This window comes from Monodelphis domestica, chromosome 1, assembly GCF_027887165.1.
Source record: "Monodelphis domestica isolate mMonDom1 chromosome 1, mMonDom1.pri, whole genome shotgun sequence".
Taxonomy (NCBI): domain Eukaryota; kingdom Metazoa; phylum Chordata; class Mammalia; order Didelphimorphia; family Didelphidae; genus Monodelphis; species Monodelphis domestica.
In genome coordinates this window covers 224,648,705-224,792,883 of record NC_077227.1, presented here as the reverse complement: position 1 = coordinate 224,792,883, position 144,179 = coordinate 224,648,705, and the positions used below count along the sequence as shown (strand labels likewise).

General features: G+C 36.1%; 3 protein-coding genes across 8 annotated transcripts; 2 read left to right on the top strand and 1 right to left on the bottom strand.

Annotated features, from left to right (window-relative positions):
* Positions 1–32,426: 32,426 nt before the first annotated feature.
* Positions 32,427–67,232, bottom strand: CPSF2 (cleavage and polyadenylation specific factor 2). Of its 2 annotated transcripts, none has more exons than XM_001365275.5 (15): positions 67,051–67,232; positions 55,617–55,797; positions 53,599–53,758; positions 53,404–53,509; positions 50,890–51,019; positions 49,915–50,030; positions 48,907–49,094; positions 47,748–48,038; positions 45,637–45,737; positions 43,253–43,453; positions 39,999–40,151; positions 39,218–39,443; positions 37,471–37,770; positions 35,002–35,136; positions 32,427–34,631 (listed from the first exon to the last, which is right to left on the bottom strand). In XM_001365275.5, exons 2-15 carry the CDS (start codon positions 55,763–55,765, stop codon positions 34,539–34,541), a joined length of 2,349 nt encoding a protein of 782 aa, XP_001365312.1. In that variant the 5' UTR covers positions 55,766–55,797; positions 67,051–67,232; the 3' UTR covers positions 32,427–34,538. The 2 variants fall into 2 exon arrangements, with proteins under 2 accessions (XP_001365312.1, XP_056666433.1); XM_056810455.1 differs by lacking the exon at positions 67,051–67,232 and adding an exon at positions 56,612–56,649.
* A 145-nt stretch (positions 67,233–67,377) lies between these two features.
* Positions 67,378–73,466, top strand: NDUFB1 (NADH:ubiquinone oxidoreductase subunit B1). The gene is made up of 3 exons (XM_007472558.3): positions 67,378–67,557; positions 71,142–71,286; positions 73,373–73,466. Exons 2-3 carry the CDS (start codon positions 71,147–71,149, stop codon positions 73,407–73,409), a joined length of 177 nt encoding a protein of 58 aa, XP_007472620.1. The 5' UTR covers positions 67,378–67,557; positions 71,142–71,146; the 3' UTR covers positions 73,410–73,466.
* An 8,930-nt stretch (positions 73,467–82,396) lies between these two features.
* On the top strand, positions 82,397–121,702 carry ATXN3 (ataxin 3). Of its 5 annotated transcripts, none has more exons than XR_457215.2 (12): positions 82,405–82,509; positions 89,899–90,063; positions 90,329–90,373; positions 91,841–91,926; positions 92,401–92,467; positions 100,400–100,487; positions 101,178–101,310; positions 103,309–103,484; positions 104,729–104,840; positions 114,199–114,337; positions 115,133–115,209; positions 116,913–116,929. XR_457215.2 is itself a non-coding variant. In XM_007472554.3 (12 exons), exons 3-12 carry the CDS (start codon positions 90,010–90,012, stop codon positions 117,005–117,007), a joined length of 933 nt encoding a protein of 310 aa, XP_007472616.1. In that variant the 5' UTR covers positions 82,446–82,509; positions 82,942–82,977; positions 89,899–90,009; the 3' UTR covers positions 117,008–121,702. The 5 variants fall into 5 exon arrangements, 4 of the variants coding, with proteins under 4 accessions (XP_003339526.1, XP_016280101.1, XP_007472616.1 ...); XM_007472554.3 differs by lacking the exon at positions 114,199–114,337 and adding an exon at positions 82,942–82,977 and having other exon boundaries at positions 82,446–82,509; positions 116,913–121,702; XM_003339478.3 differs by lacking the exon at positions 114,199–114,337 and having other exon boundaries at positions 82,397–82,509; positions 116,913–121,702.
* Positions 121,703–144,179: the final 22,477 nt, after the last annotated feature.

Below are 144,179 nucleotides of genomic sequence, written 5' to 3'. Positions count from 1 at the left end.
TATCACCTAGATTGCCATATTGATTGCCATATAATTGGGCATAATAGTTTTTAATAACTGCCTTAATTTCCTCTTCATTAGAGGTAAGGTCTCCCTTTTCATCTTTGATACTGTTAATTTGGTTTTCGTCTTTCCTTTTTTCCATTAGACTGATCAGTACTTTGTCTATATTTTTTGTTTTTTCAAAGTACCAGCTTCTAGTCTTATTTATTAAATCAATAGTTCTTTGACTTTCAATTTTATTCATTTCTCCTTTGATTTTTAGGATCTCTAATTTAGTTTCATCTGAGGATTTTTAATTTGTTCACTTTCTAGTTTTTTAATTTGCATGCCCAATTTACTGATCTCTGCCCTCCCTAATTTGTTAATATATGAACTCAAGGATAAAAATTCCTCCATAGATTGGCTGTATTCCATAGATTTTGAAAGGATATCTCATCATTGTCATTTTGTTGAATGAAATTATTGTTTCTATGATTTTGTCTTTAACTAACCAATTTTTGAGAATCATATTATTTAATTTCCAATTAAATTTTTATTTTCCTCTCCATGTACCCTTACTAATTATTATTTTCATTGCATTGTGATCTGAGAACATTGCATTTATTATTTCTGCTCTTTTGCACTTGTTTTCAATGTTTTTATGCCCTAGTGCATGGTCAGTCTTTGTGAATGTACCATGTGCTGCTGAAAAGAAGGTGTATTCCTTTTTTTCCCTATTTATTTTTCTCCACATATCTACTAACTCTAATTTTTCTAAGATTTCACTCACTTCTCTTACCTCTTTCTTATTTATTTTTTGCTTTTATTTATCTAGTTCTGATAGAAGAAGGTTCAGGTCTCCCACTAGTATAGTTTTTCTATCTATTTCATCCTTGAGTGCCACTAGTTTCTCCTTTAGAAATTTGGATGCTATGCCATTTGGTGCATGCATGTTGAGTACTGATATTTTCTCATTGTATATACTGCCTTTTATTAGGATGTAATTATCTTCCCTGTCTCTTTTGACTAGATCTATTTTTTTTAAACCCTTACCTTCCGTCTTGGAGTCAATACTGGGTATTGGCTCCAAGGCAGAAGAGTGGTAAGGGCTAGGCAATGGGGGTCAAGTGACTTGCCCAGGGTCACACAGCTGGGAAGTGGCTGAGGCCAGATTTGAACCTAGGACCTCCCGTCTCTAGGACTGGATCTATTTTTACTTTGGTTTTGTCAGATATCATGATTGCAACTCCTGCCTTTTTTTTCCTCAATGGATGCCCAATAGATTTGGCTCCATCCGCTTATTTTTACCCTATATGTGTCTACCTTCCTCATGTGTGTTTCTTGTAGACAATATATGGTAGGGTTTTGGTTTCTAATCCACTCTGCTTTTTGCTTGCATTTTATGGGGAAGTTCATTCCATTCACATTCAGAGTTATGATTACTAGCTGTGTATTTCCCAACATATTGATTTCCACTCCTAGTCCTGCCCTTTATTCTTTCACTGTTTCCTTCTGCACCAGTGTTTTGTTTTTATTCAGTCCCCCTAATTCCCACCTTTATTTACTTCAATTTCTATCCCCTCCCTTCTTAATCCCCTTTTATTTTCTTTACAGTCTTTTTTAAACTACTCCCCCATCCTCTCCCTCCCTTGTATTGCTTCCCCCACCCCCAGTTCATTTGTTATCCTTCTACTTCTCTAGAGGGCGCAAATCATTTCTCTGCCCCAATGGATTTGATTGTTCTTCCCTCTTTGACTCAATTTCAATGCACCTAAGAATTGAGTATTTCATATCTCCAAACTCTTTACCCTTCCAGTGTATTGGTGTTCTCCCCCACTCCCGCCATGCGCTTCTTTACGGCATATAAATTTACCCCATTTTGTTTCTTTTCTCATTCCTCTTAGTATTAACCTCTTTTTTTTACCTCTAGTTTATATATATATATATATATATATATATATATGTATTTATATATACATATATCTATATACATATTTATTTCTTGGAATTTTATTCTATAGAGTTTGTCACTGTTCCCTCTAAGTATAATTCTTCTAGCTACCAAGGTGATAATAACAATTTTTAAGAGCTACTAATATCCTCTTTTCTTGTAGGGATATATATCATTTTAACTTATTGGGTTCCTTTAAAAAATGAGGGGGGTTTTTTGTTTGTTTTTTCCCTTTTCTTAATTACCTTTTGATGATTCTCCTGAGGTCTGTGTTTGGCATCCAATTTTCTGTTCATGTCTGGTCTTTTCTTTACAAATACTTGGAAGTCTTCTATTTTATTAAATGACCATACTTTCTCCAGTAAAAATATAGTCAGTTTTGCTAGGTATTTGATTCTAGGTTGTAGACCTAGTTCTCTTGCTTTCCAGAATATCATATTCCATGCCTTTTGGTCCTTCAGCGTAGATGAAGTCAGATCCTGCATTATCCTCACTGTGGTTCCACAGTATCTGAATGACTTCTTAGCAGCTTGTAATATTTTTTCCTTGGTCTGGTAGTTCTTGAATTTGACTATAACATTTCTGGGTGTTCTCAGTTGGGGATTGGTACAGAAGGTGATCTGTCTCCTGTACTTAATCTCCACTTTTTCAATATCCACTTTTCCCTCTTGCTCTAGAATTTGGGGGCAGTTTTCTTGAATAATTTCCTGTTGCATGATGTCCAGCCTTTTTCTTTTGTCATGACCTTCCAGTAGTCCAATGATTCTTAAGTTGTCTTTCCTATACCTATTTTCTAAATCTTCTGTTTTGTGGATGAGGTGTTTCATATTTTCCTCAATTTTTTCAGTCTTTTGAATTTGTTTTATAGTTTTGTTTTTTTTTTAAACCCTTACCTTCCGTCTTGGAGTCAATACTGTGTATTGGCTCCAAGGCAGAAGAGTGGTAAGGGCTAGGCAATGGGGGTCAAGTGACTTGCCCAGGGTCACACAACTAGGAAGTGTCTGAGGTCAGATTTGAACCTAGGGCCTCCCGTCTCTAGGCCTAGCTCTCAACACACTGAGCTACCCAGCTGCCCCCAGTTTTATAGTTTTCTGCTGCCTTGTGAAGTCGTTTGCTTCTAGTTGTTGTAGTCTACTTTTTAAAGATTGAATTTCATCCCTGACTTTTTGGTCATCCTCCTTCTGATCTGATTTTTGTTGGAGGTCATCTTTAAGCTCCTTTGCCTCATTTTCAAGCTGGTTAATTTTGTCTTTCAAGACACTATTTTCTTGTTTTAGTTCAAGTGCCTCTGTTTCCAGATGACTTATCTTGGTTTTTTAAGTTCTTTTCCCAGTTGCCTTCAGCCTCTCTCTTAATTGTGTTTTGAATTGTATTTTGAATTTTTCCAAAGCCTGTGTCCAAATTCACTGGAGTTTCTATGTTTTTGCTTGGTGTTCCTTGATCTTCCTCTGTTTCATTTGCTCTTTGTTCATTGCCTGGATAGAAGTTGTCAACTGTAATTTATTTTTTCTTTTTCTGTTGTTTGCTCATATTAGTCCCTTCTTTTCCCCCTGTAGGTGCCTGTAGTCTTGCTCCTCTCGTTATGTGCTGTATCTGTAGGTTTGGGCTATCCTAAAGGGGTTTGTTCTCTGCTCTGCTGATTGGTCAGGGTGAGCCCTGATGCCATATCTTCTCCAGCTGTCAGCAGAAGCTGAAAATGAGCTGGGCTTCCCTCTTGTTATTAAGGTCTTCTGTAGTAAATGCAGCCATCACCCTTGGAGTTTAGTCAACACATTCTCAGTGGAGTCAGTGGGGGAGGGGTGTTGGAGCTTGAACCTGTCCTCTGAAGGCTTCTTATCTGCCCTATTGATAAGATTTAGTCAGGACAGAGTTGTTCTTGCAGTGCTGGATGTGCCCTGAGGTCAAATCCTTGGGATGGGGGGAAGGGGCAATATGGAGTGTCTGTGATTAGGTTGCCTTCTCTGAGCTTCTCCTCCAACTGCCTCTCTGCAACCTGTTTTCAAAGCCCTAATCCAGGAACAGCTGTGCCCACAAGGTACTCCCTCCCGACTAGCACCCTTGCTGGCCCAGATATTCTAGGCACCGCTGGAGGCTCATTACTGTTGGTGGGGGAGGGTTCCTGGGACCTTCCTTCCCCTTAAGTCCAAGTGTTCTAGAATTCAGGCTTTTGGGGGGGCATACCTTTTTAGTTGAGTTCAGTAGGAGGGTTCCTTAACTCTGTCCTATTGTTAGATTTGGTTTTTAATCTCCTAGAAGCATTTTGTTGCCAATTGGTGAGGAAGGGTTTTCAGAGGTCTGAACTTTTGCTGCCTCTATGCCACCATCTTGACTCCACCTCTATTCATGTTTTTTACATGATAAATTTCCTTTTTTTAGCTATTACCTCAAGATCTGTGAATTTACTCACCTAAATACTCTTTTAACCAATACATTACAGAACCATACCTTGATGGATTCCTAATTTCAAAAGCATGGCTGCTTCCTCCTCTAGTACAAATTGCAACCCATATGTATTTCTTATCCTGTACAATTCTTTCTTGTTTTTGTTTTTGCTAAAAACCCTACATAATGGATGCACTCCATGCCCTTTAGGCTTCACTCTGGTTTTTAAAATATTTCATGAGCACTAATGCATCAGTCAGGATGTCCATCCTCAGGAACTGTGATGGTTCCTCCTAAAATATGTCTTCCTTACTATCCTTTTCCATTCTTTGCATATTCTCAAGTTATCAACATCCATCTAAGAATGGTACCCAGAACTGAATACAATACATTAGATGTTATCTATCTTTGAGTATACTTCATTTGAGCAGCCAACTTCTATTCATATAATTTAAGATCATATTAATTACATTAAGATCACATTAATTATCTGTTGAATTACATGGTTCATGTTGATCTTTAGGTCAACTAAAACAACTAAGTCTTTCTTATGTGAACTGCAGTAAATACAATGTTCTTTTCAGTATACCATGATGCCTGCCAAGATAATGTACATTAAAGTATTTTTAAAATTATAAAGTGCCATATAATTTTGTGGCATCATTATTTGGAATAATGTGTTATTATTATTTTGGAATATTATTTTGTGCCTTAATGTTTTATCTGCCACTCTCAACTTCCTTTGTAGATTTGGTAGGGATGCCTTCTATTTCTTTAACAATCTTTGACTTAAAAAACAATTGTTTAACATAAAAAAGCCGTGTTTGCTACTAGACATTACACTCTGAATTGACATCAATTCAAAAAACATTTATTTAGACCCTACTATATACAGAATATGATAGGTGGCAAGAATCAAGTGAGGAATTTTTGAGAATGGGAGAAACTGAGCATGTTTCTAGGCAGTAGGGAAGCAGCCAGTCGACGGGGAGAGACTTAAAATAAGTTGTGTGGAGATGACAGAGAGTACCTTTGCACTGGCTGTCTCCCATCCCCAGAATACTCCTCCTCTTCATTTTCTTAAAATTATTGGTTTCCTTCCAAACTCAGTTCATGAGCACCTCCTATAATGATGACTTTCCTAATAGCCTCAACTACTATTGCCCTCTTTCTAAAAACCACCCTGTATTCATTTTATATATATTCTGTATATATTTATATTTCCAGCTCTTATTTCCTACTTATTCCTCACATAGCTTATTTGTATATATATGTGCTTATCATCTCCCTTGTTAGAGTGTAAACTCCTTGAGGACAGAAACTATCTCTTGCCTCTTTTTTGTACCCCCAGCATTCAGCATAGTGCTTGGCATCTAGTAGGGACTTAATAATTACTTATAAGTTGGTTGATTGATTCTTAGTACTAAAAAAGTACTAAAATTCTTTCTTTATATCTTACACTTAAGAATCATAGGTGCTTAACAAATGTTGACTGATTGGTTGATTGCTTACAGTATTTTTTCTTTGACCTGGAAGCTTTGGATTTGGGCTCTCATATTCCTGGGAGTTTTAGAGTTTCTTTCAAGAGATGACCAATGCAATATATATATTTCCTCTTTGCTCTCTGGTTCTAAGAGATTTGAGTGGTTTTCTTTTAAAATTTCTTAAACTATGATACATAAACTTTTTTGTCATAATATTCATCTTAAATTTTTTTCTTCTTAAATTTTGTTCCGGGTCACTTGTGTTTGCTTTGAGATACCTTACATTTTCCTCTCTTTCTAGCCTTTTGACTTTGTATTAATGTTTCTTGTTGCCTCATGGAGCCATTGACTTCTATTTAGCCAATTCTAATTTTTTATCAAATTGTTGCTTCTGCAAAGATTTTGTACCTATGGTACCAACCTGTTGATTCTTTTTCTTTCTTTCATTTCAAAAACTCTCATTTTCTCCCTATTTTATTCCCTTGAACATTCTTATTTCATCTATTAAAAATTTTTAAACTATTTTTTAAACCTCTTCTTCACTTCTTTTGGGGATTCTAGTTGAGTTCGTGCCAAAGCTATGTTTTGTTTTGTTTTTTCTGAGGCTTTGATGGTAAATGTTTTGTAGTCATTTTCTTTTTCTGAGTTTGTATCCTGAGAATCCCTGTTGACATAATAGCTCATTATTGTGGGGCTCTTTTTTTTTGTTTGTTTGTTTGTTTACACATTCTTCCAGCCTGTTTCCTGATTTTGGAGTTGATATTAGGGCTAAGTGCTGGGCACTTTTGGAGGGAAGATCTGGGCTGGTCCTGTTGCTGCTTTCTTGGAGTGTTGAATGGTATAATTCCAGGATCTAAGGGAAAGGCTAAGGACCTACAACCCTGAAGTATACCTAAAGAGGTCTGATCTAGGGTAAAGTCTGATTTCTGCCTCTGGACTAAGCTTTGTAAGTTTCTGGCTTTGGTTTGGTTCTGAAAAAGAGTAAACTGCCACTGGATTCAGTTCTTATGAGCCAAATGAAAAGTTTGTTGGTTCAAAGTGACAGAATTGCAAGTTCCCCTTTGAGCTTAGATTCCTGCCTTGATTCTTCTTCTGTTGTCTGGGCTAGATGCTTTAAGTGTGACCCTGCTCTAAGACTGGGATCTGAGTCACTCTGCTACTGCAGGCTTCTGAACTTACTCCTTTTTCCATGCATCATCTAGGGGCTCCCTAGTAGTGAATAACATTCCCCCTCTCAGGCTATCCTAGATTTGTGACCCTGAATCCACTTTGGTGGATGACAAAGCTGGCAGTTGACACTTGTCCCCAGATATTGGTCTGCAGGTGGCTTGGTCTGGGAGACTTCCTCTTGACTTGATGTATAACCTCTCTTCTTGGGTACCAGAGTGCTCTGCCCAGGCTGCTCCTATCCCCAGTGTCTATCTGGGCTGTACAAATGATTCACTATAACTTTTTTCTGGATTTCCCTATCAAGATTTGGTTTGGTACATTTTCTAGATTTATTTGGAAAAGATTGTGAAAATTTACTGAACTGCTTCCTACTATTTGCCAATCTTGGTTCCATTCCTCATGACATATTATTTTAAATTTTACCAGAAAGCTTCCTTGACTCTAATTGGTTCTTGTTCAATAACAAAAAATATATCATTTATATTGGGGTAATTTGTGCCATAGTTGCTGGTATTTTAAGGACACCATAGATATAGAGTTGCAAGAGGCTGTAGAATGGTGTTGGGGAAAGTTGTCAAGATCGTGTGCCCAAATTGCAACTTCAAGCTGCTTGTGGGCCCCAAGCATTATCCCAGAGAGCGGAGGAAGTGCTCACATTGAATGGCTGAACAGAGGGATGGGGCAAGCAAAAAATGTCCTCTGGCATGGTGGAGACGGAGATTAGAGCAGCCCTTGTTCCATTCTGGCACCCTTGCCATGGCTTTGCCAACGTGGCCCTAGAGGCATCTAGTTAAAGACTTTTCTTTTACAGCTGAAGAAATTGAGGTCCAAAGAGATTAAGTGACTTGTTGAATGTTGTGCCAGTAAATGACAAAGCAGCTGGGATTAGAAACCCGGTTTAGAGCCCAAGGACTAAATTAGTCTATTATTGTGTGGCCATGTTAGTTGGTATTATGACTAACTTATTAAATATACTTGATTCGAAACAACTTTTGACATTTTCTAAATAAAATATGACTTAAAAACATAAAAGTTTACAAATCCAATTATTTTAACATACCACATTCTCCAACATAAAGCCACTTTTTTATTACTAGGAAAAAGGAGTCTAATTAAATATTAGAACATTCCATACAAGAGATTTTGAGCAATAACTTATCCAATATATGAACAAAAATCTCTAACATGTAAACAATCAGGGCTATACTGGACTATTTTCTCACTGGAAGAGATCCATTCTAATAATTATTGCACCAGAATAGTCCATATTTGTTGTATAATGGGATAGAGGTCTCTGATTACTTAGGAACCATTTATTCACAGATATAGTATTTGTCCTCCCACCTGAGACTGTTCGTAAGGAATTGAGGAATAACTGATTGCTTAGTTAAAAAAAAAAAAGTTCCAGTATTCATTATAATAAGCTTGGGTGTGATGCTCCTAAAACTTGAAGAGGTTATTCATTCAAGGGATCTTTTAGAGGAGGTGGATACAAACTGATACAATATGACAGCCAAAGTTAAGTCTTTATTTTGCAGTGACAGCTATAAAATAGCATTAACATGGAACTGAAGATACCAAACCGCTAATGCGTTTTCATTTCAGAATGAGAGGCAGCTGTTTTTCAAAACCAGAAAGCTAAAGCAACTAACTATAAAAGGGAAAAAAATTAATTTTCCCCCTTTTTTATCAAAACCACATTGTGCTCATTTTGCTTTTTCTGTCTGGAACACAGTCCCTCCTCACTCACTATATAAAGACTAGGTTTACTTCCTTCAAGTAATTCTTAAGAAGACCTCCACATTGCTTGTTCTTTTGATATGAAAGGGGAGACAAAGAAATCTGTTTTTAAAAAACACATACACCTCATGAATTGTATATCTAAACAAATGCTATTTCTCAAAGCAGTCATTGGGGGAGGCTATATGTTTATGTAATGGACAATATTCATAACATACTTACAAATTCTCTTATAGAATTGTCTTCAGGGTCCAGAGCCCATTATTTCACAGGTTCTCCCTTGTGGCAAATTTTTATCTTTTCAAGACAGATTTTATTTGGAAATGATAAAAAGTCATTCAGAGTCAAGTGAAATGAATAGGCTAATAATAATACTCATTTTGGGTCCTAAGATGACCATAAGATTGATTTAGCCAGTAATTAAGTATTTATTAATCACTCACTTTTATAAAAGAAAAGGGACCAGATTTTGAGGTGAAAGGGAATTATGATTTCCTGGTCTGATTTTACATTCACTATCAGGGTTAGGGAAGCCAGAATGACAGTCAAACTAAGGTACTTGTAGGAACCTGACATGGGGAACTCCAGCATCTGAATTTGTCAAATTGCCACTTCCTCAAACCTCAAGACAAGTCCTCTGTCTTGGCACAGATGCTCATCATTCCCACGGGGATTGTTGGTCTCCTCAACTTTGTGCTTCTTTGCACTGTGCAGAGGCTCTTTTGGGATTCCTTCATGGTTGCCAACTAAAATTATGAGGCTGGTAGTAGCTTAATAACTTTATTAAATCAAAGTGGTAGTAGTAGTAGTAAAGAGAAGAAAATGTAGGAGAGAGGTAGAGGGCTACTTAATTTTCTAATCTATGGTCACCATTTATGGGCCTCTAGCTGAACTCTGACAAGGGTCCCCTCAGCTTCAGCTGCCAATGGGTTGCTGCAATTGTCCTGCAGGCTTGTAGGACACTGATCACTTTAATTGGGCCTTGCTGGTGATTCAAATACCTGTTATGGTTTTTTTACTCGTAATTTTATACAGATAAGATTTTGATATGTATATTTTTTTATCCAGAATTTAATTCTTTCTCTTCAATTGGGTTTTTGGTTTTCTTTTAAGAATTGATTCATATACCTCAACTCAGTCATTTATCCTGGGGTGATTCTAGTGCTGGTTAACACCCTCCTCGGAGTGGGGGTGGGGAGTTGTATAATTATCCTAAAATCCAAGGTTTAAGATCTTTTAAAGCAATTTTAGGAAAAAGAAAATAGCCAATACCCTGAATCAGGAAAGTGGATCTTTTGGAGAAGGTACCATAAGAATACCTATAGAAACTGTACACTATATCAAAAGATCCAGAGTGAACTTTGGTATATAATGAACTGAACAGAAGGGGGTTAAACATATCATTTGTTTTTGTTTTTGTTTTTAACCCTTACCTTCCATCTTGGAGTCAATACTGTGTATTGGCTCCAAGGCAGAAGAGTGGTAAGGGCTAGGCAATGGGGGTCAAGTGACTTGCCCAGGGTCACAGCTGGGAAGTGTCTGAGGTCAGATTTGAACCTAGGACCTCCTGTCTCTAGGCCTGGCTCTCAATCCACTGAGCTACCCAGCTGCCCCCCCATATCGTTTATTCTAAATGTAAACTCTTATGTCAAATGGGAGTGCCCCCTAATTGGCTTTTTATCAATGCACCTATCAATCATTTTTGTTTTCTTTCCCTTTTTCCCCTTCTTCTCCCCAAATTGTTGCAATTCCCTCTAGTAAGAGAATCTTTAGATATATAAGCTGGTTATGTGAAATGATTCATTGGGGAGACTAGGCATGTTAATCTCTAAAAGACCCCAAGTGGGGAGATTTTTAACATGCGTGTCTCCCAATAGAATCACAGGAGGAATTGTTGGAAGCACATTTCTCTCTCTCCAGTGTTACCTTTTAACATCATCTCTCAGTAAACTGGAGGTCAAATACCACTGAGTAAATTCAGGCATAGATAAGCCCTCAGAAGAGGAAGTTAAAGAACAAAGGAACCAATGAGATAGGAAACTGATTCCACAGGCACTGTTTCCCCCTCCCCCCATCCTCCTGGGCAACCCAGACAAGTTAAGAAATATGATTGGTTCCTGCTATGTGATATGTGAGAGGAAAAAAAAAAAAGCTTGTAAGTTCAGACCAGGAGTGCATCTTGGACTTTGGCATACTCATGGAGAAGTTGAGGGGACCCTTGTCGGAGTTCAGCTAGAGGCCCATTAATGGCAACCATAGATTAGAAAGTTAAGTATCCCTCTACCTTTCCCCAAACTTTCCCTCTCTTTACTATTACTACTATTACTACTACTACTACTACTACTACTACTACTATTTTGATTTAATAAAATTATTAAGCTACTACCAGACTCAAATTTTTAGATATTACACTTTGTGCCAGGAACTGCACTAAGCACTAGAGATTTTTTTAAAAAGAGGCAAAAACAAGGCTCCTATCTTCAAAAAACTTACATTCTACATGCAAATGACTATACATATGTACCTTAAACAGATACATTGATTGATACAGATAAATATAGATGTATAGATATGAATATAGGTATAGATGTAGATGTAGAGAGAGAGATAAATATGTAGATATAGATATGTAGTTCAATGGTTGTCTTCTTCCCAACTTAGAATTCTTTCCTCCCTTTAGTCTGCTTCCTGGAGTCTTTGGTTCCTTCAAAAATAAACTCAAATCCTGTTTTCTGCAAGAGGCATAATATAGTGTAAATGGGTAGTATTATATGTATTTGTATGTATGTATATATATGTTTATATATAAAACTTATTTATACTAAATGCTAAATTATAAATATGTAATATAGCTATTATTTCTCATTTAACTATGTATATAAAATCATATATACATGTGTGTGTACATATATGGTCATATAAAAATATATGAAACGTCCCACTTATACTATATATGTTACTCTGACTTAATCTAATACATATACTCTCACCTGTGGCTCCAAGAATCTGTAGTGTGTACCACGTACTGCAGCCACACTCGTGTAAAAAAAAAAAATCTGCACAGATAGGCTAAACCAGGTTGAGGTTAACAGTTAACCGACAGGATTCAAATCTATCAGTGAGTTAGGGGAATATTTACTCCAAGCACCTGAAGACTTCCTCCAGTGGACTGGGAGGATAAGAACAATTTGTTCAAATGGCCATGAAGGTGGCTGAAGAAGATGCTATGGAGCACTTAGAGCTTGGTAGGACACAGAAGATGCCAAGGTCATCCACTGCATCCCAAATCACCGCCAGTCGTATCTTGCCACTGGACTTGGATGACTTTGTAAAACTCTGCTGCACTTAAACCCAATTCATGCTTGAGTCAAGACATCACCGTGTGATGACATAAGTCATCTTCAAAAACAAGTAAACAACAATAACATATAACCTCCCATTTGCATTATACATTTCTAAAACTTCCCATTTATATGTATATTACCATTGATTTATGCCATATACATAGATATAAATATATAGACATTTACCTATCTATCTATCTATCTATCTATCTATCTATCTGTCTGTCTGTCTGTCTGTCTGTCTGTCTGTCTGTCTATCCTTTTGGTAATCCAAGAAAAAAGGTAGCAGGTGGGAGACAGTAGAAGAAAGAGATCGGGATATGTCTATTTTTTTTCTCAATCAATAAGCTTTTAGTTTTATTAAATGCTTGGTCTGGTCCAGGTACTGTTAAATGATAGAAACAAAGAGAGAGTCTTTATCCTCAAAGAACTTAAACTCTAAATGACTTGCAACTTTCTGTAACTTACAATCTTAATGACTAGAGCATGGAGAATTTAAGTTTCAGACTCAGGGTTACAAGGACAATATGTTTCTGGTAGGACTTGATCCCTGGTCTTCCTGCCTCAGGGGCTAGCTTTTTTCCTACTATCAGGAAACACCTTGTGTACAAAGTGGGATTTGTGCTGCCTTTTTTAAAAAAACCTTTATTACTCTGTTATTGGTTCCAAGGCAGAAGAGAGGTTAAGGTTATGCAAAGGGGGTTAAGTAAATTGCCCAGGACCACACAGCTCAGAAGTGTCTGAGATCAGATTTTAACCCAGGAAACCCAACAGGTTTCAAATCCATCAGTGAGTTAGGGGCCTCTCTAGGCCTGGCTTTCAATCCACTGAGTCACCCAGCTGCCCCCTTGAGCTTATTCTTGAAGGAAGCAAGGGAAGTCAGGTGGTAGAAGTGTCAGTAAAAAGAGTTCAAATAGGGAAGAGGCATAAAGTTAAAAGATGGAATGTCAAGAGCTGGGAACAGAAAGAAGTCATATTGGGTTGCTGGGTTGTAGAATACATAATAAGAGAATAGAATGTGATAAGATTGGAAAGATAGGAAATTATTTTTGATTATTTGTGACTTTGTAAATTAGATCTGAAAACATCCAAAAGATTTATTGTAGGTGTCCCCAGAAGAAACCATGTTAACAATGTTTAAAAAAAAAAATCTGGACTTCCGGTCAAGATGGCAGCTTAGAAGCAGCAAAAGTTCAGACCTCTGAAAATCCTTCCTTACTGATCACAAACTGAATGCTCCTAGGGGACTGAAATTCAAACTCAACAACAGGACAGAGCCGGGGAACCCTCCTTCTGGATTCAAATCAAAAGGTACAACCACCCCCCCCCCAAATCCGGAATCCTAGAACACTCAGGTCTAAGGGGAAGGCAGAAGGAAGGTCCCAGGACCACTCCCCCCCCCAACCCAGAGCACTGAGCCCTCAGCAGCAACGGGAACCTCAGGGCTGGCAAAGGTGCTGTTCTGAAGGGTCCACCTTGAAAGCAACCTGGGGCAGGCTTGGGGTATCCAACACTGAAGGCAGGGAAGCAGCCGGAGAGAGATGGGGGGGAGCCTGTAGCCCCGTGGCTGGGTCCTTCCATTGGAGTCCCACCAGAGGTTTTTGCCTCGGGGAACATCCAGACAAACCCAGTTGAACCTAACCCCATCAGGATTCCTCAGAGCTCAGGGAGGCCAGGACCCCTCCCCCCCTAGAGTGCAGGGCCTCCCGAAAGGACAGGAACCTAAGGGCAGGCAAAGGCACTAGAGTACCTTGCGGACAGTGCTATGCAAGGCTCAGATAATGGAAGTAAGGCAGCGGAGAAGCAGCTGGAGAGAACTGAGAGAAGTAACACCCGAAACGCCGATAGGCAGGGGAGGGCAGACCCTGGGCTTCCCCGGAAAGACAGCGCAGCTGCAGAGAATTTGCCTGGGGCTAAAGCCTCAGATCATCAGAAGCATACACTGAGAGCCAGCCCTCCTGACTCAGATTTCTGACTGGAAAGGGAAGGAAAAACCATAGAGATGGCAAACAGTGCAGAGATGCAACAGCCTCCAAACACCATGAAAAGCAAGAAGAAGGGGGTGAACGTGGACACATTTTATGAAGCAAAAATGCAAAATACAGAGGAGATAGAAGAGGAAACACAAACAAATGCTCCAAAACCTTCCATAAGAAATGGAAATTCTCCACAAGCTCTTGAAGAATTTAAATTGGAAATTATCAAAAAGATGGAACCTTCTGGCAGAAAAAATGGGAAACAATGCAAAAGGAACTCAGCAATCAGAGGGACCAAAATATGCAAATGCAAAAACAGCTCGAAGCCTCAAAAAACAGGTCAGACCAAACTGAAAAGAAAACCAGTCTTTAAAGGTCAGAATCAGACAACTGGAAGACAATGATCTTGCAAAAGAGCAAGAATTAATAAAGCAAAGTCAAAAGACTAAAGAATTAGAAGATAACATAAAATATCTCACTGACAAGGTGACAGACCTGGAAAACAGAGGAAGGAGAGACAATCTGAGAATCATTGGTCTACTAGAAAAGCCAGAAATAAAGAGTAATCTTGATATAATACATGATATCATCAAAGAAAACTGCCCAAAGATTCTAGAACTAGGGGACAAAATATGCATTGAAAGAGTTCACAGAACACCCTTTACACTAAATCCCCAAAAGACAACTCCCATGAATGTAATTGCCAAATTCCAAAGCTTCCAAGCACAAGAAAAAATCTTACAAGAAGACAGAAAAAGACAATTTAGATATAAAGGAACACCAATCAGGGTCACATGGAACCTAGCAATTTCTACTCTGAATGACTATAAGGCATGGAACATGATATTCATAAAAGCAAGAGAGCTGGGTCTTCAACCAAGAATCAGCTATCCATCAAAACTGCCTATATACTTCCAGGGGAAAGTATGGGCATTCAACAAAATACAAGATTTCCAAGTGTTTGTAAAGAAAAGACCAGAGCTCTGTGGAATGTTTGACATCCAAACACAAAGAGCAAAAGAAACATGAAAAGGTAAATATGAAGGAAAGGGGAAAGGAGAAAAATATTATCTTTTTCTTTTATTCAAACTCTCTTCTATGAGGACTACATTTATATCAAATTATACATATATTAATATGTGGGGAAAATGTAATGTGTAACTCTGAAAAATTGTATGCATCATTAGAGTAGTAAGAAGAATCACACATAGGGAAAGTTTGGGGCATCAAGATGATATGGAGAAAGGGGGGAAAGAAATAAAAAGGGAGGGGGGAATCGTTGATGGTACTAAGATATACTCCAAGAAATAGAAAAAAAAAACTAAATAGAATAATCTTTCTCACACAAAGATACACATGGGAAGGGGAGGGGAAGAATTCTCCTATAAGAAGAAGAAGAGAGCTTTTACTTAAACCTTACTCTCAGTGAAATCAACTCTAAGAGGGAAGAGCATCTAGATCCATTGGGATCTTGAATCTTCTCTTATCCAACAGGGTAAGGGAGAAGGGAAAACCAAAGGGAGGAGGGGGGAGGGAATAAAAAGGATGGGGCTAGAAAGGGAAACATATCAAGGGAGGGGACTAGGGGGACTGGTTTAAAGTAAATCACTGGCTTAAAAGGTTATAGCTAAAGAAGAAAGGTCAGAATTAGGGGAGGATAACAAAATGCCAGGGAATCCACAAGTGACAATCATAACTTTGAACATGAATGGGATGAACTCACACATAAAATGTAGATGAATAGCAAAATGGATTAGAACCCAAAACCCTACCATATATTGTCTTCAAGAAACACACATGAGGCGGGTAGATACTCACAAGATCAGAATTAAAGTATGGAGTAAGACCTTTTGGGCCTCAACTGATAGAAAGAAGGCAGGAGTTGCAATCATGATATCTGACAAAGCCAAAGCAAAAATAGACCTGATTAAAAGGGATAGGGAAGGTAACTATATTTTGTTAAAAGGGACTTTAGATAATGAGGAAATATCACTAATCAACATGTATGCACCAAATGATATAGCACCCAAATTTCTAATGGAGAAACTAGGAGAATTGAAAGGGGAAATAGATAGTAAAACCATATTACAGTGGGAGATCTGAACCAACCACTATCAAATTTAGATAAATCAAATCAAAAAATAAATAAGAAAGAGGTAAAAGAAGTGAATGAAATCTTAGAAAAATTAGAGTAAATAGACATATGGAGAAAAATAAATAGGGACAAAAAGGAATACACCTTCTTCTCAACACCACATGACACATTCACAAAGATTGACCATACACTAGGTCACAGAAACATGGCATACAAATTCAGAAAAGCAGAAATAATAAATGCAGCCTTTTCAGATCAAACGGCAATAAAAATAATGATCAGTAAGGGTACATGGAGAGCAAAATCAAAAATTAATTGGAAATTAAATAATATGATATTCCAAAATCAGTTAGTTAGAGAACAAATCATAGAACCAATTGATAATTTCATTGAGGAAAATGACAATGGTGAGACATCCTTTCCAACCTTATGGGATGCAGCCAGAGCAGTTCTCAGAGGAAAATTCATATTCCTGAGTGCATATATTAACAAATTAGGGAGGACAGAGATCAAGGAATTGGAAATGCAAATCAAAAAACTTGAAAGCGAACAAATTAAAATGCCCCAGAAGAAAACCAAACTAGAGATCCTAAAAATTAAGGGAGAAATTAATAAAATTGAAAGTGATAGAACTATTGAACTAATAAATAAGACTAGAAGCTAGTACTTTGGGAAAACAAACAAAATAGACAAAGTACTGGTCAATCTAATTAAAAAAAGGAAAGAAGAAAAGCAAATAACAGCATCAAAGATGAAAAGGGGGACATCACCTCCAATGAAGAGGAAATTAAGGCAATCATTAAAAACTACTTTGCCCAATTATACAGCAATAAATATACCAATCTAGGTGATATGGATAAATATTTACTAAAATATATCACATCTATAAAATGGGTAAAAATAGCACTTGCCTCATGGGATCGTTGTAAGAATCAAACAACAAGATAGACAGTGAGAATAAGACAGAGATAAATATTGCTTTGCAAATTTAAAGTGGTACATAATGGGAAGTGATACAAATATATAAGTAATTTTGCAATAGACAAAAAAGGTAGTTGTCAAAAGAAAAACTATTGAATACCATGTGGAAAAAATCCCCTCTAAATCACTAATAATAAGAGAATTGCTTATTAAAACAACTCTGAGGTTCTACCTCATGCCAATCAGATTGGCAAAGATGACCCCCTTAAAAGGAAAATGATCATTTTTTGGAGGTGTGTTACTTGTTATACTACTTTCAAAAGGCTTTACCAGGTGAAAAAATTATGTACTCTCACCCTGTGGAGTTAAGAGAGATATAAATCTCATTTTTGAGTGAGCATCTTTTGTGTTGTGCCTCTGCTTGGCTAACACATTGTCACATGGAATGTGAACTGTTAAATTATGATTTTTTAAATTATTTTTTCTCTCTTTTTCTCTTTGTTTGTAATGGGATTTATTTTTTTTCCTATCCTCGATAATACTTGAGGTATATGAGATTAGTATTAATGTTTTTTGCCTTGAAGGATAAAGTTTACAGTATAAGATTGCAGTATCTATTTTCCCCTAGTACTTATGCATACCCAAAAACTTTAGACTATGGAAACCTGCCATTTATTGATAAATGTTATGGGACTGTGCTTAATTTAATGATTGTGTCTGATTCCAGGAAAATGGAACAAAAGAGCCACTATACAGTGCCAAGTAGCACGAGGTCAAAACAGACCAAATCCAATCCAGGGAGGATTGTTGAACTTTTATGCCAATATGAAAGGACTTGAACCTAGTGTGAGAATTGATGTTGCAGTGCTTGACATATGTTAAGATGCAGGACTCTTTGTACCACACTCCTTGTACAATATTATGTCAAGTACCTCAGGTTGGCTTTCACCCTGGCTCCCCTTATCCCTGACAGTGAAGGTAAAATCAGACCAGGGAATGATTTTTCTCATTTGCTGCTTACACCTAGTCCCTTTTTTCTTATAGTTTGGCAATTTTCTGTAGCCCTGGCTACAAATGGGTAAAGTGCTGAATTGCAGCTATTGTCCTACAGGCTTGTGACATAAGTCACTTTAATTGGGCATTGCCTGTGATTCAAGAATCTGTTACAGGTTTATTTTTTACATGAAAGATTTTTATTATTATAACTCATATATCCTAGTATGATTCTGGTGTTTGTCAACACCCTCCTCATGGGGGATTGTGTAATTATCCTAAAATCCAAGATTTAAAAATTTTTGGAGAAATTTCAGGAAAAGAAACTTGCTAACACCCTGAATCAAGAAAGTGGATCCTTTTGGAGAAGGTGATGTAAAGATGCCTGAAGAAGCCACACACTACATCAAAAGATCCAAAATGAACTTTGGGATACAATGAACTGAACTGAAGGGGGTTGAACATATTTATTCTGAATGTAAACTCTTATGCCAAAGGGGACTGCCCCCGAACTGGCATTTTGTCAATGCATCTATCAATCAATTTTTTTATTTTTCTTCTCATATTTCCCTCTCATCTCTAACTATTGTAACTTCCTCTTGGAAAATTCAATATTGTATGTACTTTTAGCTAGAAGATATTTAGAGGTATAAGATAGTTATGTTTAAATGATCCATTGGGGAGACTAGTCTCCCAAAGGATCACAGGGGAGATTGTCAGGGAAGTTCATTCTCTCCCCTCTTCTGGAGGGCTGACCTGTCCGTCCACATTCCCTAAATGCCAGAGTTTGTACCCCTTACGTGCTATACCTCAATAAAAGAAAGGGGGCAGAGACTGACTGGGACTTTTGAACAAATGCAGGGAAAGAGCAGCCAGGTAAGGGGGAACAGAGAAGTTCATGGAGACTAGGAAAAACATGACCTGAACTTAGAGTAAGAATGAGATTTACTATGATTGTCTACCCTTTCTAATAAACTTTATAAAATTTAATAACTGGGTAGATATATTAATTTGATTGTAACAGAGGTATTATGAAAGGACAGGCAGACTGATACATATTGATGGAGTTGTGAGTTAAATCAATCATTCAGAAAGGCAATTTGAATCTATACCCTCAAAATGGAGACGGTTAAACAAACTATAATATGTAAACGTAATGGAATATTATTGTGCTATAAAAATGATGAAGGGGACTGATTCCTACTAAACTGAGAGGATCTTTTTGAAGTGAAAGGGATCAAAGGCAAATAAAATCAGGAAAACAATTTATAAGGGCTTGTGATATGATAAAAGAAGATAAGTGTGAATGACCTAAGAACTATAAACGATGCATTGACCAATCATGACTCCTCAGCAAACCGCTATAGCATGCTTTCTACCTTTTGGCAGAGAGATGCTGAATAAGATGAGAATTTTGGAACATGGTCAATGTATGACTGAATTTTGGTTGACTTATGAGGAAGGACTTTATTCGGGTGGAAGGGGATGAGAAGGCCATGGCAGGCAAGAGGAAGGAACAATGACAATAAAGGAGAGGGGAAAAAAAAGAAGAGGAGAAAGTATCAATAAAATATTTTAAATCTAAACAGAAGAAAGCATAAGGTAATTCAGAAGGTGAACCACAAGCATAGCAGTTAAATTAATATTAAATTCAGTATATGTGTGTGTGTATATGTGTGTGTGTGTGTATTTGTATATTAAAGAATGATAAAAAGGCTGGGGGACAAAGAGAACCAGAGGTAAGACTAGGAAGATTCCATTCCCTGCACAAGAATGGTGCAACTTTGAGACTCCTCAATAGGAATATGAAATATCAACTTCACACAGAGGGAGTTGGACCTAGGAGCTAGAGCCAAGAAGAATCAGAAAGGCATTGTGTCCCAGGGAAAAGGATCCTGGACTTGGAATTCAGGGACACCACTTTAAATTCTGCCACCTTTGTGACCCTGAGTCAGTTGAACTTTTGGGCTTCGGTTTGTAGAACTGTAAAATGAGAGGGTTGGGCTAGATGGTATCTGAGGTCCCTTCCAGTTTTACAGCTGTGATAGCCACAAATCTAGTCCTATGGACCTTCAGATCTTCACATTGAAGTAGATGCTGAGGAGAGTGATCCATTGACCTAGATCCCTAGAGCAGGGTTAGAATGTTGGTCCTGGAAGACCCAATTTCAAATATGACCTCAGGTATATATTAAGTGTATGATCCTGGGCAAGTCACTTAACCTGTCTGCCTCTGTTTCCTCAATATAAATTAGGAATAATAGCAACATCTCAGGGTTATTGTAAGGATCAAATGAGATAATTGTAAAGCACCTGGTACATAGTAGGTGATATATAAATGCTTATTCCTCTCCTCACCCTCTCCATTCATAGTCTGGAGGGTTAGATGCCCCACCCAGAGGCAAGTTTTTCTTATGAAGAAGTTTCCTCCCTGCTGCCAACTTGTAAGGCAAGAAGCTTGCTCTCGGTGTTGGAAGAAAGAACAGCCCAAGGATGGTTTTATCACTTTTTTTATTTCTCCCAAGTTATCTACATTTTTTATATGCTGTTCACTCTATATCTCTTCCATGGTCAATGAAGAGTTAGGAGGAACATGAGCCAAAGAAACTTGTGTGAGAAATCTCCAGATTGAATCTAGTCCATATAATCCAGAGCCTCAATTCTGCACCACTATTCTCAGAGCTTCATTCTACAGATTCTGGAGCCCAAACACACCATTTCTTTGGGGTCTGTGGCACTAGGATCTCCTGGTCAGTAAATCATATCTCATGACTGCAGACTGTTTCAGTTCACAAGAAGGTATAATAAAAATGGCCTTGGGAGATCATGCTCAGGAGAGGTAGTTACAGTTTCATGAGTCCAGGCCAACACAAATGCCAGTTTAGAGTTCAAGGAAGAGAAGGTAGCTGGCTCATGAATGACAGAACAAGATTATACTTTAAGCCAGTGGTTTTCAACCTCTCAATTTGTAGCAATGAGAATACATAATGCATATCAGGTATTTACATTCCAAATCATAACTGTAGCAAAATTACAGTTTTGAAGTAGCCACCAAAATAATTTTTTGGTTTGGGGTCACTGCAACATGAGGAACTGTATTGCGGAGTCACGGCATTAGAAAGGTTGAGAACCACTGCTTTAAGCAAACACAGATAGGGAATTATATTTAAATCCAGGGAGGAAAGATCACTTTTTCCTCAGAAGTAGCCAATGCTTGTGGTTAGATTTTAAAAATTCAGAGCATACAGCTTAAAAACATATAAAAAGGATGAAGAGAAAGAACCTAGGAAATGAGCACCTGACCTATGTATGTATTGGGTTCCTAGAATACAACTGGAATTATGGGAAAATTCCAGAAGGTCAACACATCAAATGGCCCAAGTGAACTAGTTGGCTAAAAACAACGGAGTGTTAAAAGATGTTACGTATTTGGGATCTATACTGTGGTTCCCTTTAGGAGTCACCAATGCATACGTGTAGTATCCATCCTCCCCCTCCCCCCCCCCCATCAACTTTTAAGAACTGGGAGTTATTTTATTGATTAATAAGAAAAAAAGACTTTGAGTTTGATGTTTCTAGTAAAAGATAGAAGGGACTTGTCAGCCAGGAAGGAAAATGCAGGTATAAAACCTTTAAGAACTATTTCCTGGTAAACATGGCTGCAATCTAGACGCCACACGGTTCCTCTCCCCAGTACCGAACGAAATAGACTACATCAAAGGAGCATAAAAATCACCTTTGGAGGAACAGAAGAACCCCCCAGTACTCCCCAGTACCCCACAGAGGTGAAGGTACGTGGGGTTTGAACATTTCCACACTATAATAAAGAGGAAAGCTTGCACAGAAACGTGAACTGAGCCACCCTTCCCCACACACACACCTGCCCCACCAAACCAGAGTGAGCTACCGGAGCGCTCACTGGGACAGCGAGTGAGTGGGGAACGTCTGTCTGGGGGGGTGGGGGGGAACTCCAGGGTCCTTGGGATCTGGGGGCTGCCAGGAAACGACATTTCAGGGCGGTTTCACGGGAGAACCCTGCGCTGATCACGGGGGCCACAGAGCTGTACTCGGGGTGGTTGCGCTGAGTATCTGGGCGAAGCTAAACACCAGGGGCAGACCACGTGCTGATTATATGGGCGGAGCTGAACACCTGGGCAGTTTGGCTGTGATCAGGGCCCCAGCGCTCTAAGAAACCTCGGAGGCTGGGAAGAACTAGTTTGAGGCAACCTAAATTCACAGAAAACCCACCAACATCACCCAGGCCCCAGACCAAAAAAGAAAGTGGAATAAAACCACCAAAGGGATGGCTCACATGGCCCAAAATCAAGCCTCCAGGAAGAAAGGGAAAAAGGTGACTATTGAAAACTTTTATGGTGGACGTACCCAAGGAAAAGAAGAGAATGAGGATGAAATCCAAAAAAAATCAGAACATGCCTCCCAAAATGGAAACTATCAACAAGCTCTGGAAGATCTCAAACTGGAGCTTACCCAAAAGATGGAAACCTTCTGGAAAGAAAAATGGGAGAAAGAGATCAGCAGTCTGATAGATAAGACTGCACAACTGGAGAAAGAGCGGGAAGCATCCAATAGAAGGGCAGACAAAGCTGAAAAGCAAAAACAGTCCCTAATGACCAGAATTAAGCAACTCGAAGAAAGTGAGATCATAAAACAGCAATAATCAAGCAAGCAAAGCCAAAAAATTAATGAATTAGAAGAAAACATAAAATATCTCACTGAAAAGGTCACAGACTTGGAAAACAGAGGAAGAAGAGACAACCTCTGAATTATCGGTCTCCCAGAAAAACCAGAGATAAACAATAACCTCGATGTTATTCTACAGGAGATTATTGAAGAAAATTGCCCACACATTCTGGAGCAAGGGGGCAAACTAGAAATAGAAAGGGTTCACCGAACACACTCTATACTAAATCCCCAAAAGACAACCCCCAGGAATGTAATTGCAAAATTCAAGAGCTTCCAAGAAAAGGGGAAAATCCTACAAGAAGCCAAGAAGAGGAGCTTCAGATATAGGGGGGCTCCCATAAGGATCACACAGGACTTAGCGGCTAACACACTAAGAGACCGCAAAGCATGGAACACGATATTTAGAAAGGCAAGAGAGCTGGGTCTCCAACCAAGAATCAACTACGCAGCAAAACTGACTATATACTTCCAGGGGAAAGTATGGGCATTCAACAAAATAGAAGACTTCCAAGCATTTGCTAAGAAAAGACCAGAACTTAGTGGAAAATTTGATATCCAAGCACAGAAAGCAAGAGAAACATGAAAAGGTAAATATGAAAGAAAGGGAAAAGGAGATAAATCTTATCTTTTTCTTTAAGTCAAACTCTCTTCTATAAAGAAAACATTTACATCAAATTATATATATTAATATGTGGGGAAAATGTTTTGTGTAACTCTCAAAAATTGTATGCATCATAAGAGTAGTTAGAAGAAACATATATAGGGAAAGATTGGGGCATTAAGATTTGGTGAAAGTGGGGGCAAAGAAAGGAAAAGGGAGGGGGGAACCGTTGATAATACTAAGATTTACTTCAAGAAATAGGGGGAGCCTTAATAGAATAATCATTCCAATATAAAGATACACATGGGAATGGGAGGGGAAGAACTCTCATATGAGAAGGAAAGTTAGAGAGCTTGAAGTGGAATTACTTAAACCTTACTCTCAGTGAAATCAAATCTGAGAGGGAAGAACATCTAGATCCAGTGGGATCCTGAATTCTATCTTATCCAACAGGGCAAGAAAGAAAGGAAAATTAAGGAGGGGGAAGGGGAAGGGAGTATGAAAAGGGAGGGAAGGAGAGGGGGGAAGGGAAGGGAGCATAAAAAAGGAGGGGATAGAAAGGGAAGCATATCAAGGGAGGGGTCTAGGGGAACTGACCCAAAGTAAATCACTGGTTCAAAAGGATATAGCTAAAGAAGAAAGGTCAGAACTAGGGGAAGATATCAAAATGCCAGTGAATCCACAAGTGACAATCATAACTTTGAACATGAATGGGATGAACTCGCGCATAAAACGTAGACGAATAGCAGATTGGATCAGAACCCAAAACCCTACGATCTGTTGTCTTCAAGAAACACATATGAGGCGGGTCAATACTCACAAGGTTAGAATTAAAGGTTGGAGTAAGAACTTTTCAGCCTCAACTGATAGAAAGAAGGCAGGAGTTGCAATCATGATCTGACAAAGCCTAAGCAAAAATAGACCTGATTAAAAGAGATAGGGTAGGTAAATATATTCTATTAAAAGGGAGTATAGACAATGAGAAAATATCACTAATCAACATGTATGCACCTAATGATATAGCACCCAAATTTTTAATGGAGAAACTAAGATAATTGAAGGAGGAAATAGACAGTAAAACCATATTAGTGGGAGACTTGAACCAAACACTATCAAATTTAGATAAATCAAACCAAAAAATAAATAAGAAAGAGGTAAAAGAGGTGAATGAAATCTTAGAAAAATTAGAGTTAATAGGCATATGGAGAAAAATAAGTAGGGACAAAAAGGAATACATCTTCTTCTCAGCACCACATGACACATTCACAAAGATTGACCATACACAAGGTCAGAGAAACATGGCATTCAAATGCAGAAAAGCAGAAATAATAAATGCAGCCTTTTCAGATCAAAAGGCAATAAAAATATTGATCGGCAAGGGTACATGGAGAGCTAAATCAAAAATTAATTGGAAATTAAATAATATGATACTCCAAAATCAGTTAGTTAGAGAAGAAATCATAGAAACAATTAATAATTTTGTTGAGGAAAATGACAACGGTGAGACATCCTTTCAAACCTTATGGGATGCAGCCAAGGCAGTACTTAGAGGAAAATTCATATCCCTGAGTGCACATATTAACAAATCAGGGAGGACAGAGATCAAGGAATTGGAAATGCAAATCAAAAAACTTGAGAACGAACAAATTAAAAACCCCCAGAAGAAAACCAAACTAGAGATCCTAAAAATTAAGGGAGAAATTAATAAAATTGAAAGTGATAGAACTATTGAGCTAATAAAAAAGACTAGAAGCTGGTACTTTGAAAAAACAGACAAAATAGACAAAGTACTGGTCAATCTAATTAAAAAAAGGAAAGAAGAAAGGCAAATTAACAGCATCAAGGATGAAAAGGGGGACATCACCTCCAATGAAGAGGAAATTAAGGCAATCATTAAAAACTACTTTGCCCAACTATATGGCAATAAATATACCAACCTGGGTGATATGGATGAATATTTACAAAAATATAAATTGCCTAGACTAACAGAAGAAGAAACAGAATTCTTAAATAATCCCATATCAGAAAAAGAAATCCAACAGGCCATTAAAGAACTTCCTAAAAAAAAATCCCCAGGGCCTGATGGATTCACAAGTGAATTCTATCAAACATTCAAAGAACAGCTAACTCCAATACTATACAAACTATTTGACATAATAATAAGCAAAGAGGGAGTTCTACCAAATTCCTTTTATGACACAAACATGGTACTAATTCCAAAGCCAGGCAGGCCAAAAACAGAGAAAGAAAACTATAGACCAATCTCCCTAATGAATATAGATGCAAAAATCTTAAATAGGATACTAGCAAAAAGAGTCCAGCAAGTGATCAGAAGGGTCATCCACCATGATCAAGTAGGATTTATACCAGGGATGCAGGGCTGGTTCAATATTAGGAAAACTATCCACATAATTGACCACATCAACAAGCAAACCAACAAGAACCACATGATTATCTCAATAGATGCAGAAAAAGCCTTTGATAAAATACAACACCCATTCCTACTAAAAACACTAGAAAGCATAGGAATAGAAGTGTTGTTCCTAAAAATAATAAACAGTATATATCTAAAACCATCAACTAATATCATCTGCAATGGGGATGAACTAAATCCATTCCCATTAAGATCAGGAGTGAAACAAGGATGCCCATTATCACCTCTATTGTTTGACATTGCACTAGAAACACTAGCAGTAGCAATTAGAGAAGAAAAAGAAATTGAAGGCATTAAAATAGGCAAGGAGGAGACCAAATTATCACTCTTTGCAGATGACATGATGATCTACCTAAAGAATCCTAGAGATTCAACCAAAAAGCTAATCAAAATAATCAACAACTTTAGCAAAGTTGCAGGATACAAAATAAACCCACATAAGTCATCAGCATTTCTATATAATTCCAACACAGCTCAGCAGCAAGAACTAGAAAGAGAAATCCCATTCACAATTACCTTAGACAAAATAAAATACTTAGGAATCTATCTCCCGAGACAAACACAGGAACTATATGAACACAACTACAAAACACTCTCCACACAACTAAAACTAGACTTGAACAATTGGAAAAACATTAACTGCTCATGGGTAGGACGAGCCAATATAATAAAAATGACCATCCTATCCAAACTCATCTATCTATTTAGTGCCATACCCATGGAACTTCCAAAAATTTTTTTTACTGATTTAGAAAAAACCATAACAAAGTTCATTTGGAAGACCAAAAGATCAAGGATATCCAGGGAAATAATGAAAAAAAAAATACAAAGGAATGGGGCCTTGAAGTCCCAGATCTCAGACTATATTATAAAGCAGAGGTCACCAAAACAATCTGGTACTGGCTAAGAGACAGAAAGGAGGATCAGTGGAATAGACTTAGGGCAAGTGACCTCAGCAAGACAATATATGACAAACCCAAAGATCGCAGCTTTGGGGACAAAAATCCACTATTTCATAAAAACTGCTGGGAAAATTGGAGGACAGTGCGGGAGAGATTAGGTCTGGATCAACACCTCACACCCTACACCAAGATAAATTCAAAATGGGTGAATGACTTGAACATAAAGAAGGAAACTATAAGAAAATTAGGTGAACACAGAATAGTACACATGTCAGACCTTTGGGAAGGGAAAGACTTCAAAACCAAGCAAGACTTAGAAAGAGCTACAAAATGCAAACTAAATAATCTGGAATACATCAAATTAAAAAGTTTTTGTACAAACAAAACCAATGTAACTAAAATCCAAAGGGAAGCAACAAATTGGGAAACAATCTTCATAAAAACCTCTCACAAAGGTTTAATTACTCAAATATACAAAGAACTAAATCAATTGTACAAAAAATCAGGCCATTCTCCAATTGATAAATGGGCACGGGACATGAACAGGCAGTTCTCAGCCAAAGAAATCAAAACTATTAATAAGCACATGAAAAAGTGCTCTACATCTCTTATAATCAGAGAGATGCAAATCAAAACAACTCTGAGGTATCACCTCACACCTAGCAGATTGGCTAACATGACAGCTCTGGAAAGTAATGAATGCTGGAGGGGATGTGGCAAAGTAGGGACACTAATTCATTGCTGGTGGAGTTGTGAATTGATCCAACCATTCTGGAGGGCAATTTGGAACTATGCCCAAAGGGTGATAAAAGACTGTCTGCCCTTTTATCCAGCTATAGCACTGTTGGGTTTGTACCCCAAAGAGATAATAAGGAAAAAGAAATGTACAAGAATATTCATAGCTGCACTCTTTGTGGTGGCCAAAAATTGGAAAATGAGGGGATGCCCATCAATTGGGGAATGGCTGAACAAATTGGGGTATATGTTGGTGATGGAATACTATTGTGCTAAAAGGAATAATAAAGTAGAGGAATTCCATGGAGACTGGAACAACCTCCAAGAAGTGATGCAGAGCGAAAGGAGCAGAACCAGGAAATCATTATACACAGAGACTGATACACTGTGGTACAATCGAAGGTAATGGACTTCTCCATTAGTGGCAATGCAATGTCCCTGAACAATCTGCAGGGATCTAAAAAATACTATCCACAAGCAGAGGATAAACTGTGGGAGTAAAAACAACGAGGAAAAGCAACTGCCTGACTACAGGGGTGGAGGTGATAGGACTGAGGAGAGACTCTAAATGAACACTCTAATGCAAATACCAACAACATGGAAATGGGTTAGAAACAGGAATACATGTGATAACCAGTGGAATCGTGCATCGCTATGGGAGAGGGAAGGGTGGTGGGGGAAGGGGGGGGGGAGGAATCTCTTTGATCTTTGTTTCCAGTGAATAATGTTTGGAAATGACCAAACAAAATAATATTAAAAAAAAAAAAACTATTTCCCTATTGTTGGCAAGTAACACTAGAATTAATCCAGAAGACACCTGTAACTTGTAAACTCTTTCCATGTTTTGTGAAAGTCAATTTTTAAGGGTGCTTTAAAAAAGGGTTACCTGTTTTTAGGGAGAAAGCAAAAGAGAAAGGAAGAGATCTCCCAACCCTGGGGAGAAGATAGTAGTAAAAAGGCAACTTTGAATCAGGTCATGGAGCTTTAGGCCCTTTCCTCCTCCCCGACCCTAGGGCCACGGAACTGGTGTCTTTGACAATGCCAGATGAAGCTCATTAATAAAATAACTTTAAATCACTGGAAGGGAGTCGAATTCTGTTTTGTTTTGAAACCAAAATAGTATTCCTTTCAGAAGTTAAAGTTTCAGCTTGGTCTGACACATTTAGTTGTGTGACCCTAGGTAAGTCTCAGTGCTTTAGCTAATTCTTAAGATTCTAAGATGCTAGTTGGCTCAGTGTATAGAGCATCAAGCTTAAACATAGGAGGTCCTGGGTACAAAGCTGGCTAGACACCTCCTAGCTGTGTGACTCTGGGCAAGTCACTTAACTCCACACCTAACTTATTGTTCTTCTACTTTGGAACCAATACTTAGTATCATTTTTAAGATGGAAGGTAGGGGTTTCAAAAAAAAAGACCTATCTCTTTTTTTTCCCCAGGAAATTTTAAAATACTTTAATAATAATAATGTCTGCTGCTTAAATGGTCCATTTAAAGGGTCCTAAAATAGTAGTGTAATGGTATGAATATAAATTTTTTTAATTATGTCTGAAATAGATAAATTTGCAAAACCCCCAGCAAAAGAAACAAAAATGAGCAGCTAAGTGAAATGACCAAAGGAACAAAAGAAAATCATGGCACCAGAACAATCATGAGAGCATCTACATTAAGAAAGGGAAATAGGAAATGATCTGTGTTATCCACAGATGGATAATTAAGAGTTCATTGTATTCAAACCAGAACATAGCAAAAGACCCATTCTAAAGGGGCAGCAAGGTACTGAGTGGATAGAACACCAGGCCTAGAGTTGGGAAATCGGGGCCCAAATCAGGCCTCAGACACTTCCTAGTTGTGTGACTCTGGGCAAGTCACTTAACCCGTTTGCCTAGCCTTTGTCTTTCTGCCTCATAGTTGTTACTAAGAGAGAAAGCAAAGGTTTAAAAAAAATCTATTATAGCAACAATAGTTTGGGTTGGCCCACACATTTCATTAAGAACCCTCAAAAGATTTTGGAATTTAAGCTATTGTAGTTAAAAAACAGTTAATCAACTAACAGATATTTCAACAGATCAGTAATTAAAAGTGATAAAGTTCTTAACCGTCAAAGCCCCTAAACAGAAAACTATCAAGTCATTCTTCAAACACAGTAGGCACCTAAATGATTAATTGAATTTTTCTTTTTTGAGGACCTTTCTTACCTCTCCTTGATTCACTCTTTCCTCATCGTCCCCATATTTTGACAGGGTATAATATTGAATTTGAAGTTATTTCTTTATATTTAATGTGGCACATAAAATTTTGTTTCCTGCATTTAATTTTTAAAAGTAGGAGATTTAAATGAAACAGATGTTTTCATATAGGCGAAATGCAAAATTAAGGAGAATAGCTATAAAACTTACTAGGAGTCTGATGGTAATGGAACTGACCAGGAGTCAAGGGATCTAGATACTAGTCCTGCTTCTTATTGCTAGCTAGAATCAGTTATAGTGGGACAGACAAAAGAACTAGGAAAGAGCAATTTTATAAAAAGTTAGACAAGAGTATCATTAATACAGATGATCAAATGCCAAATGCTTCAGATTAAATAAAAAAGCTTGAAAACCAAGGAAAAATCATTTATATTTGGACATGATGAGATCCTTGGTAACTTGGGAGAAGGGTTGGGAGTTTCAGTTGGATGAGAGTTGGAAGACAGAATGGAAAGGTCTGTCATTTAAGTCAGTTATCTAAGAAAAGCTACCCCATACCTTAACGTAGCATATTGGGAACAGTGGAGTCAGCAGTCCTGAGTTTTAGTTTCTATACTGCTGCTAAAACTCTGGTGACTGGAAAAATCATTTTGCTTTTTGGAACCTGAGTTTATTATCCACAAATGAATGGACCAGGTTTAAGATCCATAAGAAACCAGGGTATTTGTGTGCACTATCCCCCACTTCTCAGTAGTTATTTTACAGCTAAATCTATTTCCCTTCCTGAGACTGAGTTAAGATGTTTACCTACCCTGATAATCTGGTATTTTCTATTTTACAAAGTACTTATTTCTTTTGTGGTCTCAGTTTTGTCAATGTATAACTGCAGACTATTATTCTGATTTTTTGTTTCTTCTGGTTTTGTTGTAATTTCACTTTGCTCATTTGATATTTTATTGGTTTTTCTTCCCTCTTTTTAGCCAGATTAGTTATGTCTATCAATTTTAAAAATCTTTTCCAACTAGCTTTTATCTTATTTTTATTTCCATTTTACTTCTCTAGTTTCAATATCTTCTCTTTTGTATATAATTTTTGGTTTATTTATTGGTTTTCTATTTTTTAAAAAACGTATATTCAGTTTACTTCATCAATCCTTTTTTTGTATTTGTTAATGTGTTTATAGGGATAGAATTTTCCCAACATTTTAGCTATATCTCAGAAATTCTGCTGCTTTATCATCATAATTTTTTCACATAATATTTCTGTGATTTGTTCTTTACTGTTCTCCAATCCTGCTATCAAAGGGAACTTTAAAACATATTGTCTGACCACATCACCACAAGCATTGAATAAACCGCAGTAGCTCCCCATTACCTCTAGGAACAAATCTAAAACGCTATTTGGCTTTTAAAGCTCTTCATATCCTCCTACTTTTCATCTTCTTACATCTTTTCTTTACCACATACTTACTCCTCAGTTTCTCTTCTCTCCATGCTGCTCTTCATACAAGATATCTCTCGACTATGTATTTTCAATTTCTGTCCCCCATGCCTGGAACCTTCTCTCACCTCCACCTCTTGGCTTTCTTGACTTCCCTAAATTTGAACTAAATTCCCACCTTCTGCAAGAAGCCTCTGCCAATGGCTTCCATTGTGGCTACCTCCAATTTAACCTGTATAAAGTATAAATGAAGTACATGCTGTAACCCCATCAGCTTGGGGGCTCTTTGAGGGCAGCAGCTATCTTTTGGCTTTCTTTGTCTCCTTGAACATAGCAGGTGCTTAATAAATACTTGTTGACTTGACTAGAACTAACTCTACTTTCCAAAGGGATTTTCCTTAAGTGTAGAGCTGACCATGTGACTCTCCTACTCAACTCCATGAATTTCCTATTGCTTCTAGGATAAAAGATATGATTTCACTTTTACATATTCGACTAGGCCCTACCCTATCTTTCCAGTTTCCCTGGGCATTATTTTCCCCTGTGATCCAGCCAAACTTAACTTCTCTCTTTTCCATGCCATCTTTTGTTTCTACCTTGGCTGCTTCACATGCCTCAAATTTACTCATCTTATATCCATCTTACTATCTTTTGAATAAGACCTATCTGGATTCACCCAACTGCTAGCACTCTCACTCCCAAACAATACCTTGTATATATTTTTATTTACTTTATATTTACTGTATACATATCTATGTATATACCACATATGTGTGTGTATATGCGCACGCACACACACACACACACACACACACACACACACACACACACATATATATATATAATGTGTACATGTGTATAAACACTTATTTCCTCACTGGAATATAAGCTCTATGATAGTAGGGATTGTTCTTCTTTGTATTTGTATTCTCAGTGTCTGGCACATAATAGGCATTTAAAAAATTGACTGATTGGCAAGTCAATTGAGTTTTCAGCCTCTGTATCTGCACCTCTAAAATGAAAGAACTGGGCAAGATTATTTCTAAAATCCCTTCTCATTGTAAAGTTCTATGATTTTAAGTCCATTTTGTATATAACCTAACTGTTTCTACTATGAAGCAGCTGCAAATATTAAAAGAAAGATTGGCTTTGTAATCAAAGAATCTGGATTCAAAGCCTGACTGTTACCCATTACCTATGTCATATTGAATAAATTACTTGCCTTTTCTGAGTCTCTGGTTCCTCATTTCTAAAATGAAATGGTTGGATTATTATATTTGTAAAATGAAGGTGCTGAATAAGATGATCCCTAACATAATCTTTCTATCCCTAAATCTTAGAGAGTTGGGTTCAAAAGAAACCTGGTTATTTATTATAGGCCATCTTCTAGGATATGGAAATAACTTTATTATACAGAAATTTTCTTTATAATGTGATCAATCCAGTAAAAGTGAAAACTCATTACAATAAATACAATAGCCACCTCTGTGCAACAAAATAAAACCCAGTCAGCCTACTTCTTGCAAAGGTACAATGAAGGAAATGGGTATATAACACAATAATTTTGACAGTTCCTCTGAGTTTACTATGAACAATTTAAGCTACCCCAAAAATACTTATACTTTTGGTTTTAGAGATAATATAACACAGTGGGTAGCGAGTTGGCTACAGAATCAGGAAAATATGAGTTTAAATTCTGCCTCTGATACATACTAACTGTGAGACCGTGGGCAAGTACTCTCTGAATGTCTCAGTCATCAGTGAAGATTATTCGTGATTAGAGATAGTTTGGTGGATGAAGTTTTCACATAGGGAGTTTTCTATATCAAATGAAATCATAGGCCTAGACCAAATATATAAATCTATAGGTTTATGTATGTGTGTATATGTGTTTTACAACTACCATTTAATTAAATAATTGAGAATAAAGTTCTATGGAAATGCAAATGAAATCTTCTTTAGAAATTTTATTAATCCTGCCAGGCAAAAACAGGTAAAAAATATTAATCTTGCAATGATATTTGTTTGCACAACAGCTTCTAGCAGCATTTTAAATGAAAACTGTACTCATGGAATGTGTCAGTAAAAAAAGTAGGCAAGAAACAAAGTTTTCAGTACTACCATGAAAGATGAAACTATCAGCTGCTTTAATCACAACAAAATGTTCTGATATTATTCTGTTTTGTTGTAAAATCTTATGGAAGATTTTTGTTTAAAGTACTAAAAGTGTTCAATTGTGTGTTCACTAATATTAGTAATATAGTTTGTTTGATTCATAAATACTATAGTTGCCTTTATATTAGCAGTAAAAATCTTCAGTGGCTCTATAAATAATTGAAAATGAAAACTGATAAATTTTATTTTAAGAGAAACCCACCAATCTAAAGTGCCAAATTTAAGGAACAAAATTTGAATCTTGAACTGATGAAGTAAATGCCAGTCTGTCACAGTTATGTCATTTCCTACAAAAACTCATTGTATTATATAGTTTTTCTTTAATGAGATGATTTTAATTCAATGTAAATTAAGTACAGTGCATTTCCTTTTGGTTATCTTGTGGCTAACACAAGAGAGTTATAAAACACAAAAAAGTTAAGGTTTTGTGGGTAGTTTACTTAGTTTCCTAGGTAGCAATTTGGTGCTGACACGTGTGAAGTCTACATGCTTGAGGGTCAGAGAAGCATGCAAGTCTAAGAGATAAAAATACATACTTTTAAAACTGTAGTATTACTGTTAAAAAAATGTTCAATGTTTGTTTCTTTCATATAACATTAAAATCAGAATTTCCAACATACCAAATAGCTCATTTGAACTATTTGTATCCAAATGGCAAAATTATATTTTAGGCTTTAAAAAAAAAGACTAAAACCAGAAAGAACAACTGATTTTTGCCTCAGTAAAAATAATTATCACTTTGAAACATAGGAACTGAGAAAGTGTGATGTGAAAATGAGTTCAGAGGAATGGTATGTGTATAATAACAAGTTTGTTGTGATTATTTAAACAGATAACCTATAAAAGTCCATTTTTACCGTTTGAGTAGCAGTTCTTTCCTAATTTCAAAATCCCTCAATTTTTTCCATTCCTAAAAATAATAAAAATTGATTTTGTCTAAACTCTGTAAAAAAATGGTTTTTACTTATGCCCTCTGAAAACCAAGAACTTGTTTGCCTATTTTTATTGTTATAATCAAATAACACCAGCTTATAAAAGGAGGTCTGTCTATAAAGAAAACCAACAACATCAATTACTGGGCCTGTATTGCCAAAATTATGATATTTATCAATTTGAAAATTAAAAAGGTGGAATGTCCAAGACTTACTAAGCAAAATGTTCTACATTATTCACTTTTTAGTATAATTTCTTGGGCTTAAAATGTTATCTTCCCAACTGGTTCTCTCTGTATTAATTATAGAACAAAGGAAAACAACAAAAAAAGTAAGAACCCCTCCTTTTTTAACCTTAGAAAGGGGAAACATTCATCTGGACAACAGGTCCTCTATACAATAGCATACTGTTCATATAAAAGGTCTCTTATCCTATAAAAGTCCTGGCACAGGCAGCCTTCTAGTCCAATGCGTCCAGTTTCAGTCTAAGAAAAAGAAAGAAAAAGGAGTTTGTTAGTTTTGTAAGACATTTAAAAAAGAGGAAAACCCTCAATGTAATTTACATCAAGGGCACTGTTGGATCTCATATTTAATGATAATGCTTCTGAAATCTAGGATGGGATCAAGCACAAAGTAGACACTTATTTAACATTTGCTGATTTAACATTTGCTGAATTGAAATGTTGCCAGATCATCTCTATAAACAATAACTAACTCAACAAGCATGGAGGATAGTTTCAAAGTTCCAATTGGCAAAGACTAGGTAACAGCATATATGATATGATGATTCAGTGATCTAAAACCTCTGCTCAATTTATCCCCTCCTAAATGTTTAAATCTTAAAGAAACACTCACTCTACGGACAGCTACTAGATTGTTGCAAACAAGGACGCCTCCTACAAACTCAGCTTGGATTCCCTCTCGTAAAAGAACTTGTTTAAAATCAGACAGTCTTGGTTCATTCATAAACACTGACTGGTGTCCAGGAACCTTTAAAAAGAGACAGAAAAAAAAGTAAATTAAAAAAAATATTTGGTATAAGATTCCAGATATTTTCTCTTATTCCCTCGGGTAATTTGAGAGACGATTTCAAGAAAGAAATTCATGTTCCCTACTGGTGTTCTGAATTTTGCTGTGTTTTTTTTAACATTATAAAGAACTTCACATTTTTAATAGTTTTACAATAAATTTTATTAGTCATGTTTCATTAACCAATACACCTGACAGGGTTACATTATGCGCATCAACTTTACTCACTTAACTAAGGTCAATCAGAGTATCAGCATTAGAGCTAGAGTTAGAACACAAAACCCCTCAAGTTCCCAGCCTTTCCATTAATTCAAAAGATCCAAACTCCTGCACCTCATGTCTATAATGAAGCTAACAGCACTTTGGCACTTTTCAAAAGATTGTGCCCTATGTATGCCCTGGTTATGAGAACCATACTCCTCTATGCTGCTGTGGGGTGGAAGGTGGGAGGGAAATTACCCTAAAAGTGGATAAAGAGAGAAGGATAAAGATTTTCCAATTCTTCCCAATTCCAAAGGAAGAGGTACATATAGGAACAAAGGCTATATAGTCTAATCATGATGCCATTATTGAACTAAAATTACCCAATGGCAAGTCATCCAGGATGCTCACAAAACATTATAAAGAACAAGACAGTAAGTGGACAATAAAAACAGTATAGTCAATCCATTCTTTAATACTCAACATCAAATGCCTGGGAAGCCCTCTAATATATAGGGGTTATCCTTTCTATGTGTCATGGATCCTTTCAAAGAATGACATTTTTAAATGAATAAAATATACTGGATTACCAAGGAAACAAAGTTTATTAAATACAGTCATCAAAATATTTTTTTTAATGTTCACAGATACAGATTAAGAATCTCTGCTCTAGTCAATAATTACCTTCTCTTGTAGACTTCCCATATCCTTGTTTCATAATGATCTAAAGCATTTATAATATCATATATTATGTGTGTCTCATTTCCATTCTAAACTGTCTCACAAAGATAAGGATAATGTCCTATCTAAATTTTATATTTCTTTGAATGCATTAGGACACAGGAAATACTTAATAAAGTTTTACTGGCTAATTAAATGACTGATATTTATCTGGAGCTTTGAGGTATGCAGAGCATTTTAAATACATTCTCATTTTATCCCTATAACAACTCTGCGAGGTAAGTATTATAGATGTTATTCCCATTTTATAATTGAGGTAACAATCTGAGGAAACTCAAGAGGTCAATAACTCTCAACCAATACATGTGAGAAAAAGGACCAGAATCAGGTCTCTGGAATCTTAAGTTCAATGTTCTTTTGGTATTATTATGGAGATGCCTCTTTACTCAATGGGAACAAATACATATGTGCTAATCTTTCTTAGTGATGCATTTCAAGTCATGTAAAATTCAAGGGTAACACACCATAGGAAATTAACAAGTTCAGATGATAAATTCAAGTGTGCAAATGACCCAAAACTTGCCTAGTAATTTACATATACTGGTGATCCTCTATTTAAAACAAACCCTAAGCAAACCAGTACAGCAAAACTCCAAATTAAAAACAAATTAGATGATTAGTCAAATTACAAAAAATCATTTACAGTTTCTTTAAATAGTGATAATTTAGCTTCAAAAGCAACGATTTCATCAGCATGGATTCTCCCTCCATATCTTAATAATGTAATGAGTTGCCTCACTAAAAACATCTATCACCTGACATCTAAACTGCTAGTGATGAGATTCTCTCAACTTATTTATTAGGCTGATCTTCATATGACTATCCACTGTGTATTTAAAGACTTTCTGGAACCTTGGGTGTCTATGCCATGGTGACGTATCAGAGGAGAACGTAAATGAAGGATAGAACTTTACCAGTATGTTTTAAATGATCAGATTTTTTTAAATGGTGCAACAAAACTTTCCAAAAGATACTTTAAGCATTTTTTTAAACCTCTGTACAAATTTACTTATATACTTGTGACAAAAATTTTAAAATATTATCATTAGAATCATCAATAGAGGGTGCAGCTGGGTAGATCAGTGGATTAAAAGTTAGGCCTAGAGATGGGAGGTCCTAGGTTCAAATCTAGCCTCAGACACTTCCCAGCTGTGTGACCCTGGGCAAGTCACTTGACCCCCATTGCCTAGCCCTTGCCACTCTTCTGCTTTGGAGCCAATACACAGTATTGACTCCAAGACGGAAGGTATGGGTTTAAAAAAAAAAGAATCATCAATGGAAATCAAATTGAAAAACTATAAGTTTTTCATACTAAAACATGCTAACAAAAGAGTACAAACTTTTTTTTTTTACCTCATGAGGTGGCAAAGGTTCCAAAGTGGGAATAATTTCACTCTCTTCCCCTGTTTCTTTGTCATCATCTCCAAACAGACTCTTCATTGCTTTTTGTTGTGCAATGACACTAGCATCTGAAGGAGTATCCACTTGCATCTCTGAGTCTTCTCCATCATCCTTCAGTTCTCCTTCCTCTAAAATAACACCTGTGTCTACTTTGGATACTCGCATGTCTAGGACGCCATCTATCCAAGCTAGTTCAGCATCTTTTGCTTTACAGAACTGAAGAGAGCTGACAAGTGAATCTTTTAATCTCACCTAAGTATCATATGCAGGAATTTTGAAAATATGTTAGAAAAGAGAAAAAAAAATAACAAACAACATGTTAATATTAGCAAATCAAACCTAGTATTTTGTAAGACATTCAGTGTTTATAAACATTATGTTTAGGAAAAATATATTAAAAAACTTATTTTATAATTTTATAATGAAGAAATATATGAACATACTCCTAGAGCCCAAGATAAAACTAAATAGAGCTCTTCAAGTAGCAATCAGTGGCTATGGTAAACTATTAATTTTGCTACATTTAAGAAGTACATCTACTAATCTAGCTACACATTAAGTATTGGTATGATATGACAGCAATGGTTTAGTGCACATACATAATTTCTTTTTACATAGAGAAGGGAAATGGAGGTAGAATAAGATAGAGTGATTAATGATATCCATGAATGCAATCTCTGACAAAAAGGAAATTCTAAGAACCCCTGAGTTTAGCTAAGCTACTCCTGGTTGGTATCAGGGTGGTAGGGTTTTGCTTCCCCTGGACCTCGGTATAAAACCCCACAGCCCCTAGTAATTTCAGCTAGTAGTTAGGCTATATGCCTGGATAGGTATAACTTTAAAGGACAAATTACTTGTGCCACTTTGCTTCCTTGGGTCACACAAAGTCAGGGTCCCAGTAGATGACAGTGAAACATGTGAAATTTTTTTAGATTCTTTTGTAAAAGTATGTGGCTTGTATGTTATTTAATGAAGTATGCAATTAAATCAACTGAGTATTAAAATTTTCTTTTCTTTTAGTATGTTCTTTTGTGTCCTTGCTCATTTTGACCAACAATGCAAGCTAAACACTAGTATTTTCTTCTGATTTGGGAGACTGGAGAGACAAGAAAAGAATAGACATTTTGTATCCTAAAATATGAAAGTAAGAAAAAAGTTCAAGGATTTCATTAAAAGTAGGTAGGTAAAAGAATTAAGAGAAGATATTTTAAATATATCATTATATACTGTGCTACAAAATTATTTCAAATATGCTCCCAAATCTACACTTGGAAAAACAAAACATTGCACATATGCTATTTATACAAACACAAAAATTCAAAGGCTAAGCTTTTAAAAAATTTGGCTTGAAGAGAACTGTCAGTGCGGAACACTGGATAATACAATGACATTCAGGTGACGTGTTGGCTAGTTTTCCTGAACCTCCTCTCCTCCCCAATCCCCGTCTTTTTTTGTTCTTTGTTATAAAGAATGGCTCCCTGGTCAAGGGAGGAGAAAGAGAAATATATCCAGAAATAAAACTGATATAAAAACAAAAGAACTCAATAATTAAAAAGAAGCTGACTTATTATACATAGGTTACTGTCAAACTCTCCCATGATAGGATCTATAGTTTTATTCAGATCAAATATAGAAGCCCTTATTCTTCCCATCAAAAAAGCATAACTTCTATATAGTTCAAACTCTAGTATATTATTACCTGATAGATATGAGTTTCACTGGTGGCATCTACTGTTTCATGTAGTTTGGGCATATACACTTTAATATCTTTTCCACCAAAAGCTCGGCAACATTCTGCTAGGTCTTGACTCGCTTCTGGTGGTCCGTGGACTATGATCAACTGCCGTGGTTTCATCTGATTAATTATTTTTTTAATGGAGTCACCATCTGAACGCCCTTCATAGTCTATATAAGTAACCCTGGCTCTGTAACAAAGTACATAGTTATAAATGCTTATTTTTCTCGTTAATTTTTACTTGCCCTAGGCAACATTCATGGTATTTCTCAAAAATGTCTATTTACAAATAGAACAAAGCATTTGTTCCAGTTTAGATAATAAAAGCACCTAGCGTAACTCTAGAAAAGAGAAAATGCAAGACAACTTATTTAGGTAAAATGAACTGTTTATAATAAGTTAGAATATAATTCTTTAACATTAGCAGTATTTTATACTTAACTTAAAAAAAAATTAAAACCCTTATATTCTGTCTTAGAATCAATACTGTGTATCAGTTCCAAGGATGAAGAGCAATAAGGGCTAGACACTGGGGTTAAGTGACTTGTTCAGGGTCACATCTGAATCTGAATCCAATCTATCTGAATCCAAATTTGAAACTAGGATTTCCATCTCCAGGCCTAGCCCTCTATCCACTGAACCATCTAGTTGCCCTTATACTTAACTTCTTAAACTTTTTTGCTCTCTCTTTCATATGTATCATTTCCCCAATTCCAACTTCCTGAAACATAAATGAGGCACTTACTTGATTTCAATTGATTCTGTTGCAGAAATGCACTTGGTAGGAACATCTGATAAATCTTGATCCATAGGTTCATCTCCATTTGTCAAGCCAGACTCTAATTTGCTTTTTTCTTCTTCAGTGGCTTGAAGCTCAGGCACTAAGAAATCTTCTGGTCTAAATAGTAAAGCCTCACTATTAATATTTCAGCAATATGCAAGATAATATTACATTACTATGTAAGTGGCACCATTAGTACCATCTGTTCAAGTCTCTTAATCTATAAAGATGAATGTAGTTCAAAAACAACGCAAAAAGGGGACTAAAAAAGCGGCATCTTTTACTACTAAGATTTTTGAGTTCTAAGTTAATCATAATGACAAATCACAAGGCACTCATGCAAACTTTCCTTAAACCTATCTAAAAATCACATGTCCAACTTCACCTTTGCCTTCATTACAAGTTCAATAATCACAGGTAGAAGAAGGTAGTACAAAGGAAACTGGATTTAGAGCCAGAAAATAGGTTCAAATCATGTAGAAGATCCTGGTTTAAATTGGGTGCCTGGGTTCAAATGGCAATTCTACCAATAACTATCTGTATGACCGTGGGCAAATCATTTGCCCTCTCACTTGCAAAATAAGGGACTAGAGAACTGTAAAGTTATTTTAAGACCCTACTTTATGATCTCTTCATCTCCCTAACTCTGAGCACATTATTTTATTTTATTCTTTATGGAGAAGTCTGAGTCCAAATGGCATGAGCTTTCCAACTTTCATTTTCCTTTAAGTCATCTGCTACTGTCTCTGTAGCTGTCTCATCTTTTCCTTCCAGTTCAGGAAGCTTTCTTTTTTCTTATTTAAAGCTAATCCCCTCTGCTAATGTTCTAGACTGCTATCTCTCCTCACCTTTTCCAGGAACTTTGTTCCCACAAAGCAAAATGAAAACATAAGAAAAGGCACATTAAAAACCTTTTGTTTTATTTCTTTGCTATAAAATCTTTCTTCTAGCTACCATCTAGCCCATCTCCTTACTTTTGCTACTAGACCTTGAAAACATTTTCTATCTCACTTCTATTAAAGTGCCTTCTATAATTAATTTATAAGACCTAAATCTTGTCAAATAGTGACTTTCATAGTCCTCCTCCTCTATTTCTCTATAGAATGACAAACTCTGAAGTTCCTCCCCTAGTTTTTTATACTTTCTTGTTTCTCCCTATAACATGACCCTTCTTTTTTCCCTTCCTGCTCTTTTAGTCCTAAAACTATGTTTCTCCTATCCTCAGTTTTTTATAATACTCATAGTCTTGGAAAATTTATCTACTTTTTCTGACTTCCTTTCCTACTTCTCTACTGATGACTCACCAGCCTAAGAAGCAGTCAACAGCTCTCTCCTATTACATCTCCTCTTATATATTCCAATCTTATTTGGGGCAGAATTCCTGAATCTTAGATAAAATTTTAGAACCACCTTGACACTTACCTTTTCCTCATCCATTATATCAAACCTGCCACCAAATTCTATAGTTTCTTCCTACTAAATGTATTCAATTCAACTCCATTCCAACAGTTACTCCTTAGACCAAGTCTTAAATCATCTCAAATCTAGGCTATTTGTAACATTTCTAGCTTGTCTCATTGACCAGCCTCTCTACTCAACTCACCTTGCTTACTGCCATTTTCATTATGTAACTGCTATCTTAATGCTCAAGAATTCTGTATTATCATAAATCTAAATACTTCTGCCTAACTTTCAAAACCCTTTAAAATTCGACCCTATCCTACCTGTTCAATCTAATTTTCATTTATTCTACTTATCTCCAGTCAGAACAGTATTTTCTCACACACAACTGTTTAGTCTTACATCTTTGACTCTATCTGAGGGTGTTTTCATCACTTATCCAGAATGTACTCTGCCCACCTATTTTCCACATAGCCTTCAAATCCCATTTCTATTTCCACCTTCTCATAGGTATACTCTAAAGATAAGAAATGAGAAGCAGAAAAACACACTAGTCCAGGAGTTAGTTAGGAGCCAAGGGTTCTAGTTCTAACTCTGTCATTGGCAAGCAATTTATTGACCTACTCTGGATTCCATCTGCACATCTCTAACTAGTCTATTAAGGAGTTTTTTGTAATCCTATAACACTGAGTCCTTAAAAGATTTAATGATGCATTATACTCTATTTCTAAAATACCTTGGAAGTCTTTTTTAGGTAAGCTATACCAGCCCATCTCAATTTCTCCCTTCTCTGAACTATTTAAAATTAATACTATGGACTTAGTATCATGGGCAAGTCACCTAACATCCTTACGCCTATTTTTTCATCTGTAAAATAGGATTAGCCTGAGCAGCTGCTTCCAGCTATGTGTTGGTCTTCTCCTCTTAACTAGACAGTCTCTGTCCTTAAGGATTTTACAACTTGTTATATTTATTTTGAATACTAATTATCAAATACAAATTTAAATTTATTTAACTAGAATACTTAATAAGAATATTTAAATAGAAACCATAAGAAGAAAGAAAAATTAACATCATATAATATGTGAGTCCTGGTTGTGCAGTCACAGGCCTTGGATCTGAAGCATGCTCTTTCACTTCCTGAACATGTACCTTTCAGCACTTGTTTCCTTACTTTACTTATCTGTAAAAGGGGGTATAAGGATGGATTGGGGGGGGGCAGGGAAGAGAGAGGAACGAATGTGATGATCTCTAACATCCTTCCCAGTCCTAAATATCTGATCCTAAGTCACCCATTCTTGTGTTTAACAATCTTCCCTACAGGAAGTGTTTCTTAAGCCAAGTTCATTTTCCTCTAATAATGATCATAACCATTCCCACATCCTATCTTTAGTGTTTAAAGAAACTGAACATCATCCTCGAGATGAAACTGAACACATATGAAGCCAACTATGTCACCCTTTCCTTTTTTCTTCATATTCTATTTTTTATATATTCTATTTTCAGAGCTTTAATTATCTTCTCTGAACTCTTTCCAAAACTATTTCAGAGGCATTCTGGTACAATGAAAACCTGTATAATGCTGGACAGATCATGCAACTTCTCTTGGACTTAGTTCTTTCATATGTATAATGAAGGAGTTAGACAAAGGGAGCTTGGGGACCTTCTAGTTCTAAATTCCGTGATCTCAAAAATTAAGAGTGGGATGAAAATGGCAAAATGGCAAATTAAGTTCAGACAATTCTTTCAGACTTACAGTCCAGTAAAATGAACATTTTCATTGCTAAAGAAAAGTTTGCTTCAAACAAATCACATACTTGATAATCTCTCCATACTCATCCCATTTAATTCTTTCTTCTGGGGCAGGAAACATAGGATAAGACTTTTTAGCCTGTTTGAAGAAACTTCCTTTTCGGCTACCTTCACCTTTCATCATCAAATCATGCTTAGTTTTGTGTGCTGATGGTTGGTCAATATCTTCTTCAACATCACTCTCATCACTAGAATCTATATCTGCCCTGAGATGATAATGAAAAAAAAACTATAAGGTTTTTAAAAATTCAGTTGCTTTTAAATTCTAATTTTTTTTAGTTGAAATACAATATTTAACAAAACATGGCACGGGATGTCAGGTAATGAAATCACAGAAAGACCATCACTGGTTTAATTGTATAAATGCTTCTACTATGAGAAAGATAAGTATTCCCTCTACAACAGCAATAACAAAGTCAAAAGTAAAATTTAAAGCTTAAATTAATACTTCTCTGAATTAAGATTTTTGTCCAATATGATCTATGCTAAGATTTTTTTCTTAAGAAACAATATTGAAAGTGACTTATTTCATCCTGGCAGAAATACCACATTCATATATTGAAAATATCATTCATAGTAATCAAGTTCGATGTATGCCAGAAATGTAAAGATGCTTCAATGTTATAAAATAAAAACATTAAAAACAAAAACATCCCAAACCATATACCAAAAGATCCTGAAAAACCCTTTCATAAAATATAATATTCATTTATATTACACTTATATGCAAAGCATCGTTATAGAGATCTTTTAAAACATGATAAAAAGTATCCATCTAAAATAAAAGTTAGAAATACATGGAATAAGGGAAAACTGTTTTCCCAACTAATATAGGAATAAATGAAGGAATGTCCCTTTTTCTTCTGTTATTTCAAATGGTCCCATCTCTGATATATATATGTATGTGTATATATATATATATATATATATATATATATATATATATATATATATGTTATGTAACCCTAAGCAAAATATTTGACTTTTCAGGACCTCAGTCCACTCTCTAAAACCCTAAGCTGCAGAAATGGTGCCAACCTGCACGGAGAGAGTTTTCTCACCTGGGACTTAGGCCATTGATAGCATAGGTTCAGTCCCAGCTGATATAAATCTAGAAATATCAGCAATAATAATAAGACAAGAAAAAGTGATTAATGGTAAAGAGAGACAAAACTACCCCAATTCACTTATGGCATGATAGTTTATGTAAAAAAAAAATCTGGAGAATCAGCAAAAAAAAAAAGTAAGAAAATTAACATCTTCAGTAAAGTTGCAGGTTGTAAAAGAAAGACAAAAATCAACACCATTTTCTATAGAATAACACCAAACTCCAGGAGGGAATGATAAAAAAGGAAGTTAGTGCCACATAAAATATCTGAGAGTCAATTTACCAAAGCCCAATTCAATTCCCACAGAACTATACTTCTAACAAACTCCTTAAAAAAATTAAAAGAATACTTAAACCACTAAAGGAATATTTATTGCTCATATCTATACTATGTCAATATGATAACTACCCTTCATTCTCCATCTTGGTTGTTTCTGCTTTCACAGATAACACCTCTCACATCTAATCTCTTCTTTCCACTAAGAGCCATCAATTAGATGACCTCTCAAGTCCCTCCTAATTCTAAATCTATGATGCTTAGTCACCTATTCTTGTTTAATAATCTCTCTTAGGGTGCTTCCTAAGCTAAGTTTATCTGCCTTTAATAATTATTATAATCATTTCCATGTCCTATTTTTAATGCTTATAAAGAAAATGAACATCATATCTTCTATGTTAAGCGTTATGTTAGGCCTATCAAAATTCACCTCAATAATGGAACAGCCTCCTAATTGACCTTCCTGTCTCATGTCTCTCTTTTTACCAATTTATCCTTCACACAGCTGCCAAATTGATTTCCCCCAACCATAAGATTAAGCATTCACTACCCTAATTTCAAATGCTAGTAATACCTGAGAGTAACTGAATAATCAACTAGTACTCCATTTGTATCCTCTGCTTTTATAACTTCTATTTTTGTGGGATTTTTATAGTATACATGTTTAATAATACAGTAGTACATTTGTGTAGTTTATTTTTGAAAAGTAAAGATACAAACTCAGTGGAATTGCTCATCAGCTCCGAGAAGGGGGAAGGAAAAGGAGAGGGAAAGAACATGAATCATGTAATTATGGGGAAATATTATAAATATTTTTTTAAAAGTAAAGATACATATATGAGTGTATATGATCAAAAAAGTTTGGAGAATACTATTATAGGGAATTGTTCTCTAAGTGGAGAATATATGGGGGGGCGGGGTGTATGTTTAAAAATGAAGGTGATTTATAAACTAAAGATATTAATAACAATTGAAAAAAACGGTTAAAAAATTAAGTTACTTACTCTTTTGATTGTTCTAGTTTCTTAGCTGCTTCTTTCTTCAGTTTCTCTTTTTCTAGATACTCTTCAAGTTCTTTTCCCTCAAGTTTCACACGTTTCCTCAACTAAAGCAGAACAATTGAAGAAAGTATTAAACTATTATATAGTTTATGTTATATATAAATATGTATATGTAATATATATTATATAATTATAGTTTTGAGGGAGAAGATAGTGAAGGAGTGATCTTGAAGTTTAAATTTTTTTCTCCTTAAATTATCCAATGGTTCATTATACGTAGGTATCTGGTATTCACCTACATTAATAGTAAAAATGAATTCTCATGGCACCACATTGGATTAAACTGTATGAAACCAAAAAGGATATCAATTTCCTTCTACAATAAGTACATCTATTTGTTGTATAATATAACAACAGCTAAAATGGACAAAATACTTTAACATATTTACCTAACTTCACAAACTTCACTTGATCCTCATAATCATGTGTGGTAGGAACTGTAGATATCCCCTTAACAGGGATAAGCAAAATGAGATCAGAAATGAAATGACTTTGCTCATGATTACATAGCTACTAAGTGTTCTAAGGCAATACCTGAATTCATGTTTCTGATTTTAAATCCAGTACTATTTCAGGCTGCCTAACTTTTATAATCTTAAAACTAACTTAAAATTTCTGATGTCTTGTTTTTTTTTAATGTTTTTATATTTTGTTTTAATGACTATTCACAGAAATTTAATTATTTTTAAAATAACTTTACAATTCAGATTTGATACTGACAAATGTGCAGAATTCATAGATGAGATTCTGAAGATAATGAACCATAAAAATCATCATGTCCACTAGTAGTTAGATAAATTAGGTAAATGACTCCAGGTCAAAACCCCAAGTCTCCCAATTTCTAAGACCAATAATTTTTTTATTACATCTTATTGTCTCTCCCTGAAAAGACATTCCTTCAGAACATTTTACTTAAACAACAAGTCCCTATAGTTCTTTATTTTACTGCTGGAAATTTTCACAAATGCCTATCTCACCATAATAAGAACTTCAGTAAAGTATTTTGCCCAAAGGGTCTCTTTTACAGTTTATGAAATATCTTTTAAAATGTTATAGATATCTTATCTCAGTCTAGTGCCTTGCGTACAACAAAGCTCGGTAATGAAATAGTAAACCTATTTAAACTCTCATATTTGACAAGATCAATGAACAAGGTAATCTAATTGACAAAATATCCTAGTTATTATATACACCTTGACTAATGTCATGTTTATAGGAAACCAATGATATAGCTCCATGGAAATAATCTTACAACCTAGAGATAGAACATTGAATTTCATTTTTTTACTCTTTTAGTTTAGTAATTAGTTTTCCTGATTTTTCCTTTTAAAAAAAATAAAATCTCTGCTATTTGGTAGAGGATAGACCTCTAGAGGATAGGAGAGGGAAGGACACAGGTAGAAATCTGGGCAATATAAAAATAAATGGTATTGAAATAAAAAACTTTTCTTTTGGAAAGCATCCATCCAATATTAATCTCATGATCAACTCAACATATTATAGTAGTATTTTGTAATATTATATAGTAAGGTTTGGCTAAAAATGAATTAATGAAAACATGAATTAGTGATATTAATGTGAAATAAGGTTAGCTGAGGTACCATTTGTGCAGCCCATGACTATATGCCATAAATACATTAACAATTTTGAAAGAACTAGAATATGCATACAATATCCTAAACATAAGAACTATACTAAATGTAATTAAATATGTGTTGATTTGAAAGGTACTTTGGATTCTAGAATTAGCTCAATCATTTTTATAAACTTTTTTTTGTGAAAACATTCCAAAAAATTTAAAAACACTGATTTATAGCTTATGAGAATGTACTAGAATTAGAAGTTACAAGTTCTATTCCATAATAACACAGCTGAGTTTAACAACTCATACGTGGAAATTAGCATATGTGTATATTTACCAAAAGTATTTAGCAACAAAGGTTAAAATTGTACTTAAATGTCAAAAGGTATTTTTAAAATAGCATTTATTTGTAATCCATCTGTATGACATATTTCAAAAGTCTTAAGGTAAAGCTTATGAACATGCTTCTTACCTCAATTTCTGTGATTTTCTCAGAAGGGTTATCTATTAGGAAACGTGCTAATGTTCCAGGTGTAGTTCTGTAAGTTAGAATGATTGAATTTTTAGAATCCTGGCACCATTGAATAAAGAGATCTCTTGAAAACCCACATTCCAAATCAGGTTGGCTGGCAAGTACAACTTTGGGGCTAGGTACACGAGCCAGATCAGAAAGACCATGACATAAAGAAAGATGGCGAAATTGAAATGGATTGTTTCTTTTGTCTTCAAAACATCTCATCAATTTATCACTCATCCATTCTACCTAATAGGAGGAGAAAGGGTAAGTCATTAAGAAATTGTTCATTACTATACTATTTAGTTTTAGTACACACTATTTCAAATTTCAAATTATATATTCTACTCCAAGTTCTCCCATGCCTCAATGTAGTCATTAAAAATACACCACTAAGTGAAAACTACATGATAATTTTTTTTTGTCCCTGTGACCAAGATATTTAGTCACATTCAAGTAATTAAGAGCTGAAAAGTCGTTAGATCTAGATTTAGTCAAACTTCCCTACTTTTACACATGAAGAAAATGAGGCCAGTGAATCTGTGTTGCCCAGTCATATAGTCAGCATAAGAACCAATTCCAGAACCCAGATTTAACTTCCAAGTATAGTGCTTTTTCCACTACACTTATCACAATAGCAAATCAGCTTTTTCAGAAGTTTAATAATTTGTTTCCCATATAATTTTTATGGATATCAACTATTCTGTTTTTACCCTTCATTGTATAATTCTACACCCTGTTTAACTTATAAGATTTCATAAATATATGGAAGAAGGCAAAATATAAATCCTAAATATATAAAATACTTCTTATTAAAACTAAAATTTATCACAGGTAATACCCCTTCCCCAAAAGACAACAACCTCAAACATTTTTAGCACTCAAATTATGAGAAAATTTGGTTGAGGGAACATACAAATAAAAATAAACAAAAATAAACATTCAGCAGAATTTAAAACTGAATGGATTAAGAACGTTTTCTATATATATTAATATAAAGCTGATTAAAAAAAAGAAATCAAGAGATCCCCACAAGCTATCTTTCTATCTCAACAATGGCTAACTCAAATCTTCAACCCCATTTATTACATATTACATATAATCACATAAAACCAACCTGGGATTTAGAAAACTCCACTACATTGTAACTGACATTATTCAAGAGTGCTAATGAATATACACCCAGGCCTGCATCTTTAGTTCTCCAAATCTGATCAAGAAGTTGGGCAAGTTCCAAAACTCTGCCTGCTGTGTCCACAGCTATTAACACATTCCCATCACCTCGAAGTGTTTCCAGGACATTGGCTAGAAAAATATGAACATAAAATTTGGATAACAATTACTTTGATCCAGTATTTAAAAAAGCTAATCCTGTTTTTAGTTTATCCTCAAGTTTATAATATGAAAAATGAAACATTAAACATTTTGTTTCTGACTTGACATAGCAACTAAGGGTCAAACTGAGACTAGGATAAAGATATCATGAAATACTGGCATTTGTTTTCTTAAATGGAGCATGGCAAGAGTAAATGATTCAATTATCTACACTAATGGAGGGGAATAGTATAAAAAAATGATTTTAAAAAATGTGTTGGTCTTTGAAATGTACAATACAATAAATCCTCTTGTAACCAAACCCCATACTATATAAGGAGACTTGCAGTGCCCACCTAATTGTATCAAACAATATTTGATACAACAAAATTCTAGTATAACAAAGAATTTAGATATACATCTGATGTATATACCTAGGATTGTATGTATGTAGCACATGATCCTAGGAAAATATGAAAATCTTCTAGGCATGTTATAGTTAATCAATTAAAAATGTGTAAAGTGATAGGTAAAAAGTCAACCTGGAATAAACAATTTTCTAAGGATAATCTAAAGACTATAGAATCAGAATCAACTGCAATAAATTCTTATATTAAGGAAAATGTTTTCATGGTTACAGAAATTTAAAATAGAACAGTAGAAAGGAAGAACACACATAAACCTTATTTCCTTTAAAGTGGTCAACTACACTATTACCAGGAAGAATGGTAGGTATACGGAATAGTATATAACAATAATTTATGCTATCATACATTTTTTACTGCTGATTTAAATATAACAAAATACATACTGAGTAGTTGCTCGTCCCTTTGTTTTCGTCTGGGCTGCACATAAGTAGCATTAAAGGAATCTGTGATAAGCAGTGAAGGTCTACTTAACATTTCCAGGGAACATCCATTTAAGTGACTGCAAATAAGAGTTGAATTCTCAGTATAAGATGTAGGAAATCTCGTGACAATATAAAACTTATAACTTTTATGCTCCCAAAGAAAAAAAAGTTTTTCCACAAAATTTATACCAAAATACTTTTTTGATGATGCCATTGTTATATGTGCTCTAATTAAGAAAACCTGGTTTTGAAAATCAAGATTTACAAAATATCTAAAATGGAGGGTAACTCCTTACCCTATAAAAAGAAACCACAAGACTCCTTTAAGTAGCAAGCATTAAAAACACAACATATATGCCAAACTTTTAGAAAAGCTGTTACATGGAGCAGAGGTGTTAAAAACAGTCCTTCAACTTTAGAGTGCAGCCCAAACCAGACTAAAATGGAATTGGAAAGTATATAACAAAATGAATAAAACCATAATAGAATACAGACAATATCAATATGCTATTTTCTATAAAGTTAATATATGGTCCTTAGGAATCCTTATGTACGGTTTAGTAGCTATTTCTATTTTAATTTGATATCACTGATATAGACAAACATATAGAAAATAACTTGACTTGCTGATTTTCACAACCTCCCTCAACCAAAAATGTAATGATGTTTATTTTTGGAAAGTAAAAGTGTGTGTATGTGTGAAATCAACTAATCTAAGAGTCACTTTGAAAATAAGAAAAGTTCTTGTGTAATTAAAGTTCTTGATATTTGATGCTTTTGGGTTAATCTAAAATCAGAGATCTGGGGAAAATAATTGAATTTACTTTAAGCACTTTAACTTTCTAGGTTCACCTTCATGAAAATGAAATGTTCATATATATTTCATGCATATCCAAGTACATTTCCTATAAAAATGTTTTGTTTAGATTTACATACATCTCCCTCTTGTGGTTGAAGTCAACAGCATAAACAATTTCTTCTTCACCATCTTTGACTATTTTCCATATTGTTCCTCCAATCATGTGACCAGCCGGCAGAGGTGTGATAGACAAACCATGCCCTTTGCCTATATAAAAAAAATAGTAATGCTAAGACTTTGTTGACAACATGTTTGTGAATATGGAATTATTAGAAGGTGATTCAGGAGTCTGCTAGCACAGATACAACCTCTCTCTAAATTTCCCACATAGGGGACTACTCAAGTTTGAAACTGGGCACCAAAACAAGGGGAATTTCCCCCAGAAAACAAATAGGCTACTAGCAACTATGTCCTGTCAGTAGGGACTAGCTTTCTTTTGTGTTCCCTGATGCTGCCATTGTTCTTCTCTAGCTAAAACTTCACAATCATTTGCTAAAGAAAAAATGAGAGCAGTAGAGAATGCCTCATAAAACAAAAAATATTCATTTCTATATAATAATAATGAAAACCAGGAACTCTATTCAAAATAACAACAAAATGTATGAATATCTATAAGTTAATCTGGTAAGATATACACAAGATTTATCTGGATACAGTTGCAAAATATTTTTAAAGAAATAAAGATCTACTGTTGGGTAATATGAAAATCAAATGAAATTACAATATTACCTACACCAAATGCAGATTTAGCACTATATAAAATTATAGCAGGGAAACTTTTAAAACTAGATAAAATAGCAGCAAAATTAACAAGGGAAAAAAAAGAAAAAGTATGAGAGAGCATAGCATTACTGGACCTCAACCTTATTATAAAGCAATAACCATAAAAACAATTCAGAATTCATTTTTAAAAAGCAGATCAATGAAATAGACTTTATTAAAAGAGACAAAATCATCTGAGTGTTTGATAAATTAAAAAACAAAATTTATTAAAGGACTACTTGTTTGTCATAAACTGATGAAAAAAGTGCAATGCGGTTTAGCAGAGATTAGGGTTAGACCAACATCTCACACCATATTCTCCAAGTTCAAAATTTACATGCAACCTGAATATAAAAGGTCACATTATAAAAAAAGTAAATGAGACCTTATGTATCTTTCACAATTATGGTTACAGGAAGAATTCTTAACCAAATAAGAGATGGTTGAGATCATAAAAGATACCATAGACAATTTTTTGCTACAACAAATCAAAAAGATTTTTTAACAAATAAAATTGATGAAGACAAAATTAAAAAATAGTAGAATGTGAAATAGTTGTACTAAACATCACAAAAAAAAATCACATAGCCTCTATACAAACACACACATGTATGTAATGGACACAAATATATAACACTAAGAGCCATTTCCCAATACATATGAACAGTTTAAAAAAATACTAATTATGAATTGCTTCTTGATAATCAGCTTGCAGATAAGCTAAATCAATGGCTATAGCACTACTAGGCTCTTTCAGCCTACCAGTAAAGAGAAATGCAACTCAAAACAACTCTAACATTTCATTTTTTATCCATTAAATTAATAAAAAAAGAAAAGATGTAGGGACAATTAATGTTTGGGAGGCTATGAGAGAAGAGGATACACTTAAGAAGAACCACCAGGTTCTGGATTCTGGACCAGTATTTTGGATTTCAGATTGCAATTATTAAAAAAAAAAAAGGAAATTAACTGTCCATATCGGCAATTCTACTACTGGGCATATACTTGAAGGAAGTCAATGGCAGAAACAGAGGTTCAAAATATACCAAAAGTCATAGCAAAACTTTACAGTAGTAAAGAACTGGGGGAGGAGGGAATGTCATATGCCCACGAACTGGAGCATGTATAAAAAACAGCAACAAAAAACACAGTAGATGAATATAATGGAAAATTATAATGCAGTAAGAGAGAATGAATACAGGAATTCAGAGAAACAAGAGAAAATTTATATAATCAAATATGGCAAAATAAAGAGAAGCAAGAAGACAACTACACCATGACAGTGGCAATGTAAACATCACTGAAAACATCACCAAAAGAAAGTTGGGCTCAGCATCCAAAAAACCAACAAAATTCCTAAGCAGAGGGTGAAACGTATGTCCTCCTTCACAGCAGGTACATAAAGGGCTATCAGTATACATATACTACTGCATATATATTGTCAGATACAGTCTCTGCATCAGATGTTTTGGCTTAGGTGTTTTCCTTTCTAACAAGGAAATCTGTGTTAACTCTGGAGGGACAATAGGAAATGATTTTGATCTAAAAACAAAAAACATTAAAAAATAAACCTAGCATCTCCTCTCCCAACTTCCACCCCCCCTCTAGTGTCTCAATTGTTGGATACTCAATAAGGACAATTTATAACTACCCAGCTTCATTAATCAAACTCAAAACTTTTAGAAGTCTGTATCACAAGGTCTGATATGATTCTTATTTTGTTTGGGAGAAGTTTTATCTAGGTCCCAGAAGCAATATGAATTTTAAGTGTTTTCACTTTATTGCAAAAGCTGAGTCTTTCCCCCCCCCTCAATTCCATCAATTGTTACCTTTCAGATTCACAATTTGTGAGAACTTGAGTTGCTGTATTTTATCAAAAGCTGCATCCACATCATCCAGTGTAAAGAGTGTAAAATCCTCTGTATTATGACGAGACTAAAAGAACAACACACAGGGAAACAAAAGGTTAATTTAAAAAAATGATTGTCAGGGCCAAAAAGTTGGAAATATAGAATAAAATTTACCTGATAAAGATCATACATGAACATCTGTCCCATTTTATAAACAGGAATAGTTGCATAGATAGCACAATTCAAACCCAATTTTCCAACAGCATATGGGAGGGCACCAAGATGAAGAGGATCAGGGTGAGAGAGTAGTACTGCATCTACCTGGTGAACATGTCTAGAAGGACATAATTGAAATGATTAATTTCTGACATCCATTAGAGGTACTATAGTTCAATGGAAATAAAAAACTAATAGTAAAGAAACTTGGTCTCAAATCCAGGTTCTGACATTAACCAGCTGAGTAGAATCATATGCAAAAATCACTTAACTTCTTTTTTCTAATCAGTAAAATGGAGATAATACCTTCCCTAACTATCTTATAGGATTGTTGTGAAGAAAGCTCTCTGTAAACTTCAAAAAAAGAAATCTGAGTGATAATTATCTTTTTCCAAGAGATAAGATTACAAATACAAATTAGCCAATTCTAATGCTTGTTAGAAATTCCAATTCAACATTTTGTATTAGGTTAAAATTAAAAACTAAAATTGGATTATGGATGTCAATCATAACATAACCTGTTCTTCTTTACCAATGGTAACAGAATACTTCATAAATATAAACATAAACTAAAATAAAATGTTGAGAAATACTGCTTTAAGGAGGTAGAAATCTGGAATATGAATCTAATTGTAATTGAACTATACATTCCAGTTTAAGATTCATGTGTTCAAGTTGGAACTTTAGGAGGTACTTGGGGAATGATGTTACTTTTACCTACCTCTTTTGCTTTGGATTTTAACTCAGTTTTCTGGATGGTGACCAACAATGCCAATCTTGTAAAACCTCAAATTAAATACGATGCTTGAGAGAATGGGATGTTTTAACTGATTGTGAGTGTGAAGGTAGGATTAACTTTCCCCTTGCCTATTTTTAGCTAATCAAATCAAGAACTTTAAGTACCCCTACTTGGCACTAAGAAAGAGAGTTCGCAACTCCAGAGGCCCCTGGGCAGTGCTAGGCAAATTGAAAGACTGCAATTGGTTCCCATAAAGTAGGGAAGGGACAGGAAGTGATGTGGAAAAAGAACTATAAAAAGTCCTGAACTTCCTGTCCCAGGGACTTCTCCTTTGAACTTCTTCTCCTTTGGACTTCTTCAGACAGAAATTATAGGGCAACTAGATAAGTTATACTTTCCACTTCCTTCCTATATTTCCTCTCTTTTACTGTGCTTCTATTAACTAAATTGTTAAGAGCGACTAATAGACTCATGACTTAAGAGTTAATTTTTAAATCACCAACCACAATATTACTTTAATATTTTTATTAGCATATTAGCTAATTTTCATATTAGCATAAAAACCCAAATTTTAAATTCTTATGTGAGTCAACCAGAAAACACATTTGTTTTTTTCTACTTCTGTTATCAAACATCTTCTTTTACATGTATTACTCCACTGATGAGTCATGAGAAGAATTTTGTCTTTCTTTGATAGATTAGGATCCTATGGTATCTTAAAATCATCATTCTAAACATCAGGTTTTATCATACAATATTGCAGTTGTTGCAGACAAAGGAAATGGCAAAACACTTTTCCAAGAAAATTCCAAATGAGGTCACAAAGAATCAGATATGATGGAAAATGACTAACCAAAAAAATAAAGTATAGGATGTTGTGCTAGATATGTCTTGATCCCAGAGAACACCCTCTTACAGAATCTGATTCCTCTCTAAATCTCTTAACATGAACTTCTTTCTTATGATTTGTTTCTCTCCTAAAAATAGGATATAGAAAAACTCTAGAAAATTACAAGTTTGTTACATTTCAATAGGCATCTTCTAAAGGCAACTATATGATATAAAATGAAGCTACTTAACTTTGTAACTACTATATCAAATAAAATGTTTACAAAGATCTAATTTATCTTTTACTATGAGCACAATCAAAAAGAATATTAAACATTTTTATTGCATTGAAAAGGCACTAAAGTATATAAAAAAAAAAGGATTGACATATACATAGGCAATTACTTACTTCCTAAGGGAATCTATAATATCCATTGAAAAATGCTCATCCCAGCCACAGTCCAATAAAAATCGAAACTCATCAACCTGAAGTAGATAGCAAAGTGCAGATTCTTCCTGCACCCCTGAGAGGGTAGTTAGTTTGATGATAGATGTCATTTTTGCATCCCAAGGTCACCACAGAATGGTTCCTTCAAAAGAAAGATAAATGCCATTACAAATTTATCTGGAAAATTGAAGTCTTTACCAAACTGGCAAATGCATGAACCAAATGAAAAAATATACAAAAATTGCTTTGCAAAAGCATAAACGCCAACCATCATTATCACTATCATGTAATCCTTTCTGAAGACATATCATTTTCCCCCAAGTTGAAATAGATGGTTGTCTTTCTCAAAAGTTTCCAGGAAAAGTAGATTTTGGGTCTTTTATTTGGCCAAATATTTGGCCTTTCCACTATTTGGTAAAACTTTTTTTCCACTCGACCAAAATCTTACCTTTTAAAGGCACTTTTCTCTCATTTAGACAAAAAGAATAGTTGCCTATCATTTTCCTCACAAAAGATACAACTATAAAATGATGAATTATAATTTAACAATAAGTTCTATGGCCAATTATTCAAAATATTTTTTAAGTTTTTCTTTTAGAATTCTTTTCAGAAACACCTATTTTCCCAGCACCCCACTCCCTATTGAGTAGCAGGATTGGTTTTCTTACAATCTGGCTCAAGTCATTTCAAAGTTGTTGAGAAGAGTTACTAAAATGAGTGTTTAGTCTCCAAAGTGACAATATTAAGACAAAAGACATTCTGATAATTTATGATACATTTATTTAAATTATTTAATCAGGTTCATTGCTTTGTAGTCATAACACATATAAATTCCCTTGGAACAGATTCACAGAATTTAATGCAATAATAATTTAATTATTATGTGTCATTATTGTATTTGGTTACTGGGTTTACAAAGACAAAAACAAACCAGCCTGTGCCCTCAAGAAACTTACATTGTATTAGGAGAAGAGGATCTAGAGAGAATCTGAAGATTTCCTGTAGAAAAGATACATAAGAAGGACTTTGAAAGAAGTTTGATTCCAAAAGACAAAGGTGAGAAAGAAGAACTTTCTAGGCATGGGACTAGCCTGTGCAAAGGTAGAGACAGGAGGCATAAACCTCAGGCACAAGGAACAGCATGCAAGATCTCTTTTAGATAGAGCATAAGAGTACATAAATGAAAGTAATGGGCAATAAGCCTAGAAATATAGATTGGGGCCAAATTGCAACAGGCTTTAAAAGTCATATTTTTTGTATTTTTGTATTTTATCCCAGAAGAAAGAAGGAGCAACTAGTATGACTTATCATCCATAGTAATCATTGTGCTTTAGGAATATCAATTTAGCAGGTATGTGAAAGATGGACTAGTGAGGGAAGGAAAAGACTAGAATTAAAGAGACTATTATAATAATCTAGATGAGAGTTAGGATTTAAAATTAGAGCTAGAAAGGACTTTAGAGGTATCTAGTCCAGCTCTTTCATTTTACAAATAAAGAAATGGAGTCCTAAAGATTCAGTGACTTACCCATTATCACAGAAGTAACAGATGGTAGGGCTAGAATCTGAATCAAGGTCCTCTGAATTCAAATCTAATCTCTTCTACAGAACCCCATTGTCTCCCTTGAAGGTTTGCTGACAAATGCTTATTAAGCTTCTACATGAAAAGAACTATATTAAGTATAGAGGATACAAGGGTGGGGACGGGGAGAGAAGTCTGTTCCCTTTAAAGAGTTTATAATAAAAAAAAAGAGCTAAAACACCCAAGAACAAAAGAATGGTCTGGATAAGGAAGTCTTTACATGAATGTCTACAGATAGATTTCAGGGGGTGCATGAACTGGAAGGGCATGATTTGGAATGATTGTAGATTGAGTTGAAAGAAGAGGAGAGCCATGGTGGTAGAACTGGTAAGACTTGACAGAGGTTTAGATATATAGGGGATGAAAAAGAGAAGCAAGTAAAAAATGACTGAAATTTTAAGCCTGCTGAGGTTTTCAACCACTTGGTGTTATCAACAAATCTGGGAGAAAAGGCAGTTGTTTTTTTAAGTGGGAGCAGTAATATTCAGTTTTACACAACACTGAGAGGACAGAGGTAAAGGAATGTGGAATCAAGATGGCAGAATGAGAGGAAGCATTTTTGCCTTGCTCTCCCAACAGACTTCCTCCACAAAAACATAAAAAACATGTCAGACCAAATCCTGATCAGCAAAGCCAAGAAAAAAATCACAAGTCATTTTTCCAGCCCACAGCTCTTTAGAAAGATATAACGGTCTTCATATACTGGGATGAGGGGTGGCTAGGAATATAGTACAGTGGCAGAATGCCAGCATTCACAGAGGTAAAAGGAATCAAGAGAGAACACCAGGGAAGAAAGAAATCCCTAAACAAGCATTGGGAGCAGAAATGGTAATTCTGTCATCTATTACTCAATTCTGGGTCATAGATCCAAGGCAAAGAGGTGCAACCAGCCTGGAGCAAAATAGAGATTTAGTTTTAATCTTTAGTCAAGTACATAATCCTACAATGCAAAAACCAGGCCACAAGACCAAGACCAAAGGAGAACCAATAGTTCAGTTGCTCTGAACCTGCACAAATAAGCAGCAAGCAACAGTGACTGAGGCCAGCAACAGACTAGTGAAACTTGATTATACACAAATCAATAGAAACCCAGGTCAGGGAACTTGCAGAGATCAGACCAGGAGGGCAGTAAACAGATCTCTCCCCAGACTGTACCATTTTACAAGCAATGAAAACTTATAGGGCTTCAGACTGAGCTATGAAATAAGTGAGGTTCAGGCCAGCCCTCCCACCTCCCTTCCAAATAAGGAGTATAAAGTGAATATAAAAGTCCAAAATCAAGATGTAGGTTGGAAGAACATGCAAATGTGAAGGAAGGGCAGTTTAGCAGGATCACACCTCAAGAACTAAAGAACAAAGCTATAACGATCAAAATAATTTGGTACTGGATAAAAGACTAATTGATGAATGGAACAGATTAAGTTCATAAAATATATAAACAAATCAGCACACAGTACCTAGTGTTTGACAAACTCCCAAATCTCAATTACTGGGGAAAAGACTTAACTGCCAAAAAACTGCCACAAAAAACTGGAATGTAAGTCTGGATGCAGAAAATAGGCATTGATCTGTTAGCAAGCCTATGGCACATATACCAGAATGTGCTGCTCCCTCTCCCCTCTCCACATACAAATGAAGACAATTCTCTCATCATCTGCCCCTTTGCAAACAGTCCAATGGTAGCACTTCCTCCCTCCCTTGTTTGGGTTAAGGCAGGAGGCTTAAACAGGGCATGAATGTGCAGTTTGGGTAGTTGGTCTCTAAAAGGTTCACTATCACTGGCATAGACCAACATTTCAAGATAAGCTCAAAATCAGATTCATGATTTTGACATGAAGGGTGATATCACAAGCAAATTAGTGGAGCTTAGAACAAATTACTTGTTAGATCTATGGATAGAGGAAGAGCTTACAACAAAGGAAAAAGGTTTGCAGAAGATAAAATGGAAAATTTTTATTACATTAATGCAAAAGGGTTTTGCACAAAATTAAATGCACTAAAAATTAGAAGAAAAGTCAGGAAAAAAAACCTTTTGTAACAAGTTTTTCTGATGAAGGCCTCAATTTCTAAATATATGAAGAACTGAACCAAATTTATAAGAGACATTTCATAATTGATTAATGGTCAAGAGTTATGCAAAGGTAGTTTTCTGAGAAAAATCAAAGCTATTAAGTTTTTATGAAAAAAATGTTCTAAACCACTTAAACATTAAAGAAATTTTTTTCTTTTTTCCCAGGATATGGTAAAGCAACTCTGAGGTGCCACTTCACACCTATCACAATGCCTAAAATGAAAAAAGGTATATGGGAAAATAAGTACAATAATACACTGTTGTTAGAGTTGTGAACTAGCCTAACCATTCCGAAAAGCGATTTGGAACTTTGCCCCCAAAGTTATTAAGTTGTGCATACCCTTTGACCCAGGAATACTGTTACTAGGTCTATCTCTAAAAGAGATGAAAGGAAAAGAACCTACACGTCAAAAAAATATTTATATTAGGGGTGGCAACAAATTGTAAAATGAGGGGTTATGGGAATGGTTGAATAAATTATAGTATATAAATGTGATGGAATACTCTTAAGTTGTAAAAAATAATTTAGTAGATAGTTTCAAGAAAACCTCAAAAGATCTATATGAACCAATACAGAGGGCAGTGAACAGAACCAGAACAATCCACACAGGAATAGCAATATTGTAAAGATATGGATTGTGAAAGACTTAGTAACTTTGACCAACACAATGATACACCATAATTCCAAATTCATGATAAAAAATGCTATCTTCAGATAGAGAATTGATGGATCCAGAGTGTTAAGTGAAGAATTTGTTTTCTTACTTTTTCTTATTCTCCCTTTTCCCAAAATATGGTTTGTGTGATAAAATAAAATTTTAATTAAAAAATTTAACACTGGTGAAATATCTAAGTGTAAATGTTCATCAGGCAATTGAAAATGTGAAACAGGAGTTTTAGGATGAGATCATGACTAAATATGTCAATTTAGTCATCACTTAGAGATGGATGATATTTGAGAGGAAGTCACCTACTATTTTTAGATTTAGCACTTATTAAATGCCTACTTATTTCATGAACTGGGCCTAGCAGTTCACAATAATTACCTCATTTTATCCTCACTACAATAGTGTTTGAGAGTTAAGGTTAAGTGACTTGCCCAAAGTTACACAACTACTAAGTGACTGAACTGGGAAGTGAAATTTAGGCTTAAGTCTTTTTTTTACTCCAAATTCAAGGCTTTTATCCATTGTGCTACCTCAAATCTCTCTTAAAATAAATGCCTACTTAGTCCTACAACTTAATAACTTAGGTTACTTTCCAGAGAATAAATATACTTCTGAAGATCTATAAAATAAGCCCTTTAATTGAAATTATGCTTTCCAGTAAATCAAAATTTTAAAATGTGTGCGTACGGTTTTGTTAGTTTTAAGCAGTCCAAAAATTTATGACAGGGATTATTTTTTCAATTTGAATTTGTGTAACTGTAAACCCACTATTTCATGGAGTTTTAAAAATCTTTTAAAATTATTTTAAAATAAAAAAGTAACTTTGGAAGCTACCTGTACTTCAGATTTCTCATGGAAATTTTCCCTAGCCTATTATAAAATTTGAAAGAATAATTTAAGGATAGTCTATAAGAAAAGCTTCATAAGTAGGCTGAGCTAACAGATGTCATATACTAACATCAACAATCCATCTACATAGACATACCAATTCAGGATGCACCACAAGCTATTTAAATATAATATAGAAAAAAAGTCCTCATTTGTCATATACTCTTCCTGTTCATACCTAATATGCACCTTTCTGTTATTCTTTGGGTCATATTCAGTTTTAGTTCTTTGGATACTATAGTATTCCACAACTTGTAGTTAGACATCACCAGAATAATATTAGTGTTAAAAAGATGGGCCTTGATTTCAAGAAGAATTTACCATAAAAATGAATTCTGTAATTTCACAAAAGCAATCTAGGCAGCTCTAGTACTCTAGTTCAATCCCGTTTTCAATTCAAGGTCTATTTGTAGATTATGCCCAAGGGGTGTTGTGTGTGTGTGTGTGTGTGTGTGTGTGTGTGTGTGTGTGTGTGTGTGTGTGTGTGTGTGTGTGTGTATACAGTCTGATAAATTTAACAACTGCCAAATGCCTACCTTTGTGTTAGACATTAACAGAAATTAAATTTGAAAAGAGTTTACAATTGTCTGGGATAGTGGGGGATGGGGATGATGGGTAAACAAGACTAACATATGAATTGAATATGATGCGTAATGAAGTGATATGTAGTCAAAAAAAATGACCTTAAGTTCAAGTCAATTACCTATATCTATATAGATGACATTCAACTCTCTCTGTATCTTCAAACACACAGACACACAGTCTCTCTCTCTCTCTCTCTCTCTCTCTCTCTCTCTCTCTCTCTCTCTCTCTCTCTCTCTCTCTCTCTCACACACACACACACACACACACACACACACACACACACAGCCCTAATCTCTTTCCTAAATTAAAATCTGGGCATCTAGACAAAGATGTCTCTTCTACATCTCAAATATGTCCAAAACATTAATTACCTTTCTCACCACAAATCTATTTATCCTGTAAACTTCCCTATTTCTGTACTACCATAGTTCTTGAAATTAATTCCCTTTTCCCATACTTCATCCTCGATAGTCAGTTGCCAAATCCCATCTATTCCACTACCAAAATATTTCACAAATTGGTACCATTATTACCACGTATATTGTCAATATTTTAGTTTGGGCTCTAATCATTGATCACCTGAACTGCTCTTAATAATATTCTAATTTGTTTCATTATTTCAATTTAGAATTATGCAAATTAAGTTACTAAAATGTCCAAGAATTTACTTCATTATACTTCTCTAATCACTAGTTAAGATTCTACACAACTGGCAAAATAACCTTTGAGCCTAACCATGTCACAAAGTTCAGAAATCTCCAGCTTCCTGTTTTCTCTAAAATAAAATATCAACTTTTTAGACTAACAATGAAAACCATCCAAGGCTTGAGTCACATGACCAACAAGATGGCAGACTAGACATCTTTTTCAAGTCTCATGAACTTTCAAAACTCAACAAATTATATGCAATAAGTAAAATAAGTATAGCTATCTCCATAGACCAAAACACTAATATCTAAAGAAGTAACAATCCTATGAATTAATGGCTAATCCCTAACACATTCACTAGGCACCACCCCATCCATTAGCCACCACATTCTGGCAGGGCTGTACAACCTGACTCAGATGGTGTTCTGTACTTATACTCTGTACAGTGGTAATGTAATGGACTGTAATAGCAACACTCAGTCAGGGAACTAAAGAACAGAGGGGAATTGGGGCACTATGCCAGGGTCAATTCTGTCCCCATAGGAGTTACTTAGGACTGAAACTGAGACCAATGAAAAGTTAATTCTCGAATATAAGACTGAGTCAGCTTTGATGCCCAATACCCCAAGTGAATCTGCCATCAAAGAGGAAGGAGTTAGAAAGTATGCAACAGGGGAATAAAAGGGGGGGAAAGTTAAAGGTCTTAAGAGGAAGAAAAGTTGGTTTAAAACCTTAAGCAAAAGAGGATGTATCAATAGGGAATATACTAAAACAGAAGGGAAGATAGACCCAAAGACATAAGTGAGTTGAAACTTCTCTAAATAAACATTTCCTGACAAAAGGAAATTGTACCAACACTTGATAAAGCAAAGGTCTTTGTCCATTCTCAAAATGGTATAGTCCTACAGCGGGATCAATTGGTTCAAGAGAGAAATAAGAGCGATAAAAGCAGCATTTATGGTCTATATAGCAGAAATGGTAAATAGAATAAAGAAATGTATAAATGCACAAAAACACAAGGGAGAACAACTGATTCAGAACACAAGTATGTAAAAGGGATAATCTGGAAAAACCCAAAAACAATAATTTTGAAGATGGAATTAACTCTCCCCTGCCCATTTTTAGATTTAGTCACCAGAAGCATATACACCCCACTAATCCTTAAGTATGGGGAAGTCTGTGATCCACCTGTGCTGTAGTGAGTGACAAATCAGAACCGACTGACTGCCCCCATGGCAGTCCTAAGCAAAGCTATAGCTGCAATTGGTCCACATAAAGTGGAAGCCACAGGAAGTGATGAAAGGAAGGATCTTTAAAAGTGGCAAGAACTTCCTATGACCAGCTCTTTTGCCTTGGAACTTGACCTTGAAGGAGCTCCAGCTTAAGACCTCAAACTGCTCTTTGATTTTCCCTTAGAACTGCCATGTGGGTCCTAGGTTCAAAACCTGGCCTCAGCCACTTCCCAGCTGTGTGACCCTGGGCAAGTCACTTGACCCCCATTGTCTAGCCCTTACCACTCTTCTGCCTTGGAGCCAATATACAGTATTGACTCCAAGACAGAAGGTAAGGGTTATTAAAAAAAAAAAAGAACTGCCATGTGGGTGAATGAAAAAGGCTGACTCCTTACCTGGCTTTTCTAGAGGTACTAGAGGCCCCTTGTGGTTAGAACCCTTGTTTAATTTACCTCTGGGCCCCCTTTGCTGGGGTCTCTGAAGCCCTGCCTGGTTTGAACAGAGCTGGAGTAATTATCTTCTCTCTCCAATTTCCTTGCTTTCACTCTTTCCCTCTATTTCATAAATAAATTGCTATAAAGTCATTCTGACTTGAGTAATAATTTCAGCAACCACATTTTTATACATTTAGTACAACCTTTAATTTTTAACTCTTACATAATGTTAAGAAAAAACATGATCTTAAAAATATGCTTTCCATATAAGCAAAACATTGATCTCAAAGATAAGATGCACAGAGACAATTTGAAGATTTTAAGTCCCCCAGAAGAACAAAATAAATAAAAAAATGCTAAACATTGTGATGGAAGAATTAATACAAGAAAACAAGTTGTCAAAAAACATTTTTTTTAACTATCTAGAACAGTGATGGTGAATCTATGGCAGGAGTGCCAAAGATGGTATGCAGAGCACTCTCTGTACTCTGTCCTCCCCCCACCCAGAGTTCATTACTAAAAAGGCAGAGGGACTCGGGTGAAGCTGCTCCCTTCCAGCTCTTCACTGTGCCTGATAACATTTTTTCACATCACCTGCCCTTCTGCCCAGCAGCCCAATGGAAGAGCTTTCTCTCTCCTCTGTGTGGGGTAAGGTGGGGCACAACAGTGTCTCTGGGGGGAGGTCAGCATGGTACTTGGGTCTGGCGGGGTGGAATGGGAGTGGGCCCAGCACTCCATCTCTAAAAGGTTCACCATCACTGATCTAGAATTTCTGAACATAGGAAAAAAAAGTGTCAGTAAAAAATATGGGGTAGAAGAGTGCAGAAATGGATGGGGGGCATAGGGAAATTTTTATCAGAGATAATATTTCAATTGTCTCTAATTCCTACAGGAATTGATACTTCTGAGAGTCAGGCACAATAGGGAAAAAAAGGGGGAGGTTGCAATATTTACAATGCAATAAATAGCATAGAAATTGTTATGGGAAAGAACTCAAAATATTTATTTTAGAAGCTTTAAGTCCATAAAGCACACAAAATAAGGAGGGAAGAAAAAAGTATAAGAATCATAATAAAAATCTAGGAGACTGAAAAAGAAGAGAATGAAGAAAAAAATTTTTAAAAAAAACAACAAAAGTTAAAGGTGAGAGGAAGGGGAATTTTAATTTTACTTAACTAAGAGGGGGGGAAGAGAAGAATTAGAGATAACCAGATTTAAAAAACAGGAAAAAAAAGGTATAACGGTTAACAAAAACAATGTTAAAACAGTAACAAGTGGCAGGGATGGAATAAAGAGGAATTGAGGCCAAGAGGAAGAGTACAATCTTTAAAGAAAAAAAAGTAATTTTTAAAATCTCATTAATAAACTAATATTAGAGACAAATGAAGGAAAATATAAACCTAACTCTCATAGCTTTAAAGCTGAATGGATAAAACAATTTGATAAAATAAAGGAGTAACAGATTAGATAAGATAAAAACCCACAATCAGTTGTTTACAATAAGCACACCTAAAAAAGAAAAAACATACACATAATAAAAATGAGGGTTGGAACAAAATTTACTGTGCCTTCAGTGAATTTTTTTTTAAATTAAGAATTGTAATCATGTTATAAGATAAAGAAAAAATGAAAATTCATAAAATAAATGAATAACCAAGGAAATCATATCATCCTATAAGGAATTCTAAACAATGAAATTATCAATATGACACTCACATGCCCCCAAATGCCTTAGTATCTAAATTCATGTTTACAGTTTATATATATACAGTTTATATACTTTACTTTTTTCCCTTAATTTTAACATTCTTTTCTTTTTAAATTGAATCTAAATTCCCTCCCTCCCACCCTTCCTCTACTCGCAGAGAAAGCAAGCAAAATTATATCAATTATACATATGAAATTATGCAAATTAAAGTATAACTATTCTGGAAAGCAATCTGGAATTATGCAAATTAAATGATTAATATATCCAAGATCTTTGAGCAAGAGATTTCACTACTGGGCTTATCCTCCAAAGGCTACTACTGGTCTATCCATTAATAGGCTATTAATAAAAAAGCAAGTAGTAAGTGGAGCACTGGGCTCAGGAAGACATCTTCATAAAGTCAAGTCCAGCCTCAGACACCTTTTAGTTCTGTGATCCTGGGCAAATCATTTAACCCTGCCTCAGTTTCTCATCTGTAAAACAAGCTGGAGAAGGAAATGGCAAACCACTCTAGTATCTTTGCCAAGAAAACCCCAAAATGGGTCAGGGAGAGTCTCTACTACTAAAATAATCAAACATACACATATATGACAAAATATTTATAGCAATATCTTTGTACAAACAAAGGAGATATCTATTAATTGGGGAATAGCTAAATGAATTATAGTACATGAATGTAATGGATTATTACTATGTTGTAAGAAATGACAAATTCGAAAACAGAAATATGGTAAGGCATATGAACACATGTACAGCAAAATTGGGAGTGAGGAGAAATATGACAGGCAGCAGTTCTGCATACTTTTTTCATTGTTAGTCCATTGCGGAATGAATAATATAAAGAGGAAAATCATCAATTTAATCATCTGTTATAAACTAGGTTCGATGCCAGGCAATGGAGCTACAAAAATTTTAAAAAACGAAGGTCCGTGGAACACAAGAAGCTAAACTTTCTCTCGTTTCTTTGCCTAACTTGCTGTTTTCTATATAACCGTAGGGGTACAGAGAGCTTCCACAGAGCGGCTTCTTATAGAAAGTCACGGTGATGGTAAAAGTATCGGGCAAACTGAGGCAGAAGATAATAATATGAACAGTTGAACTAGCGAACACCTACTGTGCGCCAAGAGCAGAGGGGGAAAGGTGAAATGTGGAGAGGTGTCTGGAGACTTTTTATGAGCAAAGCTCGGGGTATATATTCTCAAAGTGATTAGAAGTTAAGACCAAGCAGCGTCAGGAGTCAAATAAAATCCAAAGAAAGCTTTACTTTTGGGGCGGGGTTGCAAAAGGAAGCTAGCGAAGCGTGGGAGCAACGAGGCTAGATTTAGGTTGGCTCCCGCCAGTCCCGGGGGAGGTGGCGAGGAGGCAGTACAGGACCTCGGGGTGGGAGGGGCTCGATGAATTGTGTAGCCTCCGGCCCTAGAACCCAGAGGCTTGTTGCCTCGGGAGCATCAGGACGATGAGATGCCCCAAGGCGCCAGCCTACCGCCGCCAAGATGAGATTCTCGCTAGCCTTCCCAGAGGCCCAGGAGTCCCACTCTCTCGGCAGATTTCCCACCTTTGCTCTTGCACCATCACTTACCTCCTTGGCCCAGCACTCCTTGGTTTTGCCTTCCTGCCTCCCTCCCGTTCCAATTCTTCTCTAGGACAGGACCGGGCAAAAAAAGCAGCAGCTCTTTCAGCAACAGTGCCAGCCGTCAGTGCCCGCCAACAGCAAGCGCTGACTGGCGGCCGCCATCTTGGGAGGCGGGGCGAAAGAGAGGTGGAGCGAACTGGGAGCTACCACGTCTTCCCTAGGGAAAGATAGGCACAGCGGTGGGGGGACACAGAGAGTGAATTGACCTAACCTGAAGAACTTTAGCACAAGCTACACTTGTAAACTAACCTCAGAATCTGAAATCTATCAGGAGGTCCAGGATGAAAGGAAAAAAGGGGAAAATGTGACTTTTCAGTGCCCACCGCTCTTCCCCCGGCATTAGGAATGGTGGCGTCCCGCAGGATGTGACGGCGCTGGAGGCCTAGGCTGGAGTCCTCGGAGGGAGCTGCTGCCCTTGTCAGAGCTCTCACCGTCCAGGATCCGGGCCAATAGGTAAGCCGATGATTCGAGAGGGGTACTGACGGTCGGAAAGGTCCTGAGTGTGGGCTTCAGTTTCTTTCGTAGAGGCTCTTATTCACCCCCTAGAGGACGGGAGAAGGGTGGGGGATCTCCAGGAAGGCGGAGGGTATCTGACCCATTGGTCAGTCTGCAGGCCTGTACAATTTGATGGCTGCTCCGCGGCCAACCCAGGACATGAGAGGTTCTTCTCAGCGAAGAAATCTAGTGGTGTGTAGGAATGACCGTGACCTCCGTGAGGACAAGAGCTTTGCGCTTTTCTTGATAGGGGCTTCTAATGGCAGCAAAAAGGCTTTTTTGATCAGTTTGTAAGTATTTATCAGGCGCCTGATGCATGCCAGGCACTGTGCTAAGCTCTTGGAAAATTGGTATATGGGGAGTGAATTCCTGTGCTACACACTTTGTAGATTACAGGCTAAGGTAGTATTTAAGACAGGTGACGTTTTCCGTTTAAATCCTCTCTGCATCACAGATTTTTGTGCAGCCGGTATTTTATGATCATTAACTAATGTGGAAAATGTTGGTCTAGCTCCTAGGCATAATACCTTTCTGCCCTGTGGAAATTGCATTCCCAGATATACTGATAACCTGTAGCATTCACATATTTAAAAAACTGAATAGAATTCAAATTTAAAGTCAGTACTGGTGACAGCCTAGTCCACTGACATGGAAATAGAAAACTATTCAGTATGAGGCTCTGCTATAAAGTAACTTCTCTGAGCCTCGGTTTTTGATTTAATAAGAAAGGGGGGAAACCCTTGACGGTTACATAGGGTGGCACAGTGGATGAGAACACTGGACTGGCGGTCAGGAAGACCCTTACTCAGAGATGGCAGTTAGTTAGCTCAGTGGCTTGAGCGCCTGGCCTACAGATGGAGACTTTGGGTTCAAATATGTTCTTAGACACTTACTGTCTGTGTGACCCAGGAAATTCTCTTATCCCCCAATGCCTAGCCCTTAACGCCCATCTGCCTTGGAATCAATCCACAGTATTGATTCTAAAACCGAAAGTAAGGGTTTAAAAGAAAGTCTCAGACACTTAATACTTGTGTGACCATGGGAATGTTATTTAACCCATGCTTGTTTCCTCATTGATTAGCCAATCAATAGGTATTCATTAATTTAGTATTACATGTGGGACACTGTGCTAAGTGCTGGAGTTGCAAAAAAAAAAAGGCAAAAGACTGACAGCTCTTGAAGAGCTCATATTCTTAATGGGAGAGATAACAGGAAAATAATAACAATATACAAAAGATATACATACATATTATATATATGAATTGTAGATAATCAGTGGAGGTTAGGCACTAACATTAAGGCATAAGAAGTAAAGGCTTCTTTATAGAAGATAGGATTTTAGCTGGAACTGGAAAGAAGCTATGAAGTAAATATGAGGGAGGGTAATCCAGATGGGGGAGGGGGAACATGGAACAGGGAATGTCAAGTATAGAGACAATTCTTTTTGTTTGAGAAATAGCAAGGAAGCCAGTATTACTGATTACAGAGTGCCTGGAGGGTTGGAAAGTGTAAGAAGACTGGAAATCTAGGCCAGGACAAGGTTTTTTGAATGCCTACGCTATTTTGCTTTTGATCCTGGGAGGGAACTACTGTAGTTTATTGAATGGAAGGTTGACATAGTCAGAATTGTACTTTGGGAATTTGACAACTTGAGTGGAAGATGGTCTGAAATAGGGAGATTGAGGCAGGGAAACCAACTAGAATGTTATTAGGGATAATAATAGCACCTCTCCCCCCTTTACTGCCAAACTTTTAGAAAGAATAATCGCAGGATTTATTGCTTCACCACACAGTCACTCAAACCCTAGAGATAATGGTATGGAGTAGCAAAATGAGGATTCTCACTCAGGTTTCCTCACTCCAAATCCATTACTCCATACATCATTATATGTTGTTTTTTCTGAATATTCTTTTTTTAGTCATTGTGTATAATTGAGCATAATTTGGTTTCTTTAAAAAATTAAAACTCAATAATTAGTTTTTGAACTGTTCATTTATGTAGGGGATAGATCTGCTAGTCAGAGTAAAATGGAAAGATTACCAACTCTAGAGTCTGAGTATCTGGATTCGCGTCCTACCTCTGTCAATATCTGTGCAACCTTGAGCAAGTCACTTGAACTTTTCTGCTTCTCAGTTTCCTCATTTATAAAATAAAGGTGTTGCACAAGAAGGCCTCTTTTAGCTCCAAATCTGATCTTTCTCTCTGAAGTCCTTTATAATGAAATATGAACCTATGAAATATGAACTTAGGACCTAATTTGTGAAGTGGCTTTTGTATTAACTTGAAAAACCTTCCTGAAAAACTGCAGATTTAAAATTGCTAGGAATACTTTCATTCTAGCATCAGCATTGGTGTGCATATTGAAAATATCTATCTTGTCTTTAGTACTGCTATTAACACCTTTTATGAGATCCTAAAATCAACTGGTCTCCCTGCTAACAAGATTTGTTGTTGCTGAATATATGCTTTTCTTCTTAATAGCCAGTTAATAATATTTGATAGATTTACCAAGAAGTTTCTGTTTCAGTAGATATAATAGTAGTACCTTTGACCTTGGAGCGAAAAATAGCTTACAAAACCTTAAAAAGAATTCTAAATGAATTTTATGAAGTGGGTTAATTTGCCAGTAATCACTTCCATTTTGAAGATAGAGATGGGGTGGGGGGAAGTATACCAAAGGCCTTGATCTCATGCATCAGTGGGGAAACTGGAAACAGATTTCAAGAAACTAACTCTCAGACAGTTGCATTGTTGGTGGGACTAAAAATGGGTACAATCATTCTGGATAATAGTGGAAAGGTATGCAAATAAAATCTGTAAAATGTTCATATCCTTTGACTCAGTGATTTCTACTGCTAGGCATATATCCTCAAAAACACAGCAAATAAAAAAAGAAGGGCTCCCTAGATGCTAAATAGTTATTGTTAACTTGGAAAAAACACAGAACTACTAAAATAGTCAGAAAAACCTTGTCTTTCACCAGGAAAGAGATAGTGTTCAATATTAGGCCACCACACAGTCAAGGCCACCACACACAAAAACAATATATACAACTAGAACAATGTATATGGAAATAACCACCCCAAAACAATTAAAACAGATTGCTTAAAAAAAAAAGACTATAAGATCCTTATGATTAGGAACTTTTCATTATGTTTGTAACACCAGTACCTAGCACAATGCCTGCAACAAAATATGCATTTAATAAATATTTTAAAATTATTTTTTTAAAAAAGAAATCAACTCACATGCTAGTCTATACTATCCTTTATCTTCATCATATGAATTTTAGACACTTTATCATATCACATTGAGAAGTTTGTATTCCTGTCACGGCAATTAATGATGCTCAAAGAATTTTTAACAAGTTAATGGTTTAAAGGGAACTTCAATATTCAGATTTATCCCTTCCCTTCCACTAAATACTTTCTGTTTAAGTGGGGCTTTAGAGAGTTCTCAAAAATAGTCTGTGTTCAAATATCTCTGTCTCATTATGCTTTTTTCTTCAACTCCCTCATTCCCCCTCCCCCTTTTTAAAAAGCAATCATGATGAATTTAATTCTGGCTGTGCGTGACCACTGGGTTCATATACTGGTACCAATGGGATTTGTCGTTGGCTATTATCTAGACAAGAAAAGTGATGAAAAACTAACTGCTTTCCGGAATAAGAGCATGTTATTTAAAAGGTTAGTTTATATATGTTTTCTAAAACTTTAATTAACTGATTTATTATTTTTTACAATAACTGAATTAGCCAATAGTGTTCTCCAGTCAGCATAAGATAAACAGAAATTATTACATCTTTTAGAATCTTATTAAAATACTATCACAACAAATTTGGTAAGGCATATCAACAGGAAAAAGACAATCATTCTTATCTTATTGTTTATGTTTTGTCAGAAGTGATTTTTCTCTCTTTCCAGGGTTCCTTTTTTTTTTTAATGTCATCTCTCAGTGACCTGGAGGTCAAATATCACTGAGTAAATTCAGGTATAGAGGAGCCTCAGAAGAGGAAGTTAAGGAACCAAGGAGACAGGAAACTGATTCCACTGGCCCAGCCCCCCTCCCATGGCCCCATGCAAATTAAGAAACTATGATTGGTTATTGAGATGTGACCCCTGAGAGTTAGTGGGTGGGAAAAAAAGCTTATAAATTCAGACCAGGAGTTAGTCTTGGTCTTTGACTTCCTCATGAATATGTAGAGTGGACCCTTGCTGGGTTGTAGCTAGAGGCCCATAAATGGCACCAATAGATTAGAAAGGTTAAGTACCTCTCTACCTCTCTCCTTCTTTTCCTCTCTTTACTACTACTACTACTACTTTTGATTTAATAAAGTTATTAAGCTACAAACAGTCTCATGATTTTATTATAATATTACAGTTTCTAAAGTTCATTTAGTATTGTTATTTGGAACTTGGAACACATTTTCCAATAAGAATATTTTTGTTTTGATTTTTCCAGCATTCTAGAAAAATTTACTTTGCAACATACTTCAGAGATCTATGACTTCTTCCAGTGATACATCTCAAAACAATATTGTTGTGGCTGAAAAATTCATCACCATATTGTCAACTAGTGATGAATCCTAGATGAACTTCACACTGAAAGCCTAAAGTCACTTTCACATCATGATAAAGCCTGAGTAGAATACTTAAACCACAGGAATAACAATGTTTTTTATGCATTTTATATTTTTTCAAATCACTGAAAAGAAAGGTTTGGTGAACATCAGGTGTATAGTCTAGAAGGAAGTGGTATGGGAGGTGTTGTAGGTTCTAACCTTTACAGTCCTAACCATGGGAGTTCTTCTGATAGGTTATTAACAAGGAAAGGTTCCAGCAGTAATCTGCTAATATTTTACTTGTGTTTTACAAGTCAAATATTCATAAATCAAGAACTGCCTATATTTTGTGTACATCTGGTTACTATACCTCAGGAAATATATAATGGAACTGGTGAAAGTCCAGAGAAGCACACTTAAAAAGGATCACGGTGATCTTAGAAGCTTCCATACAAAGTTGGACTAAGAAAGGAATTGAAACTTTTTATGGAGAGCTGGATATAACTGAAAACAATGGACAGATAAGGATGAAATACATATATTCCTGAAAACTAAAACTGAAAAAAACATCATGAATAACTTAAATTTACACAGCGTTTTACTGGTTAAGTTTCTTAAGGATGAAAGAAATAGTTTGAAGGTACTGAGAAGTAATATGAGCTGGCATGATGAATAATAAGCTTAATAGAAATTATTACCCAAGAAGTGGGCTTCCCTAGTATGAGATTGAGGAGCAAGAATAAAAATGAAAAATAAAGACAAATGTCAAATTCAACTAGACTTTCCCCCTTCCCTCTGCTACTTTCAGGTAGGAGATTGCAATCATTTACATTAACTAATATGCCTTTAGTTTTAATTGAGATGGTGTCATAAAAACAAGGATTACCATATTTTAAGTGTTATAAAGTCATAAGATCACAGTTTAGCACTGGAGGACTCCTAGAAGTGTTCTAGACCAATCCTCTTGTTTTACAGAAGAAGAAATTGAGGCCCACATTAGTTTAAGAGCTTGGCAGGACTCACATAAGGTCCAGCAAGTATAATAGTTAAGGTTTGAACTAGGTCCTCTAACTATAAATGGACTTCTCTTTCTGTTACACAAAGTACCTCATAATCTGAGTAAGTTAATCTTCCTTTAACTTCCTCTTTTATCCTCTCAGAAAAATGATTTTTTAAATGTTTTCTTTTTATCTCTCTTTCCTTCAACACAGGAATCTGAAACCCAATGAAGAAGTTACCTGGAAATAAAGGCTTTGGCTGAATTGAGAAATTTTCATGTTGAATAAAAATGTTTTATGAAATAAATGGAAGGTGCTTTCATTATTTTTACTTAGGAAATTGTGTTGTCTGGATTATGATGTGCTCTTATTTAAAACCAAGGGAGTAACAAGACATTGAAAAAAATTATTCATTTATTCGTTCATATATTTTTGTTTATCTGTGGAACACTTCCAGAAGGCACAGGACTTGATTTGCACTTGGCATCTAACTTCCTTTTGTTTTTGAAAATATTTAAATCCTATTGACAAATTTTTATTAAAATTTCCATCTTAAAACAAAATACTTCAAAAGAAATGGCAAAACCACACAGTTAATCCTGTAAAAAAAAGAAAAATGATCCTGTGTTTGGCAAAAAAAATTTGTCATCATTGTATGGTTTTAACTTAAAACAGGAGAAAAATGGAGCCTTTGAGAATTTTTCGTTGGCTCTAATATGAAGATGGAATGATGAATAATGCTTTTTAAAGTGTGCAACCAAACAGTGGAAAACTAATACTGGAAACAAAATACACAGGAAGAGAGAGCTCCTGAAATTAGGATGTAAATTTCCTATCATAGTATATTTTCTCCAAATATATTGCTAAATGCCAGAGTATATGAAATCTGATTTCTGGTGTTTTTTTTTCTTTATACACTCACCCATTTTATATATATTACAACATATATATATATAAAATACAGCTCAGCTACTTGCTACAACCAAAAGAATGTAATTTATATTAGTAAAGTCATTAAATTAGGAAAAACAACAAATTCAGTTGATATTGAAAAACAAATTATATTTCTTAATTACTTACATAATATATTGTCAAATCTCTAATCAAGACATATGGATGCCAAGATTGTTAAAAGTTAAAAATAGGGCAGCTAGTGGATAGAGTGCTAGACCTGGCATCAGGATGAGTCATTTTCCTGAGTTCAAATCTGGCCTCACACTAGCTCTATGACTGGACAAGCCACTTTTTGCCTCAGTTTTGTCATCTGTAAGATGAGCTGATGAAGGAAAGGAAAAAGCTCAAACAGGATCATGGTAGTTAGACATGACTGAACAAGTGTAAAAAATACACTTCCTAAAAAAAAGTTCATTTTAAATTTCATTAAATTATATATTAATCTGGGAATACAGAGAAAAGCAGAAGACATTCTATTCTAAACTTTCAAGGAGCTCAGTTAAATGGAGAAAACATTACAAACAACTATAGTAAAGTCTAGGGACTCCTTTTCAGAATGCTTTTAAATATATAAGACAAGATACATATTGCAAAGAAAAGTCACTTTATTGAAATAAAAACCCTAATTTAAGCACCCTGCAGCTAGAACCTCCAGAGCTCCAGCTCCTTCGGTGCCCCCACCCCCTTCCTTTCTGTTCTCTTCCACCACCACTTCCCCCCTTCCCCCAAACCTGGCCATCACATTCATTTTCTTTACAAATAAAATGGTCCATTGCCCATTAGACTTCACCAAAATGGCTCACCGGCACTCTTAATAGCTTTACCTACTCCTAACATGGCTCCTCCACCTGACTTCACTATTTCTATTAGTAGTGGCACTATTTATCTTTAACACATTCCTGTTCTTTATACCTTAAATACCAAGTCTGGTGGACTCCTTGAGCTATTTCACATCTCTATTCCTATTGCCTTCACTTTAGTGGAGACAGTTCTTGTTACCAACAACATATTAAAATTTTCCTCTCTTCCCTCTTCATCATACTATTGCTAGAAAAATCTCTTATGCCTGTATTGGCCATATCCGTAGAAATCTTCAGTGGCTTTTCAAACGCCTCTAAGCTAAGGAATTCAAAGCCCTCTTGTGATCCAGGGCTACCTGTCTCTCCAGTCTTACTTCATCACTCCTTTTCATGTGGTATTCCAGCCAAATCAGTCATTTCTATTTCTCAAATATGTTCTACATATTCATTTTGGGGGCTTTATTCATGTTTTTCTCTATTCCCAGATACTATCTCCAATTTTCCCATATTAAAGAACTAATAGTTTTTTTAAAGCTTAATTCAAATGCCATTTCCCTCACAAAACCTTGTCATTAACAGCTTTCCGTTCCATAACTTTCTAGTTATTTGTTTTGCAACTCCCTAATGCACCACTTCAATGCTCTATTAGATTTGTGATCTCATTAATGTGGATGTTGACTCAACACTACTGATCAAAACCCATCTGTGCTTGCCCAAACTGTGTGACTATTGTCCTTCCATAAGTCTGCCATGGGGGGATTACTTAAAGTTCTGGGGTTCTTTTTCACTTGTTATCTTAGTATGGCAAGGATACCAGTGGTACATTCAGGCTATTCATTAGTTATCTCTGGTACATTTAAGGTTATCTCTTAGGTTATATCTATCCATTGGTTATCTCTTGCTCTCACCAAAAACCTAATCTTTGAGAATAAATTTCTTTGACACCTCCTGCCTATACTACTATAAACTCTATGTAGGCAAGGACCACATTATATCTAAATTTGGTATCCTCTCCACCCCTAACAGTACTCTACTAAAGTTTAATACATAATAGTTTAATACATAAGTTAATTGCTTGATTGTTTCTGCTGTAAACCTAAGGAAATTGAGACTCAGGAGTTGTCACAGCTACAAGGCTAGTTAAATGGTAGAATTAGAACTCCAAGGTAATTGTGCCTTCTAATAAGATGGTATAAAATGTCATACAGTTATATCTACTGGAAGGGACTTTATAGCAATTATCTAGTTCAGTCTTAGCACTTTAAAGATGAAATAACTAGACCAAAAAATTCCATGCATATGTTCCCAAGGTGAATTAAAAGCAGAGTTAGCACTAAAATCCCTGTTTCCTGAAATCAGTCCCTCTCCCCAACTTGAAATTGTCTTGTAGTTACCAGATTCTATCTATAATCAATAAGTGTAATAGGCTCAGACAAGAGCAAAGCCACTGTAAGCTAGACCAATAAGGGCACCTGGTGGCATAGTGGACAGATTGTTATAGCTGGAGTCAGAAAGATCTGAGTTCTAATCCAAACTCAAGACATTTTATTAGTTGTATAACTCTGGGGAAATCATTTAAACCTTGTCTGCCTCAGTTTCTCAATCTGTGAAATTGAGATGATAATAGTCCCTTCCTTTCAAGGTTGTGAGGATCAAATGAAAAAAATATTAGCAAAGCTCTTTGCAAATCTTTAAAGCACTATGATATTTCCTAGCTGTATGATGCTGGACAAGTCACTTAATCCCCATTGCCTAGCCCTTACTGCTCTTCTGCCCTGGAATCAATACTTGGTCTCTATTATAATGTAAGGGTTTTTTTAAAAAGAATAGTAGTGGTAATAGAAAAGTTCCATGGAAGAAGTTAGGACTTTTCTTCTGGCACTGCCTTGCTGTGCTATTTATCTTCTGGTATATATCTGCCTTAACTGCCTTTATCATCAGGCAGAAACAGTTTTCAATTGAATAAATATTTTTTATATGTATTCATTACAGCTCCTAGAACAGTGTTAAAAACAGAGCAGAGGCACAATATTTAAGCGAATGCCTATTATTGTGAAATATTTTATTGCACATTAACACCTTTAAGAGGGAGTCAGTTCATAGGATCATATACCTAAAGATGGAAGTGGATCTCATAATTCAATTCCCTCAGCAAATTGAGAGGGCCATAGAAGTTAAATAAGTTGCCCAGGGTGACAAAGGATAGTGCCAGAATCTGGATTTTAAGTCCTCAGAAGCCTCCCCTTCTCTCTATTGATGGAAGTGGACAATGGACAGGACCTTCATGGTTTGAAATCTTGTATTTCTCACTAGTTTCAGCATTAGTCAAGCATAAATTGCAAATTCTGTATTATTAATTAGTTAACTATTCTGTGTTGTTAGTTATCTATATTGGTTTGGTACTGTTCTGTTCTGTGCATCAGCTTTGCGCTGTTTTGTATTATTAATCACTTATATTATCCCTCCTGATTAGTGAAAAGCAAATTAAAACAACTCTGAGGTATCACATCACACCTATCAGATTGGCCAATATGACAGTAAAGGAAATAATAAATGTTGCTGGGAACATGACAAAATTAAGACACTAATGCATTGTTGGTGAAGTCTGGAGGAAAATGTGGAATTATGCTCAAAGGGTCATAAAAGAATGCATGTCTTTTGATCCAGCAATACCACTAAAAATATTTATAGCTGCACTTTTTTTTTTTAAACTCTTACCTTCTGTCTTGGAGTCAATATTGGCTCCAAGGCAGAAGAGTGGTAAGGGCTAGGCAATTGTGTCTGAGGCAAGATTTGAACCTAGGACCTCCTGTCTCTAGGCCTGGCTCTCAATCCACTGAGCTACCCAGCTGCCCCCCATAGCTGCACTTTTTGTGGTGGCAAAGAATTAGAAACTAAAGGGCTGCCCCTCAATTGGGAAATAGCTGAACAAATTGTGGTATATGATAGTGATGGAATACTATTGTGCTATAAGGAATACTGAACAGGATGATTTCAGAAAGAACTGGAAAGATCTACAAACTGATGCAGAGTGAAATAAGCAGAACTGGAACATTATACACAATAAGTGAAATGTTGTGGGATGAGCAAAATGTGATATTTGGCTACTAACAACAATACAATGATCCAGGACAATCCTGAAGGACTTAAAAAGAATGCTCTCCACCTCTAGAGAGAGAACTGTGGAGTAGAAATACAAATGAAAACATGATTTATTACTTGTTTATTTGGGTACATGATCCAGGATTTTGGTTTTATAAGATTATTCACTTAAAAAAAGAATAATATGGAAATGTTTTGCATGATAATACATGCATAATCCAGATTTAATTGCTTGTCAACTAGAAGGGAGGGAGACAACATAAATCATATAGCTTTGGAAAACTTATATGTAAATGTTATTAAAATAAAATAAAGATAAAACTAAAAAAATGCTTATATTGTTCTGTATTTACCTTAGTTCTGAACTATTAGGCATTACTGATTAGTAGAGTGATTGTCTACTATATCCTCCCTATGTTCCTCTCTTTGAGGAGGGCATTCTAGAAGGGTAATGAGACCTCTCCTAGGCTGACAAATAATGGCAGGTGGGACAATGAGGGAGTTGGGGGTTGGGGATGGGTGTGGAACATGGAACAAAAACACTAAGGGCTCTGGCAGTCTAGGGCCCTCAATAAATATGTAAACCTTGATCCATGGGGTGTGAAGGGAAGGCTACTCCATCAGCCCACGACTATGGAGCTACTACATCAGCCTTGGGACTATTCTCCTAGCCCAGACCATTTCACCAGCCTAGGCTATTATACTTCAAATAAAATTCTTTCTTCTGGATTGAAGAGAGTTTGAGCCTCTCATTCTTGGGGCGAAACCCAGCAACAAACTTGGGTGTGTTTTTCCACGACACTATGATTCCTTGCTGATTAGCAGAAAAATGAGATTTCTTATTTCTGAACCCTGCAAGAAGACTTCTCAGCTGAAATCTAACCATTTCCCTGCTCACAGACTTCCAGCAGCACACTGTTGTCTAAAGGGTGAAATAACAAACTTCTCAGCCTAGCATTTGAAACATTCTGCAACCTAGTTCAAATATCAATCCACAAACTTACCTACTGTGAATTAGGCACTATTCTAGGGATGCAAATACAAAAGTGAAACAGTTTCTGCCCTCCAGGAGCTTGTATTCTAAAAGGAAATAAATAGAACCTCTATTGAGATATATCAGACACAAGGTTATCTTGGATGAAAAGACACCAGCAACTGGGAGTACTAGGGCAAAAGATAGTGCTTATGCTGAATCTTGAAAGAAGATTGCCTCTTGCACTTACTAGAAATAAGGTAAGGGTTTTTTTTTTTTTAAAGAAATTAAACTGGATTTTTATTTTGCCACTGTTGAATGAAAGATAAAACCAATGACTTTTTTTAAAAAACAAAAGGCAGATTAACAAAGGCCTCATGTTGGGACAGCTCATAGATATCTTTTGAATAACTGAGGTAGAACTTTCTGATATTGGGGTCTTAGTTCCTTTGTAGCTCTTCAAAATTTAAAAGGGAAAGGCTAAAGAAAGGTTTCTCCAAAGCTCTTTCTAAGGGACTTTTTGTCAGTAGCTTCATATCTGACTTGTTCAAATAAAAGCAGGAGAGGAAACAGCCTCAGCTCAGTGGGAAAAGAGCCAGACCTGGAAATGGGAGGTCCTGGGTTCAAATATGATCAAACGTCCTAGCTGTGTGACCCTAGGTAAGTCACTTAACCCTGTTGTGTAGGCTGGACCACTATTCTGCTTTGGAACCTATATTCTAAGACAGAAGGTAAGTATTGTTGTTGTTTTAAAGAGAGAAACCAGGGACTCCCAAGAGATAGGAGTGCATTCTAGGCATGGGAAATAGCCAGTAAAAAGCATGGGGACAGGAGGTCAAAGGAAGAAGGTGGTGTAAAAAGGAATTCTTAATCATCCCTTTCTTCTAATTTAACTGGGGACTGGAAGTCCTTTTACCATAGAGATGTGTAGATATACCAGTCCACAGTGAAAGGAAGTAGAAACCAGAGAGACAGGAAGTAAGGTAAGAAGGGGTTATAAAAGGCCAGTTCGATGACTGAGATTTTTTTTACCTTTTTTGAGTTGGGAGGTGGTTTGTCATTGGTAGTTGGTTGCTGGTGGTATGGGTTGGTGATTAGTTGGTGGTTGGCTGGTGGTTGGGAGATACATATATATTCTACCTGGTGAGCTCAGCTGGACTTTCTCTAATGGCAATTATAGGTAGTTATAGGGTAGCTAGTTAGGTATTAGGCAATTTCTTTCCCTATCTCTTTCTTATATGCTCTCCTTTACTATATTCATTTTACTATATTCTTTTACTATTTCTATTTTAATAAAACTAAATTGTTAATTGTTAAAAGCTGCTAGAAGTTTTCTTTTCTCTGGCTTAAAGGGATAATATTAATTTACAACTCTACTATATTCTCATTAAAACTTAAGTTATTAAAACTGCTCTCTTATTTTGTCAAAACTCCTAATTTAACCCTTACAGTAGGAAAAAGCCAAGTTATAATGACATTTAAATGCCAAATGGAAGAGTTTATATTTGATCATGAAGTTAAAAGATTTTGACTTTACTGAGTATAGACATAGTTAAACTTATGCTTTTGGAAAATCATTTTAGCTGCTATGAGGAGAATGGATTGGAGTGGGGAGAAATTTGAGACAGTGATTCATCCACCCAAGCTATTGCAATAGTTCAGGCAACAGGTCTACTAGGATAGTAGCTGTGTGAATAAAAAGAAGGGAGATATATTAGAGATGTGGCAATAGAAACAAAATTTGGCAATTTTTCAGCCTTGTTTTATGTTACTTCCCCTTTAAACAGACCTCATCGGACTACTTGTTGTTCCCTAACTAAACATTGTACCTGATACTACAAGCATTCAAACAGGTCGAGGCTTTCTGTACTCTCTCCTAATTTCTCTTAGAACCCTTTTTCTTCTTTCAGGTCTCAGCATATGTCTCCTCACCGAAGCTTTCCCTAAACCTTTCTATAGTGAATGAATATTCTCTTTCTCCTCAAACTTCCTCTTGCTTATATATTCTAAATGAAGAATAAGTAAATATTGAGGCAATTAGATGGTGCAGTAAAATACTGGACTTATGAGTCAGAAAGACCTGAGTTCAAATACTGCCTTGCTTACTAACTGAGTACCTTCTAAGTCTGTCTCACATGGTTGTTGTGAGGATCAAATAAGATAATATACACAGTGCACTTTACAAACCTTGCACTAGCAAAGTTCAAATTTGCCTCATGCACTTACTAGCTGTGTGATCCTGGTTAAGTAGTTAAACTGAAACTGTAAATGCACCTCCTCCCAGGGTTCTTGTGGGGATCAAATGAGATACTATTTGGAAAGCACTTGGCATAGTGCCTGACACATAGCATCATCTTAATAAATGCTTGTTTCTCTTCTTTCTATATAATGTATCTTCAGTAGAAAGTAAACTCTTTGAAGGTAAGAATATAGTAGGTGCTTAATAAATGTTTACTGTAAAGAATTTAGAGTTAGTTTAAAATACATATACATCTCATTTAACTGGAACAAAACAATGAAGATTCTTATTTCTAGGTCTGGCCTATGCTAACTTCTGTTGTATGATGCTACTCAAACTAAGAAATCTTAACATTTATAAGAGGTAGTATATATGTTTGTAATGTATGTATACATATGTTAACATATATTTATATTTGTAAGTGTCCCCAAAGGTTTTTGGGACACCTCTTATTAATACACAAAAAAATTTATATATGCATTTGTATATATTTATATGTAAGAAATGACTGGACTATATGCCAACTATTTATGCAATAAAATAATTAGCTATGTTATACTTAGTTCCTTGCCAACACAAGCATGAACTCATCACATCTTCTGAGTGCCTAGTCAGGGCTCAAATTCACGTCTTCTGAGTCCAAATCCAGTTCTCCTTTCCCTGATATGCCATATTTCCTAGCCCTTGCTGAAGAGCTTCATTTTCCACAAGGTAGCACTGTGAGGGGGGTTGGGGAAGAAGTCTTCTGAACCTCAGGATTCCGGCCTCAGTTTCCTCTTCCGCAAGACAAGGGGTTAGGACCAAAGTATTTCTACGGCCTCTCCCCTGCAGGTTTTAAGTCGTAAAATCCTGAAAGATTAAGGACCCACTGGGTCCGCCCGCGGCATCAGATGGTCTAGAAGGTCCTCTCGACAGCCAAGGGTGCACAAGGCAGAACAAACCCGCTCTACAAGAGCCCGGAAACGCGGTGTGGGCGGGGCGGCTTCCCCATGGTCATGTGGGAAATTACGCACTGCGAAGGGCTCTCCGCGGACCCGCCCCCTTCCTCCGCCCTCTGACCCCCCTCCCTCCTACTTCTCACATGACTCGGATTCTCTACTTTTGATTGGTCAAAGTCGGGGCACGTGGGCGGGATGCGGCGGAGAGGGTTGGGCTTGGGGGTGGGGGTGGGGATGGGGACGGAGCTGGGGTGGGGGGCGGGGGGAGGGGCTGGAGGGGGGTGGTTCGACGCGGGGCGGTTGGCTCCAGACAAATAAACATGGAGTCCATCTTCCACGAGAAAGTAAGTGTCCGTGGGTTGGCAGGGTTCTCTTCCTACCTTGGGTGGTGCGGGAGGAGAAAGGTGTTTTGGGTTCTCCAGGAAAGCCAAGGCTGCCTTTTTTGCCACCCTCCCCGTCCACCCGGGCCTACCTGGCCTGGGGAGGCGGCACCTAGCCTGGGCAGCTGCTTTCTTCCGAGGGCGCCCACACTTTTGCTAACCCAAGGGCCTTCCTCACAGACCTCGGACCCCGAGGAGTCCGGAAAGAGCCAGTGGGGCGGGGATCGGAAGCCTTGGGGAGGGGCAGAATAAGTGACTTGGAAGAGGATGAGATCGTGTTCGTGGATGCATTGGGCCCTGAATATGAGGGAGTGCATAGGGTCAGCTCTCCCCTTGTTAGCTATTGTTTATTGTTATTATCATTATTACAATTGCATTTTTCCTCCCCGCCCCCAGCTCCCGTGTCTGCTGCTCACCTTGGAGAGGGGGTAGGTAGGTTAAAAAGCCTAATCCAGAAATTCGTTCCTTACCCGGATTGAAGTGACTTTAGTTCGGTACTTAAAGCCCTACCCAACCTTGAATTACCAGAGCGATGTAGCAGAAAGGACTGGACTTGCGAGTTCGGAGTCTTGGGTTGAAGTGTGAGGAGTGGAAGGTATTAGCTGTGCAATCCTTCAGTCACACCTAGTCACACCTCATTCCAGCCCTGGTTTCTTTGGGGATTTGCCTTTCTTAACTAACAAGGTGATTTTTGAAGAAAGCATTTTTAAAAACCTACTAGGTTCCTCAAGACCCAATTCGAATACCACATTTTTTTGGTTCCTCTCCTTCCCCCGAACTTCCCCTCAGTCTCACATAGCACTTTGTATTGTACTTTTCAGAGGTATTTATCGGGTAATAGTCTATTCTCCATATTTATGTTCTTGTCCCTGCCACACTTTAAGCTTTTTAAAAGAAACTAGTCTTATTTTTTAAAATGTTGCCCCTTCCAGAGCCCTGTGCAAATAAAGTGTTTAGTCACTTTTTGTATTGTATGCCATTAAAAGCCCCCAAACCAGGAATCTCTCCTTCACACCCCCACATACTTTGAAATGATTAGGGCAGAAGAAGTTTTGGATTGGGATATCTGGACCACAAACTTTTTTGGAAATTAAGTTTTGTTTCAGTTTCTCATTAGATAAATGCTACTCTTTAGCTGGAGGGAGGATGGGAGAGGGGCACCTCAAACCCTTAATCACAGAAGATTTTTGTTCAAGTTTGTTTCTTCCGTTTGATTCTTAAGTGATCACTTGAAAATAAGGGCAATTAAATGTTTGTGGTATGTGGAGAAACTTGTCTTCTCTCTTTAGAATTATAAAGCCCATTCATTGGGTGTGGGTGATACCTTCCTTTAACAGCTTTGGCCTGTGCTATTTTCCTATTTTATCGTAAATGCTATTGGATATAGAAGGGAAAATTGACTGGATTAGTTTGGAAGAGTTGGGGTTTTTGTGTTATTTATTATATATTATTATGGCATTTTGATGGATGAAGTGAAGGTTTTTTAGTACTTTAAAGGTCACTACTTCATTTGAAGAGTTTATCCACAGTATCCAAATAATAATCCACCACAGCAGTATTATAATAGATTTGTTATAATAAATCTGAAATAACTCATTTTTTTAAAAAATTTAATTTCTGGAAGAATTAGAAACTTTTTAAAGAAAAGATTATGGATTTTTTGTTTCAATGATATGGTCAGTTTATAGATTGCTCTTAATCAGCATTATATATTTTATTTGAGAAGGACATATAGTGAGGAAAAAAGCTATACATATATTTCAATATTTCAAAAAATATACTCCAAAATTAACCTTCAGATGAGAATGAGCCTCCCTTGTTCTGTTCTGTTTCTTCTACTCATCATCTTTCTGGTTTTGTTACAATAGGAAGAGCCAAATTTTGTGCTAGAGGATCTGAGTTTGAATCTTGCTTCTGCCACTTACTACTTGTGTGGCCTTGAGAAAGTCATGAAACTTTTAGGCCTTCCTTTTCTGTAAAATTAAGGGACTAGACAAATTAACTTTCAAGGGCCTTTCCAAAAGAAATTTCTCATATTCTGATTGGCCCATGCTTCCATTAAACAGGTATTGCCTTCAGAAATATAAGGTTAACTTCACATCACAAAGTATTCATTGGTAATAGAATGTTAGATTGCTTCTGTATAATACATTAGATGCATGATGCTCACTGTGGCATGCTGCAGGAGCAATTTAAAATGTAATTGAGGAGGCAGCTGGGGGCTCAATGGATTGAGAACCAGGCCTAGAGACTGGAGGTCCTAGGTTCAAATATGACCTCAGGCACTTCCTAGCTGTGTGACCCTGGGCAAGTCACTTAAACCCCATTGCCTAGCCCTTGCCACTCTTCTGCCTTAGAACCAATGCATGGTATTGATTCTAAGCTGGAAGGTAAGAGTTTAAAACAAAAGTTTTAAAATGTAATTGAGAAATTTTATATCACAAGATATTCATTGGTAATAGAATGTTAGATTACTTCTGTATAATACACTGGATGTAAGAGACTCAGTGTAGTGTGCTGCAGGAACAATTTAAAATGTAATTGAGATTATATAAAATAAATAAAAATATAATACATAGATAATGTTAATTTGTTGATAAGAATGTGTAGTCTCCTGGGATTGTCTCTATTTGAATCCACAACACTAAAATGCATGTCTTTAAGATCTTATATGTATTTCTGGGTATTTCATTTTGGAATCTTTTAGTCCTTTACTTGCCACTTCACAAAATTACCCGGTTTTGTTGGGGAGGGGGCAATGGAATATATAATTTCATTGGCATAGAAAATGCCCCCTACCAATGTGTATGGTCACCTTATTTGCAATGTATAGTCATAGGACATTGTCTGGGGCACTGAGAGATTAAATGACTTGCCCAAGGTCACTGGTATTGTCAGAAGCAGAACTTGACCCTAGATATGAGGTGACAAGGACTTTTACTAATATGTTGGCTATATAAGAGGAGTAAAAGTGAGAGACATGAAATTAAAATTGACAGGAGTAGTAACAGATTGTAAATCAGAGGTGAGAAAGTGAGGATTTGAAGATGACAGATTTTGAGACATTCAGTAGGAGATGTAAGAATGGAAGTCAAAAAGTTAGGACTAGATAAGTAGATTTGAGAGAGAAGAGGACATAAAGGAGAAAAAGAATGATAAGTTGGTGTCATTGCAGAGAGATTAAGAAAGATGAGGAATGAGAAAAGGTCATTAGATTTGGCAGTTTAGGATAATTCATAACTTTAAAGAGGGAAGTTTTAATTAGGTTGGAAGTTGGAAGCCAGATTGTAGAGATAAGAGAGTAAAAGCAAAGGAAATAGAAGTATCCTTTGTAGAATGCCTTCTCAAGGAGTACAGCCACAAAAGAGCAGAAATGTAGGATGATGACTAGTTGGGGATGGAGAAATCAAGTAAGTTTTTTGAAGATGGAAGAGCCGTTATCTTGTTTATACAACGTAGGGAAGCAGTTGAGAATGAGAGATTGAAGATTAGTGAAGAGGTGGAAATAATAAAGGATGCATAAAATGCAATTAAAAAGTCACATGTGTGAATGATCTCAGAAAAATGATTACCCAGATTATCTTGTTCTTGTTACCCAGTATCCTTTTCTTATAAATCAGTATATAGTTAGGGAACAAAAATTCCATAAGGCATATTTTAGAAGGGTGTAAGCACTTGCATGTTTTGTCCATCAGTTTGCTTTTCTATGTCCTTTATTCATGTTTGAACTCGTTTCTAGCATTAATCTCATCTAGAGTTCATACTGAGCAGAAATGTGTTCTCTAGATTTCCCAAACTGACTTTCTAGCCCAGTACTAAGCCCTGCCTGCTACTCATTACCTCCACACAAAAGATAATCTTTGAGTTTGAATTTCCATTCTGTTGCTTACTGGCTATGTAGACTTAAAGTCATGTTGCTTCTCTGGACCTCAGTTTCTTCATCTATAATGTGAAGTTTGAATTAGGTAACTAATTCTAACTCCTAACTCCTCTATTATTGGTTTTTAGTGCTTTTTCTATTCAGAGGCATAGATGAGTCTTGAGTAAATGAGGAGGTAGTCAGGAGAAGGGAAGCATGGATTTGTGGAATTTAGGCCGAATAAAATATGCCTGAGGAGAAAATTGTTTACTCCAAAGTCTAATAGGAATAAATATTTTGAATGATCTTGCCTTTGTTGCCAAATAGTTTTATGTTGACTTTAGTCAGAACTTCGAATTCCCTTTTGGTTTGAATAACTGGTTATGAGTATTTCTGACTTAGTATTCAAATTACCTGAGTAATATTTGTATAATTTTGTCTATAACTTTAGAATGAAATTAACATCTCTGCCTTCTAAGACAGTCTATATAGAGTCAGTTATCCTAAACTATAATACAATGATGCCTTCAGAATTTGTTGAGATCTATGTTTGTGTTCTCTTACATTAAACTATTCTTTTTGTGTTCTTAGCTATCTTTACCTAGTGCTTTTTTCTTATTCCATGAGCTGTTGCTAGTATTCATTAGTCAGTGTACCTTTGAGTGGCAGTCCTTACACAAAGTTGAATATACCTTCCTTAAAAAAAAAACTCTCTAAAACCACTAATATGCAGCTTAGATTCATTCACCAAGTTAGCATATTCATACCAATCCCAGAGATGATGAACTCCTAGCTGTCATTGTACAAATCCCATTCCCCAACCTTAAACTGCCCAAACCTGTGTTCTTCCTCAATCTTGTCCTCCCTGTATTCCACTACAGATTTATTTCCTCTGTATCACCTGCTTCACTATTAGCAAACTTCTTTTCAACCCAAACCTTTCCCTTTCTCATTCCTTCCATCATTGTAGCACTTTCCAAGACCTTTCTCTTGAGTGTACTGCATCCCTGGATACAATTTCTAGGACTTGTTGCTTTTTGCTTTGTACCAGTTTCCTCTCTCCCCACTCACTGATTATTGTAGGGAAGTTTGAATACTCTTTGTTTCTCTATACCACTTCTTTTTTTCTCTACTACCATCATTGGCAATATCTTTTCTTTTGAGGATTGTGCCATAGAGATGTATCACTTCATCTACATTCTGGTGACTGTTGACTATCAACCCCCAAGATTCTCCTTCAGTGAGAAATCAGTGCCTTTCTCATAATTTTTCCATTTCTTTTCCTGCCATTATACCAGGAGGTACAATCTGATCTGTCTCCCGAGTTTCATCCTTGCATTGCCAATTGTCTTTTGGGCATCTTGAACTGGATGTCCTTCAAGCATTTCAAACTCAATATGTCCAAATATAATTGTCTTCTCCTCAAAAATCCTCTTTCAAGTTTTTCTTCACAAGGACATCACTTTTTCCAGTCACCTAGATTCATGCCTTCAACTGTTTGTCAATTCACTTACACTTACAAATCTGATCTGTGGGCAGATTTTAATGTCTACACATCTCTTTTATATATCTTTTTTTGTCCACTTACACAGCAGTCCTTAATTCAAGCCCTACTTATCACTTTGCCTGGACCATTGCAGTAGTCAAGAAATCGACATTTATTAAATACCTATCATGTGCTGGATGATTTTCATGTCTAAAGCCTCTTTCTTTCTACTCCAGTCCATTTTCCACTCAGCTACCCTCAGCTACACTGCTTTACCTAAAGTACAGGGATGACCTCCCTCCTCTAAATTACAGTAGCTCTGTTACTTGTAGGTACAATATCCTCTGTCATTGAAAGCCCTGCATAACCTGAATTGTCAAACATCCCCATCTTCACTGAGCTACTGATGGTTTTTTGAACATAATACATTTCCTTATTCCATATCTTTGCTTTAGATATTCTTCTTGTCTGGAATGCTCTCCTTCACTTCCACTTGGGGAGAATGAGGAGTCAAGGATGTGAACCTGGGTAACTGGAAGGAAAATGATACCCTTGATAGCAATAGGAAAATTCAGAATAGTATTGGGTTTTTGAGGAAAGACAATGATTTCTATTTTGGGCATGTTCAGCTTGAGATAATTCAAATGGGGACATTCAGTTTCAGATGTCCAAAAGGGAATTGATGATAACAAGACTGGAACTCAGGCAAAAGACTAGAGATAGATACCTAGATATGGGCATCAGATAGCCTCTGAGGTCCCTGCTATCTCAAGATCTATAATTTTATTTCCAACCAAATTCCTATGTTTCGAATCCAAACTCTAGGAAGCTTGACCTTCATTATAATGAATAGTAGCCCTAGGTAGGAAGGCCAAGTAATATAACGGAAAGTTCTGAGGAGAAAGTGAGGAAACTTGAATTTTTAGACTATTTTTGTAACTGGGCTTCAATTTCTTCATCTGGAAAATTAATCTATTGTACCAGATGATTTCTAAAGTCAGTTCTAGCTCTTCATTCTTTTCTGTATTTGTCTTTGTCGTCAGACAGGTACAGAGAACTATACTGAGATAGCATTAAACCAATGGGGGACCCAGGACCCTAGGTTTATTTTCTACTCAAACCTCTGACTTATTATTACACTTGCCCATATCTCTACAATGTACTCTAGTTCAAAACAGAAGTGTGATCTTATAAATTTGATGAAATAGGCAATTTAGAATCATAACTTTAAGTTTCCCCACAGGAACTCTTTTAGGGAACTTGGAGAATATTTAATCCAGCCCTCTCATCCTATAGATGACAAAACAGAGTCTGAGATTAGGTAATTTATTCAGGATTATACAATTTATATTGTATATTGTCTGTGACAGTATTCAAATCTAGGTCTTCCTGAGTCCTTATAAGTTGGTTGAGAAACTTCTCTGAAAGGAAGCTCCATACCTAAAAAACTTAACATACCAGATTTTTTTTTCTCTGATTCATTACTTATTTGACAGCTAAAAATCTGTGTATTGATGGCATATTAGGAGATGAGTAAGAAAGGATGTCATAGTTGAGAAAACAAAATAATTAGAAATCTGAATGCCTGATATTCATATCCTTGTGAATAGTGTACCATCTCAAATGAGGTTAATGTTTGTTTATTAATTCTCCTGGGCATTGAAAAAGAGAAACTAAATTATAGTTATAAAGCCATTAATGAAATACTCAGGAAAATATAAGATGTTTTATTCAATAATATTGTAATGTTTATTTTATGACTTTAAAACTTTTTTTATGTTGTAGCTAAATGGTTGATTAGACAATGATTTCTTTTTTAACTATTAAATTGTAAGTGAAATGTAAACAAATGAGTTTAAGTGTAATATCTGAGTCATTCTTATTTCAAAGCTAAGGAGGTTGTGGTTCAGCGTATCAAAGACAAAATGGCTAGATTCCTACTCAAGGAAAACTGCTATACTAAGATACTTAGCAAATGATAATTAAATCTTTTCTTTTGAAATATTAGCAAGAAGGCTCACTCTGTGCTCAGCATTGCCTGAATAATCTATTGCAAGGGGAATATTTTAGCCCTGTGGAATTATCCTCTATTGCTCATCAGCTAGATGAAGAAGAGAGGATGAGGATGGCAGAGGGAGGAATCACTAGTGAAGACTATAGAACATTTTTACAGGTAATAATGTTTGGGTTTCTAGACCATTTGTGCTCTTTCCCCATGAAGTATAGTTTAAATGCATTTTTTTAAAACTTGCCCATTTCCTAGGAAACATTACATTGAAGAATCATTTTGAGTAGCAGATGTTTTGAAAGGATGAACTAATTATTTCAGAAATTTGATTTGTTAATTATGACAGCTGAATTTTTAAACTAGTGATTTTTAATTATGTATCCTAATGATAGTTTCTTTTCTCATCTTTCTACCTGTCAAAATTGAATAGCAACCTTCAGGAAATATGGATGACAGTGGTTTCTTCTCTATTCAAGTAAGTATGAATTAATGTTGTATATTGCCTTTTAAAGCCTTCCTTTTTAATCATTACAGTTGTGTGATTATTTCTAAATTTCTTCCATCAAATTGACTGTAGGATTAGTTCAGTGATGCTTAAAGAAAGTTACATAATTTTCACTTCATTTTTCAGAATTTGAGTACTTTTAAATGCTTTAAAAAATAAAGTTATTTCATTTGCACCTAACTCTTAATAACGGTTCTACTAACATCATGTTTCAAACTTATTACCTCTTGGGTTAATTTTTGCTGGTCACTGCAAATCAGCATTATAGCTACTATTTGTCTTTAAATCTATTAAGAATTTGATCCCCTGGTGATGCTCTGTGGCTTTTGCTTTCTTTACTTACGGCTCTCTCCAGGGTCCTTGGGATGGGTAGGAGTGTATGGGTGTGTGGGTGTGTGTACATGTGTTTGTGGGATGCTGTCTATTTTGTATGAGTTTTTTCTTTTGTTTCTCACAGGGTCCTTTATGTGGTGTGTACAAAGTTACCTCTCAGTTCCTTTGAGGGGGCCAATTTCTGCCTATATCTTTCTTCATATTCTCCCTTTGTGCACTTCCCTGGCCTCATCATTCAATTGCATTTCCTACCACTGCTTAATTGTGCTACTGTTGTAGGTAATGGCTACTGCTGGAGGCAGAATACGGGACTAGATGGATCAATGATCTGATCCGGTATGGCAATTCCTATGTTCCTAATTGTGCTGCACTGCTCTTGATGCTAATTCAAGTTTGCCTGCTACATTGTGTCCCCCCCCCCCCTTTTTTTTTCCTATGCCACTGCTTGGCTCACTTGCTACTTTGTTGACTAGCTTGGGGGGTGGAGGGTGAATATTCAGATAACTCCCTCTTCTTCCAAACAGTTTTAAACTGATCAGCGTCAAGAGGTTTGATTTTTTTTTTCCTATAAATCATAAACCCATGATCACATAAGTTTGAAATGCATAAGATCTGCATTTTATATCCCTAGAGTAGAACCTTCTTTAAGAAAAACTTATTTCCTCACTAACTTTGGTAGTGAGCTTCATGTTAATTTTCTAAAGCAGCCCCAACAGCAGCCATATTCCAAACTTGTCAATTTAGATTTATGTAGTAGATTAGTTCTAAGAATAGAGTAAGACTGTGATAGCATATGCATCTGAATATTTGAGGCTGTGTTTTATTTAGAGCTTGTGTGGTACTATGGGAACTTTTCAGCAAGAAAGTTAGTTTTAATATTCAATTCTTTTTTTCAGTGCTCTATTTGTTGTGTGCTGTATGTAGATTTGTGAAGGTTGGGTTTTGATTGTTGCCATCCTAAGGTTTCCAGTTAATAGCAGTTTTAAAAAAATTATAGCTATGTGGGGAAAATCCAGGTAATTGTTAATAGAAGCTAAAGTGGCAGCATTACTTAAATTTGGAGTTGAATGGTTTATCTCATGAAAAGTTGCTATTTTTTAACAGGTTATAAGCAATGCCTTGAAAGTTTGGGGTTTAGAGCTAATCCTCTTCAACAGCCCAGAGTATCAGAGGCTCGGGATCGATCCTATGTAAGATTTTCTTTTTAGCACCCTGCTTTCATTTTTACACGTACAAAAGATGCAAAATAATAATAATAACTTGTCAAGTGTGTCTTAATTTTTAAAAAAGAAATATGCATTAAATTCTTTTGTTATGATGTTACCTTGTTTTGTTCCCTCAGCCTTTCCTTTTTCATCTTTTTGGGATTTATGTGAACATATGTCCTCTGAACCTTCATGACATCTCAGTGTCTGTGGCAGCACAGTGCTTATTCTTGAATGGTATGTGATGCCATACATTAGCATGACATCACTCACTTTTCCGCATATATACCACTAAAATTTGTAAAACTTAAAAAATAATTAACGACAACAAAGACCTGGACAGTATAATATATTGCCACAGTTGTACAAAATGTTCATTTTTAAATAGTCACAGTGGATAAACTAATAACATGAACTCAAATCACTTGAACTTATATGTTGTTTTTTTTATTTTTCTAGAAATGAAAGATCATTTATATGCAATTATAAAGAACACTGGTTTACAGTTCGAAAATTAGGAAAACAGGTGATTGATTACTTTTCTTTCCCTTTCTTTTGCCCCCTGCTCATTTCCTTATTTTAACATCCCATTTAGAATTTAAAGAATAGTTCCATTAGTGACATAGGTGTCTCTTTTGTATTGTATGGTATCAGTTTAAATAGACAAACATTTGATTGCATTAAGAATATAATTATTTTGTGATCACTTATTTTTTAGATGGAATGTAAAATTAGATAGCTTGGGTGATGGAGATAAAACGTAGATTGCATTGGTAGGCCAATACTTGCTTAGTCTTATTTGAACCAATAGAGTAATTTTGTACAAGATAAATTAATATTAGGTGAAATACTGGAATCAACTTTTAACAGTTTACACAATTATCCTTTTAAGTTAATTTTTAGTATAGCCTTTTTAGTCCTGCCCTTAAAAATATCTAAGCCTTTTTGGATAAACACCAATAAACTGTTCGTATACTTTTATAAAATAATGGAAACTATGAGCACAAGATTGATTGTTGCTAAATCCATACATATTCTTTGAAGCATAGAATTCTTTTAAGGACCCTTTGCTAGGAGTATCTGTGAAAGAGGTTCATTGAAATCTGATTACTTATCCTTGGTAATTCAGATTACATGGATAATTCTCAACATCCCAGTGACACTTCAGTTGGAAAAAATAAGATTAAGCAAGTATAGAACTGATAAAGGCAGTTTATTTGACTAGTAGAATAAGGTGATCCATGGAGCAGTGGCAGAATTGAAGCTAGAATCAAGTTATGGCTACTAATGTCTGCTTCTAGCAACCCCATTAGAGAAATGCTTCTTTTTATTATGACTAGAAAGTTTATGTACAATCTAAGGACAAGCTAGTCAACAACTGTATATCACTCCTCTTTGTTCCTCACCCTATTTTAGATAAGCTTGGTTGCCTACATAGTATGAAGAGCAGAAAAATGTGGGAAAGTCAGCAGCCACACTGAAAAGTCTACTACTTCCCATTTCATTGGTTCATAGGATTCTAGATTTAAAGGTCATATCAGAGACTCTAGTTTTAGGATTGTAGATTTAGATCTGGAAGGGACCTTTAGAGGCCATGTAATCTAATTACCCTCATTTTATAGATGAGAGAATCAAGAATCAAACAGGTTAAGTGACTTGCCCAAAGTGTCCAGGAAGTAAGTAACAGAGCTGGGATTCAAGCTTTCCAAGTTCTCTGGCTCCAAACCCTACTTTCTTTCCATTGTACCATGCTGCATCCCAAATTTGACACATTTCCTCTGCTTATTTAGCAGGTCTAATTAGAGCACATAAAATTAGATTTATATCCTAAAGATCTCACATGATTAAGAAAGATCACCTACCCTGCTAACTTAGAAATTATACTAATTTGTTGGGATTCTTTTTAGGAAGAGGTTCCTTTTTTTTTGGTAACAATAGAGATAAGCAGTCTTGATACTAAGTAGAATTTAATCTATATGGAATACCAATTAACCAAGAAACTGCATTACCCCCAATAGAACCCTTTTGAATTAGTCCTAAAAATGTGATCTCTTTGCCATGAGCTGGGTCCAGTCCCACTTGTGGCTCCACAGATTCTCGGCTGGTGAATGAACAGTAGGGTGAAAAAATAAAAAACGGAAGGCAGCTGTGCATATAAATCAGTCAGGGGCAAGCTTTGCATCTGGTGGCTGCTCCGCCATGCCCAGGTCTGGTCTTTATTTTTATACTCATTTTCTTGGCACACAGATATCTTTCAACACATATATTCGAGTAAAGATAATTGGAAAAGTGATACATTAACTTTAACAAATCACTTGATCACTGAGGTCATTTTATATTCTTGTATTATGATTAAAGATTCTGACAGGATGAATAAAGGTTCTACTTAAGATAAATGATTTCATCACAGGTGGCTTAATTTTCTCATTAACCTGTGAGGAGCTTGAGCTTACAAACAATCAAGGAAATTTACTTTTAATAAAAAAAAATAAGAAATTCTTAGAGACAATTCAGCAATCATAACATTAGGGTTGAGAGATCAAAGAGGCATTGAGAACACAATTCAGATTAATTATTAGGCTGATCATTTTTCAGGGTTAACAGAGAGTTTCTACCAAGGGGAGTTTCTGGTTAGTGAAATTGAGTCACTGAGGCGTGGTGAACCTGTATGAACCTTTATGATTGATTTATATGTTGGCTTTAGGAGAATAAGTTTTTGTGCAGGGAAGTAGGGGAAATTCTGGACTTGATGGGAATTATGTACCTAAGTAAAAATTAACCCATGATGGTCTTTTGGGTTTGGATTTGAGAGTCTGATCTTTTGGTGATGTTTTGGTGAAATAGAGTGTGAGTATTTTGCTCTTCTATTATTCCTTCTGAGGCTAGGAAGGGGATAACAATCATGTCAATTCCATTAGTAAGAGATGTTAATGAGAGAAGTTATACAGAGGGGGCTGAGTGGACAAGTCCATCCTGCCAATGAGCCACTTTGTGTGCTCTTGGTTACCGCAAATGACTTTGTCAAGGCATCGTGGCCTAATGGCTTCCAGCATCTCTTGACAGTCAATTTGGAAGTATTTCTTTCTTTCTGAAAACCATTTTATTATCTTTTACATGCTTCACCATATTCTGTTGTATAGTGCTTCAGCCTAAGGGTATGTGTTTTTAAAGTGCACAAGCTATAAAAGTGGAAATAAAGCACAAGTACCAGTTCTTATTGGAAATAAGCTACTTTGGTATCTCAAACTAAGTCATGGAAAAACAAAAACTTTTTTTTTTAACCCTTATCTTCTGTCTTGGAACCAATACTGTGTATTTAAACCTAGGACCTCCTTTCTCTAGGCCTGGCTCTGAATCCACTGAGCTACCCAGTGGCCCCCAACAAATCATTTTGATGCATGAAAACAATCTCATTTCCTTAGTAGAGTCTAGTAAATTATTCTCTGATATAAACAGTAATTGGGAAAGATAAATTTTGTATTTAACTTTAATTTAGTTATAGTTGCAGCTATGCTTGACTATTAATTTTTTTTTAAGCTGGCTTCATAAGTTCAACAAAATCCCAATAGATATATTAAAGGAGACTAGCAAAAATAAGTTAATTGTCTTCATTTTTAAAAGTTTATGGTTCTTTAAAAAAAAAACACTTTAAAGCTCATAAAAGCTTGTTAATATTCCTTAAGACCATTCTGATAGGGACTTTTCCCCAGTAAGCTAGTCAGAGAACTAAGAAATCTGTCAGTTTACTTATTTTATTGCTACAGAGTTTTGCACCATGCTTATTCTGAAATGCCTAGTAAATTTTAATTTTAAAAATTGAGATTTAGTATGCTTTGAATTATTCTTATCTTTGTCACATGGAAAACATAGGAAATATTGGTTTATTATTTTTGTACAAAATATTAGTTTCCTTTTATAGTGTATTAGTTTGTGAGAACTTTTAGAAAAGAAAGCAATGATACACAGTCCAGATGAGTTTGTGTCAGTTTCTTTTCTGACAAAGTAAGAAAATATGAATTGGAAGGAGCTAAGGGTAAGAGACCCTTACCTGAACAAGAATCCCTGCTAAAGTATTCCTCACAAATATTCATATCTAGTCTTTGCTTGAAAACTTGTGGAAATCTAACCACCTCTGAGGTAGCCCTTTCCACTTTCCAATAGCTCTAATTATTAAGAAGTTTTTCCTTACATGGAGCCTAAATCTGCCTCTCTTCAATATCTATCCGTTGTAGAAACTACAAAGTTCTATTCTCAACTGCCAAATATTACAAGTCTATTTTCTATTCCTTTAACACATGGTGCCCCTTCAAGCACTTGAAGAGAGTTAACATCATCCTTCTCCTCTCCCCAAGAATTTTCCTTTCCAAGTGAGAGATCACCAGTTCCCTCAGTCAAGTCTCTTAATGGAATGAATAATCAAGGCCTTTCATTATTCTGATTGCTGCTCTTTGAACCCATTCTCATTTATTAATGTCCTTTCTGAAGTATTTATCAATTAAGAAGCATTCATTAAATACCTTCTATGTGCTAGGCGCATATAATACATAGAACTAAAGACTATATGCCAAATGTGGTCCTATCAGAGCAAAGAATGCCAGCACTACCACCTCTTTCTTTCTGGACACAATGTTTCCCTTAATGTAGCCTCAGCTCACTTTAGCTTTTTTCACATGATTGATTTGGACTGAACTCACAGACCTTCAAAATCTTCCTGATCTTCTTTCAAATGGACTGCTAGCTAGCCATAACTCTCCCATCTTATACTTGTTAAATACGTCTTTTGATCTCAACTACTTGTCTATGCTAAATTTAATTTTGTTAGACTTTGGTCCATCATTAAAGCTTATTGAGATCTTTTTGGAGTCTGATTCTGTCTTTGAATTCTGATTGTTAACTAGTCTTTGGCTGTTACTTGTACATTTGATAAACCTACTGTGAAGATGTGATTAACTCCCCTGCCCATTTTCAGACTTAATCACCAGAAGTGTATACACCCCACTTTCACTTGATGGGGGGAGGTCTATGACTCATGTGTGTAATGAATCAGAAACCACTGACTGCCCCTTGGGGAGTCCTAAGCAAAACTATAGACTATAATTTGTCCATGCAAAAGTAGAGAAAAGCATAGGAAGTGATGCAAAGAAGTGTCTTTAAAAAGGAGTTACAACTTCCTATGCGGCAATTCTTTGTTCTTCGGAGTTTCTGAGTTTGTTTGGAGGCTGGTGAAGAATCTGCTTCCTGGACCTGAGACCTTGATGAGACTGTTCTTAAATCTCTCCCTTTGAACTACCATGTGGGTGAGCGAAAAGGCTGACTTCTTCCCCGATTTTCTGGAGGAACTAGCCTCCAGAGAGGCCCCCTTCTTTGGAGAGTCTTCGCGGCTAAAACCCTTGTTTAATTTACCTCTGGGCCCCCTTTGCTTGGCCTCTTTAAGCCCTGCTTGATTCTGACCAGGCCAGAGTAAATATCTATTCTCTCTGATTTTCTTATTTTTGCTCTTTCTCCTTTTGTAAATAAATTACCATAAAAATCATTTGGAATTGAGTAATAATTCCTGGTGACCATACTCTTAAATAATTTAGTCCAATCCTTTAATTTTAACCCCTTATATTCTGGCCCTTTCACTCCCATCTCTGCTTTTATCCTAATCATTGATGTTAAGCAGCACAGAACTAAGACACTTCATTGGAGACCTCCTTTCAAGCTGACAACCATTATATTATATTATATTATATTATTATATTATATTATATTATATGAGAATAATCTTGTATTTGATCATACAATCAATTCCATATCTACATCACTATATATTTGTCTAGAACACATTTCTTCATCTTTTCCATAAGGATTGCATTAGAGTATTTGTCAAATGTCTTCCAAAAACCCTAGGCAGACTTCTGACTAATAGTCTGATCTGGGGAATATTATTTTCCCATTTTTTGGCTCTTGATTTTCTCACTTTTAAAGGGAATTTATAGACTTAGAAGTCGAAAAGATCTTAGAAATCATCTAGTCTCCCCCTCTCACTTGACAGGTGAGAAAATTAAGACCCCTACAAAGAAGCAATTTGTTCAAGGCCACAAAGGTAGTAAATTATGGGCCCAGAATTTCAACTGATTTCTCTGACTCCAAATCTCTTTTCACTATCCCAGAGTTAAAATGAACAATTGCTAATATCCAAGATACAGTATTCAAGATACTGTGAAAGAGTGCTGGATTTGAAATCAGACACTTGGGTTCAAATCTCAGCTCTACCACATAATATTGTGTGAACCCCATGGACAAGTCACTTAACCTCTTTTTTTTTCTCATTTTTCTCATCAGTAGAATAAGGATATTATTTTTAATGACTTCTGAGATCTCTTCAAGCCCTAAATTTAATTATGACACTGATTTGGAACAGAGAAGCATTCTGAAACATCATGCATGCCTAAGCATCTAAAAATGAAAAGTCAGGAGAGAAATTAGGCAGAAAAGGGAAAGTAAAATATTGAAGGGAAGAGAGAAAAATAAGGAAAAAATAAGTAATTGAGTTTCTACTTAAAAAATAATGAAAAGTTGCATCCCCTATCCACAAAAAGTTAAAAATTTGAATAGATTCTATAGCATCTCTGATTTAGCGGTTCTTTTATATAGGTTAATCAGGCCTCACCTGTACTTGCAGAAGCCATACTGACTTGGGATTACTGCTTCCTCTTTTCAAGAGAACTCAATAACTCTCCCTTTAATTTTACATTCTATTAATTTTTCCAGGAATCAGGCAAGCTCAGTAGCTTGTAGTTTATATATTTCACTTTTATTTTTTGAAAATCAGCACAGTGTTTGACTTTTTCTAGTATTAGTACCTTTCCCGTTCTCCATTATCTTGCAGAGATCACTGATAGTGGCTAAGCAGTCATACAACTGCCAGTTTGCAGTTCTTTTCAATACTTTGGGAAGCAGTTCTTCTGGACCAGGTGGCTTGAGCTCATCAAAGATGGCCGGGTGCTCTCTTACCACTTTGCTGGCTTTAAATTTATTATTTAGTTTTTCTTCTACCCTTCTCTGTCCAAAGTTTATCTTCCTTGGAAGAACAAAACAAAATCTTGGAGTAAGTGGAGTATTTCTGCCTCCTCGCTATCATCTAATATCATCCTATGCAGCCTGAATAATAGTCCTGTCTCTATTTTTTTCCCAGTATAGCCAAAACAAACAATAATCCTTTTCTTCTTTGTCCTTGCTATCCTTAGCTTATTTTGAACTTTCAAGCTCCTGACATTATTCTTATAGGATAGTGCCATGCAGGTTAAAATTGATATAGTGAGAGAATATGATAGTATACCTGAATTTTACCTAGTCATTTAGCCTTTAGCATGATATTCTATGAGCAAGTATAGTGAATAGGAAACTGCAGTCAGGACGACATAATTTTGTGACAAACTCTGTAACCTTAGGCAAATTAACCTTTCTCAGTTTGTTTCCTCTTAAAGTAAAGATTAAAAAAGATTTGTGTAAAGTACTTTGCAAACCTGAAAGATTAAGGGAACATGGGATCATAGATTTTTAAATTTGAAGTTATAAAATCTTATCACCCTTGATTTTAAAGATGAGGAAGCTTACATTAACTTCTACTGCATGTTCATGTGAAGGGAAAAAAAGTAGATTGGAAGTTTAGTACAAGTCGACAATTTGACATTATAGTGAGAACATCTAATAATATATAATCTAATATATATTAATAATAATATATAATAATGATCATCTAATAATATTCAGAATAATGGAAGCTAAGATGACCTCTCAGGGGCCTTCCAACTCTGAGAATCTATGATGTGGCTCATCTAACTCACATATTTTATTTAAAACTGATTTTCCTTTTATATTCAACTCATCTTTTCAGCCAAACTGTTCCTTACTTGAAGATGATAATGCTTTTAGAAAAGTTACAATCCAGTAGAAATAGGGGTTTATGGGCATTGGCGGTAGTAGGTGAAAATTTGCATCTCTTAATGACTCATTTACCCCAAAGTTGTCTAAAAGTCATAACTGTGTGATCATTGTTAAATTTTAGCCAGATTTAACTATTTCTGTCATCTTTTTTTTGGTACCTAAGTTGTAATTTTGTTTTGTTTATACCTTTGGATAATAGAAGTGTTAGTTCAAATTCTAAGAACTTAAGGCAAATTATTCTTTCTGGTTATTTTTTATCAAATTGTAATGGAATAAATTTTATTAGGATCTCCCCTGACCCCTTTAAAAAATGATAATCTGTAATGGTAACACAAAGGTATGGCATTTTTCTCAGTCTCCTTTATTCATAGTTTTCTTGGATTTTTTGAAGCCTTCATTTGAAACATTTGTAGGTATTTAGAAACTCATAATTGATTTTTAAATCAAATGTATTCTTTACAAATACAATATTGTTAATATCTGCATTGTGCACTAATGTAAGTATGCTCATAATTTGTTTCCCCAGTGGTTTAACCTGAACTCTCTCTTGACGGGTCCAGAATTAATATCAGATACTTACCTTGCACTTTTCTTGGCTCAGTTACAACAGGAAGGTAAGAAAAAACTGAGATTTTTTAAATGTTGTGCTTAGCAAATTTAATGCATGTATTTTCATATGTTTGGGTTTAGGATAAAATTGTTGGTGTTGTAACAAAACAAACCATAACCCAAATCCCATACCATAAATTTAGGAACCAATGAAGATTCATTGATAGTGCCAGCAGGGGATCCCCACCTACGCAGAAACTCCTTGAAAGAAAAAAAGGACAAAACTTAAATAGAGCAGAAGAATTGGGTATGGGGTACCCAATTAAATAGGGCTCCTATGGTATAGCTCACAGGGTAGGAATAGAAGAGGTAGTGCCCTTTGATTAGATAGGATCTTTTGTTAGGGGCCAGTAACAAGAAAGGCTCTTCCACAAGTTAGCTATCTCTTGGAACTCTGCCTAATAGATAGCACTGTTCTCATTATATCAGCAGTAAAGAAGGTCATAGACAGGGTTATGGTTACAATACAAATATGGTCAGAGCAAGATAGGAGAACTGCAGTTTCAGCTCTTTTTGTTACTCTATGAAAAAGATAGTACAATGATATTTTATATTTTGATCTTTATGTTAAGATATATGACTTACACAACTAACTCTTAAAATAATTTAGATATTTAGTTATCTACATTAGTTTTTTATTTTTAAGTTTGGGTTCATTTTTTAAAGTTTTTATTTAGGTTTTTTTTTTTCTTCAGGTTATTCCATATTTGTTGTTAAGGGTGACCTACCAGACTGTGAAGCTGATCAGCTTCTGCAGATGATTCGAGTACAACAAATGCATAGACCAAAACTCATTGGAGAAGAATTAGCTCATCTAAAAGATCAAAGGTAAGGAGTCATGTTAAGTAAATTAGAATTATCGTATTTTAAGTATATTTGGTTTTCAATAGATTGGTTTTTATTTTCTAGACACTTAAAACAATTATGACCAATCCCTAGATAAACCTAGTATGGCACTTGTACTAGTACAGTGTTCTTGTAAAAATTATGCCCAATGACTTAAAGAAATGTACTAATTCTATACTAATTTTGTTAAATAATTTTGGTAAAATGTATTGGTTAAAAGTAGACTTTTTTAAAGTGTTGCCAAATATTTTATGCTTTCTGATTTGTTGTATAGTTTGAGTTATGATACTGGTAGGCCTCCTCACTTTTGTATTATTTCTCTCACAATTCTTGACTTTGTGTTTCTCCAGATGAACTTCTTTATTATTTTTTTTCTAGCTCTCTGAAGTAGCCTTTTAATAATTTGATTGTTTTTGTACTAAATATGTAAAATTTTTAGGCTGACAACCATAAGCCGTTGGTATTTCTCCAATTCTTTGGGTTTGTCTTTATTTCTGTCAAGACTGTTTTGAAGTTGTATTCATATGGTTCTTCTCGGTAGATAGACTCCTAAATATTTTCAACATTTTGTAGTTATTTTGAGTGGATTTTCTCTTCATTCTGGGTTTTGTTGAAAATATGCAAAAATACTGGTGATTTATAGATGTATATTTTATATCCTACAACTTGGCTGAAATTAGTTTCAATTTTTTAGTTGATTCTTTTGGGTTCTCTAGATAGACCATTATATAATATGCATATTTTGTTCTGTTCACCTGCCCCCCGCCTTTTGTTTAAAAATTTTTACAGCTTTTTTTTTTTAATTTTCTTTTTTTCACATTATTTTTTTAAAGAATATGTTACATGATTCATGTTTTTTCCTTTCCCTCTTCCCTCCCTCCTCCCAGAGCTGACAAGCAATTCTACTAGTTTATACATGTCTTATTACTCAAAACCTATTTCCATATTGTTCATATTTGTAATAGAGTAGCCTTCTAAAAACCACACCACCAAATCATATATCCCTATAACAAAGTGATAAATCATATGTTTTTCTTCTGCATTTCTACTCCCATAATTCTTTTTCTAGATGTGAATATTATTTCCCCTTTGCCTATGCTCTTAGTACCTTAATTTTCTGTTCGTTTCTAGAAGCATATCAAATAATAGTGGTGTATTAGTGGGGAAATTGAGAAGGAACCAAAATTGCCAGCCTTTCCCTCTTATACAGTGGTAATGATGGACATCCTTGCTCTAGCCTTTATCTAATTAGAAAAGACTAGTGTATTCTCCATTATATATAATGTTGCCTTGGTTTTGTTTTTTTTTAAAGCCCTTATCTTCCATATTGAGGCAGAAGAGTGGTAAGGGTTAGGCAGTAAAGGTTAAGTGACTTGCCCAGGGTCACATAGGTAGGAAGCATCTGAGGCCAAATTTGAATCTAGGACTTCCTATCTTTGGCTATAGCCAATCCAGGGCTTCCTTCAAGACTCTTGTTGCCTTGATCTTAGGTAAATATTACTAACTGTGTAAAGGAAAGATCCATTTATTCCTGTACTCTCTAGTGTTTTTAACAGAAATAGATCTTACATTTTTCTTAAAAGGTTTTTCAGCCTCTCAATATAATTGTTTTTATTACTATTTTTATTAACATACACCATTATGTTTATAGTTTTCTTTTACATTATACTAGTATAGTATATTCATTGTATCAGTCTAAAAAGGTTATAGTGTATAGTCTTAATATTTTGTTTTTAGCCTCTGATTTTTTAACATTTTTACAACAGTGTTCATTAGAGGTATTGGTGCTCATTCAATTTTTTAAAATGTTAATATATCTCTACATGTTTCTCATTGCACAGTTATATTTTTTAAGTAGAAAATTGAATTTAAGTTTTTATTTAAATAAAAGCCTTTTATAACATTTCTTCATAGCAGAACCTAAAATGGTATAGTTTTTCATAATTCCAGATTAGGTAACTGAATTTTTATATTTTCTAGAATGCAGAAAATAGACCTAGATCAGTCTTTAGAAGCAAGTCATCCGTATGACGGAACAGGAATGTTAGATGAAGATGAAGAGAATCTACAAAGAGCTCTAGCACTAAGTCGACAGGAAATCGATATGGAAGATGAAGAAGCAGATCTGCGAAGAGCAATTCGACTTAGTATGCAAGGTACCAATATGCATATACATTGTTTCTCTTTCAGAAATCTTCCCCTTTTAAGAATTATAGGCATGAGTTTAAGTGGTTTAATTGTGAAGCCCATATGCATTATTTGCTGACATTTCTAACTTCTCAAAATATACTGGTAATATATATATATATATGTGTGTGTGTGTGTATTATTCTTCACAGTCAATTTAATTATTCCTGCATGTTTAGATTAGTTTTATATCAGTATGACTATAGACTGCCAGGCTCATATTCAAAGCCTTTCTAGCTTATTGGTAAGAGTTTGTATCCTGCTAGCATACTCTTCAAGAAACCAAATTTGCTACTTCAGTATGCTGAGACATGAAAGTAGGACTTTTAATAGAGTACCAGTGATAAACTGGGTGTCTGTGGTCCAAATACCAGCCAAGCTACATTGGGAATAAACCAGATTATTAGAAAATGAATAATTTTGGCTATAGCAATTTGTGAAGCCAGTCTGTTAAGGCATGTGAAGGGTACAATCTAAGTTGATAGAAGAACACACACTGATAGATCTTTTGAAATATGTAAGTAATGATTAAGCTCTGTTGGTTATAGTACTTTGCTTAATGGAGTCATTGTAATGGATGCAGTCTCTAATGTGGGCCAGTCGGCTTTGATTAGTTCAATGACTAACTATAATCAGTTATTTTTCAAACGTGTATCTGTGTCCACTAGAGGGGTCTTGGTCCTATTGGACATTAATTCAATACATATGGCCTATTATCTTAATATTACTTGCTCCTTCTGTTACGTGATACTATATATCATGAAAAATATACTTCCTTTTTATTTGGATATTTCTGTAAATATCCAGATTGACCAGAGGTAACAAAAAATATTCAAATAGTTAAGAGTTTACCTTATGGGAATCTGCCATGATTCATTGTTAGGAAATCATTGAATTTGAAAAAAAGAGAGAGAGAAAAAGGGAGAGAGTGAGTATGTACACACAAATATAGATATATACTGTTTTATTATAGACCTTTCTATTCTCATCTTTGTTGTTAGACTTGTTTTATACCTTGTATACAATCATCTGTGAGTGTAAAAAATTAATTCTTGTTAAAATTAGTTGGATTTAAATTACTAATAGAGCTGGTTTAAAATCAGATTATTTGTAAAAGTAAAGAGTTTAAAACCTTGGTGTAATTATTTTAGTTTGAGTGTAAGCTCATTTTTATTATTGAATGGAAGAGTAAATTTTTTAAAAAAAATTTTAGGTAGTTCCAGAAGTAGTATTTCAGAAGATATTCCACAGACATCAGGTACAAATTCATCAGCATCTCTTTCTTCAGAAGAGCTACGAAAGAGAAGAGAAGCCTACTTTGAAAAGTAAAGTAGTTGATAAAGAATTAAAACTGCATGTTTGAAATTTGTTTTGTGATTTTTGTAATGTGCCTATTTCTAAATGTTCAACTTTGACATACAAACAAAAAGCAAAAATATTTTCACTTAAGAATTCCTCCAGTTTGCATAGTAAAGCCTGACATCTCAAAATATAGCCATTCATATATACATATATACATGCCAGATATGCCTGTATATAGGTATATTTTCCTTATTTCCATATATTGGATTCTACTTTCCCAATGGCCTCTCATAAAAGCAATTGTGTTTCTTTGGGAAAAGTTCTACCCTCCCCACCCCCACTCCCCCAGCAAGATAAAATCATAGAGATAAATGAAGAAAATATTTTTAGATCACATTATTTAAAGAGAAAATGAAATAGTATTTTCAACCATTTTGCCTGCCTCTCTTTCTTAGAACCTCCCTCTTGCCTAACCTAGAATTTAAGTTTTTTTAAGCCTGAATAGTTTTTACCTTAAATGATAAGCAACAAAAGCAGCAATCCAGCTGGTTAATAGGCACTATTCTGGTAGTGATGAATTACCCCTTTTGTGGGTAAGAAATAGGAGAACTTCTGAATAAAAAGATAACATAAAGTTCAATTCTGGACCTACCTAATTTATTTACTGTGGCTCTTCTTCTTAGCTTAATACACAGAACTATTGCCTCTCAGCTGTTCTATCTTCTTGAAACCTTCCTTGCTTATAGCTTCATTACTATATTAAGTAGATTTACTATTTGACATTGTCCTAATTCCAAACAAGATGTCTCTATTATCTTTTATTATTTTCTGACTTTCAAAAAAAGTCTTTCCTGAGTGATATCATGGAGGACTATTCTTACTATATGATGGAAGTGATAGCCCTACTTCAGAAAAGGCTAGCTAATAGTAGTATTGATCTTCTGACCTCTTTAAATTATCATCTGTCTTACATCAGATTTGTTCTTTAATATATAGTTTTGCTAAGTTTGAAATATCTCAGATATGGTTATAGTGTTTTAGGCAGTTTTTGTATTGCCCTCTTAAATGTTCCCTTCTTTTCCAATAAATATGTAAATTTGTCAGATATTCTAGACTCATCTTAAAAGTTATGAAGTTGTTAATACATTTCATCCAGAATCTTCTAATTTAGGATTTAGTGGCTAAATCTGGCCTGTTTAATTTTTTTGAGCCCATTGTGTAAATAATTTTGAAAACAAACATGCATGATGTTAACAATTTTAACCTTTTTAAACATTTTTTAGCATTTTACTCATATATTCTGTCTTCATTATAAATTAGTATATTAATATTTTTATTGGAATGACAGCAGATAACTCATTAACTTTTATACTTGACTCTTGTGCAATTTCTACTATTAATAGATTTTTTTGTGGGGAAATTGCCTTGGATAAAAACATTGATTCCTGGTTCTTCTGTAAATGTTAGATTTTAATTTGTGTACAGTGGTGAATCTCTATACATATATCTTTAACTTTCCTTAACATTTCTCATTTCACATTGCCTCTCTTTCCAAAATGAAACTTAAATAGCCAAAAAATTGCAGGGGTGGGAGGGTGGTGGGAAAGAGTGGGGTAGGTGGAGATTGTCAATGGTCAATGAAGCATTCTTGAAGTGCAAAAAGTTACTCTTACTTACTAAATGAACTTTTAAAAACTTTTATCGCTAAAGTAAAAGAAACGTATTCCATTGAATAAAATATAATAGCCAAATAGTAAAATAAATTATTAGCATTTTACTCATATGTAGTCTACCATTAGTATAAAGAAAATAAAGTAGTATATTAATGTTTTTATTATTGGTATGGTGGCAGACAACTAATTCACTTCTTATGTTTGACCTTTGTGCATTTTCCACTATTAATAGATTTTTTTGTTAGAAAATATAATGTTTATTATTAAAATCATATAAATTAAATTCAGCAGTGCTGCAGAGGGAATAACACAAGGAGATATTAACTGTGCGAGTCCATAACCTGGAGCTTTCTCTGTTTCTTTAACTCTTTGAAAGACTTGCTAAGGGCAAACTGACTACCTCTTGACTCATGTAATGCTAATGTTACTAAGGACTGAATATACTGATTAAATATTGTTTTGGTAAAAGATATTGTCTAGCCTTGTACCTGGAAGGCTATTAAAAACAATATTTCTGATAGCTTCTTGTACAAATCTTCATTTTCATTGCAATTATTTTAAAAAGTAGCCGAGTATAGTCTACTGTAGTGAATTTATCTTTGCTTTGTGAACATAAAAAATTCAGTAACATTTCTACATTAATAATTTATATTCTCATGTTTGCATTAGTCTCTTTTAAGATTGGATAGCAGTTTGTTTTCTGAAAAATTTCTGCACTTTTTGCTTTCAGTAGCCAATTGTCAATTTTCAGGACTACTGATTTATCTAAAAAAGGAACACAGTATTCTTTTTTTTTTTAATATATTTTATTTGATCATTTCCAAGCATTATTCATTAAAGACATAGATCATTTTCTTTTCCTCCCCCCCCACCCCCCATAGCCGACGCGTAAATCCACTGGGCATTACATGTTTTCTTGATTTGAACCCATTGCTTTGTTGATAATATTTGCATTAGAGTGTTCGTTTAGAGTCTCTCCTCTGTCATGTCCCCTCAACCGCTGTATTCAGGCAGTTGCTTTTCCTCGGTGTTTCCACTCCCATAGTTTATCCTTTGCTTATGAATAGTGTTTTTTTCTCCTAGATCCCTGCAAATTGTTCAGGGACATTACACCGCCATTAATGGAGAAGTCCATTACGTTCGATTATGCCACAGTGTATTAGTCTCTGTGGAACACAGTATTCTTAAGAAATTTATAATCTTACTATCAGAACTTCTATTTAGCCAAACCCTCTTAAGTTTATGACATTCTATGAGCCAGGCATTTTTAAGAGAATATATTAACACTTTGGGTATTCTTAAATGGAATCTTTTGCAGTGTAGTTAAAATTGAATTAATCCTGCTATTGACCCAAAAGTTAATACATACCTCAAAATATCTAAGTTACTTAAAAATATTGTTTTTCCAGGAGCTTCTGGCAGAATAGGGATAAAGTTCTAAACTCTTAATTTAATTAGTCCCTAAAGAACATCATAAAGAAGCAAACAAAAATCTAAAGAAAAAATTAGAAATTATAAATGACAACAGGTAAGCCAAATCTGGATGCGTGTTTTCTGAGTGTAACCATAGAAGAGTCCAGTACAACTATAACATTATGAAAATCTCACACAAAGAGTTGAAGATAGTTACTTAGTACTCTTTGCCATTTGATTTACTTTGTGTGTAACTAGTCAATAAAAAAGGCTTTAAATATATGTCTTGTTTCAGCCATCATTTACCCAAATGATTACTTTTTCCGTTTTCTTATGTCACTGTCTTATTGAACACTCAGTACTTAAGTTAAGCAACAGCCCTTTACCCCTTTACCCTGACAGTAAAGACAAGCCTTTTAAGAAATTCCCCAAAACTTTAAAACTTTTAAAGTTTATTTTTTAAAAATCATCCATTACGAGGGCACACATAATGCTTTTTTATTTCATCATGTGATAAAACAAAACGATAGAGCCAAAAGTCATCAAGAAAGAGCTCATTGTTTGAAGGTAGGTAATTTTATTATGTGAAGTTATATGCATATAAATGACTATATTGTATACTTAATGAGGCCTCTTTTTCTGAGACATTAGACATCCAGTCATCATTTTCACTAGAGAACATATTTGTTCCAAGGGCAAATATTTTTAGGGCTTCTCTGGCCATTAAAAAAACTAAATATTAGAACACCTCTCTTACCTCATACTATGGATGGACAGATATAACTAAAGTGTATCCCCTTCATACAATGGAATTTTTTAAAAAGGTTAGATACTTAGAAGAATTTCTAAAACATACTTCAAAAATTCCTGTCTTTTAGAATATATGATGAACATAATTTAGTCTTTTCTTGAAGAATTATTACAGTCATTGTGATATTAATGCTCTTGAGGTGTGTAGATTATTAGTTGCTCCTATACTGAATGGATTTAGATTGTGATGTATTTTTTAACTGCTTTCTTCTTCCCCTTCTACCCCCTTTTCTCAAAGGAGTTTGCCCTTCAGGGTACCACTGAGGAACCAAATAAATAGGCTTAATTTAGCTGTCTAAAATTAAAGCAAACTAATTGTAAATTAAAGCTCCCTTGACGTCCTAACAAGTGAAGTATGTACTTCTTAACAGACAAAATATATGGACTTTGCAACACCAATTTTGGCTACTCATTAGTATTTTATGCTTTTTTTATGTGAGGAAAGGGAAGTTCCAGATAATTAAGGTTCCTTAATAACTTTCAGATAACTGAGTTGTCAGTATCAGCCAGACTAATTTTATCTTTATAATGCTACATATAATATCCTTTCTATTTGAAGATTGCTTAGTGATAATTGAATAAATAAGATTGTGTGTTATGAAAACACAAAAATTATTTTTGCTTTGGCACCAGTTGAATTGAGAATCTATTTTTCCAAATTCTATTGCTGATACAAGCAACATATACTCATTTAGCATATTCTAGTTTTTTACATTGTTCTTATCAAAAAGAAGCATTCTATTTTTCCATTTTAAAAGCTATGGTTTCTAAGATTTTATTTCCTAAAGGTGCAATTTTACTAATTATAATGCATATTGATGGTCAGAAAAATTTTTTAGCACTTTTAGTTTTTTAAGTACCTTAATTTCATTTTTGTAAAATATACAAATGTCTGTATGCATTAGGTGCTCTGAAATAACCTCTTTGATCATAATCCATCTTTCCTTCCCTCTCTTTATCAATCCATTAATTGTCTTCATTGTTACATTCCTCCCAATTCTCCTAATCCATTACCTCTTATCTGGCTTGTTTCCTCTTTTTGTATCCTTTATACTATGGTTAACCAACTTAATTATGTACCAAATTCCATACTTAAATCCCATATTTTCTTTTCCTACCACTATTCTAATCCTGCTAATCCTCAACTCTCATCCCCAAATATCCACCATCTTTACCTCTGAATACTTCTGGAAGTAGTCCTACAACAGTACTGATTGGGTCCTAACTGTTTGCACTGAAATATTTAGGCCTTTTATTCTTCCCTAATTAACTATCATACCCCAGATAACAGGTTACATCATCTCTTATTTTACTGGGAAAAATTGAGGCCATTCATCTTGAGCTTCTTCGTCTCTTCTATTCTGCATCTTAAAACCTCTTCTACTTTTTTTCATCTGTTCTCTCCTTTACTCTGGTCTTAGAGGAAGAAGTGACCTTTCTTACCAAAGTTAGCTCTTCTATAAAGTCCTTGATCCTATCCCCCACCTCTTCTAGTTGTTTACTTAAAATTAGTCCTTCAATCAGTCTTTTCTATGGGTTTTGAGGTCCCCGGCTTACTATACACATGGCCAGATTCATCTCAGTCCTTAAAAACATGATTATTTTTATCTTGCCATTTATTGCCAAACTATACTCCTAGGTCTATATTCCCTTGTCAAAGGAATCAGAGAACCAGTGCTTCTGCTTTCCTCACAACTCACTGATTCCTGGCTTCTAACCCTAACTACTTTAATGAAGCTTGTTTCAAAATTTGAAATTTTAAAAATTTGTACAGTCTCGTGACCATTTCTTTTTCATATTCTTTAACCTCTTTGCATCTTTTGACAGTGTTGATCACTGGATACTCTGGATACCCTTACCTTGACTTCTAAGACATTACTATACCTCTCTGTATGACCAACCTTAATTTCTCTCCTAAACTCTAATTTCCTACATAATGACCTGCCTATTAAACATCTATGCTTAATAGCCCAATGACATCTTTAAAAATACATAGATGTATATTTTTCAGTTATATGTATAAAGTTTTTGAAAATTGGTTTTCTGACACTTCAGAATTCAGATGTTCTCTCCCTTTTCCCACTCCTGGTATAGGTTATATCAGTGCTTTTATGCAATATGTATTTCTATATTGCTTATGCTATGACAGAAGATACTTACCACACATACTATGAAAAGCTAATGAAGGAAATAAAGTGAAAGATAGCATGCTTTGATCTGTAATCAGACTAACAGTTCCTTCTTAGGCTGTGGATTTCTTGTGGATATCTTTGTTGATAACAGTTTTTAGTCCTTCATAGTTGATCATCATATAATATTTCTGTTGCTATATACATTGTTCTCCTGGTTCTGCTCATTTTACTTTGCATCAGTTCATGTCTTTCCTGGTTTTTTGAATGCGTTCTGTCTGTCCCTTCTTATAGTGCAATAGTATTCTGTTATAGCCATATACCATTACTTGTTCATCCGTAACCCAAGTGACAGACAACTCCTTAGTTTCTAATTATTTGTCACTACAAAAAGAGCTGCTAAAAACATTTTTGTACAGATAGGTCCTTTCCCTCATTTCTGATCTCTTTGGGATACTGACCCAGTAGTAGTAATATTTCTGGGTCAAACAAAGAGCAAGTATAGTTTTATGGGCCTTTGAGCATGGTTCCCTATTGTTCTCAAGAATGTTTATATCAGCTCATAATTCTAATAGTAGCAGATTAATGTACCAGTTTTACTGTATTCCCCTTCATTTATCATTTTCCTTTTTGGTCATTTTAGCTAGTCTAATAGACATGAGGTAGTATCTGAGTTGTTCTCATTGGCATTTGTCTTAAAATGGAACTGATCATTCCCTCACCCTTTCCAGAAACACTACTTCAAACTTCCTTATTTTTCTCAAGATTACTATCATCCTCCAAGGTTCACAATCTTGGGGTAGCTTTGACTCCTTTCCCTTATTCACTCCCCATCCTCATATCTACTCAGTTCCAAATCTTATCAATTCATTTTCCATAAAATATTTTATTGTCTATCCTTGTATCTCCACTCATATGGCCACTCATAGTTCAGGTTCTTCCAAATTGCTGTCCCTCCTTCTATTTTCCCACTATAATCTCTCCTCCAGATAGATTTGATAAAATAATTCACTTAAAGCATAAGTCTGGCCTCTCACACACTGTTGGAAAAATGAAAGAAACAAACAAAGCCCTCAGTTTTTATTCTGTTGTCTCCAAAGTAAAATATAAACTCCTCAGTTTACTGTTTTGACCCCTTTATAGTCAGGCCCCAGTATACATTTTCACATTATTTTATATAACATCACTTAGCAAATTCTTTAGGTTCTGGCTGGTCAAAAGTCAAGGTGAAGGTAAAATACTAATGCAACAATTTCAAAGAAGGATTTGTTGTTTTAAGTATTATCTTCCAGAAGAGTAAAATGGTAGTTATAACAATTCCTGCTTTGTATTTAAGTCTTTGTCAATACATATTTGTGAGTGTTTTATGTTTTATGCATTGCTTTGATGTGAAGGAAATAACTCCTAAACTGGGGAATGGGAGGGGATGGGGTTCCAGGCAAACTAGACAGTCATGTTAATCCCTGTATTTAATATCTCAGCTCTCCTTTGTCTGGATTGCATTGTTTCCTTGTAGAATCATAGAGTTAGAGTTAGATGGAGTTTTAGAAGCCATCAAGTACAGTTCCCTTCCCCCTTCATTTTATAGATGAGCAAACCGGGGAACAGAAATGTTGTGTTATTTGCCAATGGTTTTACAATCAAGGGTTTGAAGTAGGATTTTAATACAGATCTTCTTGACTCCATTTTTTACCCCAACTCTACACCACTGCCAGTTTTCATCCCCATATGTCAAAATTCTTATTTTCCTACAAGAAGTACCCATGTCATAGTATTTACTAAAATGTCCCTAATATTCCCACCACCACACCAGTTATTAATGTATTATCACTCTTGAAGTTATTATGCCTGTGCACATATTATATCTCCCAGTAGAATGTAAAATCCTTGAAGACACGGATTATTTCATTTTTGTCTTCAGTTAGGTGCTCAGTAAATGTTTGTTGCGGTCATTTGAATTGAGGTGATCCTGAAAAGTTACTTATTCATTAAAACAACAAACATTTATTGCATTTAATATTTCCAAGGTTTTGCATTTGGTGATGGACATGTAAAGATGAAATGAGACAATGTCCTTAAGGAACTTAAAAGTCTAGTGGAGGAGATTAAACAAGAACATAAATCATCATAACAGAGTTAGCATATATGTAAACATCTGAGTTAAATACAAAGAAAATGTTCTTTGAGATCAGGGAGAAAGAGATTATTTCCAGCTGGATTGATCAGAAAAGGTTTCATGGAGAGAGGGGCAACTGAGTTGGGCCTTGAAGGGCAGGATTTCAACAAACAGTGATGGGAATGGGTGTCCAGCCCAGGCATGAGCCAAGGATAAGAGGTAAGAGAGGGCAAAATAAGACTGTGAAAGAGTATGTAGTCCAGATTTGCTGACTATGGCATTCATGAAGAGTAGTATGAGAAATGGCTGGAAAGGTAGGTTGGAAGCAAAACATGGAGAGCCTTGAATGCCAAGCTAAGGAGTTTCTTAAGTGAAAAAAGCAATTATTCTGGTGATGATAGGAACAAAAAGATTGAAAGGAGAGAATGGGTGTGGATAATAATGAGGGATCATACTGAAGTAATCATAGTAAATATAGAGAGGAAAAGACAGATTCAAGAGCTACTGTGGGGATGAAATAGGAAAAATTCACCAGTTATTTTGAGATTTGAGGAAAAGAGGAGAGTCAAAAATAAACCCAGGACTACAAGTACTAGTAGTCCTAAGTACTAAGATGAAATAGTGAAATCAAAAATATGGCTTTAGAAGGAAGGAGCTTGGCTTTGGACACACCAGTGTATGCTAGGTCCTAGTAGAACATCCAAGTGGAGATGTCTTATAGTAGTGAAGGTATGTATCTGAAGTTTGAAAGAAATATTGGGAATAGAGCTAGAAATATAGGAGCCATTTGTATGAGATTGTCTAAGAAAAAATATAGTAAGGGGGAAAAGAGAGCCCAAGACAGGAACCTTAAAGAATATCAAATTATGGAGTCAAGACAACAAGGAATTAGCCAAGTTAACAGAAAAATGCTAAAGAGATAGGAGTACAACCAGAAGAGTGTTGATGGGGGGTGGCAAAATATCTTGGGGGGATGACTTCAAAAGTAACAAAAGCTGCACAAAGTTTGGGGAGGATAAAGACAGAAAAAAAATGGATTGGTCGTTGGTGTTGTTTGAGGGAACACTTTTAGTAGAGCAGTGGGGCCACATGGCTTATTAAAAGCCAAAGGGTTGAGAGAAAATTGGTACTGAAGAATTTGAAATAACTTTTCTCAAATGCTTAATAGTGAAAGAAAGAAAGAAAGATAGGATGGTAGTTAGAGGGGCTAGAAGAGTCAAGAGAAAACTTTTTTTTTTAGGTTTAGAGACCTGAACCATGTTTGTAGGCAAATGGAAGGAATCAGTGGCAATGAAGAAATGGAAGATGCATGAGAGAAGTTATGACTGCCAAAGCAAAGACCTGGAAAAAAATGGGAGAGAATGAGATCAAGGACAAAGGTAGAGAAATTAGCCTTTGTGAAGAGTAGGAGTTCTGTGATTAGAGGAAAGGAAAAAAGAGAGCAGATATAAGGAGAAATTTTGAAGAATTGAGGAAGGGAACTGAGAAAATTCAAGTCATATGGCTTCAATCTCAGTGAAATAGGAAAAGGCTAAACCTACTGTTAAGTTTACTATGGGTTGGGGGAAGAGCGAAGAGATGAAAAGTTTGAAAATAATTGCTATGGGGAATGAGATGGGGAGTTGATGAGAAAGGAGTTGAAGAAATGTCAAACAAGAGTGAGAACCTAGCGGAAACTGTCTGCTGCAATATTCAGCATCCTTTACCAAATATGGATAAGGACTTGTGAGAAGGGGTGGTTGAGAGATAGCTAGTGAGACTTTAAAGGGACAGACCATATGATCAGGGATGAGGATGGAATTTAGGAATGTAAGAATTAGGGAGAGAATTGGGAGGATAAAGATGGGTTAGGGGACCAGAGGTCACAATAAAGGGCAAGAGTTAGTGTGAACAAGGGGGCGTGGGAAGTAGCAGAACTACTTTATAATTTACCTGTTTTATCCAACCATCTTTTTTTTTTTGCATGTCCAGTTTTCCTAAAGGGGGGAGGTCATGTCCCATAGTATAAGAATTTTAAGGAATCAAATAAAATTGCTCTTTGCTTTCTGTTCCAGTGTCTGTAGCAGAGAAGATTTTAACTCCTGAAACAATTCTTTGTGAATAGTTTCTTTCATGGAGTATTCATTATTGGAATATATTTTCTTTAATTCACATTTGGTCTTTAAATATTTCAGACAACAGCAGCCAGAACAGATTTCCCATCTACATGAAACACCAACTACAAGTGAAGATACACTTGAAACTGATACAGGTATTACTTTTGTTTTTCTTATCTTTTCATCACATTTGTTAGCTATTAACCTTAGTCCACTATATATATTCATGTTGATCAGTGGTTTCAAATTTTAAGGAAATGATAACTACGTATTGACTTAGAAAATCACAGATTAACATTTATTTTGTGCTACATTTTTAGTTATTTTGTTAAGCATTTCCCAATTACATTTTCATCTGATTATCAGGTTTGACTCACTGATGTAGAGCTACTTGTCATTTATTTGAAAGTGACAGAGGAGACAAGCATATATTGCTTTGTTTATTTTACTTCTTTTATGGGTCACAATAGCCAAGAAATCTGTTAACTTAGTATCCAGTGATTAAACTCTGTACTTTATTGATATAATCTGGCATTTTAGCAGCAAATAGAATTTATCACCAGGTTCATGCTTAAAGCCTTTCCACCTTGGTGTAGAACCTGTAGAGCTTACACTTCACTGGCATAGCTTTTAAGAAATCAAGTTCATTTCTTATTCCACAATGAAGCATCTGAGTAGGATTCTTTTTTTTATATATTGCATTATTATCCCCTAGAACAATGTCTATTTACTTTTTTTATTTCTAGCTGGCATAAATTTGGAATATTTCTATATATTTTTTTTGTTTTAGGAAGCAGAGAGAATCTAAAGCACTCCTAATTCTCATTTTCATCAAAGACTAGCAGTAGAAATAAAAACTTCCTTAAAAACATTTGCTTGGTCACATGGTCTGTTGTGGATATGATTGGGGATGTAGACTCTAAAACGATTGCCCTATTGCAAACATTAATAATATGAAAATAGGTCTTGATCAACAGTACATGTAAAACCCAGTGGAATTGCTTGTAGATTACAGGAGGGGGGAAGGAGAGGAGGGAAAGAACATGAATCATGTAACTATGGGAAAATACCATAAATTAAATAAATAAATAAATAATGGAATGTAAAAATCTGTGAGACCTTATGATAATATAAAGAGGAATTTTCACTGAAAAAAAAAAGAAATAAAAAGTTCCTCAAAGAAACTCACTATCTAGATGATATCTTCAATTTATGTTAAAATGTTTGAAAATACATCTGTAACAAACTTTTTTATTTTTTTTTTTCGTACTTGTAAGTTTTGTTCTATTTCATTGCAAGTTTTGTTACAGTGATGAATTCATTTTTATAACATTCCACAAAAGTAGTTGAGAGAAAAATAATTCCATTTTGCTACTGAGAAAACTGAGCTTCAAATAGGTGAGTTAAGGTGATACTTAATTTCAGGAATTCAGTTTAGATTATATGTTATCATTCCTTACTTTATTAATTGAACCGGCTTTAGAGGAAACTAGGTGGTACAGTTGAAAGATTCTAGGCCTTGAGTCAAGAAGACCTGAGTTCAAATGTTTCCTCAGCCACTTCCTAACTTTGTGATACTAGGCAAGTCACTTAACCCTGACTCCAGAGCCCTTTCTGCTCTTCTGTCTTAGAATTGATACTAAGACAGAAAGTAATGGTTAAAAAAAAATTGCACATGCTTTGGTTTAATTGGATATAATACTAAGTAAATAAAGTAGATTAAGAGATAAGTAAATAAAGAGAAAATTTGCTTAACTGAATATGAATTTTATCTCTAAGAACATATCTTTTAGAGAGTTTGTTGTTTAATTGATGGTTGTCTAGAAATAACCAAGTATTGTATTTGACTCCTTAATAGGTGATGATATGACTGAAGAAGACATGCTTCAAGCTGCAATGAATATGTCTTTGGAAACTGTTAGTAATAATTTGAAGACTGAAGGAAAACAATAGCAGAGTGACTTTTTTAAAAAATCAAAAATTCATATTTCCCAACATTGACTCCTTGTGCAGATATCTTATACAGAGTTCATTCAAAGATATGTCAGAGTAACACAATATTCAGAAAACTTAGGGGGAGGAAGCTTGCAAATAAAAATGTTAGAGTGCTTCAAGTGTAGAACTAAAAAATATATCTTCTAAATACTATCCAAAGAGGCATTCAACAATTAAAGAACTAGACAATAATTTTCTAAATTATACATTTACTCTCTTTTTTGGGAATGGGCAATAACCTCTTAAAATAAGACTTTTTAAAAAACCTATTTGCAAGCCAACTGATAGGATCTAGACACAGGTTTTTTTCCCCAACTGTTGAATAATCTGATTTACTCCTCTCTTGCCTTCTCATAGTTGGTTATTTCTTAGTGCTCCAGATGGCCTTAATGCAAGGAGCATCACTTGTCTATATTATTCTAGGTATGATGTTTAATGGGATAAATCATTCTAGCCACAGCTGTGGTTTGTGTGCTCTAGTTTTTCCCCCCCCCCCTTTATTTTACATTGTCTCTGACTTCAGTTTATTTTCTATGAAGTTCTCATAAAGGGATCAGTATCCTATGATTGGTGCATTCCTGGATTTGAAGGGAACCCTGAAAAAATGAGTGTTGAGAGAGAATATTCAGTTTAGGGAGAATACAACTATTTTTCCAGGTGCTTTATAAATTCTTCTCTGTTATGTCAAAATATTCCAGTTTTTATATGATTGTCCCTATATTACACACCTTGATGTCAGTTTCCTCTGTTGGGAAGGAAAATGAGGGAAAGAAAGTATGCAAGCTAGCTTGTGTGAATTGTAAGACTTGAGGTCCAAGACAGTATAATGGACTAATCTAGGTTACCTGGTTTATATCATTCTGCAGCTGTTTTATTATGAATGGTGCTTTCTGTTTTACAAAAATTTGAAGTATATGGAAATGTAGATAAAAGCTCCCTTAACCTATATTCCATTTTAATAGAAATATTTTCACATACATTAATCTTTGAAGACATGGAAAAATGCTAAATTATATTTAAAATTATGCTGTATCTTGATACATACTCTTTAGCTAGAGATATAATAATTGGATAAATCAATACCAGGTGAGGTTGTAAATAAAAAAGAGGTTTATTAAACATCTTTTTACAAGGGTTCCCAAGTGACTTTTTATTGGAGTAGAATAGTCCATAATTTGGGTTGAGATTAACAGTGCCTTTTTAAAACAGGCATTTAGTTTCTGTCAACAGCCATTATTTGTTTTCATTTGCAAAATTTTTCAGTTAATATATGAAATAGGAGTGTCCAAATTGCATCTCTCAAAATTAGAACTATAATAATAGTATGCCATTTAAAAAAAATCATTACAGTACTGGATGGCTGTACTGATCAGGGAAAATTTTTTGCTCTAAGATTTGTTGCTAAATGCAACTGAAAACATAAGAAATGCCTTTTATTGATGAGGTAACTTCTACTTGAGTGTAAACTTTTTTTTAAGATCTATTTTGTGCCATATAAAGTTTTCCAAAGTGAACCATATAGTAATAAGAAAAAACTTTCACTACTAAGTCTTTTAAAGCATTCTTCATTCATTAAAAAAAATTATTTTAAAATACAATGATGAATAATCCTGGAAATATGCACAATTGTCCCTACAATTTTGTGTAATATTTCGTGTCTTTTCCATTACCATTTCCCTTTTAAAATCTTACTTTAAATTCTTCATATATTTGAGTTAATGATTTCTCTAACATAAAGACAGCTGTTAAGATTGAGACTTTTCTCCTATGGTTTCTTACAAAGTAAAAGCTCTTAAAGGAAAGTAAAACACAAAGCTTAAACCTTGTAGTGCTCAAGTGAAGCAGTTTTTAAAATGCCACATGCCAGCCTTAACCTTAATGCTTTTTGTTGACTCAGGTAGGACCCTTAGGCCAGAAAGTTCAGACTGAGTTATGTATACATGCCATATGAATTTTGTATTTTTAAAAACAGTTTAAACTCTTAATTATTAAGGTTATATTCCTTAGTTGAAGTAACTTCAAAGATTGCTACTTCTTACTAATTCAGTTGTATAAAAGAAGTTAACTAGAAATCCTGCCTCCCCTGACCTACCTTCTTAATCTGGCATTCAGGGCAGTGTAAAACTTGTAAATTTGTTTAAAAATTTAAACCATATAAAAATATATCAAGTCCTACCACTTTTTAGAAACATCCTTTGTAGAAGTCAGGCTCTACAAGTTGACAATATCTTTATCTCCTGCTGAGATGAAGTTTTATTTTTGGCATTAAGGTAGGGAATCTACTGTAAATGTTTAAAAAAAGGATTTCTATTCTGGGTCAACAATTAGAATATTAATGTTTAATATTTAAACTATTTTATTATGTATAACTAGTATTAAACAGGATTAACAAGGTACAGAAAAGTTTTGGTTGGATCGCTATGATATTAGTAATAAGTAATGACAAACTTTGAAATACCAATGTAATGTGTATTTTCAGATAAGTGCATGACTTACACAGACGGAGGACTGATCAGAATTTTAAAATTGCAGGTAGTGAAATAACCACTAATAATAAAATTTATGTACAAAAATAGAAATATTTGGAGGTAAACTATCTTAATATTGAAATGTCAAAAAGATAAATTTTACATTTTCATTTAAAAATGTAGTAAAATAGTTTTTTATTCTCAAAACATTCTGTTTTATTACTTGAGATGCTTTAAAAAAAAGATCTGTCACATTAAGATTTTCCTAAATTAGGGCAACATTTTGCTAAAAATGAGTAATTCAAGGGGGGAAAATCATATATACTTCTTATTATAGTAAAACAAAACTTCTCCTCAGCTAGGATTATGCCAAAACAAGAAATCAAAAACAGCGTACTCTCTCACTATCAGTATATTCAATATAATTTTAGTCATGCTTGTGCCAATTTCTACAATATGAATATGTATTTGTAGCTTCATATCAGCAGATAGGACCTGCCAGAGGATAGAGAAAATCTCGATTCAGTTCTTTAAAAAATATAGGTAGATTTTTTTAAAAAATGCTTTCATTAGGTTGAAAAACATTGAAATAAGTTGTCACTTTAAAGCAGAATATTTTTTAATCTGAATAAAACCTCTTGGTTTTTGAAAGGTCCACTTTACTAGTTTGCTGCAAATGAATTGATTTCTATATTTGGGCCTTAATGTATGTACTCACATCTATATATGCACATGTAAACATTTTTTGCCTTTACTTGAAACCACATTTCCAAACACTTGCTTTACATTTCCTAGAATAATTAACTTGATTTTGAGGCGATAAACATTTTGATCCAAGAGGGTGAAAAATCTCAGTAAATGGAAAGGAAAAAGTAAATGAGACTTAGTGTGACTTGGTTTTAGTTTTATTCTTAGATGAGTGCTTTAGAAAATTCATGCTTTGAAATATTTGCCATTGAGTTTTTTTAATCATGATTGCAAATAGAATTTTAGAGGTAATTTTCACTTAATGGTGATTTTAATTCCTTGGGATTTAGAAACATTCCTGTAACTTATTTTGTTTGGGAAGGGTGGACCTGAGAAAGTATTATTTAGTGTTGTGGACTTGTTTTTGTTAACCTCTTTATACTCTCATCCCTAAAAACTGTAAGAAAATTATATTACTGTCATGATAAATTTTAAGTTTACTGTAATCACTGTTTCTGTACTTTTAAAATGAAAGATTTCTTACATTTTTACTGTTTCCTTTAAACTTACTATGTAAAAAGATGCAGATGTTATTTTCTTCATAAAAAAGAGTTTGCTTCATTCCTTTTCAGGGTTCAAGTGGATCCAAAATTTAATCTGCCTTTTAAAATCTTGCTGTACAAAGAAAGCCCTTTTAATTTCTTAATCTGGTTCTTCCAAAATGTCTCATATCTTTTGAATGTTAATAGGTTCCCTTCTCATAGAAGTTGGCATGTTTAACTAGCAAAATAAAGGAAATATATCTTGGTTCTAAAACTACTTGGGTATTTCAGACAAAGCTATAGCAGGCATCAGCAAAATGCACATGAAAATTACCTTTTAGGTTTAATCAGGTTAACAATTACATATGTTTTTTTTTCTTTTTTGAGAAACACCAAATATGTTTCTTTCATCTTATATAGATCAAAGATGTGTGTTTCTGAGGGAAGCGGGAGGTGTTGGTTGTATGTATATGTGTGTGTGAACATGTGTGCACACACATGTGTATGATAGCCTAATGTCTAATTTTTTTTAAGAGAAAAACATAAAAACTTGAAATGTGATTGATTTCTATACCACTGGATTACTAGGTAATAGCTTTTTAAAACTCTGTATAAATGGAAATTTTAAATACAAAGAATTTATGGAAAACATAAAAGCAAAACATATTGTTTTGACCATGGTAGAAGTGCACTCTTGACAGTGCTGTTTTCTCAGGGCCCAACTGTGCAGCCCCTTAGTGTATGTGTGCAACTCCATCTGATTTTATTTGGAACTTTTAACACACAAAGGTTTTCATGTCTGGTCCTTAGAAAAAGTCAGACTTCCAAAGCACTGTTTGAACATTAAGGATTCTATCTTCTTTTTTCTTTTTTCTTTTTTTTTTGGTGGATGAACAACTCAGTTGTATTTTAAATATCAAAAGTTATTAAATAAAGATTACTCTGCTTTTTTTACATTTCTGTCTGTAATCTTTTTAGCTTTCTAAATCTGTGTTTACATAAATCACTTTTCAGAAACTTTATTAACAATGCCTTTAATAATAAATTTTATATTCATCTTTATAATTTGTACAAACTAGTAGAACAGATTTCAGAACACTGTAGCTATCCAAATTAAATTCTTTATGGTACCTTAACTGCAATTGAATTGATATAAAATATTTAGTGACAAGGAGTACAGAGAAAATTAAGGTCATTAGGAAGTGGATAGAAATGAAAAATGTGTTTCTCCATTATTAATTTCCCTCATTTCTGGGTTAATCAAGAAAGATTGCTTTTGGTGACTATTAATGATCAGTCTCTGATATAAGATTTTAAGAGGTAAAAGAGATAGAAGAAAAGGAACTAATGTTTTTTAAGCTATGTACTATGTGCCAAGACTGCTAGATGTGCTTTAGATGAATTACACTATTTCTACACTTGATCAGTTACTGTAGAGCAGGTGTTCTTAGCATTTTTTGCATCATAAACCCCTGGGACAGTCTGGGTGAAGCCTGTGGACCTCTCAAAATAATATTTTTAATGCTTGAAATATACAAGGCTACAAAAGAAATTATATTGAAATATAATTATCAGCATATTTTTAAGTACAAGTTCATGGACCCCAAGATAAGAATCCCTGCTGTAGAACATAGATTATGAAAGGTATGGTTCCAGCTCACAAAGTAAAAAGTGATATTAGAGGAAACCATCGTAGTATCTTTACCCAGGCCTTTTATATGTTTTGCTTCTTTTGTTCTGCTTTCTACTGAAATTATTTATAGCCTGGGCAAGGGGTAGACAATTTCTGGTACATCAGCTAGATTTCTTTATCTTCTTTTTTCAGTGTTGAGATATGGCAATCCAGTATAGCCCTCCTTGCAATTAAATCACTTCTAGGTAATGGGAAAGATTGTTGTTCATTCTTCCTTTTTGAAGAGGACCAGTGCCATCATCACCAGGTGATGGCTTGACTTCCTTAAGAATTAGATTTAAGTAAGGTGGAATTGTACAGATCATGAGCTTTACTCTATTCTAAAGTCATCAAAGTCCAGGAACAAGACAAAAGTCAAGATGACTGGTGATGGCACACATAGGAAGACTATGGCTTCTTAAATGTCTTAAATTCTAACCCCACAGTGCCTTCTTCAGTTGCTTTCATGGCTGTTGGAACAAATTGTTCTCATTTGCCCATGCTGGGAAAATTCTTCATGGGCTTGAAGGAGACATTTCCTTTAACTCACTAATGGGTTTGTGACCTGTTGGTTACCTAATACCTGGTTTGACCTATCTGCCTAGATGTTTTTCTGGGGTATGACTACAGCATATGTTTTTTGGAGCCACAGGTGAGAGTTGGGTAAAAAGTAGAGTCCAAAGGTGTATGAGCAACTCTAAAAAGGGCTCAGCAAACCCCCACACTAGAGGCACTAGGCCTCCCTGAATACTTTCTTTATCCCAATGGGAAAGATACATTCTTTAGATAGCACACTTCACTTGGAGCAGGGGCTTAAATCTTAACAGGAATAGGACACCAACACTGATAGGTTGATGAGGTGATAACATTGGAATTTCCCAAGGTTCTGGGAGCCTTTCTCTATGTCTGACATTCTACTAATACAGTATTTGAACTGTTATTCCATATTTTTACTTCATGACTAGTCCACTTCCTTTTCCAATCATATATTCCCTATATCTTGTTTGTCATTTCTTTCACATATAATAAGCAAGATGCAGCAGTGTATACTCATTATGCATCTCTCCATTATAGTACTCACCATTTTGATTCTTTAGATTATTGGTTTCAGTGAATTATAATAGGCAGTTGGTATGAGGGAATAGAGTTGGAGAGAGCCTAGAGCCTAATGTATAATTTTGTGAATCATTTGTGTAGAGATAACTAAATCCATAGGAACAAATGAGATTGTCCAACAAAATGTAGCACTGCTGTTCTTTATTTTTTCATTGTTCCTTTCATTCTTTATATAAAAGTAAATATGGTGGTTACCCTTGTCATGCAGGTAATATTCGCAGTCTGGAGAGAAGTTTGGAGGAAGATTTGAATCTAAATAGAGAATGAGGGATAGATAATGCCCTACTTCAGTGTGAAGTGCAGGAAGGTCACAGAAGTCGTCTTTTGAGGAATCAAACACCAAAAGTATTTTGTGGTGGTATTCCCAGCCCAGTTCAAATTCATATAGACAGGAAAGATTGTAAGCAGAGAATATAACAAAGTGAATCGGGAGCCTGTAGACATAGAATTTTTTGAAACATGATCTGGCTGAAAAAGAAAGGCCAAGTTCTGCTACCATCCATACTATGTAGTTCTCTTGGGGGGGGGGGGGGGGACCAACCATTTTTAACCACCGCCCTGCCCAGCAATGACTTCCTATACCCATTATTAAGATAGGTAATCTTATATGAGGCAATGACTTGGCACCTATGCCTACTTGCCAAGGCTGAAGATTTAAGTGAAGACTCCCCCTCTCCCAACATCCCCACTACCAACATTTGTTTTGTAATATATACAGTATCTCATATCCTCTCCCTTTTCTCCTCTAAGTGACATTCTTACTACCTTTCAACTGAACAATAATAGCTTCCCAATTAGTTGCTTTTCCCAGTGTTTCCTTTCTCCAATTTACCCTCCATGTGGTTGACCAGGTATTTTTTTCTGAGGTTAGGTCTAACTGCACCTCCCCAATCAGAAACCAGCAATTAACTCCACATTGCCTCTAGGATATATCACAGACAAACTCTTCAGCTTGACATTTAGGTCTTTCACAGACCAATACCCTTCCAGCTTTATTTCATCTTATTCTTGTCATATGTTCTGTGTTTCAGTCAGAGTGAACTGATCTTTTCCCAAGATTCAATATTCTGTCAGTCAGAGGGGATACAATGTGTAGTTAGCCATGGGAAACTTGGGCTTCTGAATTCACGGTCATGGGGCAAAATGATCGAGGGGGCAGTTTCCAGGTTCCACATCTGAAGAAAAGTAGGAATTGATGCCCAACTCTAGAGTTCCTTAGTTTTCATTCAAAACAAAACAAAAACAAACCATAAAAGAATGAGTTAAACATTTACTGGGGCTTATGTTTTATTTTCTATTCTCATTTGTCTGTTCACAGGAGAATTGTTTATGGGGAACTAAATAAACTTTTTTCTAGATATCCTTGTTTTGGAGTTGCCAGTATACTGCTATCTGTACTACATTTCAGAAATCGGCCAGTCAAAAATGTTCTCAAAGCACTTCTATGTTAGGGTCTGTTCTTGGAGTAGCTTTCAATGCAGGGAGGATCATGGAAGTAGAGATGGATCTAGTAGAGCTTTTATAATTCAAGATGAACAAGAAGTTAATCTTGTTTTATTCTGGAAAAAATTGAAGGCATGCAGTTAAGAGCTCTTTCATCATATATTCAGTGCTTTCATGGTTCTTATGCCAAGAACAAAACACTATATAGAGTCCAATATCCTCTGCTTTTTTCTGTGAGGAGTTGTAAGATGGTCATATGAACAGAGTTCAGTGAAATTTAGCAAGTTGAAGGGAGGAGGTAGGGTTAAACTGGCAGGGAGGTGCTCAAAAATGATCGGCAAAGCCTCTAACCATATTCTAATAGGTGGGGATAGCCATCCATAGAGAGATGGAACTAGAGAAGAGGTCTTCCTGAGAATCAAATAAAACTTGTCATTTCTCTAGTACTTCCCCACAGTAGGAGCGGATCACTGTAACCACCAGAATGAACTTGAGGTTCACTCGGCAACTAAGCTTTTGTTTTGAATAGAGACGGGTTAGTTATGAAGAGTGAAATGAGCAGAACCAAGAGAATATTATGTACAGTGTATGTCTACTTCCAGAGAATTGATGAAATGAGTAAGCCATAGTTTTGTATGTATATAATATATATCTTTTTTGTCAAATGATGTTTTCTCTGGTGGGGGAAGAGAAGGAGCGAGTTACTTGAGTATTTTAATGTAGCAAATAACTTTTTTTTAGAATGTACAAACTGAAGGCATGAATTTTATAGTTTTTGTCTTTGTGTTCCCAGAGCCTTAGCATAGAACCTGGGACATAGTAGGTGCTTAATAAATATTTGCTGAATGAATAGCACTTGAAAAAAATTGTGATGAATTTATTATGTAATACTGTTTATTATAGCTATTTGTATTATTGTCCCACCCCTATAATAGACTGTTTCAGGAGGGCAGAGGCTTAGTCTCATTTACATACTGACTGCCTCTGCCATCTTGCAATCTTAGATGTTTGTGGAATGAATCAATCTCTTGATTGAAGTTTAAGGGCATGTTCACAAGGTCACACCTACATATTTCTTGAGCTCATGTGAGGAATCTAATAATACCTTGTGTTTACATAAAGTACTTTGATTTTAATACTAAACTACCTCTTCACTGTTACCACTTAATTTCCCATTCTTGGTGCTCTAAAGCGATCTCTTCTGGGAGTTGGTAGCTGTGATATTTAAAAATGATTTGGAGTTCAGATCTTGCTGGCTATCCAATAAAGTCACAGAATTTCTCGGAGGCTATCTAGGTTAAACCTGAACATGTCCAAGAATTGCTTGTACAGTATTGCCCAGAACTTAAAAGGCAGCCCATTTCATGTTTAAATTATTATTTGAATTAATTATTAGGAAATGTCTTTATATGGAGTAGAAATATGTCTCTGCAATGTGTATCCATTATTTTTCTTCCTGCCACCTTCCCCTGACCTAAGCAGAATATACTGATCCTTCTATGTGAAAACTTCAGGAACATAGAGATTGTCACATCTAATGCCTCTTTCATAATGTAGGCTCACAAATACTTGAAGATAGCTATTTTGTGTGCACCAGTTCTTTTGTTTCCAAGATGAAAACCCCAAATTCCCTCTAAAATGAGTTATTCCCTGGCCCAACTTTCTTAGGACCAGATGAGCTCCATCTCACTCCATAAGTCCAGAGTTCCTTGAATGGTTGGAATAGCTTTTGACTCTAGTCCCCAATCATTGTCCCCTCCCCCCATTTTTAGGGGGTTGGTGATTAATCACTCCAGCTCCATGTAAACATTGACATCAATTAGCTTTTGTAAAGAGACGTTTACTTCAAAAGTATAGCAAGAACAAACAGAAACATCCTTAGCACCTCAGGGACAGAATCCTATGCTGCCTTTGGCTTTGGGGGTTTAGGGAAATTAGGGTCATAACTGTTCAATTTTTGGATAGTAATAGTCTCAGCAAGTCCTTGTCCAGATGTGACACCTGTGAAGTCCCAGTGGTCCTCTTCTCCAAAGCATTAATGCTGGATTGGATACAACACTTGGCCTGGAGTCCAACTCTCCCAGTTTGCAGCCCAGTTTCCTGATTTCCCAAAACTTTCCCAAGGTAGAGATGTCAATGCCTAACCTAAGACAGAAAAGAATGAGCAAAGAGTCCAAGGATCAGAAACTGACAGACCTATTTGAAGGTGTCGACAAGTCTCACTACAAAATCAATAGAAAAAGAGGCATGAATAGCCAACCTGTTACAGAATATACATTTATGAACCAGTATCTCAAAGGCATGTCCCTTGTGCATCATCACAATTCTAGAAGTAGCTTCCTTCTATATCATGTGGAGAGATGCCATTGTTAAGGTCCGGGATTTCACCCACCACCATGGAAGTCCACGAACAATGCAAACAGGCAGAGAAAGGCCATTTATTGAACTGATACGCGCATCAGTGGGAACCTCTATCATCAGAGTTCTGAGTTGCTTCTGACAGGCTGGGCTTTAAATACTTTTCTGTAAGCCCGGTTTTCTAGCCCCTTATCCTTGGAATTTTGCCTGCATGTATGGCTCTTATCTGCTTCCTACTATTCTTGGAACTTTGACAATTCTATATTATTGGGGTCTTCCTGGCCTGTTGTTTGACATAATTTATTGGGGTCCTCCTGGCCTTTATCTGGTACCTACTGCAGTTGGTGGTTTGGCATATTTATGGTTCTGACAAGTTTCTCAAGGTTGACCAGCTCATTAGGCCTTCCTGCTAGGATTTGGCCATTTTCCGGCCTCCCTCACCATCTTATGTAGTCTAGGCATGCATCAGATCTCCTTTACATTTTGATTGATCTACACTCCATATAGCATGGTTTCCAATCCCCATATATGATCCTGGTTGTCCTCTTCTCTATGCACTTGTCAATATCCTTTCTAACATGTGCTAGTCAACACTGAGCAAAGAGTGACATGATTTACATCTCTTCTAGTCAGCCAAAAGCAGTATTCCATGTGAGGCACGGTGCTAAGCACTGGGGATATAAAGAAAAAGCTCAAACACTTTGCACCAAGAGCTTATATTTTTCTATTCAAAAAATCCTTACTTCCTCTCTTAGAATCAATACTGGAGATGGGTTTCAAGGCAGAAGAGCAGTAAGGGCTAGGCAATGGGGGTCAAGTGGCTTCCTCAGTCACACAGAATGTATGTGAAACCAAATTGGAACCCAGGACCTCCCATCTCTAGGCCAGGCACACAATCCATTGAGCCACCTAGCTGTTCCTTGAGCTGACTGTTGAAGTCAGCCAGGTAGCAGAGGTGAGTAGGAACAATATTCCAGGCATAAGGAACAGCCAGTGAAAAGTAATGGCATTTTGTGTAAAAAAACAGCCAGTGCTGCTGGACTATAAAGAATGTGGAAGGAAAAAAGTAAGAAAATTGGAAAGGTAAAAGATGCAATAGATTTTATATTTTATTCTAGAGGTGATAGGTTTGACATGGGCACTGTACCCCCAGAAACTCAGGTGAACTATTATCAGGGAAACTCCCTTTCTCCCTTACATCCCCCTGACTCTGAGCCTAAAAACATCCAATGACCCCTCTAGGGTCCTGAGATGATTGTCCTCCTTTGATCCATCTGATCAGGCTACATCTCAGATATCTGTTTGTTTCCTAAAACTAAGGAATCTTTATGCCTCTAGGCAGACTACAGCCAGATGACCACCTCACCCTACCAAATGCCTGAGTGACTAGCACTCTAGAGTCATGTCCACACCATGACATAGCATCTGTTGTAAAGAGTATAAAATCCTCAGAACTGATGTCGTCTGGAGGACAGCCTTTCCATCCATGCTGTCCTCACGGGGGAACAGCTTTTCCATTCATGCTGTCCTCCCAAGGAACTGCTCACCATCTTGCTGTTCCACTTTGCTATCCTCCTGGCCATTCTCAACCTTACTCCCTAAATTAATAAATTTCTCTTTTTGTTTTTAAGCTAAGTTTTGGAGTCTTGCATTCTTGCAAAAGGTATCCTTCCCAAACCCCAGGGGTACACATCTGAACCCCATAACAGGTTGATATTAGAATCTATTCAGCAGGACAGTAACATGATCAGGTTTATGCTTTATTGAGATCACTTTGATAGCTGTGTGGAGAATGAACTAGAACAAGGAGTGAATCAAGGCAGGATCAACTTTTTTTCCCCATGCAACTTGGAATTAGCTATTTTGACTACTATGTCAGATCAAGTTCATTTTGAGCTTGAAGTTCTTTAAAACTCATATCTTTTTCTTGCAAACTGTAATCCAATGATGTCTTCCCTAAACTATATTTGTGATTTGATACTTTCAACCCAAATGTAGAATTTTCAATATGTCTCTTTGAAATTACATATAATTACATTTTGCCTATTGTTCTAGCCTGTCGGTATTTTTTTGGCCTTGATGCTCTCCTCCATAATAGTCATCTTTTTAAATTTTATATCCTCTGAAAGTCTGATGATTCTGGCAAAGTATATCTTTCCAATTGGTTGACAATGGTTGTAGAAGATATTAAATGCTTTGCTGAAATCCAGGTAGTCTGTGTCTACATCATTCCCCTGTTCTACCATCTAATTATCCTATCCATAAAGAAAATAAACTTATTTTGGTACAACACTCCTTGATGAAGGTGGGCTGCCTCTACTCTGTCTAAACTGTCATAAGCTATTCTTTAAATACTGAGTTCTGGATTTTGTCAGGAATTGAAGTCATATATATTAGCAGAATCCATCTTCTTGACTTTCTTGAAAATTAAAATAAAATTTCCTTTTCTCTGGTACTGTAGCATCTCCTCTTGTGTTCTGTCAACTAGAAAAAATGCAGAACTATTAAACAGTCAAAATCACTCTTTAATCAAGGGAAAAGGGGTTAGCACTACTAAGTGTGACAACAGAGCTGCTCCCCAAGACTGCACAGAATCTGGACGCCCTGGTCACTGACCCCTGGGAGTGCCACCAACTCAGGATGGACTCCAAGGAACAAAAGAATTTGGGGAGCCTATATACCACTCTAGATGACCTGGGGGCTTGGAGTAAGAGGGACGGTTGACTGACTTTACAATGGTAAGAAAGGAAAATGAGGAGTTCCAGACAGGAATAACAGTGAGGGGCTGATGCCCTACAATGGACACAAAAGGGAAAGACCCAGCCCAGAGCTGGGCCACCTTGGTAATGGACCTTAATCTAGGGGGAGAAACCACTGGGACAAAAGGGATGCCTAATATTGGATGGGATTAGCAGTTCCCACCCAACTACCAGGAAGTCCATTGTCTGGTGAAGAGGGACCTTCCCTCAGGGGGAAACCTCTCCTGTGACCAGGTCAAAACCTGGGGTTTCTACCCTCAAACTAAATAAACTGGGGATTTCTTTATTTCCATGTTAACAGTTCCTTCCCTTTCTAGAGCTCTCCCAGAGTAGTAGTCTCTCGGTGACCCAGAATGACATTTTCATCTACGGTGTACCCTCATGTGGCTTTGGAGTCCAAAGGCTGAGGCACAGAGTTTGTGGCACATGGGGCATGGGACGCCAGTTGTTACCGGAGGTGCGGTGGTGGCCTGGTGTCGGCGTTCACATGCAGCAGCAAGACGGCGACGTCATTCATCTTCGAAGGTGGTGGCGGCATGGTGAATGTGGGTTTGCCAGCTGCTTCTGTCAGAGGCAGCGAGTTCTAGTTGCTTTGGTGTAATGCCAGCCCACTTCAAGTTTGACTTTAGCTGATCCTTGAATCTTTTCTTTGGTCGGCCTTGTTTCCTGAGTCCAGCTGACAGCTTACCATAGAATACCTGTCTTGGTATTCGCTGTGGGTCCATGAGGATGACGTGTCCAGACCATCGCAGCTGGGTTTTGAGGACCATGACTTCGATGCTGGTGGAGTTGGCTCTGTCGAGGACTTCCTGGTTGGTGATTCGGTCCTGCCATCGGATCCTCATGATTGACCGGAGGGAGCGTTGGTGGAATTGCTCCAGCTGTTTCATGTGCTTCCGGTACAGTGTCCATGTCTCACAACCGTACAGGAGCGAGCTGAGGACCATTGCATTATACACTTTGAGCTTCGTCGCAGTGCTTACACTGCTGTGTTGGAGGACTTTGCAATGCAACCGTTGCCTGGCTGGCCTTTTAGATCCTGGCATTGATCTCGTGGTCTAGGGACCCGTTGTTGGCGATGTTGCTGCCCAGGTACTTGAAAGTGTTGACGTTAGAAAGCTGCGTGCCATCAATTGTAATGCACAACTTGTTAGTTGGCCTCCCTGGTGCAGGCTGGAACAGCACCTCTGTTTTGCTGAGGCTGATAGGCCAAACAGTTTTGTTGTGGTAGGGAACCTGTCCACAATGGTTTGGAGATGATTTTCTTGGTGGGCCATGAGAGCACAGTCATCTGCGAAGCTCTCTTCCAGGATGAGTCTCTCTGTTGTCTTTGTTTTTGCAGTCAGGCGGTGAAGGTCAAATAGTGAGCCATCCAGTCGGTATTTGATGTAGACGCCCAGGTCTAGATCCATCACAGCATGTCGTAATACTTGGGTGAAAAATAGATTGAATAGTACCAGAGCGAGGACACAGCCTTGTTTCATGCCATTGGAGATGTTGAAGCGATCGGAAGTCTCTCCACCAGATAGGACTTCCCCTGTCATGTCGACATGAAAGAGCTGGATCAGTTTGACGAATTTTTCTGGGCAACCGAGCTTGCTGAGGATCACCCACAATGTGTCCCTGTTCACTGTGTCTAATGCCTTCATCAGGTCTATGAAGACAATGTAGAGACTCAGGTTCTGCTCAAGGCATTTTTCCTGCATTTGCCTCACCATGAAGACCATGTCGATGGTGCTGCGATCTGGTCGGAAGCCACATTGTGATTCAGGCAGGTTCTGCTCTGAAACAGATGACAGGAGTCTGTTGAGTATAACACGGACGAGGATCTTTCCAGCAGTGGAGAGTAGTGAGATGCCTCTGTAGTTGTCACAGGCTGCTCGTGAGCCTTTGTTCTTGTATAGGGCTATGATGAAGGCATCTCTGAGTTCTGGGGGCATGTCTTCCTCTTCTCATATGCTGGTCAGCACCATGTGGAATGCCTGGAGCGCCTTTCCATTTAAGGCCTTGTACACCTCGGTTGGGATCCCGTCTGGCCTGCACTCATTTGTTTAATGGCTTTTTGGACTTCCTCTATTGAAGGAAGGACATCAAGTTGTTCGATGGTGCGGTTTTGGGGGATCTGGTCAAGGGCGCTTTGGTCGACTGAAGAAGGTGGATTGAGAAGCTGACTGAAGTGTTCTTTCCACCTGTTGCTGATGCCTTTTTTATCTTTTATGAGAGTGTCATTGTCAGAGGATAGCAAGGGAGTGGTGGTGGGTTTTAATGGCCCATAGACAGTCTTGAGGGCACTGAAAAATTGTTTATAGTTTTTCGTATCAGCAAAGCGCTGGATTTCTTCTGCCTTTTTTTCCCCACCATTGGTCTTGCTCTCCCAGAGCCCTATCATGAAATCAAGAGTTTTTTTTAAGGTGTTAACTGGAAAAAACACAGAATTATTAAATAGTCAAAATCACTCTTTAATCAAGGGCAAAAGGAGTTCAGCGCTAATAGGCCTCAGTGCTAATAGGCCTCTACAATAGAGCTGCTCGCCACACGCGACTGCACAGAGGCTGAGGATTGAACTCTGGCTGCCCTGGTCACTGACCCCTGGGAGTGCCACCAACTCAGGATGGACTCCGAGGAACAAAAGAATTTGGGGAATTTATATACCGTTTGGGGAGTCAAGGGACAAGGAAAGATGATTGACATCACTATAGCTACAAGGAAAATGGGAGTGTTCAAACTACACTGACAGGATACAATCAAGCTTGGGAAAGGAATCATAGCTAGAGGCTAGGGTTTAAGAGAAGGGGCTGCTTACAATGGATACTAAAGGATGGTTCCCAACCAGGTATGGGTCTTCTTGGGAAAGGGTCTGATACAATAAGGGAGACTACCTAAAACAAAGAGGGTCCTTAGCATATGCTTAGTCTCACCCAACTAGGATTGTGATTTTCCAGAGGGTCCCCCACTCAGTCTGAAACTGTCAGCCTCAGGGTAGTGTTAGGGTCCGTTTAGGGGCCAAAGGAACAGAACAGACGCTGCAATCAGCACAGAGAGGTGGTTTATTGTAACTCACTTCACACGAGTGGGGAGGAGCCCAAAGGGGGTCCCCCCCCCCCAGCAAACTTTAAGGCAGGCTTATATACCCTTGGAGCTCACCGAGGGTCCATATGGTTATCACACGGGTGGAGAAGTCAATGTGGCTATCATTCAGGGTGGAGAGGCTATCCCCCAGGGTTCGTTGGCCTAGGAAGGGTGCTTATCTACACCAGGTTCGTGGGCCTAGTTCCCTTTCATTCCCCACTTTTTTTTTTTTCAGCAGCTTGGAGTCCCTGGGGTCCGTGGTTGTTGGGTGATTATCATGGCTGGGGTCAAAGGTCAGAGGCCTTCGCAGTCATGCGCAATACCAAGGCAATCCGCACATACCAACTGTTCCCCTCGCCCATAGCTAGGCGTGGACTACTACATCTCCCCCTGTTTGTTTGACACACAAATGAATAGTGTAGCAACATCACAGCATTAACAAATACAAACACTCTGGTGCATAATCATATTCTGATACAGAGATGAAAAACCCACCCTGATTGTATAACTTAGATATACCAATCAAGAGTGAACCTCAGCATAAACTGATTCAGTGATCAATCTTAAACATCCCAAACTGATCTTTCTATCTGCCTGTCTGTATTTCAGGATCAATGCAACAGTCTTAGTAGATATAAAAATGTTAAGAAAATAATTTCCACGCTACTGATCCTGGTCTAATGAGGTAGAATTCTATGGTTCACATGACGGGTGCAATAACCAAACACGCCACCTTTCACAGTCTGGACTATCAGAAGTTGTCAGCCTTTTTCAACAGTTAGCAAAATACCATCTCTGGAGATGAAGGATAAGTCCTTCCTTTCTCTCGTACTGATACCGCATCTTGGGGATCTCTCCGTGCTCACTGCCAGATGCCTGCCACATAGGAAACTGGTTGGTAGCTCGATGCCAGGACATCCAGCGACTGAGGGTGTCAGTACGCCATGTCTCTGCATTTCCCAACCTCAAACATCCATTTCATATGGAAAATGTGTAATCGTGGCTGAGGCTGTCTGGTCCATAATGAAAGCTTCATTATGATTCCCCTTACATGCAATCAGATATCACTCTCCAGAATGGTCATCTGAAAATTAACAATTGCTGTCATGTTCTCATGTTCACTGACTGTCAGGTGACTGTAATTCTAGAAATCTTTGCACCTTCATAATTCTGGATCAGAGCATTAACAGTACTTTCTTTGTACTTAAAAGTTCTGGCAATAATTGTGCAACAGAAAAATCAAAGTTGAATACTTGAAAATGAATCAAAAGTGTTCTCTCAAATGAACATACTGATCTCTATATGATTCCTCTCCCTTTTCTTTTGTTTGTGTGTTGGGAGAGATCCCTTCAAAGAAAAACAACCTCTCTGAATAATTCTGGAGGATCATGTTATCACATGTCAAATGATCTTAGAAAATTGATCCTGGGAACCTGATCCCAAAATTAATACAAAATTCTCTTGGCTCTACTGAGCCAATGTAAAATATCAGAACTTATATTCCCAATGATTTCTAATTCCTGATCTAAATAGATCAAAATTCGCCTTGTATATGAACATAATTTTGCACCATTACAGGCTCTGCAAAAACATTAATACAATAATCACAGTGCAATTTTTAACAAATACCAATATTCCCATACACTTTACATTCTGATTTGTAGCTTAAATAGCCACGATGGTGACAATGAAGTAATATTTCAAGTTCTGACTGCATATTCCTTATGTCATCCTTATTTAAATCTCTGCTTGTATAAATAAACCCATCAATATGATAACCAAGCCTATACCATTACCAATATTTGCAAAATTCATTCCACCAAACCAATGTTTGGGTAAATAGAAGCTTAAAAAACAATTTCTACAGTTTCTTGTACCTATAGAATTTGACATAGCTTTTTCATACCTAGTTGTTAGTGTATAATATTCAATGTGACAATAACTCAGGTTCCTGATTAAAGATTTCCTAGTGTCTTTTGCCTGATCTCTCATCCTTTCTTGAGAGTAACATCAGTGTCATCTGTCCATTAACCATGAGTGAGCAGCATTTTCTGCTTAGCACCTCATTTTTGTTGTCAGAAGTATCAGATCTATGCTATGAATGAAAGTTTTCTATCTCCTACTCTCTGGAGAGTCATACCAAGGTCTATACCCTTGTTGGATAACAGCATTTCTTACAATACAAGTGGTAGATTCACAATGCATACAATATACATTCCTTTTGACAGTATCATATACAAAATACAGGGTACACATTAGTAGCTAGACAATTTGTAGCTAATTCATCTCAATCCCATAGCAAAGTCTTTGGAGTGTGGGACACATCTGGTGTCTTATACTGAAATGAATGTGTCTTTCAGTCCTTCTGAGTTAGCATACTCGATGTTGCTCTGGGTACCACATCTCAATGGATGTCAGCATGACAAGTGTCCATGAGTGGTCTAATAGCCAATGTCTCTAATAGTGTAATGTCATTGTTCTGGAGTGATATTAGTTACCAAAAGAAGTGTCTCTCCAGCGTGCCTGGATTGTGGCTGGCATGTAGATAGCTGATGACAACAGCGTTCTTCTGCTTCTCTTCCTGGTCTGTATCAGCTGGCATGAAGCATGACGTGGGTGACCAGATCTTTTTATCATCTGTGAACATACAAACAAGACCTCGGCCCAACATTATCATCCCCTTGGGTCCCTTACAGTCTTAATATCTTGATGATATTCAACCCAATTCAGGTATCTCACGCAATGTGATCTTTATCATTACATTCAATATTGATTATTACAAAGCTTTAACTTATATTCCTTCTGGGGTATAGAAGAGATAGATGATTAGTGATATCATATCCACCTCTTTCCTTATGAAAGTGGAACAGTCACAGCTTAACAAAATTGACTTCTAGATAAGTCTGATTCTAATAAAAACATGTTGTTTGCAAATATAATGTACCCTTTAAGACAATAATCATAATTACATGTTGGATAGTAATACCATTTGTGCTGCAAGTGGACAGCGTTCCTTATACTGTCATAACATTCCCAATTATACCCTTTTGATATTTGATCAAATTTGGCTAACATGGAACAATTCCAATAAAATGATTTCAAGTTACACATTGTACCAATACCATTCAAAGTTTTCTGGGATGTAATAGTTAGATCTCTTACCAAATACCCATATATTCATAGAACAGAATATCTGTCCATGGCTTCATGTATCTGAGAAAGTAAACAGAAAACCTCGACCCCAAATGAAAGCCTCATTGGGTCTCAGAGAGTTAGAAAGTGACAGAACATATATACTTTCAGTTTTTGAATCTTGGGGCTCATGAATTCCTTTGATCTCTATTTACCATAGCTTGCATGTAAGCCATGAGCTATGCAATTTAGCCCTTGCATTACTGTTAAAAGCCCTGCTATTCCAAGCTGTGTGGAATAGATAGCAGTGCACCGTTATCTGTAATCACTTTGCTCACTTCTTCATTTGAGCTTGAACCCTAAACCAGGAGAGTAAGTATCTCCCATTACTTTTCACAGCTCAACCTTTGTGCCAGGAGCATGCTGAAATGCACCTTTTGCTCCAAAATATACAGTGGATATCTATCAGAGGTGAAATTAACCCACAACAGTTTGCATTGATAAGCAATATTACCTGCTTAGAAAATTGTTAATAATTCCTCCATAGTTAAAATTAGAAAGCCTTATAAATTCCTTTAAATCATATTCCAATTCATGCTTATTATATCTCAGTATTAAATTTTTCTTCTAGCCAATTACAGCATTAGTGATAAAACTTGCAACCGCAGTTGCTCTGATGCTATCTTCCACGTGGCTCAAGCCACATGGCCGGTAGAGAAAAAAATTCAAGCTGCTTCAGATTTAAGCCCAAACCTTAAATTTTTCTGTTAGCACTTTAATTACCTCGTGCTTTATACCAATATTTCTCTACAGATAAAACATTTCTAGTCCTGATATTCTGTGGCATATAACAAAAGTCAGAGAAAGATTTTTAATTCTCCTTTTTTTTGACTTCCTTTATCAAAAATATAAGTAGACATTCCTTTATAATTTTGCCTGTATCCAACCTAAATTAAAACGATTCAAATTCCCAGATCTCATCTCACTGTGCTTCTTATCATTTGCAATCACCCAGGTAAAGCCTGCCTTTACCTGGCTGGACCTCAAACAAAAGAGTTCCTAGGACCTTTTTCAAATGCTAAATGAGTGCAGAGGCTTGTCTTTTTAAAAAATCTTCTGCCTTTGGTTACAGAATGGCAATATATCTTTTTACAACTTAGGCTGTTCCGAATTTAACCTAATTCAGGATTATTACCTTGATTCATTAATTTTGCTGAGACCTGCGGTTTTATTAGAAAAAGTTTTTTCCTTTAAGTGCCCAGCTTTGAGTCAAAGCAATTACTTCCTGATAAGCCTTTCAAATGCATCCCAGGAATCTGCCTGTAAAGATTAGCTTGCTCCTTTCGAAATCCACTATGCTCTAGCAACTGTCTGTTTCAGACTGAGAGTTCTCAAGTTCTCAATCGCCCCTAGTGAGGGTTTTGCTAGGTCAAATTTTCTTTTTTTCTTCCCCTCCCCCTCAGACCGCTCCTCTGGTGTTTCTTAACCTCCGGAGATCCAGGGCGGGGAGAGGAGGCCTCTAACTAGCGGCGGAGGCGTGGGAGGATGGGGGGGGGGTGCCGAGGGGTCCGGCTGTTTGCCCCCAGTGGCTCGTTGGTCTAGGGTGAGTGACTTCTAATCCCATGCCTGCCTGCCTCCTTTTAAAATCCCCAAAATGCTGGAGGACCAGGTCGATAGGCTGGCTTTGAGAGTTTCCTATTCTTGTTTAGTGAAAGTAGGAAGGAAGATGAGAAGACAGATAAGGAGAGAAAGGAAGGTAAGAAAAATAAGGCCACACGGGAGGGGGGGGGGGGGGATAGCCCAAACAAATTAAAGTTAAATTTGGGCCTACCCATGTGCCGGCGGCCGAGTGAGGCGTCCCTCAGTCGATGCGCCGGCGCGGGACTCAAACCCACGGATGGGACTCAAACCCACCTAACAACAAAAGACTGTGGCCTCAGGACTCGAACCTGGGGCCACGAAAGACTGTGGCCTCAGGACTCGAACCTGGGGCCAGCAGTGGGACTGTAACCCACTGAAAGACTGTGGCCTCAGGACTCGAACCTGGGGCCAGTACCTGCAGGATTTTGTGGGGTATGCGTTGGGGGGGAAGGGCGCCTCTTCCCGGATCCAACACCCCGTTTATCATAGCGTCGAGCTGAGACTCGAACTCAGGACACTATGAAAGGACTCGAACCTAGATTTGGTAGAAACCGAAACTAGTGGGTAGGGTTGGGAGGGGGTGGCGGGGAGGGGTGAATGGGATGGCATTCGCTTCCTCGGTTTCCCGGCTGGGCCCCTGCTGGGGAGACAGAACCGCGGTACCGCCAAGTCCACACTCAGAAACAGGTCTGGAGTTCAACCGAGTCGCGGGCAAGCCCTCACCCCAGAATGGGATGGACCCGTGACGCTTAGGACAGGTGTGTCGTATAAACCCCGACCTGGAGCACAATGTGCCACCCTTTGCCTGTATGCGTTTCACGGGGTCTCCCTCCAGCCATAAAGTATGCCATGCTCTCTCATTCACACACACACTCAAGCCAGAACCCCGCAGTTTCGGTTTCAAAAAGCCAATAGGGGTCCCGGAGGCTTACCTGCTCGGCGTAGGTCTCCTGCTCTCCGTCTGTGGTTCCTGGACTCCCTGGGGACGAGCCCCCATATGTTAGGGTCCGTTTAGGGGCCAAAGGAACAGAACAGACGCTGCAATCAGCACAGAGAGGTGGTTTATTGTAACTCACTTCACACGAGTGGGGAGGAGCCCAAAGGGGGTTCCCCCCCCCCCAGCAAACTTTAAGGCAGGCTTATATACCCTTGGAGCTCACCGAGGGTCCATATGGTTATCACACAGCTGGAGAAGTCAATGTGGCTATCATTCAGGGTGGAGAGGCTATCCCCCAGGGTTCGTTGGCCTAGGAAGGGTGCTTATCTACACCAGGTTCGTGGGCCTAGTTCCCTTTCAGTAGATTCCCATGGGAAAAGGGAACAAGTACAAGCTTTGGGGTCTCCAACCTATAAGCTATTCCAGAAACTTGGGGTTTGTCATGAAGTAGCCCCAAAAAGAGCAAAGATGGAAAAATTACCCCCGTCTGCATTTTTAGGGGACAGACCTGGTTTCCCTTCCCTCCAGGAGAGACAGACAATTTAGGCACATAAACTTTTTTCTGTTTAGTTTGGGGGGGGCAGGAGACAAAAGAGGAATTTCAGGAATATCAAAGGGTCAGGGAACTATTAGCACTGAGGCCTATTAGCGCTGAACTCCTTTTGCCCTTGATTAAAGAGTGATTTTGACTATTTACTAATTCTGTGTTTTTTCCAGTTAACACCTTAAAAAAAACTCTTGATTTTATGACTAAGTGCAGATAAACATTCCTTGGATAACAGCCCCCTCATAAATCCAAGAATTGTCCCCCCATCTTGGACCCCACATTCCTGTGTTAAGGTCTGTTTGTTGTCAGATAAGAACTCTGTAATGTATATAAGTTATCCTTATATATAATATCTTTATATATAAGTAATGCCAGTCTGATGCAGTATTCCGTTAGGGAATTCTGCCCCAGCAGGTAGATTCTTTCTTTCTCTCTTTTATTAATAAATTATGGTTCCAATAATTGAAATTCTAGGTGTTTGAACTCATTTGTGAAGTGTCTCACTTCAATCAGATCTCACTAGGTCACAAGTTTGGGATTCCTAGATTCCATGTTGACAAAGGAAAAAAGAAAAAGAAACAAAACAGCAAAACCATTCAATACACTGAAAAAAAATCTGAAAACATATGTGCATTGTTTTATAATTGTGGATCTCCCAGCTGTGGAAATGTCTGCTTATATCTCTTTTTTGGGGTTATACTTGTTCTTTGTAATTTTCAATATGTACTTTTAATTGTTTTGTGGTTATTCTTTCCATTTACATTTTTGCTATCACTATGTGTATACATATGTGAATATGTATACACATACATATATAGATTATATATTAACAATAACTAACGTTCATTGTTTTAAGGTTTTCAAAACACTTTAATATATTATGTAATTTGATCCTAGGAGTAGTGTAATTATCTCCATTTTAAAGATGAGATATATATATCTTTATATACTAGTAGGTTTCTAAGATAGGCGTTGAACTCAAATCTTTTAAATTTAAAATCCAACTCTATGCACTGTGATTTGGCTGGTTCATGTAAATCTATGCTTCTCTATATTTATCATATTTATGATTTTTTACAGCATAGTAATATTCCATTACATTCATGATTTGTTGAGCCATCTGTTAATCCATGAGCATCTACTTTGTTTCCAGTTCTTTGCTACCACAAAAAGTGCTGCTATACATATTTTTATGTGAATGGGAATTTAATTCTCATCAGTGACCTCCTTGGGGGATTGACCTAGTAGTAAATGGAATCTTTGTGTCAAAGAACTTGGACAACTTAATCACTTTATTTGTATCAGTATAAACTGCTTTCCAAAATGGTTGTAAAGATTCACACCTTCACCCATAATTACCCTACTGTGCCTATGTTCTTTCTCATCTCCAACATTTTGTCATCTTTGCCAGTTGTTTGAGTGTAAGGTAAAATCTTGGGATTTTAAAATTTGTATTTCTCTTATTAAAATGATTTGGAACATTTTTTCATATGGTTTGTTAATAATATGCAATTCTTTTGAGAACTGTTCATTCATGGCCTTTGACAACTTATCTATTGGAGAATGACTTTTGATTCTTATGTATTTTTATTAGTTGTCTATATATTTGGATTTTTGTTACAACTCAGTTGTTTCAGATGTGTCCAGCTCTTTGTGACTCCATTTGAGTTTTTCTTGGCAAAAATCCTAGAGTGGTTTACCATTTTTTCTCCAGCTCATTTTACAGATGTGAAAATTGTGGCAAACAAGGTTAACCAACTTGCCCAGAGACACAGAGCTAGTAAGTGTTTGAGGCTGAATTTGAATCCGGGTCTTCTTGACTCAAAGACCCCATGCTTTCTCCCTAGCCACCATATATCTTGGATGCTAAACTCTTATCTGAGAAATTTGATAAAATTTTTTTTCATTGACTAATTCCCCCCTTATCCTGCAATCATTAATATTGTTTGCATTTTCAGTTTGCTTATAATCAAACTTAGTTTGTATTTTGTAATTGCTTCCATCTCTTGTTTGGTTTCTGTGACCTATTAAAGAGTACTGATGTTATGGGGTTCAGATGTGTTCCCCTGAGGTTCAGGAAGGATACCTTTTGCAAGAATGCAAGACTCCAAAACTTAGCTTAAAAACAAAAAGAGAAATTTATTAATTTAGGGAGTAAGGTCGAGAATGGCCAGGAGGATGGCAAGGTGGAACAGCAAGATGGTGAGCAGTTCCTGGGAGGACAGCATGAAAGGAAAGGCTGTTCCCCCAGACAGACATCAGTTCTAGGGATTTCATACTTTTTACAACAGTGTTAGTCACCCAGGCATGAGGTGGGGTGATCATACTGAGGTCTGCCTGGGGACATAAAGATTCCTTAGTTTTAGGGGACAAACAGATGTCTGATAGGATCGAGGTGTGGCCTGAAGGTGCATCTTTCTATCCATCTTAAATCTAGAGGACAATCAAAGGTAGATAGTCATCTCAGGACCCTAGGGGGGTCATTGAGTGTTTTTAGGCTCAGTCACAAGGATGGAAGGGAGTGAGTTTCCCTGATAATAGTTCACCTGAGTTTCTGGGGTACAGTGACCATGTCATCAACAAGGGCTCAGCAATGCCACTTCAATTTAGTCAATATTTTTTAATAACCTCAAAACTCTATTCATACATGTCCTGGTTTCAATCTTGGGGGCTCCTCACTAAATATATCTTTTTGGCTCATGCTTTCACTGAATTCCCTATATGAACATTAGAATTTATATAGTAATTAGGTATCTACAGAAGTACAGCCCTTTTGCTCCCATGCAAATACTCAGGCTAACAAAAATACTGAATGAAGGCAAGATTTATATAGCCCAATAAAAAAATACAAAGGTCTTTTGCCTCCAAGCCCTTAAACAGTACAGAGAATTCTCTTTCTTCAGTGGATCTCACTTCCCTGGGGTCCTCACCCCCACACCAGAAACCCTCAAGTTCACCATTTGGCTAACCCTCTTGGAACCTACAGGCCTGCATTTCTGTATTACACTTTTGTTTCTTGCTGATCCTTGGCTCATGTTCCTACTTTTTCCAGGAGCTCTTCCACTGCTCCATCAGGTCCAAGAACTCCAACTTGGTCCAGCAAGTATACTGTTATTTGCTAATGTTTGTTTCAGGTTGGCTCTTTAACTCCTTGTCTCTAGACTGGTGCCTCTATTTAAAAATCATCTTTCAGAAGCACATCTGACTATATCAGTCCTCTGTTGAAGTAACTTCATTGGTTGGTTTCTCTATTGTCTACAGAATAAAGAACAAACTCTTCTGTTTCATTGCCCTTGATAATTTGGCTCCAGCCTTCCTTTCCAGGAATATTGTATATTATTCTCCTCTATTCTCCATCATTCTTCATTCTGGTCAAACCAGCCTACTTTCCAATCCTTAAATTTGACATTCTAGCTACTTCTTTGATAGTGTAATACAGGCTTTTATACAGTGCCTAAAATGCATTCTCTCTTCACTTCTACTCAGAATGCCTAGTGAGGCCAAGGCTTAGCTATTTTGGAGACTAAAAACTGCAGAGTATGTATGAAGAAACAGTACAGCCTAGATCTTTCCATTACTAATCAAAAGTCCCAGACTGAGTGGGGACTACTAGAGAATCCCTAGAAAAGCATCAGTGTGTCCTTTTCCCAATCTAGCCTTGTTCAAGGAGACAGCCAGGACCTGGAAATACTGAGAAGAGGAAGGGGTTCACCCAGGAGGCAGGGCTTGGGCCTGGTACAAAACAGGGAGGCACAGAACAGGTGCAAGCTGTCAGTTGGCAGTCAGCAATAATTCATTAAACATCTATTATGTGCTAAACTCTTGGAATACAAAGAAAGGCAACAAGGACAAAAAATAGTTCCTGCCCTCAGGTAGCTCACAGACTAATAGGAGAGACAACATGCAATCAACTATGTACAAACTTGTTGATCAGCTCCATAAATATGTACATATTTATAAAGAGAATAGTAATATATAGCACTATATTATAACAATAATACAATAAATTGTATATAATATGATAAATATTTATAGATGTATAGTTTTAAAATTATATGGAATACAGTAAACATAGGAAAATAATATTGTATTATCATGATGTAAATATAATTACATAACAATACATAACATTGTGAATACATACACAAATATATATAAAACACACATGTATATACATATACATATATATCCTGTATACATACAGTATGAATGGGAGAGAATGTCAGAAGAATAATTAAGGAATCCTGGGAGAGGATTCTTAGTAAAGGTGGTTGTTTAGATATATTGATTCGATTCTAACCGGTTCAGAGGCTTCAGTTCAAGATGCCTAATTGTACAGGTTGTCCTCAATGCAGATCTAGTGCTCCTACCTAGCTAGCACAGTGCTTGCTTGGTTCTTTGGTGGCCTTTTGCATGTTCCATATGGTATTAGTTACTCCAGTAAGCTCAGCGCTGTAACTTAACCTTCATTGTATCTCCCTCAGAGCCCAGCAAGCACCTTGCACATAGTGTGGAGGTTAATGAATATTTTTTGAATCAAGTTAGTGACTAGAGTAGAGCCATGAATCTGGAATCTGACTTTGTTTCAGATTTCAAGTTTACACTACCCTAGCTCCCTTAATCTATTTCCTCCTTTGTGGAATGAAGGAGCTGTACTAGATGAACTTTATGTAATTAAAATGATATAAACTTTTAATATACATGTGCTATATATACATATACACTATATAAATATATTAATTTTAATATGTTAAATACT

Coding starts and splice junctions, on each gene's coding strand:
- CPSF2 (XM_001365275.5), bottom strand. CDS start 55,765: ATGACATCTATCATCAAACTAACTACCCTCTCAGGGGTGCAGGAAGAA. Junction 53,510..53,598: donor TCATGTATGATCTTTATCAG/GTAAATTTTATT, acceptor TTGTTCTTTTAG/TCTCGTCATAATACAGAGGA. Junction 48,039..48,906: donor TGGAGTTTTCTAAATCCCAG/GTTGGTTTTATG, acceptor TCCTCCTATTAG/GTAGAATGGATGAGTGATAA.
- ATXN3 (XM_003339478.3), top strand. CDS start 82,486: ATGGAGTCCATCTTCCACGAGAAA. Junction 92,468..100,399: donor TTCGAAAATTAGGAAAACAG/GTGATTGATTAC, acceptor TTGTTTCCCCAG/TGGTTTAACCTGAACTCTCT. Junction 101,311..103,308: donor GCTCATCTAAAAGATCAAAG/GTAAGGAGTCAT, acceptor TATATTTTCTAG/AATGCAGAAAATAGACCTAG.
- NDUFB1 (XM_007472558.3), top strand. CDS start 71,147: ATGATGAATTTAATTCTGGCTGTGCGTGACCACTGGGTTCATATACTG. Junction 71,287..73,372: donor AAGAGCATGTTATTTAAAAG/GTTAGTTTATAT, acceptor CCTTCAACACAG/GAATCTGAAACCCAATGAAG.